Source organism: Pan paniscus, chromosome 13 (genome assembly GCF_029289425.2).
Source record: "Pan paniscus chromosome 13, NHGRI_mPanPan1-v2.0_pri, whole genome shotgun sequence".
NCBI lineage: Eukaryota > Metazoa > Chordata > Mammalia > Primates > Hominidae > Pan > Pan paniscus.
The window spans coordinates 140,564,126-140,674,025 of NC_073262.2; the positions used below are offsets into that span (position 1 = coordinate 140,564,126).

The 109,900-nt window shown below is 45.9% G+C and overlaps 1 protein-coding gene and 1 non-coding gene across 11 annotated transcripts; one reads left to right on the forward strand and one right to left on the reverse strand.

The window, feature by feature from the left end:
- Window positions 1–34,136: 34,136 nt before the first annotated feature.
- Window positions 34,137–109,654, forward strand: UBE2F (ubiquitin conjugating enzyme E2 F (putative)). 10 transcript variants are annotated; one of them, XM_063595342.1, is made up of 10 exons: window positions 34,137–34,322; window positions 40,272–40,405; window positions 55,142–55,171; window positions 61,953–62,018; window positions 83,569–83,669; window positions 92,382–92,452; window positions 97,604–97,661; window positions 99,270–99,302; window positions 102,937–102,999; window positions 108,347–109,654. In XM_063595342.1, exons 2-10 carry the CDS (start codon window positions 40,288–40,290, stop codon window positions 108,395–108,397), a joined length of 591 nt encoding a protein of 196 aa, XP_063451412.1. In that variant the 5' UTR covers window positions 34,137–34,322; window positions 40,272–40,287; the 3' UTR covers window positions 108,398–109,654. The 10 variants fall into 10 exon arrangements, with proteins under 10 accessions (XP_063451412.1, XP_034811345.1, XP_034811344.1 ...); XM_034955454.3 differs by having other exon boundaries at window positions 83,602–83,669; XM_063595343.1 differs by having other exon boundaries at window positions 34,169–34,358.
- On the reverse strand, window positions 96,005–96,107 carry LOC112439141 (U6 spliceosomal RNA). The gene has a single exon (XR_004670402.1). It is a non-coding gene; the product is annotated as a U6 spliceosomal RNA (small nuclear RNA).
- Window positions 109,655–109,900: the final 246 nt, after the last annotated feature.

Here is a 109,900-nt window from a genome sequence, read left to right on the forward strand (position 1 = left end):
CTCTGTCTCAAAAATAATAATAATAATAATAATATGTTTATTGCATTTTTTTTAGCTCATCAGCTATTGTTAGTGTTAGTGTATTTTATGTGTGGCCCAAGACAATTCTCCTTCTTCCAAATTGGCCCAGGGAAGCCAAAAGATTAGACACCCCTGTAATGCAGGTCATAAAGTCTCAAAAATGTTTTTGAAGAATGCAAGCTGTACCAAGTATGTTTTCTGACCACAGTGGAATCAAATGATAAACCAGAAACAGAAAGATCTCTGGAAAATCCCCAAGTATTTGAAACTGGATATCACACTTCTAAATAATTCATGAGTCAACCAACAATAAAATTAGAAAATATTTTGAACTGAATAAAAATGAAAATGCAACATACCAGGCTGGGTGCGGTGGCTCATGCTTGTAATCCCAGCACTTTGGGAGGCCAAGGCAGGTGGATCACGAGGTCAGGAGTTCCAGACCAGCCTGGCCAACACAGTGAAACCTCATCTCTACTAAAAATACAAAAAGTTAGCTGGACATGGTGGCAGGCATCTGTAATCCCAGCTACTCAGGAGGCAGAGGCAGGAAAATTGCTTGAACCTGGGAGGCAGAGGTTGCAGTGAGCCGAGATCATGCCACTGTACTCCAGCCTGGGTGACAGAGCGAGACTCCGTCTCAAAAAGAAAAAAAAAAAAAAAGGAAATGCAACATACCTAACTTCACAGGATGCCCTTAAAGCAGGAATCAGGGAAATGTAAAGCCTAGATTGTAAATGAAGAAGAAATGCCTATATTTTGAACCACCTGAAGACACTAAAGAACGAAGTGGCATCTCAGACCGTGCATCCAAAGCCCACTTTTTCTTTTATTCCTTTTTTTTTTTTTTTTTTTTGAGACAGAGTTTCACTCTTGTCGCCCAGGCTGGAGTATAGTGGCACAATCTCGGCTCACTGCAACCTCCGCTTCCCGGGTTCAAGCGATTCTCCTGCCTCAGCAGGAGTAGCTGGGATTACAGGCACCTGCCACCACGTCCGGCTAATTTTTGTATTTTTAGTAGAGGCAGGGTTTCACCATGTTGGCCAGGCTTGTCTTGAACTCCTGGCCTCAAGTGATCTGCCCGCCTCAGCCTCCCAAAGTGCTGGGATTACAGGCGTGAGCCACTGCGCCCGACCCAAAGCTACTTTTGATGCTTCGCATGCTCCTCCTGTCTGTCTCTCCCCTGCCTCAGCAGCAGCACCGCCATCCTCCAAATCACACAGACCACACAACTGAGAGTCCAGCTCAACCGGTCTCTTCCCCTTCTACCCCTCTCCACCCCATCAGTCCATCGTGTCCACTCCACCTTCACAGTCAGCCCAGAATCTGATCACTTCTCGTTGCCTACCACCAAGACCACATTCCGAGACACCAAAACAGCTGCTGTAATCCTGCTTTTACTCTCCTTACTTTTCGCCTTTCTTCCTTACAGTCTGTTGGAGCCCTCAGAGTAATCTTTTTAAAAGAGCAGCTATACCATGTCTTCTCTGCTCAGATCCCACCAGTGGCTTCCCATCCACTTCAGAGTAAAAGCCCAAATCCCTGCAGTGGCCTGCAAGGTTCTCCATGGCGCAGGTTTTGCATCCACTGTGACCTCATCCCATTCACTGTCTGCCCCTCCTACACCAGGCAGCTTGCCTACCACCTCATTGTCCTCAAGTAAGCCAAGCACAGCCCCAGGGCCTTTGCACCTGCAGTTCTCTCTGTCTGGAATGACTTCTTCCACCCTTCACCATCCTCAGGTCTGTGCCCAGTGTGTAGCCCTCCCTGGCCATCCAGCCCCAGCCCTCCCTGTGGCCCTCTCGGCCTGCTTCCTTCCCCACCATGCCTCCTCTGAGTGCTCATTCCCTGCTGGCTGGTCTCCTCCACTGCCGTCTAAGACTCATGAAGAAGGGATTTGGCCTGTTTGTTTTCTGCTCAGAGCACCCATGGCCTTGTACAGATGCTGGATGTTGAATGTGTTCAATAAATATATTTTGGGCCCCATGCAGTGGCTCATTGCCTGTAATCCTAGCACTTTGGGAGGCCTAGGCAGATGGATCTCTTGCGTTCCAGAGTTTGGATCAGTCTGGGCAACACAGAGAAACTCTGTCTCTACCAAAAATACAATAATCAGCTGGGTGTGGTGGCTCATGCCTGTAGTTCCAGCTATACAGGAGGCTGAGGTGGGAGGATTGCCTGAGCCCACAAGGTTGAGGCTGCAGTGAACCATGATCATGCCACTGCACTCCAGCCTGGGCAGTCGATCAAGATCCTGTCTCATTTAAAAAAGAAGTTTTGAATGAATGAATAAATGTAACATCATTTAAAATTTTACTTTTAGAAAATATTTTCTTCCCTCCTTTTTTGGAGAAAAGTTGTCACAATTTTTTTTTTTAAACAGAATCAAGAATTTAAAATAGAGCCAGGCACACTGGCTCACACCTGTAATCCACGCACTTTGGGAGACCGAGGTGGGAGGATTGCTTGAGTTCAGGAGTTCGAGACCAGCTTGGGAAATGTAGCAAAACCCCTCCCATCTCTGCAAAAAAACTGCAAAAATTAGCCAGGTGTGGTGATGCACGCCTGTAGTCTCAGCTGCTCAGGAGGCTGAGGTGGGAGGATGGCTTGAGCCCAGGAGGCAGAGGTTACAGTGAGCCAAGATCACACCACTGTACTCCAGCCTGAGTGACAGTGTGAGAACCTGCCTCAAAAAAAAAAAAAAGGTTAAAAAAGACAAGCTTCCTATAAGAACATATTTATACAACAAAACCAGCTACAGAGTCGACTGCCATTAATTATCTTCAAACAGGGAAAAGAAATAGGGAGTATTTATTTACAAATTACAAGCTGAGGTTATTTTCCTCTTGTTTTGGTGCTTTTGTTTTTCCTATTATGAATTTTGAGACATACAGAGATGTCCTTTTACATATGCATGTAGTCTAATATTGCTTATTTACAGGAACAATTAAACAAATAAATACTTTAGTTAGCAAATGGACCTAAAATTCAGCAGTTAAAAAATTGTGGAGGGGGGGAAAAACTCAGTTTAAAAGTGACAATGATTGTTTGCTTGACCATACTTTGGTTAGGCTTCTAAACCTTCCTTCCCCTGGGCCCCTCTGTGCACTTCCTCAGAAAATCTAGTTTTAGCAAAAGAACCCTCTGCTAAATCAGTTTAGCCAGAACTCCTGCCCTCTAGAGAGCTGATCACCCTCCACATCTGAACAGGTTCCTCATCTCCCACCATCCCCCAGGGGATGTCTGATTGCCCTGGCCTGTCTTCAGCAAGCATCCTGTGAGGTCAGTTGCTCCAGAATCCTTGTCACCTGTGATATTTCCTCTTAGTCATTTTCCATCTGCTGACCCCACCCTGCTCCTTGGCTACAAGTCCCTGCTTGCTGGTGCTGCAGTCGGAGTTGAGCCCAGTCTCCCTCCCCGATGCAAGTGTTCCCTACAGTGATCCCGATGGTCCTGAATAGAAGTCTTCCTTATTGAGCTTTAATAAGTATCCTTGGATTAATGTTTCCTTTAGCACAGGGAAGTCTGTCTACTACTTTTACATGATTACCAAATTGCAAGAAGAAGGTCATGCCCTTTGTTTGATTCCATCTTCTCTTTGATGATGCAACCATCAGGATCAAGACAGCACACACAGCCTGGGCACGGGGGCTCATGCCTGCAATTCCAGCACTTTGGGAGGCCAAAGCGGATGGATCACTTGAGGTCAGGAGTTCGAGACCAGCCTGGCCAACAAGGTAAAACCCTGTCTCTACCGAAAATACAAACATTAGCCAGCATGGTTGGCACGTGCCTGTAATCCCAGCTACTCCGGAGGCTGAGGCACGAGAATTGCTTGAACCTGGGAGGCAGAGGTTGCAGTGAGCCCACATCAAGTCACTGCATTCCAGCCTGGGCAACAGAGCCAGACTCTGTCTCAAAAAAAAAAATCAAAAACAAAAACAAAATAAAAACGAAAAACAAAGATGGCAAACAGGTGGGGGCAGGTTCCCAGGGCCACCAAGATGCTTTGCGTGGAACCCAATGTGCTTGGCACCCCTGGAATTCTGAGTCATTTTGGGACCTGGTGGCAGTGGGGGCATGTTAATTCTTTGCCATCCCTTCAAATCAATATTCTCTAAATTTGTCAGAATTTAGGTGACAGAGGGCTGGGTGCGGTGGCTTACGCCTGTAATCCCAGCATTTTGGGAGGCTGAGGCAGGTGGATCATCTGAGGTCAGGAGTTCGAGACCATCCTGGACAACATGGTGAAACCCTGTCTCTACTAAAAATACAAAAATTAGCTGGGTGGCATGCGCCTGTAGTCCCAGCTCCTCAGGAGGCTGAGGCAGGAGAATTGCTTGAACCCTGGAGGCGGAGGTTGCAGTGAGCCGAGATGGTGCCACTGCACTCCAGCCCAGGCAACAGAGTGAGACTCTGTCTCAAAAAAAAAAAAAAAAAAAAAAAAAAAAAAAAAAAAAAATGGCCAGGCGTGGTGGCTCATGCCTGTAATCCTAGCACTTTGGGAGGCCAAGGCGGGCGGATCACGAGGTCAGGAGATCGAGACCATCCTGGCTAACACTGTGAAACCTAGTCTCTACTAAAAATACCAAAAAAATTAGCTGGGCGTGATGGCAGGCGCCTGTAGTCCAGCTACTCAGGAGGCTGAGGCAGGAGAACGGCGTGAACCCGGGAGGCAGAACTTGCAGTGAGCCGAGATTGCACCACTGCACTCCAGCCTGGGTGACACAGCAAGACTCTATCTCAAAAAAAGAAAAAAAAATTCTCAAAATATTAGTAAATTGAATCCAACAACACATGAAAAGAATTAAACATACAATCAAATGGTATTTATTCCAGGTATACAAGACTGATTCAGCATTCAAAAATAAATTAATGCAATCCATGACACCAAAAGTATAAAGAAAAGAAATCATATGATCATATTCACTGATGCTGAAAAAGCATTTGACAAAACCAACACACATCCATGATTTAAAAAATTCAGTAAATAAAACCAGAAAGAGGAGGGAACTTTGTCAATTTGTTTTTTTTAATCTACCCAAAAACCCTACAACTAATATCATACCTAATGAAGAAAAGTTGAATGCTTTTCCCCTGAGAACAGGAAAAAGGCAAAGATATCCCCTTTTACCACTACGATTCAACATCATACCAAATTCCTAGGAAGTGCAATAAAACAAGAAAAGGAAATAAAATGTATACGTATTGGAAAGTAAGAGGCAAAATTGTCTTTGTTCACAGATGAGATGATTGTCTATGTAGAAAATCCCAAAGAATAAAGACCCCTAGAATGAATCAGTGTTTACAGCAATATTGCAGGCTATCTGTTAATAGTTGAAAGTCTATTACTTTCCTACGAATATTATAATTTAGGAGGTTGGGGAGGGGGCTCTCAGGAAGGAATGCAGACCGTGACAAGAGAATCTAACTGTTGTTGATTTTAAAAAGTCAAACTCCAGATGGGCACAGTGGCTCACGCCTGTAATCCCAACACTTTGGGAGGCCGAGGCAGGCCGATCACGAGGTCAGGAAATCAAGACCATCCTGACTAACACAGTGAAACCCTGTCTCTACTAAAAATACAAAAAATTAGCCGGGCATGGTGGCAGGCGCCTATACTCCTAGCTACTCGGTCGGGAAGCTGAGGCAGGAGAATGGCATGAACCCATGAGGCAGAGCTTGCAGTGAGATCGCGCCACTGCACTCCAGCCTGGGTGACAGAGCGAGACTCCATCTCAAAAAAAAAAAAAAAAATACAAAAATTAGCTGGGCATGGTGGTGCACACCTGTAATCCCAGCTACTCAGGATGCTGAGGCAGGATAATTGCTTGAACCTGGGAGGCAGCAGTTGCAGTGAGCCAAGATTGTGCCATTGCACTCCAGACTGGGCGACAGAGGAAGGCTCCATCTCAAGAAGAAAAAAAAAAAAGAAAAGAAATATATTTGGGGGCCGGGCCCAGTGGCTTATGCCTGTAATCCCAGCACTTTGGGAGGCTGAGGCAGGTGGATCAGCTGAGGTCAGGAGTTCGAGCCCAGCCCAGGCAACATAGTGAGACCCCATCTCTACTAAAAATACAAAAATTAGCCAGGTGTGGTGGTGGATACCTGTAATCCCAGCTACTCGGGAGGCTGAGGCAGGAGAATCACTTGAACCCAGGAGGTGGAGTCTGCAGTGAGCTGAGATTGCACCACTGCACTCTAGCCTGGATGGCAGAGTGAAACTCTGTCTAAAATATATATATATATATATATATATATATATATATATATATATATGTATATGGATAAATATTTTGATTTCTTTCAGGAACACACTATCTGTCAAGTGATGTTATACTAGAGTCAGGTTGGAATTTGGTATCTTATTACTATAAAGAGTCTGTTTTGTCACTCTTAAGACCTCTGTTTAATGTTAGTGTTGGTCAGTTGTGCCTGAACTCCAAAGGGAGGAGAATATAATGAGGCATGTCTGACCCCTCTTTCCTGTCATCACATGAAGTAGTTTTTCAGGTTTCTTTGGACTCCCTTGATAGAAAGGAGGGGTCTCTTCAGTCAGTTGGGAGGCTTAGAATTGTATTTTTGGTTTACGCAACAAACTGTATCACAAATGCATGCAACAACTTTGCTGGAGGGGATGGAGGGGTGGGGGTGGAGGGGATGGGAAGGTGCTGACCTAAGTAACTTGGAAATGAGTTGCACCTGTAAGACTAAAGACAGAAGGAATTGCACATAAGCACTGTAGTCTAGTTAATAAAGTTGTTTGCTATGGAGGCATGAGCTAATAATTCAGATACTGCTATACAAATATACTGGAATAGAGCAATTATGTAAACAGTGGCAGATGGTAGAAGCTACATTTCTCAGTGTGTTTACACAAAAGCAAGGGGAGGAAGCTAGAATGATCCATGTGGTGATGGATTATACATCAGTATGAATTCATTCTTAGCTTACTACAGATGCAGATAGCTACATATAGAAATAGTTGTAGATACATGCTGCTGGTTACATATGTGACATGAGTTAGTATGAACACATATACAGGTATGTGTCACTTAATGGTGTTAGAGTCTCATCAATGCACCACAATGGAGCAGTCTCTCGTTGTGAGGTATCACCCAGAGTTCTTTGTCTTACAACCAAGAGAGTTGAAGAGTGTGGACACAAAGGATGAGTTTGAAGCAAAAGTTTAATAAGTGAAAGAAGAAAGCTCTCTGCTGCAGAGAGGGGACTTGAAGAGGGTTGCCATTTTTACAACTGAATGCCAAGGCTTTTATAGGAAACTGAAGAGGGCCGAGTGTCTCCTTTGCTTAAGGCACAAACTTCTGGTAGCTCTACCCCATCCTCCTAACGCGCATGTGTGCCCTTGGCTTGAGTTACTCCATATTGCTTTGTAACCCTTACTGCACATGTGTCAGGGGACAGAATTTTCCATTGTGGGCATGTCTGGGCAAGTCACCTATGTAGGCTTTCTTTTTTTTTTTTTTTTTTTTTTTTTTTTTGAGACAGATTTTCACTCTTGTTGCCCAGGCTGGAGTGCAATGGTGAGATCTCTGCTCACCGCAACCTCCGCCTCCTGGGTTCATGCAATTCTCCTGCCTCAGCCTCCCGAGTAGCTGGGATTACAAGCATGCAGCACCATGCCCAGCTAATTTTGTATTTTTAGTAGAGATGGGGTTTCTCCATGTTGGTCAGTCTGGTCTCGAACTCCCGACCTCAGGTGATCCGCCCACCTTTCTTATCAGTGCAGCTGTGGGCATGTCTTAGGCAAGCCCCCCCCCCCACCCGTGCAAGTTCCCTTATCTATCACTGCAGGCTGTTCTTTTGTTTGAAAGAATTCAACCAAGGACCCACCCTAACTGCCTGTCTGATCTGTTTCTTTCTCCTCTCTCAATGTCAGGGATACCTTTTAAGAAATGTGTCAGGTGATTTTTGTCATTGTGCAAATATCATAGAGTGTTCTCACACAAACATAGATGGTGCAGCCTACTACACACCTAGGCTGTACGGTATAACCGATCGTGCCTAGGCTACAAATCTGTACAGCATGTGATTGTACTGAAGAGTGTAGGCCATTGGGACACAGTGGTATTCATGCATCTAAACATATCTTAACATAGAAAAGTACAGTAAAAACGTGGCATTTGCTTCATAGCAGGCCAGTCCATGCAAACCTACCCCCAAAGTCCAAGGAAGCTGAGGGCTAAAGAAGAGGCTGACAAATCCAGCTCCTCAGAAAGAAGCATTTAATAAAGACTTATGAAGAGAAGCCACGTCTCAGGTAGCCAAAAGTTGGTGGACCCCCACACCATTCCTACCATAGGGGAAAGAACGTGTAGGACAAGTGAAGCTGATCCCCTAGGGAAGGGCAAGAATGCTATGTGAATCTGCCTAAGGGCAGGATTTATGGCCAAGGTCATTTTGACCCCAGGCCAGGGTTTATGGTAACAGTAGATAAAATAGAAATCTTAGAGGCCTCCCTGAACAGGGGTTAATGAGAAGTCGCCATAGTGGATTAGAATCCAAGATTGAATTGCTTTAGCCTCCACAGTCTTATAATCTTGAGACCACCATCAAATATATCATCCATCATTGACCCAAACATTGTCATGTGGTTCATGACTCTATTTTTTACCCTGCTAGCTGAAAGGGCCTTTAAAAACCAATACCCTGAGCTGGGAATGGTGCATGAGTCTGTAATCCTAGCTACCTGAGAGGCTGAAGTCAGAGGATCACTTGAGTCCAGGAGTTCAAGACCAGCCTGGGCAACATAAAAAGACCCCCATCTCAAACACACACACACACGCACACACACACACATGCACACACACGCACACACACACATATGCACACACACACACACAAACACCTTAGTAGCAATAAGCACACTGAGCACTCAAGTACTGGTTTTGAACACCATTTCCAATTAAAGGAAGAATTTCAATTATTGTTTTTCTCAACTGTTATCTATTGCCTCAGGCAGCAACAACTAAAGCCTTTGGCTATAAGTGTTTTCCACAAACACTCCCTGCATAAGTCTTCAACACTGGGAAAGTTCTGGGTCAAAAAAAAATAAAGTGTTTTGAGCTGGTCTTCCAGGGAAGACAGGTCAAATAATGACAGTTCTTTGAGCATGAGGTCTGTTCTGCTCTCTCTGGTGCTGGGGATGTGTGCTGTTACCTGTATGGAAATAGAGAAGCAAAGGCTATTTATCTACTCAGAGCTTGCTATGACAAGGGAGGAAGCCACTCTCCTGTGTTTCGGCAGACACTCAAAAGCAGGCAGGGGAGTGGGGAAGCTTCGTGCTGGAAGAAAGGGAAGGCTCAGGTGTGTGCAGATTGGAGGCTGCTGACCCAGGGAAGCTGGAGGACTCGCTAGAAATGGGGCTTCTATATGATTGCTTAGGGGAGCAAATTGACTTTCTCTGGTTGTTCCTCAGCTGGAAGCGGGGACAAAAATTAGGAAAGTGGCTAGTTATTAATCAGTCAACTGTCTGCTTGGGGCCAATTGTCACAGAAGTGATTGTTTTTACTTTGTGGATTGTTTCTAGAGAGAGCAATTGGACCTCCGACAAGTCTGACTTGTAGCATGCTGGCTTCCTGAGTTGTTATGTGCAGATAAGGGTTTGGCTTCCTTCCTGGGCTTGTTGTTACCGGTTGTGGGTGAGAGTTCTGTTTGTGTATATGGCCTGGCCATTGTCTGTATATTTGGTCTCTCTCTCTTTTTTTGAGATGGAGTCTCACTGTCACCCAGGCTGGAGTGCAGTGGCGTGATAGCTCACTGCAACCTCCACCTCCCAGGTTCAAGCAATTCTTGTGCCTCAGCCTCCTGATTAGCTGGGATTACAGGCACACGCCATCAGGCTAACTTTTGTATTTTTAGTAGAGACGGGATTTCACCATGTTGGCCAGGCTGGTCTCAAACTCCTGACCTCAGATGATCCACCCATGTCGAACTTCCAAAGTGCTGGGATTACAGGCGTGAGCCACTGCACCTGAACTGGCCTCTCATTTTCAAGTTTCCTGCTTTGCTGGGGAGCCAGGGAGGGGAATAGGGTAAGTTAACTGCCAAAAAGCCTGCTGCTCTTACAGAGACCCCAGCCCTTCCTTCAGCTGTTCCTCTTATCAAGTGCTTCCTGACTTCTTACAAGTCTTTGTTTAATTTCCAGAGTTCCAAGAAGTTAACTCCAGCAGTTTGGGCCAATGTTTTGTTGCTTCTTAGAATGCGCAATAATTTCAGGGTTCCTTATTGTATTTTCACTAATATCACTTGCCATATTAATTTTTTTCCTTTTATTATATTAGAAACGGGGGTGTCTCACTATATTGCCCAGGCTGGTCTCGAACGCCTGAGCTCAAGCGATCCTCCTGCCTCGGCCTCCCAAAGTGCTGGCATTGTAGGCATGAGCCACCACACCTGCCTATAAGTAGATTGTTCTTCAGAGGTTATTTTCAGCTGAATTTTGGTTTCCTATCTAATTTTGTAATGGTGGGTAATGAAGCCCCTCTGAACCAAGAAGTTTGTATGCAGCTCATTCTTGTCTTCTGTGATTTTCTTTTCTCTCTCTCTCTTTCTTTCTTATGTATAATTAGAGAGTTTATTTGGGCCAAATTTGAGGACTGCAACCCAGGAGACACATAGTCAAGTTACCCTGAATATATGTTCCCCTCTTTCATTTTCATCTGCCCTGCCCAGCTCCTGTTAAGTACATAAACTGCCAGTCCCATGGCTTTATTTAAGGGGAGGTACATTTAATACCTTGTCTTTTTAAATCAACATAGCGGCCAATCATAGCATAGGGCCTGGCATAGGGTATTAAGCCTCCTCTTGGCTGACGCATTTTTTTTCTAGAGACACAGCAAACACCAGTCATGTGGACAGGGAGCAAGTAGACATCATTGGCTTCGATGGCAGCAATGGCCCATCTGGAGAGGCCACTGTGAAAATGCCAGCTGCAGTGGGGGAGGTGTGGTCAGGGCGGCACGCTCCACAGAACAGGCGGGAGCCCCGGCCCCTACTGAGTCGGCAGGACAGAAGCCCCATGCTCCCAGGCACAGCTGCAGCCACTCAGCCTCAGCTCCAGACCCAGGCATCCGTGCACTCTTGGGGGCCCAGGAAGCCCCTTACCCCTGCAGGCTTGAAAGTGTCTGCTCCTGCTGCCTGGCTTCCCCCTGCTCCCAGTGCCCACTCTAGGGTAGAGCAAAATTGTGGCCCATCCTGCACTGTCATGACCTGGCTGAGTGCCTGATTTTGGGATGGTGCTGACATGCCAGCCCCCTGGAACCTTGCCCCCTCTGGACTTTGGGTGTCAACCAGCATGGGAGGGAAGCCAAAGTGGTGCTGAGGGCAGCTCAGTGAGGGCCTGCAGGTGCCCCTCAACATGAACAGCTTGGGTGCCGTGGATGGCACATTGATGGCAGCAGGAGGCAGACAGGCTCCTGAGTGGGAAGAGGAGGGTCCCCAGTGAAGCCCCACATTCAAGCCAGGGACAGCCTGAAGCCTAGGGGCTGGGCTGTCAGTTACAGATGGAGTCCACAGCCTGGAGTGAGAACTTATGGTACTTTTTCCAGGCCCACCTATGGCTGCCCATGGTCAGCACATACTTCCTCCCTTCTAAGCCCATAAAAACCCCAGACTCCCATAGACATCAGGACTACCAGCTGCAGGAAGGGATGACCTACTTTGGGTCTCCTCAACTTGTCAGGACAACCTGCCTGTGGACAGGAGCTACCCACCCTGGGTCTCCTCTCCATTGAGAGCTGGACACTCATCAGGATGCCCTGCCTTCAGAAAGGAGCTACCCACTCCGGATCTCCTCTCTGCTGAGGGCTGCATTCATCAGAACTACCTCCCTGTGGAAACAAACTACCCACTTTGGGTCTCCCTAGAGCTGTTCTGTAACTCAATAAAATTCCTCTCCATCTTTCTCACTCTCCAGTTGCCAACATACCTCATTATTCCTGGACATGGGACAAGAACTCACCACATGGTGTGACTGAAAGAGCTGTAACACAAACAGGGCTGAAACATGCCCCCCAACCCCCCACTCACCGTGTTGTGGGCAACAAGAAGGAGAGAAGAGCTGTGGCCCTTCAGGAAGCCCAGACATAGGGGCTCCCTGAGCCAGGGCTGTGACAACTTCTTTGGAGCTCTGTGGTTCCTGGCATTGCCAAGCTTCCAGGCACCACCATGCTCCCCTCATCCAGACATAGGTAACCACAGAGGAAGCCGCCTGCAGTACATCTTATCCAGCTGCAGCCTTGCACGGAGTTGGTGCCTGTGCCAGTGCCTGGAGCTGCCTGTCCCTTAGCAGCAGCCAGTTCACCTGGCTGTGCACAGTGGCTGGACCCCACACTCACTCCACTTTGCTACTGGCTCACCCTTGTCAGGTGTGAGATCCGGGCCAGTAGCACGAGCTGAGTGCAGCCTGCCAGGCCAAGTGGGCAGAATGAGCCAAGTGGGCCTGAGCAAAAACTCGGGCAAAGGCACCACCAGCCACAGAGGTTTCCAACTGCAAAAGCAACACCCTAAGGATCCTGAGGCAGCTTGAGAGACAATGGAGAGTAAGACAGCAGTAGACAGAGGCAGGGCTGTGGAGCGACGCAGGCCTCCAAAGAAGAGAGAAGTTTCCATTCCTGAAGCCTTCTGGAATCTGAAGTTTGCTGCCCGGACTGCCCGGTTTTAGTGGAAGAAAGCTTGCATGGGTCTCTGTTTGTTGCTACCAAAGACTCTTGGCTAGAGCAACGTGGATGAAGGAAGGTTGAACCAAAGACATGGCAGTGGTTCCGAGGGGCTGGGCAGCCTTTGTGGCCTCCCACCACCACCTCAATTAAGCCAAACGGTGGATGAAGAGAAGCTTCTGGGCTGTCAAGTGCCTGCTTCTTAAAATCACTTTGGAGAGCCCAGGGAGTGCAGGAGGCAAAGCAGCGCCCCCTGCATGAGTCATCCCCATTTGAGCAGCCTTCCCACCCCGACCTGAGACACAAGGCCACACTTAGCATCGAGGGAGACCAAGTGATGTACCCAGCTTCAAGCCAGGCTTTGTTACAGAGAAGAAAGGAAGGGTAGATGTTGGCATAGCAACCAGCATTGTCTGCCACTCTCTCTGCGGCGTGTCTCCCCATGAGATGCCCCCTGGGAACAGGGTGCCTGAGTGCGAGTCTTAGGCCTGGATGATAAAACTGGACTTCTAATTCCCTCTTTCACGTAAATCAGAGCCAGTCATATCATTTCTGCCCACAACCCAACAGCCGTAGTGAGCCACAGGGCCCTACCTGACTGCAGATGGCTGGATGCATGGGGAGCAGAAGGAAGGTAATGAACACCACCTCCACCAGCCTTTAACAGGAGTGACGTGGCTCTACGTGCGCTTACAGAAAAGGCCTTCAAGACCTGCCGTTAGCTGGAAAAATAAGAAGAGCAAGCTACAAAACTCACATAGAATATGATCCCACTTGGGTAAGAAATGGTTCAATTAACCCTTAATAGGCCAGGCATAGTGGCTTGTGCATGTAATTCCAGCACTTTGGGAGGCCAAGGCAGTGGGTTGCTTGAGCTGACGAGTTTGAGACCAGCCTGAGCAACATGGTGAAAACTCATGTCTACAAAAAATACAAAAACAAGCCAGGGGTGGTGGCACATGCCTGTGGTCCAGCTACTCAGGAAGCTGAAGTGGGAGGATCACTTGAGCCCAGGAGGTGGAGGTTGCAGTGAGCCAAGAATGTGTCACTGTACTCCAGCCTGGGTGACAGAGCCAGACTCTGTCAAGAAAGAAAAGAAGGAAGGAAGGAAGGAAGGAAGGAAGGAAGGAAGGAAGGAGAAAGAGAAAGAGAGAAAGAAAGAAAGAGAAAGAAAGAAAGAAGGAAAGAAAAAGAAAGAAAGGGTTCAAGATGCAGATATGGACACATGGCTATATTAGCTTCCAATTGCTGCTGTGACAAATTACCACAAACCTGGTGAAAACAACACACATTTGTTATCTTACAGTTCTGGAGGCGAAACATCTAAAATCGAGGTGTCACCAGGGTTGCATTCCTTCTGGAGGCTTCAGGGGAATCTGTTTCCTGTGTTTTTCAGCCTCCAGAGGCTGCCCGAGTTCCTTGGCTTGTGGCCACTTCCTCCATCTTCACTAGCAGAGGAGCATCTTCAGAGTACCCTCCCTCCCTCCCTCCCACTCTCTCTCTCTCTCTCTCTCTCTGTCTCTCTTTTGACAGGGTCTCACTCTGTCACCCAGACTATCATAGCATACTGCAACATGAATCCACTGGGCTCGAGTGATCCCTGTCTCAGGGGATCACTACCTTCCGAGTAGCCAGAACTTCAGGTGTATGTCACCATGCCCAGCTAATTTTTCAGTTTTTGGTAGAGATGGGAGTCTTGCTTTGTTGCCCAAGCTGTTCTCAAAATCCTGGGTTCAATCAGTCCTCCCACCATGGGCTCCCAAAGGGCTTGGATTACAGGTGTGAGCCACCACACCCGGCCTTCACATCTCTTTCTTTCTGACTCTGATCTCCTGTGTAGCTCATAGGAATATGCCACCCCAAAATACACTATGTCGGCATGAAGATTAATTTGAGCTAGAGGCAAATGATAATCAGTAGATGAAGAAAAACATCTTCTTGGTGCTTCTCTTACCTGACAAAAAAGCAAAAACTTCTGGGGAATGAGGATTGCTATACATTTCCTCTCCCAGGGAAGCTTTATGGCCATGTAGAAGATGGAAAGTCAGCATCCAGATGGACCTGCCCAGGTAGCCCTACTCTTCTGTTAGCTTCCCTCATCTGGTCACCTTCTCACAGTTTGTCACCCTTGGAAGCCTAAAACCCTCTTCCTTTGTCTCATCGCTTCTCTAAAAATGTATTGTTCCTTTGCTAAAATGCTACATAAACCCAGTTCTTCTTCTTTTTTTTTTTTTTGAGATAGAGTCTCAAGCTGTCACCCAGGCTGGAGTGCAGTGGCACAATCTCATCTCACTGCAAACTCCACCTCCTGGGTTCAAGTGATTCTCCTGCCTCAGTCTCCTGAGTAGCTGGGATTACAGGCTCATGCCACCACACCCAGCTAATTTTTGTATTTTTAGTAGAGATGGTGTTTCACCATGTTGGCCAGGCTGGTCTCAAACTCCTGACTTCAGGTGATCCACCCACCTCGGCCTCCCAAAGCGCTGGGATTACAGGCATGAGCCATCATGCCCGGCCTACATAAACCCAGTTCTAAATATCCCTCTGAGTTACTCATCACTGAGGTTTCTCTCAAGTGATGTGTACTGCACTTTCTAACAATCTGTTTATTTTTCTCTTGTTAGTCTGTCTTTTGTCAGCCTAATTTTCAGGACCCCAGCTGGAAAACTTAAGACGAGCAGAGGAAAAAGATGCCCTCACACACCTGCCTCACTCATTTTTTTTTTTTTTTTTTTCAGATAGAGTCTCGATCTGTCACCCAGGCTGGAGTGCAGTGGCACGATCTCAGCTCACCGCAAGCTCCGCCTCCCGGGTCCTTGCCATTCTCCTACCTCAGCCTCCCAAGTAGTTGGGACTACAGGCACCCGCCACTGCACCCAGCTAATTTTTTGTATTTTTAGTAGAGACAGAGTTTCACGTGTTAGCCGGGATGGTCTCGATCTCCTGACCTCGTGATCTGCCCTCCTCAGCCTCCCAAAGTGCTGGGATTACAGGCATGAGCCACCAAGCCCTGCCTGCCTCACTCTTATAAGGACCCTTGTGACGACATTGGGCCCACCATATAATACAAAATAATCTCCCAGCTCAAGGTCTTTAAGTTAATTACATCTGCAAAGTCCCTTTTGCCTTGTGAGGCAACATATTCACAGGTTCCAGGGATTAGGATGTGGACATTTGGGAGGAGGGCATTATTCTGCCCACAACAATGGCCTGTGGCCATAGAAACTTCTGGAGAGGTTTGTTAGACAGCTTTGGGGTGGGGAGAGTTCCTTTAAGGAAAAGTATACTCAATTTTGACTACAAGTTAAGGATGAAAGTAAATATTATTGGTGGTGAGAAAGCAAATCACAAATACCACAGACTGGCTGGGGGTGGTGGCTCACGTCTGTAATCCCAGCACTTTGAGAGGCTGGGGTGGGCAAATCACCTGAGGTTAGGAGTTCAAGACCAGCCTGGCCAACATGGTAAAACCCATCTCTACTAAAAATACAAAAATTAGCCAGGTGTAGTGGCGCACACCTGTAGTCCCAGCTACTTGGGAGGCTGAGACAGGAGAATTGCTTGAACCCAGGAGGCAGAGGTTGCAGTGAGCCAAGATCACACCACTACACACCAGACAGAATGAGATTCTGTCTCAAAAACAAACAAACAAATATGACAAACTTCAAAAAAAATAGGAAAATATTATATACGTCACACATTATATATATGATATGGTTTGGCTCTGTGTCCCTCCCCCAAATCTCACCTTGAATTGTAATAATCACCATGTGTCAAGAGTGGGGCCAGGTGGAGATAATTGAATCACGGGAACAGTTTCCCCCATGTTGTTCTCGTAAGAGTGAGTGAGTTCTCATGAGATCTGATGTTTTTATAAGGGGCTTCTCCCTTCACTGGGTCCTCATTCTCTATTGCCGCCCTGTGAAGAGGTGCCTCCACCATGATTATAAGTTTCCTGAGGCCTCCCAGCCGTGCTGAACTGTGAGTAATTAAACCTCTTCCCTTTCTAAATTTCCCAGTCTCAGGTATGTCTTTGTTAGCAGCACGAGAACAGACTAATACAATATCATTATTATTTTGTAAATAATATTACATATCATATATATTATGTGATTATAGTTTTCTGCATTTTGTCATTTTTATGCTATTTATTATTTTCTCACTCTAAATAAATACTGACTTTCATCCCTGACTTTGCATTCTTTGAATATACAGCACTTTGTTTTTGTTTTGTTTTGGTTTGGTTTGGTTTGGTTTTTGAGACCAGGTCTCATTCTGTCGCCCAGGCTGGAGTGCAGCAGCATGACTGCAACCTCCACCTCCTGCGTTCAAGCGATTCTCCTGCCTCAGCCTCCTGAGTAGCTAGGACTACAGTCACATGCCACCACACCCAGCTACTTTTTATATTTTTTGGTAGAGATGGGGTGTCACCATGTAGGCCAGGCTGGTCTCGAACTCCTGATCTCAAGTGATCCACCCGCCTTGGCCTCCCAAAGTGCTGGGATTACAGGAGTGAGCCACGGCAGCCAGCCAAGTATATAGCACTTTGTATAATCACTTTATACAATGTTCTTTCTTAAAGAGGACTCCTCATCTATGTATCAAGACAGAGATCCACAAAACTGGATCTGTTCTGGAGTACAAGAGCTTTTTTCCAAAGAAAATGTGACTGCTTATTTGCCAGAGATGGACTTGAAAAAAAACAAAAGGCTGAGCACAGTGGCTCATGCCTGCAATCCCAACACTTTAGGAGGCTGAGCTGGGTGGATCACTTGAGGTCAGGAGTTCGAGAAGAGCCCGGTAAACATGGCAAAACCCCATCTCTACCAAAAAAATACAAAAATTAGCCAGGCATGGTGGTGCACACCTGTAGTGCCAGCTACTTGGGGGACTGAGGTGGAAAGATCACTTGAGCCCAGAAGGTCAAGGCTGCATTGAGCCAAGATCGTGCCACTGTACTCCAGCCTGGGAGACAGCCAGTTAAACTTCTTTCCTTTATAAATTACCCAGTCTCAGGTAGTTCTTTATAGCAATGTAGGAAAGAACTAATAAAAAGACATAGGCCGGCTTGGGCGTGGTGGCTCGCCCCTGTAATTCCAGCACTTTGGGAAGCTAAGGTGGGCAGATTGCTTGAACTCAGAAGTTCGAGACCAACTTGGGCAAGATGGTGAAACCCCATCTCTACCAAAAATACAAAAACTTAGCCAGTTGTGGTAGTGTATGTCTGTGGTCCCAGCTACTTGGGAGGCTGAGGTGGGAGGATTGCTTAAGCCTGGGAGGCAGAGACTGCAGTGAGCCAAGATTGAGCCACTGCACTCCCGTCTGGGTGACAGAGTGAGACTCCATCTCAAAAAACAAAAACAAAACGAAACAAAAAACTATAGGCCAGGTCCAGTGGCTCACAGCTGTAATCCTAACACTTTGGGAGGCCAAGGCAATTCCATGGCTTGAGCCCAGAAATTCGAGACCAGTCTGGGCAACATGGTGAAACCCCTTCTCTACGAAAAATACAAAAAATTAGCTGGGCATGGTGGAGGATGCCTGTAATCCCAGCTACTTAGGAGGCTGAGGTGGGAGGATCACTTGAGCCCATGAGGTCAAGACTGTAGTGAGCCGAGATTGCGCCACTGCACTATACCCTGGCACTGTCTCAAAACAACAACAACAACAAAAAAAAAAAACTGGGAGGCCAAGGTGAGCAGATTGCTTGAACCCAGGAGTTCAAGGCCAATGTGGGCAACACGGCAAAACCTCATCTCTACAAAAATACAATTAGCTGGGCATGGTGGTGCGTACCTGTGGTCCCAGCTACTGGGGAGGCTGAGGTGGGAAGATTGCTTGAGCCCAGGAGGCAGAGGTTGCAGTCACACCACTACACTCCAGCCTGGGTGACAGAGTGAGACTTTGTCTCAAAAAAAAAAAAAAAAAAAAAGACAGAAAGAAGGAAGGAAGGAGGGAGGGAGGGAGGGGAAGAGAGAGAGAGAAAGAGAAGAAAGAAAGAGAAAGGAAAGAAAGAAGGAAGGAAAGGAAGGAAGGAAGGAAGAAAGAAAGAGAAGAAAACTATAAACAAAGCTGAGGCTGTGTTCCGTGACTCATGCCTGTAATCTCAGCATTTTGGGAGGCTGAGGTGGGCAGATCACTTGAGGTCAGGAATTCGAGACCAGCCTGGCCAACCTGGTGAAACCCCATCTCTACTAAAAATACAAAAATTAGCTGGGTGTGATGGCGTGCGCCTGTAATCCCAGCTAGTCAGGAGGCTGAGGTACGAGAATCACTTGAACCTGGGAGGCTGAGGTTGCAGTGAGCTGAGATCATGCCACTGTACTCCAGCCTGGGCAACAGAGTGAGACTGTCTCAAAACAAAACAAAACAAAACAAAAAAACAAAGCTAAGGAACCAGCCACTGAACAGAAGATTTTGTACTATATACACTAAGTCTTATGTATTAGACACAGAATTTGTTCCAGAATGCCTAAAGAACGTATAGAAATCAATAAGAAAAAGATAACTCAGCAGAAAAATGGGCAAACAATATGAAGAGGCCATTCACAGAAGGAAAATTGTGAACGGCCAATAGACAACAGGAAAACTGCACACACTTGCCATTGAGAGATATGCAAAGGAGAGCCACAGGCAGATACCATTTCATCCCCATCACATTGCTGAAATCAGCCTGTCAATGCCAGGAGGTTACGGGGAAGTGCGAATCCTCACATACTGCTTGTAGGCATGTTAAGTAGTATGGCCACTCTAAAGACCAATGTGGCAATTCTAGCGAAGCTGAAAATGTGTATACTCTATCATCCAGCTATTTCACTTTTTGGGGCAGGCTTTAGAGAAACTCCTTACCTTATGCCAGGCGAGGTGTCAGAGGCCGGGCAACAGAAAGTGATTGACTCTCAGGTAGTAGGAAGAATTTACCAATAGTATAGATTTTAAAAGGAGGCCAGGCGCAGTGGCTCATGCCTGTAACTCCAGCACTTTGGGAGGCTGAGGTGGGCAAATCACCTGAGGTCAGGAGTTTGAGACCAGCCTGACCAATATGGTGAAATCCCAGCTCTACTAAAATACAAAAATTAGCCGGGTGTGGTGGTGCATGCCTGTAATCCCAGTTACATGGGAGGCTGAGGCAGGAGGATTGCTTGAACCCGGGAGGCAGAGGTTGCAGTGAGCCAAGATTGCACTACTGCACTCCAGCCTGGGCAACAGAGTGAGACTCCTTCTCAGAAAAGAAAGAAAGAGGAAGGAAGGAAGGAAGGAAGGAAGGAAGGAAGGAAGGAAGGAAGGAAGGAAGGAAGGAAAGGAAAGTTTTATTAGATAGAAACTATGCTGTGGAAGAGTACAGTGGGCGCTTCAGCAAGAGAGGACAGCACACTGCAGTGGATTTTCCTTAGGGCTATTAATGGTCCTTAAAGTGTGAGCTTAAGGGTAATTTGGACCATATTAGCCAGGTAAGACATGACAGATAAATGATTACCTTTGTAGACATTTTGCTGCCTTAATGCCTGCAAGGGTTGCACAATGAGTTTTGACATCTGCATTCCGCAGATGTATAGAAATTCGAATTACTTATACATTTTTGGGAAAGAAGCCTGGAACTGGATGCTGGCTTTAGATAATAGGGAAGTCTAATTTACTTCTAAGCTTCTTAGATAAGGAGTTTTGCCTCTGGACCTTACTCCAGGTTACTTTCACCAGGCAGTGTGTTTGCTGCAGCAGTGTTTGTGATTGCAAATAATTGGAAGCAATGAAATGGAAACAGGAAACTGGACAATTGTGAAATATTCTTTTTTAAAAAATTATTTTTATTATTTTTATTTTTAATTTATATATATATATATACACACACATACATATACACGTAATTTCTTTTTGAGACAGAGTCTCACTCGGTTGCCCAGGCTGCAGTGCAGTGGCATGATCTCGGCTCACTACAACCTCCACCTCCTAGGTTCAAGCAATTCTCCTGCCTCAGCCTCCCAAGTAGCTGAGATACAGACATCCGCCACCATGCCTGGCTAATTTTTGTGTTTTTAGTAGAGATGGGGTTTCATCATGTTGGCCCAGGCTGGCCTCAAACTCTTGACCTCAGGTGATCCACCCACCTCGGCCTCCCAAAGTGCTGGGATTACAGGCATAAGCCACTGTGCCCGACCAATTTTTATATATTTTTATTTATTTATTTATTTATTTGAGACAGGGGCTCCCTCTGTCACTCAGGCTGGAGTGCAGTGGCACAATCATGGCTCACTGCAGCCTTGGCTTCCCAGGCTCAGTGATCCGCCCACCTTAGCCCCCCAAGTAGCTGAAACCATAGGCGCATGCCACTACGCCCAGCTAGTTTTTGTATTTTTGACAGAAATGGGATTTCACTATGTTACCCAGGTTGGTCTCAAACTCCTGAGCTCAAGTAATGCACCCACCCACCTCGACCTCCCAAAGTGCTGGGATTACAGGTGTGAGCCACCACATGTGGCCAATTGTAAAATATTCTTAAGAATGAATAACATATGCACTTATTAAAAGGAATAATGTGGCCAGACACGGTGACTTACACCTGTAATCCTAGCACTTTGGGAGACGGAGGTGGGAGAATTGCTTGAATCCAGGAGTTAGAGATCACATCTCTATAAAAAATTTAAAAATTAGCTGGGTGCAGTGGCTCACCCCTGTAGTCCCAGCACTTTGGCAGGCCAAGGCAGGCAGATCACTTGAGGTCGGGAGCTCGAGACCAGCCTGACCAACATGGTGAAACCCCATCTCTACTAAACATACAAAATTAGCCGGGCATGATGGCGCATGCCTGTAATCCAGCTACTAGGGAGGCTGAGGCAGGAGAATTGCTTGCACCCAGGAGGCAGAGGTTGCAGTGAGCTGAGATCGCGCCATTGCACTCCAGCCTGGGCAAGAAGAGTGAAACTCCGTCTCAAAAATAAATAAATAAATTTAAAAAAATTAACCGGGTGGCACATGCCTGTAGTCCAAGCTACTTTGGAGGCTGAGTCAGAAGGATTGCTTGGGCCAGGAGGTCAAGCCTGCAGCGAGCTGTGATTGCACCACTGCACTCCAACCCGAGTGACAGTAAGACTCAGTCTCAAAAAAAAAAAAAAAAAAAAGAGGAACAATATGGATTTCTATATATCAATATGAATAGATTTCAAAGCCATAGTATTAAGTTAAAGAACTAAGTTGTGGAATAAGTACTTTTTTTGGTGAGTATATGTATACATACCTAAGAGTGAAATTGCTGGGTTGTAAACATTTCTTCAACTTTAGTGGCCGCCACCTATTTTCCAAAGCCAATGTATAAATATTCACTCCCATCTGCAGTGTATAAGAGTGCATTTGCTCCACATCCTTACCATCTTTTTCGTTTTAGCCATCCTGACAGGTGTGAAGCAATGTCAGATGGTTTCTTTTCCTGCTGACTAGTGAGTGGCCAATGGCTCGCTGAAGCCTGAAACTCCTGGTCTCAAGAGACTCTCGGCCTGAGCCTCCAGGTAGCTGGGACTGCAGGCGCCACCCTTCCCAGGTTCACAGGCTTCTTGCCATTTGGCTTACCTCATTTGTGAAGTGCCCGATCAAATCATCGGATGATTTTTCTTGGGGAATTTCTGCCTTTTCTTGTTGACTTACAGACTACAGTTCTGGCTATGAATTCTTTGTGAGATACATGTGTGCCAAATATCTCCTCCCACCCTGCGGCTTATCTTTTGATTGTTTTGATGGTGTCGTTTTATCAAGACAGGTCCTGAGTTATAGCGTAGTCTTTTTGTCCTTCATGACTAGTCCCTTTTTGTGTTCTGCCTAAAGAAGCTTTGCCTTCTCCATGCAACAATTTTCCTATGAGCTCTTCTAAAAGCGTAGTCTTACCTTTTACATTTAGAGCCACAATTCATCTGGAATCTGAATTCCTTTGTAATCTTTCCTTTAAGGTGGTACGCAGTGGTGGGACGGGGCTGGGAGGGGGTAGCAGGCTGCTCCGTGCAAAGGCAGCCCGGCCCCGCAGTGTACCAAGCCTTTCCCCTCACTAATTTTCTCTGCTTTGCTCTGACCTTGGCTCCTCAAGATGCCCCCCTTGGAGGCTGGCCCTACCCTGCAGTCAGCTCTTCGGGCTTCCTCGAAGGCTGGGCACTGCCCCGCTGCCGGTGCTCAGCCTTCAGGGGGCCCGCCGGGTTCCAGGAACAGCCAGGACCACCTGTCTGCGGGACCCGCGGAGCCAGGACCCCTGCAGGCGGAGCCTCACCCGCAGCCCAATGCCCGGGTGTCGCCCCCACCCAACTCTCCTGCCCCGGGAGGACCCGGCTTCGGGGCTTTGGGGAACCTGCGGCGCCTGGGCCACCCCCTGCGTGGACCCCTGGACCCCGGGCGAGGCCACCAGCGCCCACCATCCAAAGGGCGACAGGGAGGCGTTCCCCCAACCCCGGCGGCGATGCCTCCTGAGTCCTAACCACACGCCGTGGACCCCCGCACCCTCAGTAGCCCCGCGCCGGGTGTAACCGCGCCCCGTGTCCTGGGATCCCGCGGCCCGGATAACCAGGTCCCGTGTAACCGCAGCCTGGTGAAGCCGTGCGCCCTGGGCGCGGCTACTTGGCCCTCCCGGCAGGGCGGAGATGCGAGGCCCCAGGGTTCGGCCCCGCAGCGCCGCTGAGTCCAAGGACCGAGGTGGGAGTGGGGGCGGAGCCAAGAAGGGGCGCCCCTGTGCCCACAAGCCGCAGCGCCCAGGAATCCCCTAGGCGCCTCCGCGTCCCCCGCGGGCTGTCCCGGCGGGCAGGCAGCCCACCCCAGGGCTCCCCTCGTGGAAGGACACCCCTGCTGACCCTGGCCCTGGTTCTGGCGGTGTCTCCACTCAGCCCTCGGAGGGACGCCCACCTCCCGCGGAGCTGGGGGACTGTGGCTTCCCCCTGCGCGGGGAGGTCGGTGGGCGCCGTGGACCCGTCCCGCCCCTGTCTGAGGAGCCGAGTCGGCCACAGAGGGGCAGCAGACTAGGGAGGGCTGATGGGCCGTGCACTTAGCTCCCTCCGGGCTGCTGGCCGGGGCCCTTGAACGGACAGATGCCAACTGGCAGATGAGGGGGCTGCGTCCACCCCCACCCCACCCCCGCCCCCAGGCCCCTTAGCAACTCCAGGCCGCTTCCACAGGTTTCTCCCGGATTCCCATAGGCGGCCCGCCAGGCCCTGCTTGGCAGCTTGTTCCCTCGCATCCCACCGCCGTTCCACCCCCCAAAATCAAAACGGTTCAGGGCTCTGTGAAGTGAAAAGACCCCGTTCCCGCCCAGAGCAGCAGCTGGTGTCAATGGGTTAGGGGTAGGATTGCTGTCCCCTCGAAATTCATATGTTGAAGCCTTAACCCCCAGTACCTCAGAGTTGCTTCCCCCTAAGTTTTATTTGGAGAGAGGCCGTTAAGGTGGGCTCTAATCCCATGTGACTGGTGTCCTTATGAAAAGGGACATCCGGAGGTGGAGGTGGAGGAGCACACAGGGAGAAGACGGTGGCGTCCACAAGCCAAGGAGAGAGGCCCAGGCCAGACCGCAGCTGATAGCTTCAGAAGGAAAGCCTTCCACTTCTCCATTCCGACTTCTGGCCTCCCCAAAGAAGAGACCAAACATTTCTGTTGTTTAAACCACTTAGTTTATGGTACTTTGTTTCAATAGCCCTAGCAAATGAACACAATATGCAGCTAAATATTTTCTAATAGTTCATAGACTTATCTCTATCCAAACAGACCATTTTATTTAAAAGTTTTTTTCTTTCTTTCCTTCCTTCCTTCCTCTCTCTCTCTTTCTCTTCCTTCCTTCCTTTCTCTCTCTTTCTCTTCCTTCCTTCCTTTCTTGCTTTCTTGCTTTCTTTCTCTTTCTTTCTTTCTTTCTTTTGACAGGGTCTCACTCTGTCACCCAGGCAGAGTGCAGTGTGTACTTATAGCTCACTGTAGCCTTGAGCTCCTGGGCTCCAGTGATCCTCCCACCCCAGCCTCTGGAATGGCTAGGACTAGAGGTTCATGCCACCACACCCAGCTAAGTTTTCTTTTCCTTTTCATTTTTGTAGAGACTAGGTCTTGCTGTGTTGCCCAGGCTGGTCTTGAACTCCTGGGCTCAAGCAATCCTCCCGCTTCTGCCTCCTAAAGTGCAGGGATTACAGATGTGAGTCACAGGGCCTGGTCCTACTTATTTTTTCATTTTATCATGTGTGATGGATACTTTTCCAGCAGGGAATGTGTGTTTACCTTGTTTTTGGAGCAGCTGTGTAGACTCTCTCACTAATGCCCCATCACCTATTCCCCAGGGCCCTTACAGGGACTACTTAGCTTGCTTCTGGGATGTTGTTACTGACGATACATCATTGATAGGATATTTGAACCTGTTCCTCTGCTGGGCAGGCCCATTCTGAATGGCGGCTCCTCCTCTTTACAAATAAGACCTGTAGCATCACCATCACCTGAATTATCCTGGACTCTAGTCACGTGGGCTTCGAAAGGAGTTATGGAATGTTGGTTCCCCCTAAGTCTCTAGCAAGAGCTGTGGCTGCAGGGGAAGGGACTACCTTGATGTGCCAGGTGACTGTCTTAGGTGGCCCCAGTAGGACCCCGGGGGGGCAGCCTGAGATGGAAACAGCATGGATGCCGTCCCGACCATCACTGATGCTCCCAATTTGGGATGGCTGCTCCTGATCATGTTCTGCCTTGTGCACTTAAGCGTTCCCATGAACTCGCAGATACACATTTTCAGCCGGGTTTTTAGGGAAAAGTGTTTTGTGGTATTTTCCACACAGCACCCACTGGAGTGCACAATGTCAGATAGTGAGAACAATGAAGACTATAGAGGCCATGCCAAATGAAAGTACGGCTACGGTACTTGCCTGCAAGAGCGGCTCCAGCATCCTGAGTGCCTGTGAAAAGCACCTTGATGTGCCCTCGGGTGATGGCAGTGCCTCTCCCTGCAGCCAGGCCTTCCTGAGCCCAGACCCCAGGCTGCAGCCCCAGCCGCCATCCACTGGGAATGCTTTATGGGAGACACGGTGCATTCGCTTCCTGTGGAGGCTGTCACAAATGGTTGCTCAAAAACGACACACATTCTCTTACCTTTCTGAATGTCAGAAATCTAAGAGCAAGGTGCTGGCAGGTGTGTGAGTCTGCTCGGGCTTCCATAACAAAACTCCAGAGGCACGGCAGCTTAAACCACAGAAATTAATTATTTCCATTCTAGAAGCTGGAGTCCAAGATCCAGGTGTTGGCAGGGCCGGTTTCTCCCAAGGCCTCTCTCCTTGGCTTGTAGGCGGCCATCTTCTCCCTGTTTCTTCACCTGGTTTTCTCTCCATGCATGTCTGTATACTAAACTCCTCTTTTTATAAGGACACCAGTCTGTATTGGGTTAGGGCCTTCTCTAATGACCTCTTTTTTAACTTAATTACCTTTTTATTTATTTACTTTTTACATTCAAAATTTTTTCTCGCATACCAGCCTTCTTGGATAACTTAATTACCTTTAAGGGCCCTCTCTTTAGATAGAGTCACATTCCAAGGTCTTGGGGTTAGAGCTTCAATGTGTAAATGTGGAGGAGGACACGATTTAGCCCATAACAACAGGGCTGCATTCCTTCCGAAGGCTTCAAGGGAGCACCCCCTTCCTTGCTTTCTGCAGCCTCTAGAAGCCACCTGCATTCTGTGGCTTGGGCCCCTTCCTCGAATGCCCCCAACCTCTGCTTCCATCCTCACATCTCCTGCTGACAGATCTCTGGCCTTCCTGGCATAAGGACCTTTGTGATTACCTTTGCCCTACCTGGATAATCCATGATAATCTCATCTCAAGATCCTGGATTTACTCACATCTGCAAAGTCCCTTTACCATGTAAAGTCATATATTCACTGATTCCAGAAATTAGGACAAGGACATCTTTAGGGGCCATTATTCAGCCTTCCATATATGGTTGTGACCTGTCATACCACACACATCTACCACGTAAGACCTCAATCAGAGCTAAACCATAAAAGGTGGCACTTTTCTTTAGCTGCATAGAAACACCTGAAAACTTAGCTGGGCGCAGTGGCTCATGCCTGTCACCCCAGCACTTCGGAAGGCCGAGGCGGGCAGATCACTTGAGGTCAGGAGTTCAAGACCAGCCTGACCAACATGGTGAAACCCCATGTCTACTGAAACCACAAAAAATTAGCTGGGTGCGATGGCACGTGCCTGTAATCCCAGCTACTCGGGAGGCTGAGGTGAGACAATCGGTTGAACCCAGGAGGCGGAGGTTGCAGTGAGTTGAGATTGTGCCATTGCACTCCAGGCTGGGTAACAGAGCAAGATTTCATCTCAAAAATAAATAAAATAAAACCCCTGAAAACTTGAACTAACCTTGATTAGTGACTAATCCAAAAGAACATGCAATACAAAATGGGAGACAGTGTGACAAAGGCAGACAACTTAAATCCATTTCTGCACGAAAGTAAAACCAAAAAGCCCCCAGAGGAAGGTGGCTTCTCTCACATTTGATGGTCCTGTAGGGCTTTGCCAGTTCTGGGGTCACTTGATGGGCAGCCAGGAAGGAGGAAGAACCACAGGACTACCATGTCCCTATTCCAGTCCCCATGCACAAACCTTATTAAAAGGAGCCCATTGTTGCTGTAGGTGAATGATGACAATCTCAATCCTATCATCAGATTTAAAACACCACTCTGACTCAGTCCCTCTCCAACAAAGCCATCACAGCCCACTGTATTATTTTTTTTAAGAAATAAAAAGAAACAAGCTGTATTCCCTGGGGGCCAGTTGCAAAAGCAAAACTTAATTATACCAGATATGTAATTAAAATTATACTACTTAGAATTTTCAATTGTCTGCTTCCTGGATGACCCCTTACTAAATAATAATAACGATGATAATCTGAGCCCCCGTCTGCCCCAGCTATGGGAAGTTCATCCCTCCCTCATGCCACGGAGGACCCCAGAACTGGGACTTGGGTGTCACCTCTCAGCTTCTGCCCCTCAGACAGCCTCACAGCACTCCACACCACCTCCGGCTGCTTTGTAGTCTCATCTTTGTCCTCCTCTCCAGGTTAGACCCCAGGCCCCAAAAGGCCCAATAAAGCTTTTCCTAACAGAAACACCATTTACCTGTCTCCCCTTTTAGCAAGAGAATGAGCTAGTGGGACATGGGATTTTTGGCATTTATTTTCAGCTTCCTCAGTTGATTTTTTGGCATTTATTTTCAGCTTCCTCAGTTGAATTCTAAGGCAAGGCTTACCGTCAGCACAGTTCTCTCTCCCTCCTTTCCCCAGTGATCCCTAAACTCATGTGGGTCAGTGGAGGCTTTGTTCTCCCCTGTCTGGAACAAACCTTAGCGGCCACAGTTGTATCCCTGCCCCTATTCTGTGGTGGTTTACTAAATGCTAGTTTCTCCCATGAGCTGAGGCTTTTGGAGGGCAGGGTCTGTCCCCAACGACACTCAGCCCTTGACAGGTACTTATTATATAGTGCCTGATTTGGATTGAAGTAGATTTGAGAAGGCTCCACAGGGACATGGGGCCTGTATGTGTCCAGGCCTGCACTTGAGTGTCCTGGGCCTGGCTCCCCAGGAACACCAGATGAGGCCGGAGGGCAGATGCACACCTGGGAGTAATCTAGAACAACACAAAACAAGTGGAGCAAGGGCTGGCCAAGGGCTGCGTTGCACCCTTTCTCCCATGTCTACTCCCATGGGAGTTTAGCATCCCCTGGGCTGTTTCCCAATTCACACAACAAGGGCTTGCACCTGGAACATGGCTAAGGTCTTGCCTGGGGTAAGGACACTGTGTCTGGAGGAAGGGGCATGAGCACTGGACCCACTGGGCTTGGTGATGCCAGCTCACCCAGACTGCAGATCGTACCTCTGGAGGCCAATCTTCCACTGAAGCCCAGAGCCAGGAATGCCTACCCCAGTGGGGAATGAATGGAGTGTGCCCCACCCACAGTGAGGGCAGGAGGGAAGAGTGGAGTGGACGGCTAAATGCAGTGGATGCCCTTCCAGGGCTTTCCTGGAAGCAAGGGACACAATGTTTGTTTCTCCAAAATTCATATGTTGATGCCCTAACCCACAGTGTGCTGTATTTGGAGATGGGGCCTCTATGAAAGCAATTAACATTAAATGAGGCCCTAACCTGGGGCCCTGACCTGGCAGGATTCGAATCCTTATAAGGAGACAACAGAGAGCTCTCATGCTTGCGTGCCCACTCTCTCTCTCTCTGCCCCAGCACACAGAGGCCGTGTGAGCACAGCCAGATGGCAGCTGCTTACAAGCAAGAGAGGCCTCAGAATGAACCCTACCTTGCCAGACCTTGATCTTGAACTACCCAGCCTCCAGACTGTGAGAAAATAAACATCTGTTGTGTAAGCCACCCAGTCTGTGGTATTTTATGGCAGCCTAAGCAGAATAAGATGCTGGCAGAGGCCACTTTTCCTGCCTAGGAGACCCTTCCCTCACCCCACAGGTTCCCAGTTCCCTGCACCAGCCCAGGCCAGAGTGCCGCCAGCCCTGGACCAGGCTGAAAATATAGATAGCCCAGGCCATCTCCCCTTCCACATCCTAGCTGGAAGCCTCTGGGGTTGAACTTACAGGGGTGAGGGAGGAAGGGATGCGAGGACATTGTCTCCCCCTGCCCTTCCTTGGGCAACAACACTCCTCTGTGAGGCTCACAGTTGAACTTCCACCCCACTCCCACATACACACACAGTGGTTCTGTGACTGAAGCAGAGCCAGTCCCTCCCAGAGAACATGAAATTTAGAGTTAGGGGCACCAGCTCCCTTTATGTCCTAGATTGTGGAGATGTCTGAGCCCAGGCCCTAGCTCCCTGGAGGCACCTGGGAGGGCAAGGCCAGCCCACAGAGGCCAGGACTCAGGTGACAGGCCTGCAGGCAATACACTCATGGCACCATCTCCAGCTTCCCAGAGCTTACCTCAAGTTCTTTGTATCAGCTGCCTCAAGGTGTGCTGGCTGAGGGCAAATCTCAGAGTCAGACTGCCTGGCTTTAAATCCTAGCTCTGCCATTGTTGGAAATGGGAGTTCGGTGTGGCAAAATCAACACTGAGACAAAGGATCTCTCAGCAAGGCTAGTTTAGTTTCTGCAGAAAGGGTGCTGCTCGCTAGCAGTCTTGCCATGAGAGCACACCTGAACAAAGGAGATGGGGACGTTTATAATCTTTGTAACCTGACGCAATCGTCCTATGGCTGTGTCCCATTTCCATTGGCCAGAATGGGACCTCACATTATAAGCTTGACCTGATTGGCTAACAGCTTGAAACTTTTCTAAATAGGTAAAGGGGAAAGAGGACAAAGGAAAGAGGAAGCTAGTCATGAGAGGGTCAGGAGGGTTTCCAAATAAGGGATGGCAGGCACTATGGTCCCAGGCTGGCTTAACCCTGTCCAGGCATGCCAGGTCAAGTCAGAGCAGCTGCACTGGAACATATATAGATATGCATAAAGCAAAGAAATGACAAGCTCTTTATGGTTTTAAGAAACTTTGAAGAACTTCTCTGTTCCTCACAGCCATGTTGGACATGTAAACCAAAAATAAAATTCTAAGCCCCCTAATCGACTGAATGGACCCCTCCTCTTGAACAAGGGGATTCTGAAGAAACCTAAAAAATTAGTTCAGGCCATGATGGGAAGGAGGGGTCAGACATGCTGCATTATACCCTCCTCCCTTTGGCATTCGAGCACAGCTCACCAGCATTAACATTAAAACAGAGATCATAAGACTGACAAAACAGGCTCTTTGTACTAATAAGATGCCAAATTCCAACAGACTCTAGTATAGCATCACATGACGGTGGGCCCTGAAAGAAAGAGAAATATTTCACCCCAAAATATATTTCTTTGACTTTTTTTTTTTTTTTTTTGTGACAGAGTCTTGCTCTGTCACCCAAGCTGGATTGCAATGGAGCAATCTTGGTTCACTGCAACCTCAGCCTCCCGGGTTCAAGTGATTCTCCTGCCTCAGCCTCCTGAGTAGCTGAGATTACAGGTGCCTGCCACCACACCTGGCTAATTTTTGTATTTTCGTAGAGATGGGGTTTCACCATGTTGGCGAGGCTGGTCTCGAACTCCTGACCTCGTGATCCCAAAGTGCTGAGATTACAGGCATGAGCCACCGTGCCCAGCCTTCTTTGACATATTTTGAAATGGCCCTGCAAAGCTGTCTCTCATGGGGAAAATCTACGTTCTGTAGATTTCCCTTTCCAGATCTTTTCCTGATCCAGGAGAGATTAACCAAGAGTCTGGCATCTTTTTAGGTCTGATAAGAAATACTTACCATCTATTTCTCTGAAGCCTGCTACTGGGAGGCTTCATCTACATAAGAACGTTTGTCTATACAACACCTTATCTTATCCCAGACACTCCTTTCTATTCATTCCAGTTCGTTAGACAATAACTATTTCAACCAAATTGCCAATCAGAAAATCTTTGAATCTACCTATGATCCAGAAGCTCCTGCCTACTCTTCCCTGCTTCCAGTTATCCTGCCCTTCCAGACTGAACTAATGTACATGTATTGATTGGTGTCTGCCTGTAACTTCTGTCCCCCTGTTACCAAAAAGGGGTCCTGATCCAGACCCCAAGAGAGGGTTATTGGATCTCAAACAAGAAAGAATTCAAGAGGAATCCATAGAGTAAAGTGAAGCAAGTATATTAGAGAAGTAAGGAAATAAAAGAATGGCTACTACGTAGGCAGAGCAGCCTCAAGGGCTGCTGGTTGGCCACTTTTATGGTCATTTCCTGATTATATGCTAAACAAGGGGTTGATTATTCGTGAGTTTTCCAGGAAAGGGCTGGGCAATTCCTGGAACTGAGGGGTCCTCCCATTTTTAGATCACATAGGATAACTTGCTGTCTTTGCCATGACATTTGTAAACTGTCATGGCACTGGTGAGAGTGTCTTTTAGCAACAGATACATTATAACTAGTGCGTAATGAGCAGTGAGGATGAGCAGAGAACACTTTCGTCGCTTTCTTGGTTTTGGCCGGCTTCTTAATGGCATCCTTTTAACGGCAAGCTCTTTGTGACCTGTACCTGTGCCAACCTTCTATGTCATCCTGTGACTTAGAATGCCTAACCTCCTGGGAATGTAACCCAGTAGGTCTTAGCCTTAAGATGGAGTTGCTCTGGTTCAAACGCCTCTGACACCCCTAAAATTTATAAAAATCGAGCTGTAATCCAACCACCTTGGCACATGTTCTCAGGACCTCTTGAGGCTGTGACTCAGGCCTTCGTCACTCATATTTGGCTCTGAATAAAATCTCTTCAAATATTTTACAGTTTGACCTTTTTTGCCAACAGACTACTTAACTTCTGTGTCAGTTTCCTCATCTATAAAATGGGGATAATACCTGTTTCATGGGGTTATTGTTTGGATTAATTGAATTAATAAACTAGGAAGTCCTAAATAAGTCTTAGTGAAAGAACTAGGCAGCCTCATGAAATGGAGCTAGAAATGACTTCATTCATCCACGGCGGTGGAATTTGGGCCTACGTGGGCCAATGTGTGGTGCAATCCATTCTGCAGACAGGGACGCTTATGAGTAAGACAAGTGCTCACGCCATTCCGGCTGCACCTTCACACACTGCAATCTTCAAGCCCTTATCTCCTCTCACCAGGACTCATGCCGCCAGCGCATGCAATCTCTATCCAGCAGATGTGTTTTAATCACCTGCATGTTCCAGGATGGGAAAGGGGGTGGCAGGAGGCGAGGCTGGAGGAAGAAGGAAGAGGAGGGCTGAGGAGCTGAGCTTAGTCAGGGAAACAGGCCATGACAATAAGGAAGAGGGAAGTACAGGGCTCCAAGGAAGACACAGAGGGCACTTGCACTGCCCCACCCCACCCCCAGGCTTTGAGGCCTCTGAGAAGGTGGTGTCTTAGCTTAGGAAAACTTGAGAGGTAGCCGGGCAAAAAAGGGAGAGACATGGTCCCAAACACAAGAAATAACACGAGTTGTGTTCTTTCTTTTTTCTTTTTTTTCTGGAAACAGTCTTGCTGTGTCTCCCAGACTGGAGTGCAGTGTCAGCTCACTGCAACCTCCGCCTCCTGGGTTCAAGCAATTCTCCTGCCTCAGCGTTCCAAATAGCTGGGATTACAGGGGCGCACCACCACGCCCGGCTTTTTTGTATTTTTAGTAGAGATGGGGTTTTGCCATGTTGGCCAGGCTGGTCTTGAACTCCTGACCTCAGGTGATCTGTCTGCCTCGGCCTCCCAAAGTGCTGGGATTACAGGCCTGAGCCACTGCGCCCGGCTGAGTTGTGTTCTTGACCAGTTTTCCTGACTCCCTTCCCACCGACTCACTTAGAGCCAAAGGCTTTATTATTATTATGGGGACAGGGTCTGCCCTGTCACCCAAGCTGGAGTGCAGTGGTGCGATCACGGCTCACTGCAGCCTCAACATCCTGGGCTCAGGTGATCCTCCCATCTCAGCCTCCTGAGTAGCTGGGACTACAGGCGCGCGCCACCACGTGGCTAATTTTTTTTTTTTCTTTTTTTGTAGCGATGGGGTCTTGCCACCATCAGGAGGCTAGTCTTAAACTCTTGGGCTCAAGGGATCCTCCCACTTTGGCCTCCCAAAGTGCTAGGATTACAGGCGTGAGCCACCGGGCCCGCCAGCCTCCTTTAGGAAGAAAACCAGATAGTCACTCCACTGTTAGAAACCTCTCAGTGGGGTTTTTCGAAATGAAAGTCTAACTCCTTGTCTCTTTCTGACCGTTTCCATGCTGAACTTCATCTTTCTAATGGCCCACTCCTCCAGGGGCCTGCCTGACGCCCAGGACGGCCCCTCGTCAATCACACAGGACGCTAATGGGCGCGGGATGAATCTGGGCGCCCAAAAGAGGACAAGTTGAAATGGATTTTTAAGGTACTTTAAACACATTTAAGAGAGAAAAGAAGGAATAAAAGGGACATGACAAGAACAGTGGGGCCTGTGGGCGCAGCACACGGTTTGGGGTCGGTCGTGGCTTGCGCGTCTGACCGCCCGGTCTCCCTCACCGCCTGCACTGCAGGCTGCGGGGGCCGGTCCAGTCCTCTGCACTGCAGGCTGCGGGGGCCTGTCCAGTCCTTTGCACTCCAGGTGCGGCGCTGGACAGCGGGAGCTCCAGCCACGGAGGCCGCTCCTTCAGGGAAGGATAGCCCGGGCTCCTCCGTGCCCCTAAACCCTGCAGACCACGAAGTGAACCCGGGTTGGAACCAGGTGCAAAACCCCCAGCCCTCCGGCGCTCGGGCTCCAGAGCCAACTCGGAATCCCCGCCCCTAACGCTACTCGCCAATCAGCGGCGGTTGAGAAATCCGTGCCCGCCCCCTGGCCGCGCCCTCTGCCAATGAGCGAGGTCCGAGAGGCCCGTCACCCAGCCCAGTCCCGACCGGCGCACGCCGCTGTTCGCGTGTCTGGTTCCAAATAAAGTTTTTCGCGACTTTGAATTTTTTTTTTAAAGCGCCCGCTGCTGTCTCGGCTGCCGCGGGCGAGAGCGGCCGAGTCCCCGCCCCGCCACTTCCGGTCCCGCCGCCGGGAGCCGGTGCGGCTGTGAGGGGCCGCGTCTCGCAGCAGCCGCCCGGGCCGGGCATGGTGTTGGGCGCCGGGCCCGCCTCGCCTGTCTCGGGGAGCCCAGGTGAGGAGCGACCGTGCGGCTCTGCGGCGGGGCGAGGTGCGGCCGCCGGTGCACGGGCTGGCCTGCGGGCCGGGCGGAGGGCGCGGGCGGTGGCGGGGCCGCCTCAGGCCCGCCGGGTTCCTCACGCCGGGGGCCGGGCGGGCGCGGGCACCCGGACGCGAGGCCGAGCGGCGTGAATGGGAAGGGGCCGCGGGCCGCGAGCCGGGGGTCGGAGGCGGCGTCGGCGGCCGGGGCGCTGGCCTCGCCCGGCAGTGAGTGACCGCGGCGGCGGCGGCCGGGGGGACGGCCCGCGCCGAGCACCTGGTGTGAACCAGGCCCTGGGCCGAGCGTGGCACAGACCTGGCCGCGCTCACGCCCCACTCGCGGGATCGGCTGCCTGCCTTGTACGGAGGAAGCGGGGCGTCCAGCGCCTGGCCAAGGTCACCGGCCCGACGTGGCCGCAGAAAGCGGGACTGGACTCCCGATCGGGGCAGGAGTCGCGCTAGGCCGTGAGGAGCGGGGGAGGTGAGGGGAGTGACAACTCGCGCCGGGTCCTCGTACCTGCAGCGGGAAGAGTAAGTATGGACGCTTACCTACAATTGGGGGCGGCCAGGCTAGTTTGGAAAATTTTTACCACAGCAAAGGAGACGAGGAAGGAAGGGCATCTTGGAACAATTAGTGCAGCAGAGCCTTGGTTCCAGACCTAGTTCTGCTGGTGTGTCATCTTGGGTGTGGCCTTCCCCTCCCTGGGCTCAGTTTCCTCATCTGTCACAGGAGAGAATTGGGCCCCCCCACTCTGCATTCCCGACCGCCTGGAAGTGGGGGCAGGATGGGTTGGAATAGCCAGAGAAAGCTGCTTGGAGGAGGAGATGTTGGGATGTAGGTAGGAATCTTCCCCTTAAGGAAGGGGTAGGATTCGTTTGTGAAGGGAAGGAGGGCATTCTAGACCTGGGTATCTGACTGAATAGAAGCTTCTGGAAATGAACAGGGTGTTGTGAAGGAACAAAGAGGAAACTGGCCTGCCTGGTGCAGAGGAATCCTGGCTGAGGAGTGAGATGAAGGCAAGGGGGAGCATAGAGGTGGGCGAGAGAGAGATTGAGAGACAGAATCACACCAAGCTTAGTGCTGTGGGGCTTGAGGACCCCCCACCTGGACATACCTGCCTTTCAGGTAGTAGGCAGTGCAGGAAGGGGCAGGTTTACTGCTGAACGTAAAAGGGGCTGGGCTCCAAAGATGGTCGGTCAACCAGCGTACTCCTGTGCCGAGCGGGAGGTTCCTGGGCACTGGCATTCTGTAGAAGAGTGGGATGTGGACTTTGTTGTGCCCTGATCGGGGCCCCTTTGGCTGGGGAAGTTGAGTGTACCCTAGTGACCCGCAGTCCCATCCTTTATGCTTGGATTGAGACGTCTCCATTCGGAAGGAATTGTAAATAAGTAGCCCCCTCACCTTGAGCTGACTGGCCCCTGGTGTCCCTGCACAAGTGACATGGCCTGGTTTTGCCATTGCTTGCAGGGATGCTGAGTAAATATCACTTGATGGCACTAGTAAGTTGCACACCAGATGCTCTTCTCCGGGCTGTCTGAAAGCAGGTCCCACCCAGAGGAGGAACCTAACTGGGCCAATTACAACTTGTGGAATTTAGAAACTGAGAATGCTGTTCACAACAGCTGATCTGTTACCGAACTGCTGCCTTAGAACGTAATTTGCAGGAAAGAGGAAGTTTTGTTTTAAACCAGATCTTCAAGAGTTGAAGCATATTGAAGAAGGAAAAGAATTCTGAAGCAACTGCAGGTATTCAGCTAGCCTCTTGACAGTTTGAAGACTTACTTTTTGATAGAATCCTTTGGTTTAAATTTAATTTTACAGCTATGGCAACATTCCCAAATTAGGCCTTGGGTTTATCCTTAAAGTGGCGTGTGAAAATGATACACACGATAGAAAAATAGATGGTCACTATATTAGATTTCTTAGAATGTTAGGGAAGTACATTTTTTATTACTTTCTATGGAAAACAAAGCACCAGTGTTACATTCTTTTATATCTTGCAAGTCACAGACTTGAAGATAGTAAACCAGCAATCTGACTCTTCCAGTGGAATTGAATATTGGAGCATCTTCTGCCCACAGAGAAGACTTCATCGTGGCGTGATTGGGGGTATAAAAGCGTTAAGCGTAGCCTGCGGGCTGTAGTGGTGCGGAAGAGTTTCTTGGTGGTTGGCCTTTGAGTGCATGAAGGATCTCTCTCCCCAGGCTTCCCTGAGCCTCCTTCAGTGCAGGTTCTCGGGGAGCTGCGTGTGGCCCTGGTGCTTGCTGTTCTGTGGGACTCTTCATTCTGACTTTCCTAGGTTACTGCCTGCTGAACTCATGTTCAAGCATGTTGTGCTTTTATTTTTCACTCTTTGCTTCATTTGCATTCCCAAGGTCAGCCAGAGACCTGGTAGTCCTTGTGTAGGGCATCTGGTGCGTCCAGCTGACCCCCAGGTGATGGATGGATGCACGTCTTGGTCCATTGTTGGGTGACTCTGACGATGTGGCAGGACTGATGTGCTCGAGTCTGCACACGGGGCAGCAGACTTGGCTGGGAAGGGAGACACTGTTCCATGACAAGGAATCCTTGTGAGGGATTTTTGACAAGATCATTCCAGGTAGGGGCTGAAGCAGGAGAGCTTGGCTCTAGATGGTGCTGCTGTCTGTGGTAGCTAAAGCCCCTACAGGTGTTTGTGACTATTTGCCTGTGAAGTAACTTCATCAGCTGAACCCAGCTGCTTTGCCCTGGGCGAAGCTGTGAAGATGTGCTCTTATGGAGGGCCACCTGAGGAGATGGCACAGTAGCGTAACAATGAAGAAACTAATGTTGGTTTATTTTCACATTTTTGTCAACTTTATTGAGGCGTAATTGAAATACACTAAATTGCCCATATTTAAATTGTGTAATTGATCAGTCTGAAACCATGACCACACTCGAGATAAAAACATTTCCTGCCCGGCATGGTGGCTCACGTCTGTAGTCCCAGCACTTTGGGAGGCTGAGGCAGGTGGATTGCTTCAGCTCAGGAATTCAAGACCAGCCCGGGTAACATGGTGAAACCCTGTCTCTACAAAAAAAATTAAAATTAGCTGGGCATGATGGTGCCTGCCTGTAGTCCCAGCTGCTTTAGGAGGTGGAGGGTGCTGAGGTGGGAGGATCTCTTGAACCTGGGAGTTTGAGCCTGCACTGAGCTCAAGTCACGCCACTGCACTCCAGCCTGGGCTACAGAGCAAGACCTGTCTCAACAAACAAACAAAAAACATTTTTGTCATCCACAAGAGGGAAACTAGTGTGTCTGTGGTGACAGCTTCTAGCAGCTGAGTGGCTTTGGGCAGCCTACCTTCTGGGCCTCTGTTGTCCTGGGGTCCACATGTTAAAATGGAATGGGAGTGGGAGAAGTCCATTCCAACTTTGCAATTCTAAGAGCTTATGACCGTGAAAGTGCAGAGCTGTCTTTGAAACCTTTAGACCAGTGCTTCTTAAGGGGTTTAGGGTATGTGTATGTCCATGTCCTCTAGTGGAAAAGACTATGCAGTTCAGAAGATCGTATTCTATGTATTGTTTTCGTTTTGAAAAAAATTCTTTAAATTTTTTTATTTTTTGAGATGCGGTTTCACTCTTGTTGCCCAGGCTAGAGTGCAATGGCACGATCACTGCAACCTCCACCTCCCGGGTTCAACCTATTCTTCTGCCTCAGCCTCCTGAGTAGCTGGGATTTACAGGCACCCGCCACCATGCTGAGCTAATTTTTTTTGGTATTTTTAGTGGAGATGGGGTTTTGCCATGTTGGGCAGGCTGGTCTAGAACTCCTGACCTCAGGTGACCCACCTGCCTCGGCCTACCGAAGTGCTGGGATTACAGGCATGAGCCACCATGCCTGACCTGTACTGTTTTCATGGTACAAACAATAGAAAATAAAATCTGACAGCATTTAGGGGATATGCAGAAGATGGTGTGAGAAACTGTGTAAGAGACCTGGGTGAAAAATGGTTTCAAATGCCAATGAGGAACGGAGTATTCTTATTTGACTTTCAGGATCTTAGCCTCAACCTAAAATTTCTGTGCTTAGGTCAAGCTTTTCACATGGAATTTTTAGATCATTTTCTGTTGAAACGATCAGAGTGGTATTGAAATAAAATGATATGAAAGCAACAAAGGAAATTATGGAAATATTGAACTGGTGACAATTTATTTTATTTTATTTTATTTTATTTTTTTGAGTCTCACTCTGTTGCCAGGCTGGAGTGCAGTGGTGCAATCTTAGCTCACTGCAACCTCTGCCTCCCGGGTTCAAGGGATTCTCCTGCCTCAGCCTCCCAAGTAGCTGGGACTACAGGTGTGGGCCACCACGCCCGGCTAATTTTTTTGTATTTTAGTAGAAACGGGGTTTCACCATGTTGGCCAGGGTGGTCTCGGTCTCCTGGCCTCATAATCCACCTGTCTCGTTCCCCTAAAGTGTTGGGATTACAGGCATGAGCCACAGCACCTGGCCCTGGTGACAAATATTTGTCCTCAGTCAAAAGAAGTTCCAGTGACCCTCTCTGACCATGGCAAGGAGGACGATTAATGTCAGTTTATGTTAGAAACAGAAGGCAGAGTCTAGAGGATAGTTACTTTGTTATAATTAGTGGGATCATAATGTAAGCTGTGGACTTTGAGTTATAATGTGTTAATGTGGGTTCATTAATTGTAACAAATGTACCCTCTGGTGGGAGATGTTGGTAATAGGGGAAGGATGTGCATGTGTTGGGGCAGGGGGCGTATGGGAAATCTCTGTACCTTCCTGTTAATTTTACTGTATACTTAAAACTGCCATTAAAAAATAAAATCTTAAACAAATTGTGGCATTTCTTCAACCGTCTCCCAGATAGCAAGGGGCATCACCTGTGTTTGGTCTTTGTTGTCCCTACCAGTGAGCTTGCAGCAGGGGAACCTGCAACACAGATGGGGTGGAAGCCACCAATGAACATAATCTACTTTGGGACATTAATTTTAATTTAGTCTTGATGTTGAAATTGCCAAAAAATATAAATAAAACACAAATGTAAGTAAATGCAACACAGCATGAATAAATGAGAAGATGCTTATTAAGGCTCTATCCACACCTTTATTAAAAGAGAGCAAAGAGTGGTGCTCCTCTTCCACCAGAGGCTGTGCTGCTTCAGTTGGTGATGGGCCAGAACCTGGGACCGTACCATGTGTGTGCATGATCCCCTGCAGCAGGGAAGGGCCGACTTACCAGTGGGCAGTAATGGACTCATGTGGAACCCATTGGTGAGGGCATGCTGGTTGAGAAACTGTGGAGGCCACCCTAGACCTTGTGTTCCACGGGAGCTTTGTCACAACTGCATCCCAGGGCCTGGCACCCAGTGAGTGTGAAATGCATGACTCTTTTTAATTTTAATTTTAATTTTTTTTTTGAGACAGGGTCTTGCTGTGTCACACAGGCTGGAGTGCAGTGGCACAATCACGGCTCACGGTATCCCCAATCTCCCAGGCTCAAGGGATCCTCCTACCTCAGCTTCCCGAGTAGCTGAGACTACAGGCACACACCACCACTCCTGGCTAATTTTTTTGTATTTTTTGTAGAGACAGGGTTTTGCCATGTCGCCCAGCCTGGTCTTGAGCTCTTAGGCTCAAGCAATCCTCCTACCTTGGCCTCCCAAAGTGCTGGGATTATAGTTGTGAGCCACCGTGCCCAGCCATGACTCTCTTTTTTAAAAAATGTTAATTCATAATTTTAAAAGTTAGGCTTATAGAGGATGGCATAGAGCTTCTCAAATGTATTATGAAGGAATCCAATCTTATTAATGTGTACAAATTTTTTCCATAACTAAATCGTGGGAAAAAATCAAAATACAAAAGCACCTATACATTTTTCTCAGTGTCTAATTAGTCTCTGGAGACCTGGTCCTTAACCCTGCTTTCATTGCTGTCTTTCAGGGTAAAGGCAGCAGTAATGCTAACGCTAGCAAGTAAACTGAAGCGTGACGATGGTCTCAAAGGGTCCCGGACGGCAGCCACAGCGTCCGACTCGACTCGGAGGGTTTCTGTGAGAGACAAATTGCTTGTTAAAGGTAATGATCATTCGTGTGAACTGTTTTTATATCCTATAACAAAAGGAAGTTTGACTGGAGAGTCTTTGGGGATATAAAGCAACCTACTGCTGAATAGAAATACCTGTTTAAAAGATTTTAAAATATAATTGCTTATCTCTTATAGTGAAGGACATTGTACCACGCAGGTGATATGAGCACACTGTTGCAAGGAGATGGTATTAGAAACTGCAGTGTGTCTTATACACTTGGGATGTTCTTTGTCACGTCTGCCAAAATGCTAGCAGAAAGAATAAGGTGCTGAGAGTCAGCAAAGCCTAAGACTGGTTTCAGAGCTGCCATTATCTTCCTTTCTTTCTGATTCTCAGCACCATAGTTTCTGCTCTGTAAAGGGGAAGGAGTCAAATTTTGTAATCTCTTAGGATATTTTCCTGTTTTATTCAGGTCAAAGCCTACGGCGAATCTTGTGAAAAATTAGTTCTCTTCACGGAATTAATAACATATAGTGTTCTAGAGTTTTCGTGACTTCTGCTATCCATGTTGGTGAGGAGAAACTTTATCCTTGGAGAAGGGTTGGTAAAATGTATGAGAGTATGCGTGCATGCAGATATGCATTCATTTGTATGTTTGAGCATAAATTTTGCATTTATTCATTTAGCAAACTCTTAAAATTTTCAAGTGCTTTGAAGTCGGTTTCTTGGGGGTCATAAGACCTATAAAAGATGAAGAAACAGTTGCAACCTTTAAGGAGATTATAATTTGCTTAATTATAATAAAGTTAACTTTGTATTTTATTTATTTATTTTTTTGAGACAGAGTCTCACTCTCGCCCAGGCTGGAGTGCGGTGGCACAATCTTGGCTCACTGCAACCTCCACCTCCTGGGTTCAAGCAATTCTCCTGCCTCAGCCTCCTGAGTAGCGGAGATTACAGGCACCCGCCACCACGCCCAGCTAATTTTTTTTTTTTTTTTGAGATGGAATTTCGCTCTTGTTGTCCAGGCTAGAGTGCAGTGGTGTGATCTTGGCTCATCACAACCTCCGCCTCCCGGGTTCAAGCAATTCTCCTGCCTCAGCCTCTCGAGTACCAAGCAATTTTCCTGCCTCAGACTCTCGAGTAGCTGGGATTACAGGCATGCGCTACTACACCTGGCTAATTTTATATTCTTTGTAGAGATGGGGTTTCTCCATGTTGATCAGGCTGGTCTTGAACTCCCCACCTCAGGTGATTTGTTCGCTTTGGCCTCCCAAAGTGCTGGGATTACAGGCGTGAGCCACTACGCCTGGCCAAATTTTTGGGTTTTGTTTTTGTTTTTTTTGAGATGGAGTCTCGCTCTGTCACCCAGGCTGGAGTGCAGTGGTGCAATCATGGCTAACTGCAACCTCTGCCCCCAGGGTTCAAGTGATTCTCCTGCCTCAGCCTCCGTAGTAGCTGGGATTACAGGCGCCTGCCACCACGCCCAGCTAATTTTTTGTATTTTTAGTAGAGATGGGGTTTCGCCACGTTGGCCAGGCTGGTCTCAAACTCCTGACCTCAGGTGATCCACCCGCCTTGGCCTCCCAAAGTGCTAGGATTACAAGCATGAGCCACCATGCCCAGCCATTTTTGTATTCTTAATAGAGACGAGGTTTCACCATGTTAGCCAGGCTAGTCTTGAACTCCTGACCTCAGATAATCCACCTGCCTCGGCCTCCCAAAGTGCTAGGATTGCAAGTGTGAGCCACTGTGCCCGGCCATAAATGGAGACAGGGTTTCACCATGTTAGCCAGGCTAGTCTTGAACTCCTGACCTCAGGTGAGCCACCCGCCTCTGCCTCCCAAAGTGCTGGGATTACAGACGTGAGCCACTGTGCCTGGCCTTACTTTATCACAAGTGTTTACATTTCTTTAAATTTTTTTTTTTTTTTGAGACAGACTCTTACTCTATCACCAGCCTGGAGTGCGGTGGCGTAATCATGGCTCACTGCAGCTTCAGCCTTCTGGGCTCAGGTGATCCTGTCACCTCAGCCTCCTGAGTAGTTGGGACTACAAGCGTGCACTACCATGCTTAGCTAGTCTTTTTATTTTTTATTTTTTTGTAGAGATGGGGTTTCATTATGTTGCCCAGGCTAGTCTTGAACTCCTGGGCTCAAGTGATCCACGCACCTCGGCCTTCCCAAAGTGTTGGGATTACAGGTGTGAGCCACTGCACCCGTCAAGTGTTTACATTTCTTACGTGTAGAGCAGCTAGAAAGCAAAGGGTTGATTAGTGTATTCGAACTCCCTGTTTTCATGTTGTATTAGGTTGACAACATGGAGATTGCGGGCATTTACGTGTCCTGAAGAATCTAACAGCAGAAGAGCTGGTGTATGTAAATGTGCTGTGCTTGGCCTTCCCAGACACAAATCACTGTTAAACTGGGGAAGGAATGGGAACTGTGAGGGCACTGGGTTTGTGGGGACTTAACAGTGTCTTCTTTTTCTTTTTTAAGACAGAATGCAGTGGCACGATCTCGGCCCACTGCAACCTTCACCTCCTGGGTTCAAGCGATTCTCATGCCTCAGCCTCCTGATTAGCTGGAATTACAGGCACACACCACCACGCCCAGCCAATTTTTGTATTTTTAGTAGAGACGGGGTTTCAACATGTTGGCCAGGCTGGTCTCAAACTCCTGACCTCAAGTGATTGCCTGCCTTGACCTCCCAAAGTGCTGGACTAACAGGCATGAGCCACTGTGCCTGGCCTGTATTCTTTTTCTTACTCTCCTTCTGCCCCTGAGTTTGGACTTAGTTTTGGATTATCCAGCCTGATGATTGGTTGAAAGTGGAGTGAGAATGGTATTTCACATTTTGGCCTTACCTACTAAGCCTGGGAGAACAGTAGATTGTATTCAGCGTCTGTTGTGCTGGAGGCTTTACCCTAAGAGGCCCAGAGGGCGGGGCAAGAGCTGGAGCACCTTACTTGGGTGTGCCTGATAGGACTTGAGTGTCTTCTCAGATTCTGGGCTCCATCTGCAGCACAAGCCAGGAAAATGGTGTGTTGTTGCTGTACTTGGAGTAGACAGTGAGTGCTTCAGTGCCTGAGGAGCTGCAGCAAGGAGGGCCTGGATGTCAGCTGAGGAGGAGTGGGTAGAAGGTGACAAACAGACTGTCCCATCTTCTTTACCCAATCATTGTCATGGTTAATAGTAGCTAATAGGAGCTTTTGTATACTGAGCACTTAGGGCCAGGCCCTCTGTTGGGCACCTTCTTAGTTCATTTGTGCTGCTGTAACAAAATGCCACAGATTGGGTAATTTATAAACAATAGAGTTTTGGAGGCTGGGAAGTCCAGGATCCTAGTAGGATTGGTATCTAGTACAGGTAGTTCTCTGCTTCAAAGATAGCACCTTGTTGCTGTGTCTTCACATGGCAGAAGAGATGGAAGGGCAAAAAGGGCCTAAGCTAGTTTCCTCCTGCTCTTTTATAGGCCCTAATCCATTTATGCGGCAGAGCCCTGATGACAATCACTTCCCTAGAGGCCCCACCTCTTAATACTACCACAGTGGGGATTAAGCTTCAACATGAATTTTGGCCCCATTCGAGCCATAGTAGGCACTTAATGGGGTAATTCTTGTTTGACTTTTCAAAGCCTTGCCAGATTGATCCTTCATTTTACCCATAAACTGCTGAGACTCAGGTTAAGAAACTTGCCCAGTTTCCGGGTTTATTGCAGCAAGACAGCCAGACCCACATACTGGGGTAGGACAGGCTCTGCGGGGGCAGATGCGACAAGCAGAAACCAAAGTAGCAGAATAGAAGTGCAAATCCACAGAAAAGAGAGTTCAAGGAGGCTCTGCGTCTCCATGTCTCCTGCCCTGCTCAGGAACTCACCCTGGAGCTCTCTGCTGGCTCCAGGGCCTGACAGAGCCCACTAAGACCTACCAACCTGGGCGCCCCTCCAGCTCCAAGGAAGGAAATATCTTTGGCTGGGTTGACAGGGCCCAGCTGAGGTTCTCTGACCTTGTGCAACCCATCAAGAACAAGAAGGGTCTCACAAGGAGAAGGGTCTCACAAGGAGAGGTGCAGAGCCAACGCTTGAGGCTACCATTTCCATCCTCCCCAGGCACTGGTAGCAATTAAGTTTCAGAGTCCAAAGCACTGGCGATAAATGGCAGTAGAACTCAGTGTAACCTCCCCTCTCGTGGCCTTTCCTTCCACTCACCTCAGGGGCTGCAGGCCAGGCTGAGTGGTGAGTAGTTTGGGCTTGTGGTGGAGTTTGTGAGGTGAGCGTAAAGAGAAGGGTGGGCCTGATCTGAGAGAGGTGGCTGTACACACAAAGTGCAACAAGAGTGCCTGATGGTTCATGCTTGTGGGGTCCGCCCCTAGAGTGCTCCTTTGTTTAGCTTGCTTTGTGGGTGGCTTGTTGACCCTGGTGGCAGTCTGGCCTTCTATCCTCTGGGGAGTTATGGCGGAAGTGGTGCTGTGGAGGCTGCTGTGGCTGTTGGAGGGCATGGCAAGGCACTTTGAGGGGTGATAAAGTGAGAATCCTTTCCAGGTGAAATCCAAACTCCCTTTTGGGACTTTGAGAAAAGTAGAGTGTTGGAGTTCAGAAAGATTACTATAGTCAGAACTGTCATCTGGTACTGTGGCTTGTGTAAGGGTGTTATTCACAAGCATCCATAGGTGGTAGAAAATTGTATCAATATGTCTGGGACTTTATGCCATAGGCTGGGTTTCCTGAAGAGGCGGTAGGGAGTTTGTCATGCAGGATCCTTACTAAGGGGTACCTTTGGGACAACACCTGTGGGGTAGGCGAGGGAAGCAACAGCAGGCAGAGGGAGACTCAAGCAGCAAGGAAGGCCCCACGCCAGCCTCTGCTTTGGAGCAAGAGCAAGCGCAAGCACAAGCACAGCCCTTCAGAGCTGTCCCCAGTCTGGTGAGATAGTCAGGTTTTCCTGCTCTGCAACTGTCATTCGTTAGATGAGGGTTGCCTGGGACAGGTGTGGTGTGGAGTGCAGGTCTGTGCAGCCACCAAATCCCTGAAAGGGCTGATTGCTGAAGGCTGCCTGCCCACAGCCCTCACTGAGGGGATCTGGGTGCTGCTGCATCACAGCGCCTGGCTCATTGCCTTGCTCACCTGTGATGTGGGCTCTGATGTGGTGCAGATGGCAGTAGGGCTGAGCTTATAGGAGGCAGGAGCTTGTCCCTGGGGAGGGGTGCGAGGAAGGACCAGTGGTATCTGCACAACAGAGGCCCCTTCTTTTTCTTGGAAGAGTGAGCCCAGTTTTGAACAGTGATGGGATGCCAGAGTCAGCTCTCCTGGCTCGATTCCAGGTCTCTGGAAACACGTGGCCTGCTTTGGAGTGGCCGGCCATGGGGAGGCCTCCAGATGGCCGCAAGGGCTCCCCCCTCAGCCACACCCACATTTCCTCAGCATCCTCAGTCCAGTTCTGAGGGCACCCTCTGGGCTGGAGCTGGAGTGATGCTTGTAGCTGCATTGCCTGGAGGGTGTAGAATGTTGAGTGTTTTGGGCTGCTGTCTCTCCTGACTCCAGAAGCTGGGGTCACTGAGGAGAGAGAGTCAGATCTGCATTTGAGCTGGCCCTGACTTGGGTCCAGGCCTGACTGGAGGGCTGGCCATTGCCAGTGTTGTTGTTGGCATTCCCTGTGAACCTCTGTGTGACTGAGTCCATCAGGGTCTGAGTCCATGGTGCTCCCTACCCCCCAAACACCCCTCAGGGCAGAATTAATTGCTTTCTTATCTGTCTGAAGTTTGGCACTGTTTCCATCTAATAGCTCAATGCCTGTCTGTCTCCCTGTTCTTTCACTTGTTCACCCAACATGCATTGTAGTGCCAGCATACAGTTAGTGACCCCCAAAGACCTCAAGGGTCTCCAGGAGGTCTGACAGGACCCTTTGCCTGTGTCAGTCTTTGTTAAATGTGGGGATTTGGAATTGAGCCATTTCAGGGTCAAGTCTGGAGTTAGGGGAGCTAAAGGGGGTTGATTCTGTGCGTACCCCTTGTCCCAATCAGCCCCTGAGTCCCAGGTGGTTTCTAACCTTCTCTTGTTTTGGCTGATGGGAGCTGGGGCAGTGGGAGGGTCTGGCTGCCCATCTGCCTGAGCTTCCCAGTGTCTAGGATGCAGGGGCCTCCCTCTGTGAAAGTGCCTGTGTCTGCCTGAGCAGTCCAGTCACAGGTGGGACCCCTCACCTTCCTATATGAGGTCTGCCACATGTCCCCATTTCAGTGTTGGGGGAGAAAGAGAAGCATTTACTATTTTCTGGAACCACTGTCTCCAGCGTGTCCTGGCGCGGAAGTCTAGCAGGGCGGGCTCAGGGTGTGGCATGCCACATTGTCAGGGTAGTCACAGCATTTAGCAGTGTGTGCAGCTGGGAGGTTCTGTGCTACAATACATATTTTAAAAACTAGAGCAGTGGCCCAAGGGGAGGATGTAAGGCAGTTGGCCACAGGCTGACCTTTAGATGCTTTGTTGGAGGGTTAAATGCCAGTGGAGCTGCCCCGGGAAACTTGGCAGCCCCTCGGGTGTACCACATAGCCCACTGGGCAGGGAGGACCCTGCGGAAGCATAGATGAGGGCTCAAGTTGACATCATCTGCATTTGTGTTCAAAGTAAGTGGTAGGAGACCTGTGGGCTCCATTCTTAGTGATACCAGGCTCTGCTACAGGGGCTGTGACTGCTTTTCAGAGCTACAGCCTTGCTCCTCCAGAGCCTGGAGGGGACCATGAGCACTGTGGGCCTGCACTCTATAGTGTGAGGCCTCAGCCCTGGTGGTGCTCTCTCTGGAGGGGCTGAGGCCCTGTGTGTGAGTCGAGTGTCTCCCAGATGTGAGGCATGCAGAAAAGGTGGATTTGAGGATTTTAATGCATAAAGGCAGTGGGAAGCTAAGACATAAAGTTCTAGTTCTAGAAATCTGTGAGGCAGTGCTTCAGGTTTAAGGAAGTAATCAGGTCACCTGGAAAGTGGCAGCTGTCTCTACCTAGGTTGAAGGGCTCGGCAGCTCTGCCTAGTGTTGTCTGATGGGGCTTGGAGCTGGCTTTTGCCAAGAGTCATCTGCCTGTGTGACCAGCCTTTTGTCTTTGTCAGCTTGGGCTGCTGTAACAAAGGACCATAGATGGTTTGGCCTAAACAATAGGCATGTGTTTCCCTTCTGGAGGCTGGAAGGCCACCTTCAAGTTCCTGATGAGAGCTCTCTTCCTGGCTTGCAGATGGCCTCTTCCTGGCTGTGTCTTCACGTGCAGGAGAGAAGGGGAGCTCTGGTCCCTCTTTGTTTTTTGTTTTTGTTTTTTTTTAATAACAGCATGAATCCCATCACGAGGCCTCCACCTCCATGATCTGATCTAAACCTAATTACCTCCAAATACCATCACATTGGGGGTTAGAGCTTCAACATATGAATTTGGGGGTGGAGGGCATAAATTCAGTCCACAACGCCTTTGGAATGCCTCCTCAGTTCCCAGCTATGTGAAAAGAAACATTCTTGGGTCTTAGAGGAAACTCATAGCAGGGGCACTGCCACCCTGTAGGCAAGTATGCTTATGTGTCCCCCTTTTCCTGAGCACCCCATGAGTGCCCAGCCCCAGTGCCAGGTACTGAGCTCATAGGGCTTGGGCAGATTACATGGCCCCTGCCCACAGGGTATGCAGGGTCAGGGAGCAGGCGGCAAGGAGCCAGCAGGAGCCCTGTGTTAGGGCCAGGGCAGGAGAAGATGAGTACGTGCTGTGTGGGGGCCTCTGTGGTGATCAGGTGGATTTTGCAATCTGATATTTCAGTGTAGTCATGCTTCAAATGGGTCCTGTGGTTTGATCTTTAGTTAGAAAGGAAAAGAGTCTAATCTATCAGAAGGAAGTTATGCGGCCCCGGAATTGTGCAAGCTGTCAGCCAGGTGCCTCCCAGAAATGCCGGGTCACATCTTGAAATGGGCAAGACTTGAGCAGTTTTAAAAGTGTCTTCATTTCTCATTACCTTGTAGGTGGGTGGCGTTCTTCAGGTGGTGAGGGTGTACAGAGAAGGGCCACTGCTTTGCCCAGAGGCTGCCAAGCTTTGCTAATAGTCTTACTGCACCTTGACTCTAAGGTGATAACTGTTGATGTTAGTGAATTCTAATTTGCCCTCGTTGGAAGTGCAGCAAAACTTCTTACCATTTGTGACAACTCCCTGAGAGGAGCACTGTGGGAGCGTGCCTGGCTTATTTTCTGCCCTGGTGGAACTAAATGCCGAGCATCTTTATTGAAATCCTGTGCCCAGGACTGTAGTCCTTGCTTGCACTGTCTCTTGGACCAGAAGCCTGCGGGACTGTGACTGTGGTGGGATCACTGGTAGGCTGGGTCCAGGAGCTCCTTCAGCCCGCCCTCCTTCCGTGAGTGAATTGCACTCACCATGCAAATGCGAGCCTGATGCTCATCTTGGAATTTGAATTCTTTTTTTTTTTTTTTTTTTTTTTTTTTGAGACAGGGCCTTAGTCTGTCATCTAGGCTGGAGTGCAGTGGCACGATCTCAGCACACTGTAACCTCTGCCTCTTGGGCTCAAGTGATCCTCCCACTTCAGCCTCCTGAGTAGCTGGGAGTACAGGTGCATGCCACCATGCCTGACTAATTTTCGTATCTTTTGTAGAGACAAGGTTTTGCCACGTTGCCCAGGCTGGTCTCAAACTCCTGAGCTCATGCGATCTGCCCTTCTCAGCCTCCCAAAGTGCTGGAATTATAGGCATGAGCCACTGCGCCCAGCCCTGGGAGAGAATTTTAAAAATTCAGAGACCTAAGTTCTACCTGAAACTCTTGATATAATTGGTCAAGGTTAGGGCTGGGGCATTAGGAGTTTTAAAAGCTCAGCAGGTACTGGATTGTGGTAATGGATCCATAGCTCCGAAATGTACTACAATTTATTGAATCATTTACTTAAAATGGGTCTATTTTATTGTATGTAAATTGGTCCCTGACAAAGCTGTCAAATGTCAAACCAGCAAAACACTCCCCGAGTGGCGAATGTGCAGCCAGGGCTTCCATTCCTTTCTTTATCAGGTGTTGTCTGGCATCTTCCTGGCTGTCACTTTGCTGGCCCCTGAGTGCCTCTTGCTCCCACACCCCTATCCCCGTAGGAGAAGGGGCCTGGCTCTGTTGCCCATTTCTTCCCACTCCTCCGCCCTACCACATCACAGTCTTAGCACTGGCAGTGGCCTCACTCTTCATTGTCCATCTGTGCCCAGACCTCACCTCTTCCCTTGTCACTAGACTGTCCTCTTGAACCTTTTGCTTGTGTCATGCTGGCCCCTCTGCTTGCAATCCACAGTCGCTTACCATGCTGTCTGGACACATTTCTAAATTCCCGTAGGAAAAGCTGGATGACAGGAGTTATCACCCTCTACTGAGGTGGCTTGGGCCACTGCCAGAGTCATGCCAGGGAAAGCTGGATTCCAGTGGCCAGCATCAATCTCTCAAAAGAAGGGCCCTCAAGAACAGTTTCTTGTAAATTCTAATCAACAAAATATAAATAATATAGAATAAAATGTTAGTATTTGCTTTAAGATCAAGTTTAATTATATAGGTAACCCTTATTTAAAAGTGATCATTATGAACAACTCATTTGCTCTTCACCTGTGTAGGTCACACCTGTGAGATGTGACCAGTGTTGGGTGGTGTGGTCCGAGGTTCTGTTGTCTTCCTCCATCCTCTGCCTTTCCCATACATTGCTCTAAGGAAGGGCAAAGTCTGGCCCATTGGAAAGGCAGCTATGTATCAGTGTGGGCATGAGAAGAATAATGGTGAACCTTTCCTAGGATCACCATCATTATATTTTGTTAAGTAAATATATGTATATATTTTATGTTTTTGTAGTGACAGAGTCTCACTATGTTACCCAAGCTGATATGAAACTCCTGGCTTCAAGCGATCCTCCTGCCTTAGCCTCCCAAAGTGCTGGGATTACAGATGTGAGCCACCGCACCCAGTCAAGGGAATATTTTTTAATGTAGGGGCCACCACATAAGACTGCCAGGAAGATAGGCTACCAGGGTCGTATTTAGTCACAGAACTTGCTCTATTTCTAATCATGGCGAGTCGGTGAACTCTTTCTCCTCTTCTCCCCACACTCAGCTCCGCTGAAGAGATCTGTCCTTTCTCAGTGTGAGAAGGCTTGCCCTGGCCAGAGCATGTCCTGGCTCTGAGAGGGAGTGGCTGTGGGTGGGCCTCTCCCTTTCTCTAGCTCCTCCACTGTCTGTCTTCGCCTTTGGTGCCCATTCCATATACCTGGGCCCTAGAATGAGTGCATTTAATGGGCCACGTGCCACTACACAGGTGCTTAGTTGTAGCATATAAATAGCTGAGATCAGAGGCCTGCAGGTCTCCTGAGCCCTGAGCCTCAGAGTAGAGCCCTCAGCTAGCCTTTTCATTCCTCCACTCGGTGGTCAGCTTTGTGAGCATTCTGGCCTCCATTGCCCCTTCCCCTTGCCTCCTTTCCCCACTTCACTTCTTGAAGGAATTGTGCTGCAGCTATTTTGACCACACATTTGCGTCTTCACTTCGTACTCTGGGTTCCATCTCTTTTCCTGCTTTCCTGCTGTTTTGAATGCGAATCAGCAAGGTCTGATCCACTTCGAATGGCCTTTCCCCTTGGATACTCTGTGCTCTTTCACTGAATCACCACATTCCTGATGGCTGTCCTGCTTTTTGGCATGTTTCTCATCTGTAACTTTCCCTGTTCCTTGGCCATTGCTTTCTCCAAGGTCCTTTTTTCTCCCTTTTGTTGACCTTACCCAGTCTCATGATGACAGGTGGCATCACTTTGCAGGAACCCCTCACCTTTGCCCTCATTGTGCCCCCAGCCTTGTTCTCCTCTTCTTCCCCCTCCCCTACTCCTCCTCTTCCTACCCCTTCCCTACTCCTCCTCTTCCTACCCCTCCCCTACTCCTCCTCTTTGTCTCTCGTGGCTTTCTGGCACTCCCACATCCCAGCACATCACCCCTGGGTGCCATCTTTGACCCCCTCCACCCACTCAGAGTTGCTGGAACCTCTCCATTCTGTTTGCTCTGAAGCCCCCACACTTTTCTGCCTCTGCCAGGTGCTTGCTGCCCATCTCTTAGGTCACTGGCCTCCACTTTGCCCTTTCTAAGATTGTCCTCTTTAAGCAAAGTTTAGAAACTTCTGTTCAGAAATCTCCAATGGCTCTCTCCACGCTCCTGTTTCTGTTTTTCTACTTTGTTTCCCAGTGCTCTGCTGTTGTTTTGGGACCTTTGTTCTGGCCACACTGGATGCTGTCTGGTTTCTGTGCTTTTCCATGCACTGTGCTTTCGCACATTGCTAATTTATCTGCTTGGAATACTCCTCTTTTCCCCTAACTCTGCAGGACTAAATTTTACTTACTTGCCAAAGCCCAACTCAGAAACTTCCTCTTTCCTCAGTCCCCACAGCTGGAGAGAATCTCCCTGTCCCAAAGACCCCAGAGCACACTACTTTCTGTCTGAGGCACAGAGGACGTTGCCGGGTCAGTTATTTCAGACGGTACCCTTCCCCATGCCCTGCTAAACTGCAGGTTTTTGTTTTTAATTAATTAGCTGTTTATTGTAAATATTTAAGGTGTGCAACAAGAAGGTTTTTGTTTTGTTTTGTTTTTTTGAGACAGGGTCTCACTTTGTTGCCCAGGCTGGAGCACAGTGAGGCGATGATTGCTCATTATAACCTCAAACTCCTAGGTTCAAGTGACCTTCCCACCTCAGACTCCTGAGTAATTGGGACTACAGGCATGCACCACCACGCCTGACTCTTTTTTGTTTGTTTATTTGTTTGAAGAGGTTGGGAGGTTGTGGAAAAAGGCAAAAAAAAAAAAAAAAAAAGTAGAGGTGGTGGTCTCACTGTGTTGCCCAGGCTGGTCTCAAACTCCTGGCCTGAAGCAATCCTCCTGCCTCGGCCTCCCAAAGCACTGGGATTACAGGCATTAGCCACAGTGCCAGGTCCAATATGCTGCTTTGATAAACATAGTAGTAGGTTGTTTACTACAGTCAGGTGAATTAATATATTCATCTTCTCATATAGTTTACCTTTTTTAAAATGGTAACATCTGAATCTACTCTGTTGGCAAATTTCCAGCATATAAAACAATATTATGAACTATAGTCATCATGCTGTACTTTAGATCTCTAGACTTATTCATCCTATATACCTGTAACTTTGTATCCCCCCATTCTGCCCCCTTCCCCACTCCCATGCCCTAGTCACCACCGTTTTCTGTTCCTTCATTTTGACTTTAGATTCTACATATATGTAAGATCATGTAGTATTTGTCTTTGTGTGTCTGGCTTATTTTATGTAGCATAATGTCTAGATTTACCCATGTTGTTGCAAATGACAGGATCTCTTTTTTAAGGCTGAACAATGTTCCAACATATATACTGTGTGTACCACAATTTCTTTATCCAGTTGTCAGTGACACTTAGGTTATTTCCATATTTTGCCTATTGTGAATAATAGTCCAATGAATATGGAAGTGCAGATATCTGTTCCACATACTGATTTTGTTGTCTTTGGGTAGATAACCAGAGTGGGATTGCTGGGTGATATGGTAGTTCTATTTTTAATTTTTTGAGGAACTTCCATACTGTTTTCCATAATGGCTATACCAAGTTTACAGCCCTGCTATCAGTATACAAGGGTTCTCTTTTTTCCACCTTCTTGCCAACATTTATCTCTCTTTTTGATAGCAGCCATTCTAACAGGTGTGAGGTGATTTCTCATGATTTTGATTTGTATTTCCCTGATGTTCAGTGATGTTGAGCACCTTTGCATATATCTGTTGGCCATTTTTATTTCTTCTTTGGAGATATGTCTATTCATGTTTTTTGCCCATTTTTAATTTTTTTTTTGCTATTGAGTTGTGTGATTTCCTTATATATTTTAGATATTAATCTGTTTATCGAATATATGATTTGTAAATATTTTCTCCCAATTCATAGACTACCTTTTTTTTTTTTTTTTTTTTTTGAGACGGGGTCTCACTCTGTCACGTAGAGTGAGTGGTGTAGAGTGCAGTGGTGTGGTCCCGGTTTACTGCAGCCTCGACTTCCCAGGCTCAGGTGATCCTCCCACTTCAATATCTTGAGCAGTTGGGACTACAGGTGTGTGCCACCACACCCCATTAATTTTTGTATATTTTGTTTAAAAAAAAAAAAGGTTTTGCTGTGTTGCCCAGGTAGGCCTTTAAACTCCTGGGCTCAAGCTATCTACCCACCTGACCTCACAAAGTATTGGGATTATAGGCAGGAGCCACCATGCCTGGCACATAGGCTGCCTTTTTATTTTGCTGATTGTTTCCTTTATTGTACAGAAGCTTTTTAGTTTGATGTAATCCCACTTGCTTATTTTTGCTTTTGTTCTCTGAGCTTTTGGTGTGATATCAAAAAAATCATTGCCAAGGCCCTTGTCAAGGAACTTATTCCCTATCTTTTCTTCTAGGAGTTTTATACTTTCAGGTCTTACATTTAAGTCTTTAATTCATTTTGAGTTGATTTTTCATGTATGGTATAAGATAAGAAGCCAATTTTATTCCCTTGCATGTGAATATCCAGTTTTCCCAACACCATTTATTGAAGGAACTATCCTTTCCCCATGGTGTTTTCTTGGTACCTGTGTCATAAATTAGTTGACTTTTATATGCTTAGGTTTACTTCTGGATTCTATTTTCTGTTCTATGTGTCTGTTTTTAAGCCAGTACTGTGCTATTTTGATTTCTATAGCTTGAAATCAGAAAGTGTGATGCTTACAACTTTGTTCTTTTTCAAGCTGCTTTGGTTTTTCAGGGTGTTTTGTGATTCCAGACAAATTTTAGAATTGTTTTTTTAATTTCTGTGAAAAATGCCATTGGAATTTTGATAGGGATTGCATTGAATCTGTAGATTGCTTTGGGTAGTATGGACATTTTAACAATATTAATTCTTCAAATATGTGAACAGAGTATATCTTTCCATATATTTATTTGTGTCTTCTTTAATGTCTTTCATCAATGTTTTACAGTTTTCACTATACAGATCTTTTATCTCCTTAAATTTATTCCCAATCATTTTATTCTAAAGTGGGTGTGTGTGTGGGGAAGGGCAGGGCAGTCTTTAGGGCTTTCTGCATATAGGATCTTGTCACCTGAAACTGGGATAATTTTATTTCTTTCTTTCTAGTTTGGATGCCTTTTATTTGTTTTTCTTGTCTGATTGCTCTGGTTTAGACTTCTAACACTGTGTTGAATAGAAGTGGTGAGCAGGATTGTGGCGAGGGTTTGCAGTTTTGTCCTGCAGAGGGGGTGCTGGGCTTAAACACCAAATGAATGGCTCGTGGAAGAGGGACTGCGATGTCTGAGGCCCTGAGGCAGAGGACTGGGGCCAAGAAATGCAGCTATGAGGGGGTAACTGGAAGATAGCACTGGGAACAGACATAGACACAAGGTGCATATAGATCAGGTTTTGAGAGGAATCATTCCAGTACTTGGAACCACTTTTAAAAACACTGTAGTGACTGGCTACCTATAGGTCATTTCTATGTTAATTTAAAATGTTTTTCTTTTACATTAAAGTGAATATTCAAGGACTTTTGACTGAATTTGTTGGCATTCTGCAAGTCACTTTGTATATCGAAAGCAGCTAAATGGCTTAAAGTCTAAACTTTAGACAAGGTTTTATTCAGTTCATCCATTTTTTTTTTTTTTTTTGATTCAGTGTTCTAGAGGAAATTGCCAATTTAGAACTGGTGGTTTTATGTGGAGTAATTGACTAATATTAATAATAATTTCTTTGTTTCTACAGAGGTTGCAGAACTTGAAGCTAATTTACCTTGTAAGTATAGCATCCCCAAACACTAAGTACTGTGAAATAATTGCATGAAGACAACTTTTTATGTTTTAATAACCTTGTATAGTAAAAAGCCTACTTTTCATGTATGTTAGGAATGAATTTTAATTTTCTGTGAAAAGGTAGGATTTTTTCAAGTGTCTAATAAGAACAAGGTAGGCCAGGCATGGTGGCTCATGCTGCTAGTCTCAGCACTTTGGGAGGCAGAGGCAGCTGGATCACTTGAGGTCAGGAGTTCGAGACCAGCCTGGCCAACATGGTGAAACCCTGTCTCTACTAAAACTACAAAAATTAGCTGAGCATGGTGGTGCATGCCTGTAGTTCCAGCTACTTGGGAGGCTGAGACAGGAGAATCACTTGAACCTGGGAGGCAGAGGTTGCAGTGAGCTGAGATCAGGCCACTGCACTCCAACCTGGGCAACAGAGCAAGACTCCATCTCAAAAAAAAAAAAAATTGGATTAGCTGGGCCTGGTGCTGCATCACTGTAGCCCCAGCTACTCGGGAGGCTAAGGCATTAGAATCGCTTGAACCCAAGAGGCGGAGGTTGCAGTGAGCCAAGACTGCGCCATTGCACTCCAGCCTGGGTGACAGAATGAGACTCTGTCTTAAAAAAAAAAAAAAAAAAAAAAAAGAACAAGGTTCTGCCACCTTTCTGAGTGCTTTCTATCTCTCCTTAGCATAGCAGAGGTGCATTTGGTTAGGTTTTTGCCTCTTCCAGATGCATTCTGTCCCACATCCACTTTGAGTGAAAAAGTATATAAATCAATAACAGTTCCACTTTTGTTAGGGATGATACCAGCTTTTTGGCAAAGTTCTCATTTGTAACTTGTCTGCATGTTTGAGGGGTGGCTGCACTGCCTTGCTGTCAGTGGGAGTCCATCTTGCTTGATTGTTTCTGCCCCAGACACACAGGGTCAGCATGCAGTCTTCACTCATGAGCACGGTACATTCGGAAAGCTATTTATCAGGCAGTTCACTTTTGTAATACATGTCTTATTTTCTCTATCATTAATCTTCCAAACCCTTGATTATTTCAAAAGAGCCCGATCAAAGCCTGAAAGCTTTGATCATTTTAGCATTTTTTGAATTACAACTTTTTATCATCGTACTTCCTTTAAAATTAGTTCTGGGGCTGAGGATGTCTGTGGGTAATGGTGAAATATTTTATAAGTGGGTCTGCTGGTTTGGGTGAGTGCTAGAGAGAACTTAGGTTTGGATGTGGAGATATCTCTGACACGGGGCAGGACAGGGCCCATTCCAGCCTCCATCTGAAGTAGGAAAGATAATGGTGGGTTGCAACCTCTCCATGGTTGTGAAATCAGTTTGAGAGGGTAAGTATGTAATGTTTCTTAAAAAATTATTATTATTTTCAAGACAGAGGCTCACTCTGTCACCCAGGCTGGAGTGCAGTGGTGAGATCTCGGTTCACTGCAACCTCTGCCTCCTAGGTTCAAGTGATTCTTGCACCTCAGCCTCCCGAGTAGCTGGGACCACAGGCATGCACCACCACGCCAGGCTAATTTTTGTATTTTTAGCAGAGATGGGTTTTTGCCTTGTTGGGCAGGCTGGTCTCAAACTCTTGGGCTCAAGTGATCCTTCTGCCTCAGCCTCCCAAAGTGCTGGGATTACAGGCGTGAGCCACCGCGCCCAGCCAAAAGATTATTTTCAGCATATAGAATTTATGGGTAGGTATAGTGAGTTGTGATATAAAATATGTTTCTTACTGTGGATCTCAGTTGAAAGTGTTTTGAAAGACACTGGATTGCTTGACCTCAAAGTTTTCTTCAACTCGGAAATGAGGCAATATCTTGAGATTCTGTTAAAAGGTTATCTTTCTGGCTGGGTGCAGTGGCTCACGCCTGTATTCGCAACACTTTGGGAGGCTGAAGCGAGTGGATCATTTGAGCTCAGGAGTTCGAGACCAGCTTGGTCAACATGATGAAACCCTGTCTCTACTAAAAGTACAAATTTAGCCAGTTGTAGTGGTATGCACCTGTAATCCCAGCTGCTCGGGAGGCTGGGGCAAGAGAATTCCTTGAACCCAGGAGGTGGAGGTTGCAGTGAGCTGAGATTGTGCCACTGCACTCCTGGGCGACGGAGTGAGACTGTCTCAAAAAAAAAAAAAAAAAAAAAAAAAAAAGTCATCTTTCTACCCACTGAAGTATTTACAGATGAAGTGGTTTGCTTTAAAATGCTACAGGAAGACAAACAATAAACAAATAACTGTCGGGGGGCAGGATAGACAAGCAAAATTGGCAAAATGTTGAAGCTGGGGGATGGGTTCATTATACTCTTCTCTTTTATTAGGACATTTTCCTAATAAAAATAAAATAAAATAATCCCTCTGCTTTCCAGTCCCATCTTATCTTCCCACAGGCCCCCAACTTGAGCCTGTATATACATGTAAACCTTTTTTTTTTTTTTTTTAATAGACAGGGTCTCTCTTTGTTGCCCAAGTTGGAGTACAGTGGCATGAGTGTGGCTCACTGCAGTCTCAACCTCCTGGGCTCAAGTGATCTTCCCACCTCAGTCTCCTGAGCAGCTGAGACCTCAGACCTCAGGTGCATGCTACCACGCCTAGCTAATTTTTAAAAATTATTATTATTTTTTATACAAAAAATTAGCCAGGCATCATGGTGGGCGCCTGTAGTCCCAGCTACTCTGGAGGCTGAGGCAGGAGAATGGCGTGAACCCAGGAGGCGGAGCTTGCAGTGAGCCGAGATAGCACCAGTGCACTCCAGCCTGGGCGACAGAGCGAGACTCTGTCTCAAAAAAAAATAATAATAATAAAATTATTATTATTTTTTTGTAGAGATGGAGTCTCCTGTGTTGCCCAGGCTGATCTCAAACTCCTGGGCTCAAGTGATCCTCCCACCTTGGCCTCCTAAAGAGCTGAGATGACAGGCACAAGCCACTGTGCATGGCCAACACATGTAGACATTTAATCAAAACCACAGAAAAGGTCCCACTTATAAATGGTTCATTCATCCTTGATACATATCTTACAGAGATTGTTGGTTTTTAACCCATAGAGTGTACTTTAAAAACAAGAAAATTTTATGACTGGCTTTCAAATCAGGATTGTAACTGCATACCTTAGGTTTGAAAGAAGTATGGCACATCTCCTAGCCCTATGGCTATGGTGTCAGATAAAAAGACAGCATGCTCCCTGCCCCTTCTTTCATTCTTTCTCCCTACCTTCTCTCCTAATCGAAGAGGGGGAAATTATATCATTTTATTCAAGTAAGCCATGCTTTCCAAAAGTATGTCTCATTATGCTAAAGAGAAAACAAGAAACCACCAATGAATAACCCTTTACTATCTATTTAATTATCTTTCTAAAATATTTACAAAGGCAAACAAAATAACTTGCCTTGTATCAGTACCACTTAGTAACTATTCGGAACTAGTTTGGAGCTCTGCACATGCAAGTTTGTAGCGGTTTCTCTGCAAAAAAATTTAAAATGTTTCTTTCAGATAGACTGAAATATTAGAGGCTCAGATAGTGCATGCCCACATGTAGATAAAAAGCTTAATTCTGGTGCATTGAACTGGAACAAAAACCTGTTAAATTTTTTTTTTTTTTTAGAACTTAACCTTTCTTTTCTTTTCTTTCTTTTTCTTTTTTTTTTTTTTGAGACAGTCTTGCTCTGTCACCCAGGCTGGAATGCAGTGGCGCGATCTCGGCTCACTGCGACCTCCACTTCCTGGATTCAAGTGACTTTCCTGCCTCAGCCTCCTGAGTAGCTGGGATTACAGGTGCCCGCCACCACACCTAGCCAATTTTTGTATTTTTAGTGGAGATGGGGTTTTGCCAGGATTACAGGCGTGAGCCGCTGCACCTGGCATAGTTTTATTGCTTTGTAATCCACTTTGATAATTTCTTTTTTTTTTTTTTTTTTGAGACAGAGTCACGTTCTTTCACCCAGGCTGAAGTGAAGTGGCACGATCTCGGCTCTCTGCAACCTCTGCCCCCGGGTTCAAGCAGTTCTCCTGCCTCAGCCTCCCCCTCAGCTGGGATTACAGGCATGCGCCATTACATCCGGCTAATTTTTTGTATTTTTAGTAGAGAGGGGGTTTTACCATGTTGGCCAGGCTAGTCTTGAACTCCTAACCTCTGGTGATCCACCTGCCTTGGCCTCCCAAAGTGCTAGGATTACAGGCATGAGCCACTGCGACCGGCCGATAATTTCTTTATTCTTGATGGGCCAGCTTTTTGGAGCTATTGATTTCCGCATCTGTCTATTAAAACAAAGGAGAATGCCAGATATTAAAAACAAATACATGATGCCAACTTCAGTGAATCATTGAAACATTTCCCAAGTCAGAATTATATGTTTTTGTTACTTAGAACTCACTAGAAGGATGGCATTTATCTTTGCAAGTTAAGATTAGGAAGAATAAAGCCCATTTTAAGTATTTCACACATAGTTCTAAATGTGTAATTTTGGGGAAAGTCTTGAACTCTTTGGCTCCAGTTTGTTTATTTCTCAAGTAAGGACTGTGACATTGTCATCTCTAAGACTGCTTCTTGCTTTTCTAGACAGTTTTCACTCTGGAAAGGAAACCCCACTAACAGTCCTGTGTTATTTGTTGCTTGTATATACAGGTGTCCCATGTCTTAACATGGTCATTAAGTACTGAAAGGAAATGAGGCAAGAGGTAGGGGAAGAAGTCATGAACTAGTTATTAATGTAGGAATTAACCTTGCTTCTGTTGATAACCTGTATGATCTTGGGCTAGTCACCAAACCTCTCTGGACCTTCTACTTATGTCTCCTAATTGAGGACGTTGGACTAGATCGTCTCTAAGGTCACCTCTGAGTAGAAATTTGAATTGTCCTGTTTTCGATAACAATTTTTATCATTGTCAAACTAAGCAAATACTTTTGGTGGAACTTGTAAGAAAACTTTAAGCAAATTTTTAAAAAGTCTTCTAAAAAAACTTTAAAAACTTAAAAAGACAAAATATCATAGTAAATTCTGGGTGGGAGCTAACTCCTGGGCAGCACTCTTTTTTTTTTTCAGATGGAGTCTCGCTTTGTTGCCCAGGCTGGAGGGCAGTGGCGTGATCTCAGCTCACTGCAACCTCTGCCTCCCAGGTTCAGGCAATTCTCCTGCCTCAGCCTCCCAAGTAGCTGGGACTACAGGCGCCCACCACCTTGCCCAGCTAATTTTTGTATTTTTAGTAGAGACGGGGTTTCACCATGTTGGCCAGGCTGGTCTCAAACTACTGACCTCGTGAACCGCCTGCCTTGGCCTCCCAAAGTTCTGGGATTAGAGACATGATCCACCATGCCTGGCCAGCACTCTTCTTTTTAACTTCCATTTGCCGTGGTGACTGTGGATGTCTGTGGTGCTAAGAGAACAGAGTAGAAATTTGACCTGGGTTTTTCCTGGTTTTTCCATGTTTAGTTCACCACCAGTGGTGAACTGAGAAGTTTAGCATAGGCCTGGTGTGGTGGCCCATGCCTGTAATCCTAGCACTTTCAGAGGCCAAGGTGAGTGGATCACTTGAGCACGGGAGTTCAAGACTAGCCTGGGTAACATGGCGAAAACCTGCCTCTACAAAAGATACAAAAATTAGCCAGGTGTGGTGGTGTGCATCTGTAGTCCCTGCTACTCAGGAGGCTGAGGTGGGAGGATCACCTGAGCCTTGGAGGCAGAGGTTGCGGTGAGCTGGAATCATGCCACTGTCCTCCAGTCCAGGCAACAGAGTGAGACCCTGTCTAAAAAAAAGTTTAGCATAGTATTTTCTGATTTTATAGATGTAGAAAATTTTTATATATATTCCTTCCAGATTCCTTGGGTATTTTTCCAATGGGTAATTAGCTGTGTGTCATTTGTTTGAAGGAGATGGGTGGGATGCAATCAACTTCCCTGGCCTGCACCAGCAGCCAGTAGCTTCTCTCCCAGGGGAACACTTTGTCCTGATTCAGGCCTCTTATGATTTGGACCAGTGGGCACAGAACATTGCCATCTGGGTCAGTAGAGCATTGTTTTACCAATAAAGCAAGCTGATTTACCACTTAGGTAGTAAAGGCATTTTTTAAAAAGACAAAAGATTATGGTGAACTCTGGCTGGGTGGGAGCTAAGTCCTGGGCGCACTCTTCTTCTTCTTCTTTTTTTTTTTTTTTTTTTTTTTTTTGAGGCAGAGTTTCACTCTTGTTGCCCAAGCTGGAGTGCAATGGTGCGATCTTGGCTCACTGCAACCTCCATCTCCTGGGTTCAAGCGATTCTCCTGCCTCAGCCTCCCAAGTAGCTGGGATTACAGGCGTAAGCCACCACGCCCGGCCAGCACCCTTCTTTATAAAGAACTTCCATTTACCATGGTGACTGAATGTCTGTGGTGCTAGGGCAACAGAGTTGACCTGCGCTCTTTCCTGGTTTTTTTTGTGTTTAGTTAGCCTTTGCCTGCATGTATTAATCTCCCTGAGATATGGTTTCTTCTTGTCAAAGTACAGTAGCATAATTCTTGAAATAAATGGTTTAGTGACCACTTAAACATTGAAGGAAAACATCTCTATTTGGAATTAACTAGTAAAAGACTGTAAGGAGAAAAGCACATGACAAAAACCACTGGTTTGCAATTTTAGAGTATTGGCACGATTATTATCAGACAAATAGGGAGGGAGATCTACCAACTTTCCATAAACCGTACGAATCCCTGTAGCACCGCTAACTTTACATGTGTTCAAAGGTTAGCATCAACATATGGACTGCTGCTCACTGCCAGACCTTCCTGATGTGCTGTTTCTTTTGCAGGTACATGTAAAGTGCATTTTCCTGATCCAAACAAGCTTCATTGTTTTCAGCTAACAGTAACCCCAGGTAATATTCTTACATAAGTATTAAAGTGATTTCAAACAGCGAATTATAAAGGCTGCCCAAACCTGTAATCTTTGCTTTGGTTTGTCCTCTAGCTTTTAAAAGATTAACACATTAATAACAATTTCATATGAAGATAAGATATATACTTCATAGTGAATGAAATAAAGCATATTAAAGTGAATTTGAGGCATTCAGTGTACACTCTCAATAATGATGTATAAATATAACTAAAGTTAATGACAGCTGAGGCAGTTGGTGTATAGTGAAGAGTGTGGGCTCTGAAGTCATAAGTGGGTTCCAATCCTTTTCCCTTACGTAGGAATAGTGTGACCTTGGTTAAGTTGCTTAACCTTTTAGCCACAGCCTGCCTATCTACAAAGTGGGATCAAATAGGACCTATCTCATAGGACAGTTGTGGGGATTAAACAGATAGTGTGGGTAAAGCACTTAAGCCCAGGGTCTGGCACACAGAAGCAGACAGAAGATTACCAGCTGTCCTCAGTAAGACGGATAAGTGTCTAATCCCTAAGCTGCCCCAGCATGGCAACATATTTCTTCTTGGTCAAAGTGACAGCAAGAGGAGGACTTGTATATTTTCTAGTTACAATGCAGCTCCAAGAGCTGCAGATTCCCACACTTCACAACCCACTGGTGTTTATGTTGGACAGTGGGTGGCAACCGGTCGATGCTGTTGTGGGGAATTAACAAGAGGGAAGGACGTTTGGTGGTGGAAATATAGGGTGTTATTTTATTTGGGGGATGGAAAGGTAGTGAGAAACTGAGAATTGTTAGTCACTAGCTAATTAAAATGTGGAAAAGAATATAGGATTTTGGTAGGTGGCAATGAACCCACAAATAAGTCCCGGCCTTGTCTCTCTGTAGGTAGGATGGGCTTTTTCTGTGGAAGATGTTTGATAATAATAGCACAAGAAATCCTGGTTTCAAAATATCAAAATATGCTTGAAAACTTAAAAAAAATTCTATTTTATCTATGTGATGGTTCCACAAAGGGCTCTGGAAGTATAAATCAGTCTGATACTGATTCTTCTAAGATAAGGAGAGTACTTGGGTATAGGAGTTAATACTAGAACATCATCATTATGTATATATTTTTCTTTTCTTTCTTGTTTTTTCTATTAGCTGTACTTTATGCCAAATAGAACACCATCATTAGAAAGCAGAGTGTTCCACGTGCCTGACATCTATAGATAAATGTAGTGAAGGGCTTTAAACTGTGAAATGATGAAAACTCTAACGATCCTTTGGCTGCCTTCCTAAAACACATTGCATATTGTGCTGTTTTTGACGAGAGATATTGAGCACACTCTAATGCTTTCTTGGTGACTCAAGGTCACTGCTATGGACATCATTTACTATTCTGTTAAGTAATGTAGGGTATTCTCAGAAATCATTGTAGTGATTAAGATTGGTTCTCTGTTTACTAATTTCAGACTTGTGTGTTTATAGTAAAATATTTTCTTTCATCTGCCTTTCTAGGGCATTTTCAATGGCTATCAGGGATTCTGTGGCTCTGCCCATCCCAAGCATGGGCTTTGTGGTCCTTGGCCACTCAAAGATGTTTGTTGATTTTTCCAGGCTCTTTACTGTCATGTGATTGGGTTTCTGGCAAGTCTGGATAAATGTTTCTTCCCCGCCTCCCCTCCGCGTTTTTTTTTTTTTTTTTGAGACCAAGTCTCACTCTGCCACCCAGGCTGGAGTGCAGTGGCGCAATCTCGGGCTCACTGCAACCTTCGCCTTCCGGGTTCAAGTGATTCTCCTGCCTCAGCCTCCTGAGTAGCTGGGATTACAGGCATGCGCCACCATGCCCAGCTAATTTTTGTATTTTTAGTAGAGATGGGATTTCACTGTGTTGGCCAGGCTAGTCTCAAACTCCTAACCTCAGGTGATCTGCCAGCCTCGGCTTCCCAAAGTGCTGGGATTACAGGCGTGAGCCACTGCGCTCAGCCCCCCTTATTTTTTAACTGAAATTTTTTACTGAATCACTTTAATGTCGTGATTATTGTATATATGAAGCATCTTTGATGTTGGTCTTAGAATTGTCCTTGAAAATGGAGCATAATTGTTACAGTTTTTGTATTCACTGTTCCATCAGATTAAAAAGTAACCTGTGGCTGGGCCCGGTGGCTCATGCCTGTAATTCCCGCACTTTGGGAGGCCCAGGTGGGTGGATCACTTGAGGTCAGGAGTTCGAGACCAGCCAGGCCAACATAGTGAAACCTCGTTTCTACTAAACATACAAAAAAATTAGCCCGGTGTGGTGGTGGTACGTGCCTGTAATCCCAGCTACTCAGGAGGCTGAGGCAGGAGAATTGCTTGAACCCAGGAGGTGGAGGTTGCAGTGAGCTGAGATCGGCCCAGTGCACTCCAGCCTGAGCAACAGAGCTGTCTCAAAAAAAATAAAAAAAATAAGTAAAAAGTAACTTGTGTCTTGGTACCTGTAAATACTTAATGCCTGAACATTCATATCTTTAATAAGTGTACTTCAGGGACATTAACATTGAGCTGTGCACAGCATGCTTTTTAGATACTGTGTATATGCCCTTATTTTGTGATGTCTGTAAATTAGAAAGCTGTGGTGATGCCTGCCCTTTGATTATTAAGAGAAGTGTGGCCGAGATATGCCAACCGGAAAAACTTGCTTCATATCATGGTTTTTAAAAAAAATTTTAGAATCATGCTCCTCTTCATATTGAAAACAAATTACAGTGATATGTCTAAGTTGTGAAGTTTTAACAATATATGAAATAAAATGATTTTGAAATGGACTCATTTGTAGCCAGTAATCCTGGAGCTAGGGCTGAAAACTCACTAATATCTATGATCTGGGGGTTAGAATGGTCAAGAGTGGAAGAATTGCGTCTGCATTTTCAGCTCACACCTCTTCATCTGGCTCCTGTTCACACTTGCTAACATTTTGATAGTTTTGTTTGCTTTTGGAATGGTTGCTCATGCTTGGGAATAAATACACTCTTTAGAGAAAAACATGGAAATGTAATTTGGTGATGGGGAAAAGAAAGGGACCGAATTTAGAAAAAAAGTGTCCACATCATCTCGCAAAACAAGAAAAAGTAGTAATAAGTGAAATGAAACAAAACAAAAACATAAAAGATAGCCTGAAATATCCCGTGGAGGCTTCTGTGAAGTTAGTGGGACAGTTTGAAAAACTGGACCTGTTCAGTGAGTGGCCTGGCTGACATGTTGATCAAGGTCACCTCAGCCTGCCCTGCTGTGATGGTGGTGATGGTTTTAGGCTGAAGGGAACATGGGTTTAAGTAACAATGACAATTTTTTAAATTTAAATTAAAAATTTTAAAATCAGTTTTACTGAGGTATAAAATTATAAACAATAAAATGTACTAATTTGAAATGTATAGCTTACATTTGGAAAATGTATACACATATGTAACCATAACCCCAATAAAGATGAAAAACATTTCCATCATTCCCAAAGTTTCCTTCTGCCTCTTTGCAGCCAGTTCCTTGCCCCCTACACCACCATCCAAAATTCCTTTCTGATTTTTATTTCCATAAATTAGTTTTTCTTGTTCTTGAATTTTTTATATGTAAATGGAATCTTATATATGTACTCTTTGTCTCTGAGTTCTTTCACTTAACATAGTTTTAAATTTACACATGTTGTGTGAATCAGTAGTTTATTCCCTTTTTATGGAATTTTAATGAATATGTCATAATTTATCTTCCTAGTGATAGACATTTGAGTAGTTTCTAGGTTTTGGCTAGTATCAATAAACCAAAATCTATGAGGTTTGACTGCCGTGAGCTTTTTTTTTTTTTACAAGCTTTTCGTGTTCATAGTTTTCCTTTCTCTTTAATTCTACCTAAGAGTGGAATTTCTGAGTCATAGGAAAGATAACATGTTTAACCTTTTTAGAAACTTTCCTCTGTGGTTGTGCCATACCCTGACCAGCACTGTATGAGAAGTTTCCATTGTTCTACACATATATCAACATTTGGGTGTGAAATGGTATATCATTGGGGTTTTTATTTGCATTTCTCCGTGACAGATGATGTAGAGTATCTTTTCATGTATTTACGGGCCATTTATACATCGTCCTTTCTGAAGTGCCTCAGTCTTTTGCCCTAAAAAAACTTTTTATTTTGTGCTGTGGTCTGAATACAAGTCTTTTGTCAGATGCATGAGCTGCAGATATTTTCTCCCATTCTGTGACTTTTCTGCTCATTTTTTAAAATGCTGTCTTTTGTTGAGGAGGAATTTATTTTTTTTATTTTTTTTTTTGAGACAGAGTCTCGCTCTGTCACCCAGGCTGGAGTGCAGTGGTGCAACTTCACCTCACTGAAATCTCTGCCTCCCAGATTCAGGCGATTCTCAGGCCTCAGCCTCTTTTACTTAACGTAATGTTTTTGAGTTTCATCCATTGTAGTTTTAGTAGAGACGGGGTTTTGCTGTGTTGGCCAGGATGGTCTCAAACTCTTGGCCTCAAGTGATCCGCCCACCCTGGCCTCCCAAAGTGCTGAGATTACTGGCATGAGCCACCACATGTGGCTGAAATTTTAATTTTTATGATGTGCAGTTTATCAGTTTTTTAATGGTTTGTGCCTTTTATGTCCTGTCCAGAAATTTTTGCTTACCTGAAACTTATAAATATATGCTCCTATGTTTTTTTCCTAGAAGCTTTAGGATGGTAGGTTTTATGTTAAGGTCCATCATCCATCTTGAATTGATTTTTGTGTATGGAGTAAGACAGAGGTTGAGATTTACTTTATCTATCTAGATATCCAGCTGTTTCAATGAAAAGACTTTCCTTTCTTCATTGAATTACCTTGAAAGCTTGACCAAACAGCATTGACTGTATATGTGTAGTTCTGCTTTTTGGACTTGATTCTGTTCCATTGGTCTGTGTTTACCCTTAGGCCCGTACCACACTGTTTTAATTGTCGTAGCTTTATATAGTACTTATTTTGAAATTCATAGATGTTAAGTATTTTGATGTTGTTCTTTTTTTTTTTTTTTTGAGACAGAGTCTCGCTGTGTCGCCTAGGCTGGAGTGCAGTGGCGCGATCTCAGCTCACTGCAACCTCCACCTCCCAGGTTCGAGCGATTCTCCTGCCTCAGCCTCACGAGTACCTGGGATTACAGGTGCACACCACCATACCCAGCTAATTTTTATGTTTTTAGTAGAGACAGGTTTCACGATGTTGGCCAGGCTGGTCTCAATCTCCTGACCTCGTGATCCACCCGCCTTGGCCTCCCAAAATGCTGGGATTACAAGCGTGAGCCACTGCGCCCAGCCCAGAATATTCTTACTAGTCTACTAATATCTGTAAGACTTATATTGATGTCTCCTTTTTCATTACTGATACAGTAATTTGTGGCTTCTCATTTTTCTTGATCATCTTAGCTAAAGGTTTATGCAGTTGATTTTTGCAAAGAACTGACTTTTTTCTCAATTGTTTGCCCATTTCATTTATTTCTGCTCTTTGTTATTTCCTTCCTAATACTTTGGTTTTACTTTACTTTTTCTAGCTTCTTGAAGTAGGACCTAGATCATTGGTGTGTATGTATCTATTTTAGTGTTTTTAAAAGTAATGTTGATTGAGATATAAGTTACATTCTTTTACTTAACGTAATGTTTTTGAGTTTCACCCATGTTGTTAATCAGTATTCTGTATTTTGTATTGTTGAATTGTATTCTATTGTATGGACGCATACCAGTTTATTTACCCGTTGACCAGTGGACGAACCTTTGTGTTGTTTCCACTTTGGGGCTATTATACATGAAGCTGTTAAAATTTTTTATGTACAGGTCTTCATTTGCCAGTATGTTTTTATTTCTTCTGGGTAAATACAAAGCAGTTAAATTACTGGGCCATGTGGTAAGAGTAAGTTTAACTTTATAAAACCACCGCCATTAAGTTTTCCAAAGTTTTGCATTCCTACTAGCAATGAATGAGAATTCCAGTTTCTCTATATTCTTACTGACAACTGGTATTGTCATTCTTTTCAATTTTAGCCATTCTAGTAGGTATATATCTCATTATAACTTTAACTTGCATTTCCCTAATGACTAGTGATGGTGATCTTATCGTTTGCTTGTTTGCTACCTGTATATCTCCTTTTTTCAAGTGAGTCTTCGAATATTTTGCCCATTTAAAAATATGATTGATTGTCTTTTATTTTTTATTTTTTGAGATAGAGTTTTGCCTTTTTTTTTTTTTTTTTTTTTTTGAGATCAAGTTTCACTCTTGTTGCCCAGGCTGGAGTGCAATGGTGCAATCTCGGCTCACCGCAACCTCCGCTTCCTGGTTCAAGCGATTCTCCTGCCTCAGCCTCCCAAGTAGCTGGGATTACAGGCATGTGCCACCACGCCCGGCTAATTTTGTATTTTTAGTAAAGACAAGGTTTCTCCATGTTGGTCAGGCTGGTCTCGAACTCCTGACCTCAGGTGATCTGCCCGCCTCAGCCTCCCAAAGTGCTGGGATTACAGGCATGAGCCACCACACCCAGCCTGATTGTCTTATTAAGTTGTAAGCTTTCCTTATATACCTTGATATGAATCCTTTATCAGATATGTGGTGTTTTTTTTAAAGGGTTTTTATTGATATTACATATAGAAAAAATTCTGATTAGAGACTTCTACAGCTAGATTATAAATCTTATATAGTTATGTGTGTATTCCTCTAAATTTGTTTCAGAATATATCAGTCATTAGGCCGGGCCCAGTGGCTCATGCCTGTAATGCCAGCATTTTGGGAGGCCAAGGCGGGTGGATCACGAGGTCAGGAGATCGAGACCATCCTTGCTAACATGGTGAAACCCCGTCTCTCCTAAAAGTACAAAACAAAATTAGCAGGGTGTGGTGGCGGGCGCCTGTAGTCCCAGCTACTTGGGAGGCTGAGGCAGGAGAATGGCGTGAACCCAGGAGGCGGAGCTTGCAGTGTGCCGAGATTGCGCCACTGCACTCCAGCCTGGGCGACAGAGCAAGACTCCGTCTCAACAAAAAACAAAAAACAAAACAAAAAAGAATGTATCAGTCATTAGATTATTGATGTTTTCTTGTTTTGAAATTTTAATTTATAAAAACTCCCTGATACATGATAATAAACGTGCAGCTTACATTGAGTCATAAATGTTTAGTGGATTTATTTGCTATCCCCATCATGTTTGGTTTGTTTCAGAGCTTTGGAGCTTTAGGAGGAGAAGTTTCTGAATGTGTAATAAAGGAATATCCCAATTTTTTTTTTTTTTTTTTTTTTTTGAGACAGAGTTTTGCTCTGTTGCCCAGGCTGGAGTGCAGTGACACAAATCTCAGCTCACTGCAACCTCTGCCTCCCAGGTTCAAGCGATTCTCCTGCCTCAGGCTACCGAGTAGCTGGGATTACAGGCATGCGCCACCACACCCAGATAATTTTTAAATTTTTAGTAAAGACGAGGTTTCACTATGTTGGCCAGGCTGGTCTCGAACTCCTGACCTCTGGTGATCTTCCTGCCTTGGCCTCCCAAAGTGCTGGGATTACAGGCATGAGCCGCTGCACCTGGCCGGAATATTCCAATTTTTGAGCAAAGAATTACAGTTGGTAAACCTGAAACCTGAGATGGTTCCATGCTTGAACATTTTGTTTTTTTGTTTTTTTGAGACGGAATCTCACTCCATCACCCAGGCTGGAGTGCAGTGGCGCGATCTTGACTCACTGCAATCTCCGCCTCCTGGGTTCAAGCGATTCTCTTGTCTCAGCCTCCTGAGTAGCTGGGATTACAGGTGTGCACCACCACGCCTGGCTAATTTTTATTTTATTTTTTTATTTTTTTTATTTTTAGTAGAGACAGGGTTTCCCCATGTTGGCCAGGCTGGTCTCGAACTCCTGACCTCAAGTGATCCATCTGCCTTGGCCTCCCAAAGTGCTGGGATTAAAGGCATGAGCCACCATGCCCGGCTGACGCATGAATGTTTTGGAACAACATTTAAATAGTTATGGACATGTAAGGAAGATAAGGAAATGGAGCAGAGCACCAGAGTAGACCTATTACCTTGACCAGCATCCTGACCATGTAGTAGTTTACATGTAGTTTATTGTTAATATGTAAAGGTTTCAGACACGTAAAATTTATACTCTCATCCCTGTTTCTTTCTAGCTTGATTTTTAATTTTAGTATGGAGATAAACATTATGAGGGGGATAAATTTGAAGAAGCACAGTTTTTTTTTTTTTTGGTAGAATCTTTTCTTTCAAATAATCTTAAAAATACAGATGCCAATTTTCTTGCGATGTAGAATAGAAATGTGATGTTAGCTCTTAAAATGTCAGTTATCTGCCAAAGCATTCTCTTAACTTTCATCAGGAAAACATTCACTGCTCTCTCCTTGCTCCTTCCAAGAATTTGGCTGGTGTGATGCTTCTTTGCTTACTGTGCCTACTGAGTAGGCCACCCCATCATCTGATACAGAGACACCTGATCTGTTCTCACACTGGTCTGTCCCCTGCCTTAAATGTAACTCCAAGTCGGATTCTCTCGTGGGATGCTCAGGTTTCCTGAAGTGAGTATGATATGAATTGTTTTAAAAACCATTCATTTCCATGGGCAAAAACAGATTCTGGTGGTCTTCAGTAAAAATGTATATAGTGCATATAAAATCTCCAAAACTGACATAGTATTTAAATCTTAAGTTTTTTGGCATTTAAAAAATTACCACCACTCTTTAAGTTTCCCGTTCCACCTGATGGTGTCTTTTATGTGGCACAGGCTTTTTATCTTTTTTAAGAATCATGTTTAGTGAGCTATAATTTACATACAGTAAGTTTACCATTCTTAGATAGACAGCTCTCTGCCTTTTGACAGACCTACGCACTCACATAACCACCACTGCAATCTTGAGGAAGTTTCCATCACCTCAAAAAGTTGCCTCGATCCGCTTTGTAGATCCCCTCTCCATCCCCAGCCCCTGGCAATCATCGACCTGATTTCTTTCCCTGTAGTTTTCCCTTTACTAGGATATTACTTAAATGAACCCAAACAGTATGCAACATTTTGTATGTGGCTTCTCCCACTTAGTGTAATGCTTTTGACATTCATCCATGTTGTTGTGTTTATTGTTATTTCAGTTGTATGGGTGTACCACAGTTTGATTATCCATTCATCAAATGGTAGACATTTGAGTTGCTCTCAGTTTTCTTAAATTATAAGAAACTACAAAATTGTTCTTTCCAAGTAGCTGCACTATTTTGCATTCCCACCAGCACTGTATGAGAATTCTAGTTGCTCTGTATTTTCACCAGCATTTAGTTGAAAAAACTTTACTCATGGTAGTGGTTACATGGTGGTATTTAATTGTGGTATTAATTTGCATTTTCTTAATGACTGTCTCTTTTTTGGAGATGCGTCTGCTCAACTGTTGTGCTCATTTAAAAAAAAATAAGGTTTTTTTTCTTATTGTGGGATTTTAAGAGTTCTTTACCATAGATATGTCTTTTATCAGATGTGTTTTATAAATGTTTTTTCCTAGTCTATGGCTCATCTTTATTTCCTTAAAGACCTTTTAAAGACCATGTATTTTAAATTCATTTGGGGATATCCAACTTATGATTGTTTTCTTTGTGGTAATGTGGTTGGCAGAATAATGGCCCTAAAAGATGTCTGTGTCTTAATTCCTGGAACCTGTTGAATGTGTTATGTTTCATGGCAAAAGGGAATTAGAGTTGCAGATAAATTAAGATTGCTAGTCATCTGATCTTAAGGGAGGGAGATTGTCCTGGAGTTTCTAGGTGGACCCAGTGTAATTACAGGGATCCTTAAAGTGGAAAGGGAGAGAGAAGCAGTTAGAGCCAGAGAAGGTGATGTGACAATGGAAGCAGGAAGCAGGTGAGGCACTGGCAGAAAGACTCACCTGCCACTGCTCCCTCTGGAGATGGAGGAAGGGCCCATGAGCCCTGGATGCTGGCAGCTTCTGACCGCTGGTAGTGCAAAGAGACAGCCTTTTCTGGGGCATCCAGAAAGGAGTGCCCTCTTGCCAACTTCATGATCTTAGCCCAGTAAGACCCATTTTGGTCTTCTGGCCTCCAGAAGATAATAAATTTGTATTGTTCAAGGCACAGAGTTTGTGGAAATTCATTATAGCAGCAATGCAAAACTAGTAAGAATAGTTTGTGTTTGTTGTGTCCTAAGAAATCTTTGTCTAAGAAATACAAAGATTTTCTCTTATTTTTAAAATTATTTTATTTTTTTGAGACAGGGTCTCGCTCTGTTGCCCCAGCTGGAATGCAGTGGCACGATCATGGCTCACTGTAACCTCCACCTCCTGGGCTCAAGTTATCCTTCCGCCTCAGCCTCCTGAGGTAGCTGGGACCACAGGAACATGCTACCACACCTGGCTGATTTTTGTATTTTTTGTAGAGACAGGGTTTCACCATGTTGCACAAGCTAGTCTTGACTCTTGGGCTCAAGTGATCAGCCAACTTTGGCCTCCCAAAGTACTGGGATTACAGGCAGGAGCCACCATGCCCAGCCTTATTTTTTTTAAAAGCAGAAGTTTTATAGCTCTAGGTTTTACAGTTAGGTCTGTGATCCAGTTTGAGTTAATTTTCACATATTATACAAGAGAAGAGTGTAGTTTTCTGGGGTTTTTTTTCTATCTCTTTTTTGCATTGTCCATTTCTAGCACCATTTGTTGAAGAGGGTTTTCCCATTGACTTACCTTGGCACCTTTGTTGACATTACATGACTGTATGTGTGTGGGTCTGCTTCTGGACTCTGTTCCATTCCATTGTTCTGCACGTCTACACTTGTACAAATACTACTGCTTGATTATTATGGCTTTATAGTAAGTCTTGAAATCCCATCATGTGACCTCTGACTCCTTCAACATTTTTCTACTTTTTGGTAGAAAATTATTTTGGTGATTTTTGTTCCTTTACTTTTCCACATACACTTTAGAATCAGCCTGTGAAATTCGGCAAAAAACTTGCTGAGATTTTGATTAGGACTGCATTGACTCTAATGTAAATCAATTTGGGGAGAATTGCTGTGTTCGTTTATTTGCATTGCTATAAAGAAATACCTAAGGCCAGGTAATTTGTAAAGAAGAGGCTAATTTTGGCTTATGGTTCTGCAGGCTGTGTAGGAAGCACGGTGCTGGCATCTGCCTCTAGTGAAGGCATCAGGAAGCTTATAATCCTAGCGGAAGGCAAAGTGGAGCCGGCATATCACATGGTGAGAGAGGGAGCAAAAGAGATGCAGACTCTTTTAAACAACCAACTCTTGCATGAACTAACAGTAAAAACTCACTAATTACCATGGCACTAAGCCATTCATAAGGGATCTTCTCCATCACCTAGACACCTCCCACCAGACCCCACCTCAAACAAACAATGGGCATCACATTTCAACATGAGATTTGGAGGGGACACACGTCCAAACCATATCAATTGTCATCTTAATTATCACATCTTCTAATCCATGAACATGGTTTATATCTCCATTTCAGTTTTCTGTTGCTAGTACATAAAAATACAGCTGATTTTTGTATAGTGACCTTGTGTCCTACAACCTTGATAAACCTGCTTTTCATTGTAGTAGTTGTATTGTGGATTCTGTAGACTTTCCTATGTAAACTATCATGCCATCTGTGCATAAAGACAATTTTATCTCTCCCTTTCAGTCTGTATCCTTCTGTTTCCTCTTCTTGCTTTACTTTCTTGTCTAAGACTTCCAGTACAGTCATGTATAGAAGTGGTAAGAGGGATATCCTTGGCTTGTTCCTTTTTTCTTTTTTCTTTTTTTTTTTTTTTTTTGAGAGTTTCCTTCTTGTTTCCCAGGCTGGAGTACAATGGCATGATCTCAGCTCACCACAACCTCCACCTCCCAGGTTCAAGCAATTCTCTTGCCTCAGCCTCCCAAGTAGCTGGGATTATAGGCATGCACCACCACACCCGGCTAATTTTTGTATTTTTAGTAGAGATGAGGTTTCACCATGTTGGTCAGGCTGGTCTCGAACTCCCAACCTCAGGTGATCCGCCTGCCTCTGCCTCCCAAAGTGCTGGGATTACAGGCGTGAGCCACTGCACCCAGCTGGCTTGTTTCTAATCTTAGGGGGTTGCTGTCAGTCTTTCATCATTATGTGTATGGTTTGCTGTAGGGTTTTTGTCTGTTTTTTCGAGACAGAGTCTTGCTCTGTCGCCAAGGCTGGAGTGCAGTGGTGTGATCTCAGCTCACTGCATTCTCTGCCTCCCGGGTTCAGGCGATTCATGTGCCTCAGCTTCCTAATTAGCTGGGACTACAGGTGCCCACCACCATGCCCAGCTAATTTTTATATTTTTAGTATATATGGGATTTCACCATATTGGCCAGGCTGGTCTCGAACTCCTGACCTCAGGTAATCTGCCCGCCTTGGTCTCCCAAAGTGCTGGGATTACAGGCGTGAGCCACTGAGTCCGGCCTTGCTATAGGGTTTTTGCAGATGCCCTTTATCAGGTTGAGAAGTTCTTTTCTACTTCTTGTTTGCATATATACATATATATGTATATGTATGTATGTATGTATGTATGTATTTTTTTTTTAATCATGAATGGATGCTTTTTTCCTCCCAAACCAAAAATGGCCAATAATGAATGGATGCTTAATTTGCCAAATGCTTTTTCTGCATCTACTGAGGTGATCATAACGGTTTTTCTGTTTTGGTCTGTTGATAAGGTAAATTACATTGATAGACTATTTTTCAAATGTTGAACCAAAGCTGCATTTGTGAGATAAACCATAATTCATCATGTATTATGTGTTAATGGTTTCATATATTGCTCAGTTTGATATATTAGTATTTTGTTAAGAATTTTTACAAATCCTTACCTGTCTGTGAGGGATATTTGTAGATTTTTTTGTAATGAGTTGCCTAATTTTGGTGTCAAGGTAATGCATTCTGGTCTTTGAATGCATTTGGGGAGTGTCCTATTCTCTGGAAGAGTTTGTGTAAAATTAGTATTAATTAGTTAATTGATTTTTTTTTAGACAAGGTCTTACTCTCTTGCCCAGGCTGAAGCACAGTGGCACGATCACGCCTCACTGCAGCCTCAACCTCCTGGGCTCAAGCAGTCCTCCCGCCTCAGGCTCCCAGGTAACTGGGACTACAGATGCCCATCGTCTGTAGTGGGCAGATGCACTACCATGTCCAGCTAATTGTTTTTTGTAGAGACGGGGGTCTCACTATGTTGCCCAGGCTGGTCTCGAACCCTTGGGCTCAAGTGATCCTCCCAAAGTGCTGAGATTACAGGTGTGAGCCACTGTGCCTGGCCTATTAATTCTTTATTCAGTGGTAGAATTCACCTGTGAAGCCACCTGTCTCTGGAATTTTGTTTTGTTGTGGTAAGATTTTAAGTATAAACACAATTTCTAATAGATATAGGGCTGCCTAGGTTATTCTTGAGTGGGCTTCACTAATTTGTGTCCTTCAAGGGATTTGCTCATATCATCTGCATTTTTCAATTTATTGATATAATGTTCTTAGTATCATCTTATCCTATCCTTTTAAGTTCTGTAGAGTTTGTGTTGTATCTCCTCTTTAATTACTGATGTTGTAATTTTTGTCTTTTTCTCTTGATCAGGTTAATGAGAAGATTGTCAATTTTTTGATCTTTGCAAAGAACCTACTTTTAGGTTCATTGATTTTGCCCTGTTGTTTTTTGAATTTTGTTCATGTCTTTGTTATTTCCCTCCTCTTTATTTCCAGTTTAATTTGCTCTTCTTTTTCTGATGTTTAAGATGGAAGCTTAGACAAACAGTAGTATGTTTCCATTTCCCAGCTCAACCTTTATTTTATAGTTCTCATTTGTTTTACTGTTGTAACCCAGAATATATTATCTGTGCTTTACAGTCTGTTTTTAAAATACATGTCTCCACATACTTAACATCTATGACCCTCATTCCCTTTTGTAGATCTAGATTTCTCCTCTCTGTTATTTTCCTTCTGCCTAAAGAACATCCTTGAAGATTTTTTTGTAGTGCAGATTTGCTTGTGATGAATTCTGTCAGTGTTGCTGAAGTTTGAATTCTTAAGTTGACAGTTTCAGCATTTTAAGGATGTCATTCTACTGCCTTCTGTATTTTTTCCTTAGAAGTTAGTGGTGATTCTTTGTTCCACTTTATGCGATGTGCATTTTATTCTCTGGCTGCTTTTAAGATTTTCTCCTTATCACTGCTTTCAGCAGTTTGATTATAATGTGCTTTGAAGTGGTTTTTTCTTTTTATCACACTTGGGGTTTATTAAGCTTTTTGGATCTGTGAGTTATAGTTTTCATCCAATTTAGAAATAATTTGGCCAACATTTCTTTAAATATTTTTCTGTGATCGTTTTCTGGCACTCTAGTTTATATATCTATATCATATATGTCTTACATATAGATTACTTCTACGTGTAAATTATACCTCCATTGGGTCGCAAGGCTTTGTTCACTTTTCTTTCTGTGCCTCATTTTGGACAGTTTGTTTTTCTGCAATGTCTCATTTGCTGTTAAGCGCATCCAGTGAATTTTTCATTTCAGATACTGTATTTTCTAGCTGTTGACGTTCCATTTGGTGCTTTCCCCCTAACCGTCCATTTCTTTCCTCATTATGTTCATGTTTTCCTCTAAGTCTCAGCATCTCTATACAATAGCTGTCATTGTGCCTTTGTCTGCAGCCCTGCATCCCAGAGTCCTGCCCGCTCCCCGGTGCCCATGTCTGTGCTGCCTCCTGCCTCCGCTCACACTCACTTCCTCTTCTCCACCATCTGTCTCTGTCTCTTCTCTTTCAATAGTCTGATCTGAGATGGATCAGAGCCTTTTAAGTTTAAAGTTTGCATAGGATGTCACTTCCAGGGTGCTGTAAATATTGACATTTAAAAATGAAAGTCTTCTATTACTCTTTGAAATGTTTCCAGTGTAGAATATAAATACCACAGATATGCCCACCACCACAGATACGCCCATCATCACAGTTTTTTGTTTTTTTGTTTTTTTTGTTTGTTTGTTTATTTTGATGTGAATAAGCTCTACTTCACTGGCTGGAAAACCTTTGCTAGTTTTTCTCCTGGCACTCATGTTTTCATTCCACTTGTTCCCTTGAATTGCACCCTAATGTAAACATTTTTATGCTTTTAAGTATTTTATTTGTCATTTTTTTATACTCTTCTGTAACTAGATATACAGGTAGATAGATAGATTGAGCTTTATTTATTTGTTTTTTTTTCGATACAGAGTCTTGCTCTATTGCCCAGGCTGGAGTGCAGTGGCACAATCTTGGCTCACTGCAACCTCTGCCTCCCGGGTTCAAGTAGTTCTTCTGCCTCAGCCTCCCAAGTAGCTGGGAATACAAGTACCCGCCACTATGCCCGACTGATTTTTGTATTCTTAGTATAGACGGGTTTCACCATGTTGGCCAGGCTGGTCTCGAACTCTTGACCTCGTGATCCGCCTGCCTTGGCCTCCCAAAGTGCTGGGATTACAGGCGTGAGCCACCGTGCCCGGCCCAGAGCTCACTATTTGAAAGGTTCCTATAACTGTAAGACTCTTAAGTGTTAAACATTTGCTTTTGAACGATTGTTGCAGTTGTTATTTGTACAGGCTCCTGCTTCTGGTTTTTCCTCCTTTGTCTCTGGCTGCCTGTCCTCTGCCTCATCTTCCAGCCCCTCAAAGTGGGGGAACCTCAAGGCTTCATCCTGTCTTTGGACCTGTATAGTCAGTTCCCTGGTGTCCTGGCTATCTTGTGACATCAGAATGCTTTACCCTGAATGGCTCCCAAACTGCCCTCTCTATCCAGCCTCTCCCAGTACTCAAGAATGATCTGTCAGCTGCCCACTCAACACCTCCACTGGGATGCCAACTTGAAATCTCAAGTTAATGTGTCTGATTTGAACTTCACACAGTTGTGCCATCTGCAGTCCTTTTATCTTCATGGTAGCAACTCTGCCATTTCCATTGCAAGGTCAAAGATCTTCTTTGACTCCTTCTCTCCTCCCTCCGTGCCTAATCTGTCAGCAAATTCTGGTGTTGCTGCCTTCAAAATCTGTCTACTTCACCTGCTCCCACCCTGATCCTAACCATTACCATCTCTCACCTGGATGATTACAACAGATAACCACAACTGAGCTCCTGCTCTGTGATCCATTTATATGCTCCTGTCCCTCCCCTACTCAGACCCCTTGCATGGCCGCATCTCACTCTGAATCAGAGCCAGCTACATGCAGGGGCCTGCAGGGCCCAACACCCTTTGCATCTGCTCCCTCTTTGGGCTCAGGTCCTCTTCCTCCACCTCACTCTCTGACCACACTGGCTTCTGCAGGGTTCACGGAACATACTAGGCCTCTTACCGTACCCACCCTGTTTCATCTGCGTGGAGTGTCCTTCACCCAAGTACCCTCCTCCTTCAAGTCATCATTTTCTCTGACCTCCCTGCTTAAAACTGCAGCCTCTTCCCACTTTCTACTCCTTCTATTATATACTTTATGTATTTTCTCTCCCTTCCACTAGGATATATGCTTCATAAGGGCGGGAATTATCTCTTGTTGATGTGTCACCAGGGCCTAGAACTGTGTGTGGCACATGGTGGGCACTCATCAACTATTTGTGTAATGAATAATGAATTTAAGCAAATTTTGATGATAGTTAAACATTTCACTTGCAGTGTATCTCTGAAAATGATGGGGTTACTATTAGCATTTTCCCTGATTAAATTGATGCATTTGTGAATGAATATTATTTTATGCTAGAAACAAAGGTCTGATACCAGTTTTCTTCCATTATTTTGTCTTTATAGATATAAACACTCAGGACTGCTTGTTCACATAAATAAGTAGATTAGATGGGCATGGAAGGTGTCTTGTTATGGCTGTGCCATTTTGTCTTTGGACTTCAAAGTTAAAGGCCAAAGATTGTACAAAGTATTTTCTTTTTTTTGAGACAGGGTCTCACTCTGTTGCCCAGGCTGGAGTGAAGTGGTGCAGTCATGGCTCACTGCAGCCTCAAATTTCCAGGCTCAAGCAATCCTCCCACCTCAGCCTCCTAAGTAGCTGGGACTACAGGCACACACCACCACACCTGGCAATTTTTTTTTTTTTTTTCTGTGGAGATGGGGTTTTGCCATGTTGCTCAGGCTGGTCTCAAACTCTTGAACTCAAGCAAGCCACCTGCCTTGGCCCCGCAAAGTGCTGGGATTACAGGCACGAGTCACCTTGCCTGTCGTCATATAAAGTATTTTCATGATTTTTCCACTGACTGTTAGATTAGATTCCTTCTTCCATTTTGTTGAAAGTAGAGAATTGGAAGCCACCTGACTTGGAGAAGACTTTGTCACTCAGTCATTGGAGTCCTTTGCTTCAGTTTCTGAAGTGTCCACCAGAATCACTTTACCAATCCCTGTCAGCTACAGGGACATCAAATGCTTTTCTACCCTGAATAGTTACATCTGTCACTCCTCACTTCAGAGCAGCTTTGCAGGCTTTTGCTGGAAATGCTGAGGAAGAGTTGAGAGAAACAGCAGTATTATTAATTTCCACATGCTAATATGTATACCAATGTAGTATTTTTTAAAATCTTATTACATTCTTCCTATTTTCACCCAAAGCTTGGCGCTCCAGATTCAGCCCATTCAGTTTATCAAAACTATCTGCCATATACATTAATTGTCAAACTAGTCTGCGAAATCACTCTTTCCCTCAGGCAAAAGTCTTAACTTCATTTTCATTCTAACAATATGCCTCTGACAGCCATCTCACTCTGAGCTCCTGGAGGTTCCTAGTTAGATAGGTGAGACGTGGAACCGGTGCCCTAGGTGGAGGAAGGCACCATGGCTGTTGTTTCTTGGCATCCTCTTTTGTTGGCTCTCAAAGGGGTAATGCCTGCTTTTACAGTGGTCTAGGGTTTGAAGTTACTAAATGAAGTTTTCATCATCCCTGCCATCAGACTCCACAGTGTCTGAACCCAAGACACTCCAGCGTGAACCAGGACATACTATTTATAATACCATGCTTTGTCCTTTACAGAAATGGGTATAGGCCAGGTGTGGTGGCTCATGCCTGTAATCCCAGCACTTTGGGGAGGCCAAGATGGGCAGATCGCTTGTGGTCAGGAGTTTGAGACCAGCCTGGGCAGCATGGTGAGACCCCATCTCTACAAAAAACTAGCTGGGCGTGGTGGCACACACCTGTAGTCCCAGCTACTTGGGTGGTTGAGGTGGGAGGATCACCTGAGCCCTGGAGTTCGAGGCTGCAGTGAGCTGTGCACCCCAGCCTGAGCAATTGAATGAGACTCTGTCTCAAAAATAAATAAATAATTTTAAAAAAGAAAGAAAGAAATGGTTATAGATAGGGAAAAGCGAATGGAGACACAGTGGTGGGGGAAAAAGCAAATATAGGGAAAAGCACAACCCTACCTTAATGTGTTGCTTTGAGGTGGCTTTACCCTTATCAGTGCGTCACGGGTACTTTTGTCCCCTGGGAATGTCCACTCCTCGAGGCAGTTCATTCTAGTACAGGGGGAGATGGGAGGTAGGCCTTTTTTTACAGGGGGGTAGAAGGTTGTAGAAGAGGAGGTGGGACAGAGAGCTGGCATGACTCCTTGGCCTCAAGGGCGTTGTCCACAGATTTGTTACCAGACAGAGCATATGTGGATGTCGGCCATCTAGAATCTAGAAATGGATTCTGTCACAGTGATTTGTGCCGACATACCCCTTCAAAAGGTTTGTTTTCCCAGGGCTCTCGGTAATCTTGAAGACACTGGAGTATGGTTCCTCAAAGGTAGTGAGGAGTGGGCTCTAAAGCACAAGGAAAGAGGAGGATAATTCCTCTAATTGTAACAGTGGGGCAGGGGCCAGGCTGGCTGCTTGAGAGCTGAGTGCCAGGAACTTCCCTCAGTTGCATTTCATTATTGTATTTTAAAACCTAGTTGTCTGAGAAATGTGTTTTCAGTCCCAGCAGCCATGGACGATAGTAACATAGAATTGGCCTGTCCTGGACTTGTATACTGTGCTGTGGGCCACGGTGCACGTGTAGTTACAGACATTCTCAATGAGTCCACTACCTGCCGGCTGTGGAAGTGAGCAGGCCTTCCTTGAACCGTCTCCGCCTTGGGCCGGGTACTCCCAGAGCCAGGTGTAGAAGGTGAATCTGAACTCTTAAGCTGGGGACATCGTGAAGGAAACCTTGTAAATAAGAGATGCTCTTGGGTTTCATCTCAGTCCAGTCTGCTCCCAAGCTGCTTTTTAAGTTGGACTGTGGAATTTCTGGGCAAATTCAATAATAAATAAGCAGATTTGGATCAGGTCTAAAAACTGTGCAACTTCAAAGAGGGAAAAAGAAGTACTGATGCAGGAGCAGATCATTTTCCTGAGAGAGATTTGTTTCATGAAAGAGAAAAAAATAAAACAGTCTGTTCTCACTTTTTAATGAGTTAAGAGAAGATATAATCCTAATAATTATTAAGGAAGAACTTGACTGGAGCAGAGGGAATAAGGTGAAGTGATAATCATATTAGACCAAATAACATCTTTGAAAGTGGTAGGCAATAGAGTTGAAACTCTGTAATCCATGAACTGGAAAGCCAACTAGTGAAAAAATATAACATGGCAGGATGGAATGGCCAGAGCACAGCCACGACCAGGGTGTCTCGCATGGGTAGGAATCATTCCTAAGGGAAAGGAAAAGGACAGCGTGGGTGAAGCAGCATCATCCAAAAGCTGTGTAACAGTTCACAGAGTGGACTGCGTGGTTTGTAATGTTAAGCCTGGCATTGGATTTCTGTGTTGTGCCACAGTGGTCAATATCAGAATACGTGTAAGACACCAACATCCACACATGCTTTGACGAACAAGGATATGTACTCTGAGTATTTTATATCTAAGATGCCACTTATTTGAAAAGTTCTTATATCTGGAGTTAAAAATTTCCCCAAACAAGTATCTTTGCCAGAGACTTTATACTGCCAGTCAGAAATCCAAGTGTATTTATAAAAACTAGAAATACGCATCTCAAGTAAGTGGAGGAAGGCTAGAATAATAAACGCCGTTGGGGTGATTAAGCAACCAGTTAGGAAAAAAAATACGACCTTAGTCTGCAATCAGTTGATGAATGAATGAGCTGATTAAATGTAATCTATGAAACCATTAAATTACTAGAAGAAAATATAAGAGGATATTGATATAATCTTGGTTGGGAAAGGCCTTTTCTAAGCATGACCCCAAAGACAGAAACCCTAAAGAAAGATTAGCTTCTTAAAAATGGAAAACTAGTGTTCAGAAACCACAAAATCAAAATGCAAACAGCAGACTAAGAAAAATTGCTTGTAGCCTATTTAAAAAGCAAAGGCTAATTAAGAGATTTTTATATTGGTAATTAAAAGATGAATACCTCAGTAATAAAAGGAGAGTTTCAGAACATTGATCATTCAGTTCTTAAAAGAAAAACCTAAATGACCAATAATCATATAAATTTTAGCGTCACTAGTATTCATCAGAGAATGTAAAATAAAAGAGAACTGGTATTTCTCTTCTATCAAATTGGCAAAGAAGAAAAATGTTAGGGTCCAGGTAATGCCAGTTTTAACTACTAGATGACATAAATGTTGATACAGTCTCAACTCTTAAGGAATGGAATTTTTTTTTAATGATGACTTGTTTGAGGCTAACAACTTGCTGTTATGCATTCATTTCATATAAAAATTTGAGGAAAATGATAAGATTTAATATGACTGGTTTGTTCATGATGATAACTATTTTAGGGGAAGTTGAATTTTAATTTTAAAATGGTGCTAATTCTGTCAAATTTGAAAATTGAGAATAATTTATTTCCAGTGGCTTTTCCAAGCTCATTCATGCTGAAGTGCCCTCTGCTGGCACCAGCAGCCCCTTAGTGACCCCAGGCTGGGTACCACCTGAGGAGAGGGACTGCCCTGTGGGGTCTACAGGGTGTGGGGGGCGGGGTAAAGAGGGAGTGGGGGTACACAGCATGTGGATGGCAATGTGGTGATGCTCAGACCCTGGGCATCCTCCTTCGTGCCTACCAGCCCGCGTTTCTAGAAGGCCTGCTCTGTTCTGAAGGCTGCATCAAGCAATCACTGAGGCAGTGATTCTGTCAGGTTCACTGCTGTGTCCCCAAGGCCTAGAACCATGCCCAGCAGAGGTTGGGTGCTCAGTAAGGGTTTGTTGGTGACTGTTAGTCTTGTGTCCTCCAATTGACATTCTCTTGGGGAGACCAGCAGTAAGCAGATAAAGAAGTCACTTAAGGCATGAGATGTGTTCGGAGGGTTGTAGGTTCCAGGAACATGGTAGGATGCAAGGAGGCCAGGCAGATGGCCCCAGAAGGATGTCCCTTCCCTTCCCTGAGGGTGTGCTCGGCCCCCTGAGAAGACAGACAGCAGGCAGGTGACAGCATGGAGCCCATTTCTGTTCAGGCAGGGGCAGGACTTCCACCAGTGTGTGTGCATTTGGTGATGGAACCGAGGAACTCTGCAGGCCTGTTTTTAAACTCCTGATTCTCTGTATTTGCCATATCCTAACAGAGTGTTTGCTTTTTGTTTCCTTTTTTTTTAATTTAAAGGATTTTTTTGTTTTGTTTTGTGTTTTTTGATAGATGAGGGTTACTACCAGGGTGGAAAATTTCAGTTTGAAACTGAAGTTCCCGATGCGTACAACATGGTGGTGAGTAGCCTGCGTTGAGCCTGTTGTTTTACTTCTCGGGCGGGGCTGCCTGTGGCTGTGGCCCGCCACTGGCACAGGGCCCTAGCACTCCCCTCTGCGTGTGTCCATGTGTGACTGAGTACTCACTTCAGTATTTTTGTGATGAATGTCACTCATCAGCAGTATTTAGAGTGTTAGTAGAGAATTCGTTTATTCAACAAATACTTATGAGTACTGTGTGCCAGGCAGCCTGCCTGTGTATTTTCTATAACTCTTATCTGTTACAGTCTGGCACTGAAGAAAAAAAGCATTTAATAAAATGACTGTAGTTTTGTTCATGATATAACACCAAAATTCCAGAAGTCTATAAAATGTGTATTTTAGAATTTCAGAGAACAGTGACTTGTAGTTTAAACTATAAGTAATTTATACCTATAGTTTCATGTTAATCCCTCAAAGATCCTTTTAGACAATAATTATACCAAATACCGTTACATTATGTCTTTGCTTTGGTGGAACTTACAGACCAATTAGGAGAGATAAAGTGTAGAAAGTTGATAAAGCGATAAAAATGGTAAGTAGAGGACAGTAGTGATACTGATCAATGATAGGAAACTAGTTTTTGAGAATTCAGAAAAGGGAAAGTAATCATCACTTTGGAAAGTGGTCGGGGCTAGTTAAGCTTTTAGGGGGAAATCTAACTGGAGTCACCCCGATGTGGCCCAGAACCAGGGGAGGGTATTCTAGGTGACATGGAAACGTGATGAACTGTGGTGACAGGTGTGGACATGAGAACTTGCAACCTGCAGAAGGCAGATAGGGCCAGGTCAACTCGAGTGAAGAATTGGAGTTGGGGAAGAATAGAGGAGAAAATGGGAAAACTCAGATGTGGGGGTTTGGTTGGGCATTTTCGATTTGGCAGTGACAAACCACTGGAGAGTCTGAATAATTCCACACCCCCGAGTTGGGTTATTAGAGGAGGTGTGGCTGCGCTTCAGGGACGGGTGTAATGTGTCTCGGCCCAAATTGCCAGGGGTTGACGTACAGGCAGTTCAGCATGCTTGTCTTATTGGCGTGCACCATGGATACGTATTCCTCCTCACATGTTCTAACTAACCCTCTTGGCCCGTCCAGTAGGAAAGCACAAGCTGATGGTGCTGCCAGAGAAAAGGAAGCCTCACTCCCATCATGAGGATGTGGGCATTGGGGACACTGTGCCTGTGACTTCGCTTGTGGAAAGTGTGCTCCCACTGCCTGACGAGTGGAGTTGCCCCCCAACCCCAGCCACTGGGCTCCGTTCAGTGGCTGCAACACTTGTTTTAGAAGCAAACCTTCATCTATGGAAATTGACTTTTTACCAGACTACTCCATTTAAGGTTCTTTTTGAAATGTAATTTATGGGGATAGGGAAGAGTTGGCAGCCCAAGAAATTTTTAAATTTGTAGACAAAGACGGGAAAATACACATTTCCAGTCTTTGTCCATCCACCACCTGCTGAGACTTTCCATCCTTCCCAAACCACACTGAGAAACCTGGCGACGGAGCACTGCACCATGTCCGGTGGGAGGTGGTTCCAGAGGCTTGGTTTCAGTACAGATGTTTAGAATTTGGGGACTCTTTGGTGGTTTCTGGAAACAAACAGGCATACAGTATTTAAAATTCTGTATTTAGATTTGCCGCTAAATACTTATGACATACCATTCTGGATGTCATAGCAGGGAGTTAAGTGTAAGCTGATAAACTTGCCAGACAAGTCGTGAGGCATCAGAGAACCATTGTTTCAGGTATATCTGGCATCATCTAGGAGCAGAGCTCCTTGTTTTCACTATAGGAAGAAAGCAAACTAAGAGAAAATACCAGGGAAGGAATGGGCATGATTGAGAGCCTCTGTGTGCCAGGTGTCTTGACTCACATTACTTTATTTCATTCTTCTGATGGTTCAGTGGGTTATTTATTTATTTATTTAGAGACGGAGTCTTGCTCTGTTCCCCAGGCTGGAGTGCTGTGGCGTGATCTCAGCTCACTGCAACCACCAGCTCCCGGGTTCAAGCAATTCTCCTGCCCTAGCCTCCTGTCAGTGGGTGATCTTAACATTCATATCTTTATACATTAGGAAGTTTGGGTTCTGAAAGCTAAAGTTAAAAACATTAGCTTTGCCAATGGAGACGGCTGAATTGTTGAAGTCACTTAATGTCCAGGGCTGCCCAGCTTTTAAGCGTGTGCCCTTCCTACCACATCAGGTGGTGAGAAAATGTTTGTCATACTGTCTTGTCCCATTTGTGACTTCAAGAAATAGGAAGGAAAATGGAATAAAGAATGACTTGAAAGCCACTGAGCCTTGAAGACTTGTTTCCCTTATTAGTTTCCCTTATTAGTTTGAGACTGGTACAGAGGTTGAGGTGGAGGGGTAAGGCTTAAATTTTCCTGTCCTTCTCTCAGACCTGCTATTCCCCAGCCCCCCTCTCCCCTCCCCACTACTAGTCCCTGTGGGGAAACATCATTCCCATGCAGCCTTTCTGAAGTTCTGTGTGCTGTGTTTGACCTTTAGCTCTGTAACGATGATCTTACATTTTTCTATTTCCACTGCTGTCTCTTTTGGAAGTTTCATAAATGATGGGCTGGTCAGATTTCATCAGGAATAAAACCCCATGTTCTCAAACCCAGAAGTACTGACAGCAGCTGGTGGCTCTGCATGAACCATGTTCCTACCCTGCTTCTGTAGGGTCCTTTCCTCTCCTTTCCCCAGCATTTCCTTCCTGTCCCCCCTGCCTTTTTTTTTTTTTTTTTTTTTTTTGATACGGAGTCTCACTCTGTTGCCCAGGCTAGCACGATTTCAGCTCACCACAACCTCTGCCTGCGGGTTCAAGTGATTGTCCTGCCTCAACCTCCTGAGTAGCTGGGATTACACGCATGTACCACCACGCCCAGCTAATTTTGTATTTTTAGTAGAGACGGAGTTTCTCCATGTTGGTCAGGCTGGTCTCAAACTCTCGACCTCAGGTGATCTGCCTGCCACGGCCTCCCAAAGTGCTGGGGAGCCACTGTGCTCAGCCTTTTTTTTTTTTTTTAATGAGATGGAGTTTCACTCTTGTCACCCAGGCTGGAGTGCAATGGCATGATCTCGGCTCACCGCAACCTCTGCCACCTGGATTCAAGTGATTCTCCTGCCTCAGCCTCCGGAGTAGCTGGGATTACAGGTGCCTGCCACCACACCCGGCTACTTTTTGTAGTTTTAGTAGAGACGGGGTTTCACCATGTTGGCCAGGTTGGTCTCGAACTCCTGACCTCAGGTGGTCCGCCGCCTTGGCCTCCCATAGTACTGGGATTCCAGCCAGGAGCCACTGAACCCAGCCTCCTGTTCCCTTCTCTTGTTTTCTTCCTGTCTGCCTCTCATTCAGGCAAGTGTGGGGCAACTTCCAGGGGCCAGCATATGTCACTGGTGTCCCCAGCAGGGCGTCTCCAGGGGATCATTAGGGTGTAGTACTTGGCTGAACACAAAAGTAGTTGCATTTGCCATATTTATAATGAATCATTGCTTACAGACTCTCCTGAGCATCTCTTTCCCACTGGGCTGTGAGCCCTGAGGGAGTGCCAGCTGTCTTGCCCACACTATTTCCAGTGTGTAGCCTGTGCCTCCCATGCTAGGCAAAAACACAAATTGTTCAGTGGTTGCCCCTCTCTCTGCCCCCTACAAACTTAGTGTAGAAAAGAGATGAAATAATTCAGTCAGCATAGGAAAATCACATAGGCACAGGCATTCAGGATAGAGTGTGAGGGCACACTCTGAGGGCACCAGGTGGGTCAGTGAGAACGGACACAGCAGCAGCCAGTGCGGAGCCTAGGGATGGGCTGGGGCTTCTCAGGGTGCATCTGCTTCACTGCCATGACTGACTTGACACAATTTCTGTACTTCATAAGGACTTGTCTCCTAAGAGTTACAGTTCCTGCAGTGAAGGTCTGTTATTAAGACTGTGAATGTGGAAAACCTTTAATAAAGTCGATCATTATTTTAGAATAAACTTTTAAAAGAAAAATGTCCATTTGGAATCCCCCACCCCACCCAATATCCCAGCAGCTAAAATTCAAATTTTCTTTGTGTTTTTGTCCCTTTGCCTCTGCAGTTTAACTCCCAGCCCAAAGCCTGCCTTGTAATTTGTCAGTTTAGAAACTGTCCAAACGGATGTAGTGACATTTAGTGAGCTCCTACATTGTGCCAGGCTCCGTGTCAGACACTGGAGGGCCAAGGATGGGAACTTGGTGGCCTTTTAAGAATTTCAGTCTCTGGGGAGACAGACGCTGACATGACAATGAGGAGCCCGGGTGGTGATGTGGGTGACGGCTATTCCTCAGGCTGGTGGGGACGCCCAGAGGAGGAGCACGTGACATGGCCTGGGGATGCCTTGGAGGAGGAGAGAGCCTTAGCCCAGACCCTAGCTGGCCTGTGGTGTCACACAGCCCTCAGGTGCGTCGGTCAGGACTGGTTGGAGGAAGCTGTGTGCTGTAGCAGGAGAAAGGATTACAGCTCTTTGTTCTTGGCTCTGGTTTCCTCCTGGAAGTGAAGACACCACGTCTCCTCACATGTTGTTGGCCAGATCAGATAACATGACCATGGCCAGCCCGGAGGGACTAAGGAAGGCCAGTCCTGCCATGGGCCCTGGAGGAGGAGAGCCAGAGACACTTGTTGAACAGCAGTGATGACGACCACAAGTGACACCTGAACTCCCACTCTCCCTTCTTCTTCATATGAAATTATCAGACTTTGTAGGAAATTGAGACAACACGGCCATGCAAAAATAGAATAATAATAACCTGTAATCTCTCCATCCAGAGATGATCACCCTGACTCTCTAATGTCTGTTGCAGACAGTATAAATTCCACATACCAATGGGGTGATGCTACACGTAGTCTGGTAACTTGGGGCTTTCCCGTCATAATATGATGGACGTACACATTCATGTCAGTCAATGCACGATTGCATCATTATTAATAAGAGCACTTCCTTGTATGATGTATCATTTAAACCAGTCCTTTATCATTGGTCACTGGTTGACCAACCTTTTGCAGTATAAAGCAGACTTTCTGTAAAGGGCTAAGCAATAAATATTTTAGGCTCTGTGGACCACATGGTCTCTGTCCCATATTCTTTTTTGTTTTTTCAATAACCTTTTAGAAATGTAAAAACCAGTCTTTGACCATGTGAAAACAGTCCCAGCCTCGATTTGGTCCGTAGGCTGTGGTCTGCTGCCCCAGAATAAATAGGGCTGTGAGGTAAGTCTGGGGCATGCATCTTATGTCTGTCTGCCTCTTTCCTCTGGATCAGTTCCTAGACATGGCATTATGGGTATTGAGTAATTGATGCTCCATTTTAAGGTTCTGGATAAATCCTATTAAATTACCTTGCAGAGAGGAATGCCAGTTGGCATCCTCACTTTCCATGTTTGAAAATTCCATTTCCCTAAGCAATTACCAAGGTAGAATATTTGCCTTTTTGTTGTTGTTGTTGCCATTTTGGGAGGAAATGGTATCTCATTTAATATCCGATTGTCATTTCTTTTTCTTTTCTTTTCTTTTTTTTTTGGAGACAGAGTCTTGCTCTGTCCCCCAGGCTGGAGTCCGGTGGCACAGTCTCAGCTCACTGTAACCTCCGCCTCCTGGATTCAAGCATTACATTTTCATTTCTTAAGTCGGATGCTGAATAGTATTTCCCACTAATAAGCTGTTTATATTTTTTATGAGCTGCTATTATGTCCTTTGCCCATGTTTCCATTGGGGATATTTGTTTTTCTTCTAGATTTACTAGAGTCCTTACAAGCAAAGTATGTGAAACTTTTTTCTTCAGTTTTTTAGCTATGCTGTAAATACTTTCTTTGTTTTGCATTTGCCGTCTTTAGTCGTTGTTCTATACAAGTTAGGTTTTTTTGTTTCACTGCTTGAGTTTTGTATGTTATGATATGCTTAAAGCAGCCTTCAGACCCCAAGATGGTCATCTACATTTTCTTCTAGTCCTATAATTCTCTTTTATGTTTAATTTTAATGCATTTGGAACACTGTGTTTTTCCAAATGGGTAGCCAGTGACCCACCAAATAACCCAGTTCTCTGTTGGTTTGAGAGGCCAGATTTGTCATACATTAGGCTTCTGGCAGGGTGAGTGATGGTGGCCGTGCCAAGCACTGAGGGGGAATGTGGGAGGGCTGGGCATTGCTTGTTGGTCTAGCTGTGGGCCACTGGGGTTGGGGGGAAGGGGCTACAGGCCTAATTCAGTTTGGAAAGTATGTATGTCAGAAGCCATGTGCAGAGTTTTGCCCTCTGTTCTGGAACCACAGTTAAGAGGACCGTTGACAAAAGGAGGTATCTGTGTTAACATCAAATTATGGAAGGTGTGAAGGGGACAGGAGGAAGGGCGAATACCCCCAAGCCTTTGGGAGATGTGGTAGCACCAGGCTGCATGGTCATGTGTGAGGGCCTCCGCAGAAGGGGTACCTGCTTGGGAGGGAGAGTGAGTTTGCCAATTTTCTAGGTTCCTACAAAAACTGAGAGTTGGTGACTTGGCCTAGCACTAGCCTGCCACCATCCAGTGACCCAGAAGGGGGCACAGAGCCCTGCCCCTCATGGCAGTCTGACCTTCCCTCTGCAGCCCAAATGCCTCAGTGGAAGGGAAAGATGCAGTTCCTCCTTTCTATTAAATACATTCCCATTTATTTGTAGAAAAGCACAATGTGAAATTTATTTAAACTCATTCTGAACCTAAATTCTTTGTCCTCAGACACATGGATTTGCACAGTCAGTTTAATCAGTTTTTTGGAATCTACTGATTTTGTGGTATTTTGAAATTAGGAAGAATGCTCATTAGAGTGTCGAAAAAGTGTTTTTGCTTTATACAAATAAATAAAAAGATGAAACTATAAAAGTTTACTAGAAAGTTAAAGAGGATATTTGGATGGTGAAGTATTTTCTAAGTATGGCATCAAAGATAAAAATTTGATTACAAAAATAAACTCCTCAGAAAACATCATAAATAAAAGTTAATAGCAGATGATACACAGGGAAAATGTTACCCATTTCACAAAGGTTTGATTCCTTTTTGAGATGACCTTTCTGATGAGATCCTGTGATTTGACACTTCTGCATATTAACCAAGGGGACCTTTCTGTGGGAGGTCCTGGAGAAGAGGCCCTCTCCCTTACTGCAGGTTGTGGCGGGGTTGGCGGGCGGGGTGTCACATCTTCTGAAGGACATGAGCAGTGTATCAGAAGCTAGGGTTTATGACCAGCAGATCCTCTTCCTGGGCTTCATCCTGAGGAAACATTTCACCCAGGATGAACCCTGCATTGATAGAGCAGGGTTGGGAGAAGAGGAAGCAACCTGAGGGCCCAGAGGTAGGGAAGTGCCTATTAAACTCGGGCAGGTGTACCATGGAATGCAGGATGCCATCTGAAACGATGGCAGAAATAACTAAAACATATGTAGCACAGCTTTCTTCTATAAAGAAAAATGAGTATGCTGCATGCACACTATGTGTGTGGCCTAGAAAAGAGGCATAAACACATGTACATCAGGTGTCACATAATTTCTGGGTAGCATTTTGATGGAGTGTATATATTCTTACATAAAAAACAAAAGTGAAAGACAGCAGAATTTATTAGATATTTACATATGTTTCTTTTCATTTCTGTTGTCCTTTTCTCTCTGAGTATGGATTGCCTTTGTAACAGAGAAATCTGTTTGGTTTGGTTTGGTTTGGTTTTCTGGTTTGGAGGCAGGGACTCGCTCTGTCACCCAGGCTGGAGTACAATGGTGCGATCATAGCTCACTGCAGCCTACAACTTCTGAGCTCAAGTGATTCTCCCACCTCAGCCTCCTGAGTAGCTGGGACTACAAGCAGGAGCTACCATGCCCAGCTCTTTTTTTTCCCCTGGAGAGACAGGGTCTTACTGTATTGCCCTGGCTAATCTTAAACCCTTGGCCTCAAGCAGTCCTCCCACCTCAACCTCCCAAAGTGCTGAGATTTTTTTCTCCTGGGTATCTATCATTAATTATATTTTCTTCTTTTAGGTGGCCTCCCAAAGTGAGCCACCATGCCCAAACTAGAAAAATCTTAAAAGAACTTTATCCAAACATGCCAAGTCATAAATGATATTGATATACTTTATCCCCACAAATTCATTTTCATTCTCTTTCTCTCCTTTAAATGTAAAGTGGACTAGGACTTTCATCTAGGAAAATGTATGTGACAATAGCATCTTCAGAAAAATCCAGCAAATGGAACAGGCTGTTCTTGCAAGGAGCAGTAACTTTCAGCCATAGTAACTTGTATTGCAAAGGAATCTGGGGCTTCTGATTGGATTTGGACCCAGAGGATGTAGAACTATTCCTTAGAGTGCACTGTGGATACCTTCTGCAGTCCCAAACCCAGGGGGTGTGGGAGGTGACAGAAGTCCAGTCACCAGCACTGTCAGCCGGCAGGACACATGGGGCTTGTAGAGAGGTGCTCAGAAGCCCACGGGTAGACTTTGCTGCTGAGACTAGCCCTTGTGGATGCAGCGCATCAACACATGCCTCATGGGTGAGGTGAGCCAGTATTCAGGGTTGAACACGTGTTCAGCGAGTCAAACTGCACACTGAGTCAGCCATGAAACAAGCGTCTAGATAGGGGATGTGGTAAGGCTCTGGCCTGGAGATGTGATTTGCAGAGACTGTCGGCGTGATCTCTCTCATTCTCTCTATGTTGCAGCCTCCCAAAGTGAAATGCCTGACCAAGATCTGGCACCCCAACATCACAGAGACAGGGGAAATATGTCTGAGGTGAGTTTCTTGTCTTTTCTTTCTTCTACATTCGTGAGTGTCATGTGCAAGCGTTGGGCTTTTAAACATGTTGTCTCCTCTGAAAAGATTTTGAGGCATAGCCAAGATTAGGAAGGGCTTGAACTCAGCTGAAGTAGCTGCGGTTGCCTGCCTGCTCCCAAACCCTACCCTACCTTCTGCCTCCAGACTAGTGTCTTCTCTTGGCCCTCTGGGGGCCACAGCCCTACTAAGTTCTCAGTGCAGCCTCCTTGCCTGCCCAGGATGGACCCTTGGAGTCCCTTGCCTTGTTCCCCTCCTATTTACATGAGAGACCACATTCCCTCCATGTGGCTGATTTTAGCTAAGATGAGAAAATATGATTAATGATAGATACCCAGGAGAAAAAATATAGGTGGCAGGCTTGAGACGACCTTGGGCACTTGTATTTAAGCTGCCCTCTCTCTACCAAAATTGTCCTGATAGATGTCAGGGCACTTAGGGCAGGCAGCCTCCCGGAGCTTCGTGCCTGCTGTGACTTGTGTCCCTGATCCCTGGCATGGGCAGAACATCAGACATCAGTGATTTCTCCTCCTAAGGCTGCTGGAAAAGTTGTGTAGGTGGATTGGTTGGTTTTTAAAGTAAGTTTCACATTTGGGCGTTATTTTTTCTGCACTTTGTCCCTTTCATCACTTTAAGGCAGCAAGGTTGATTGCAGGGGCTTTGATATCAGACCACCTGGACCTGAGTCCAGCTCGCCGCCCCCGCCCCCACCCCCACCCCTGCCCGGCTGCCCGGGGCAGCTGTGGGACTTTAGGCTAGGTATTTGAACTGTATGTGCCTCACACTCAGCCAGTTTGGAAAGTAGGCACAAAGTGTTTTCTTAGCACATTTCTCCTACTTTTGACATGAAATGCAATTAGTGGCCTAAGTCATTTCTCATGCTCAACTTCCGTATCTCTTTTCTTTCGTTCCTCTCTCCTTAGTAAACACTAATCACCTTTGAAAGGAAATGTGTAAACTGTGGCTGCTGGAAATCTTACCTCAGGATCCCTTTCTCTTTTTTTTTGAGATGGAGTCTCGCTTTGTTGCCCAGGCTGGAGTGCAGTGGCGCGATCTGAGCTCACTGCAAGCTCTGCCTCCCAGGTTCACGCCATTCTCCTGCCTCAGCGTCCCGAGTAGCTGGGACTACAGGCGCCTACCACTACGCCCGGCTAATTTTTGTATTTTTTAGTAGAGACTGGGTTTCACTGTGTTAGCCAGGATGGTCTCAATCTCCTGACCTTGTGATCTGCCCGCCTCGGCCTCCTAGAGTGCTGGGATTACAGGTGTGAGCCACCGCGCCGGGCCGGATGCCTTTCTCTTCACAAGTACAGTTAGTGCCCATTTGCCCATTTCATTTTTGTATATACTGCTCCTTCTTCAATATCAGCCTCGTTTTTCACAGATGGTTAAAAATACATTTTACCAGACATACCTTTTTAAAAAAGCATCTTCCCTTTGAAGTATCTGTCCTTTACGTATTGAAACATTAAAATTCCACTATCTTTGGTTGCAGGTTATAAATGTGTTTGGCCCAGGCCCCCACTGCCCTGCTTCCTCCTGTGCTTGTGAGGACACCTGGCTCACTTTCTGGGGGGCCATACTCTACTTCCCTGTCTTGTCCCTGCCTTAGTCAGAAATGGGTCCAGAATAGGAAGCTCTCTTGTCCCTTTTGCCGTCTTCTGGGAAGTCAGATGATTAGCAAAGCCTTATAAGGATGAACAGATGGTATCCTGATATAAAAGCCAGACGTCTTAAGGAAAAAGATTGTCAGATTTGACCATGTAAAAATTAAAAACACAAAATGGAAGAAGAAATGTTCAACTGGATTAACATCCTTGGTATGTAAATAGTCCTTACTATTCATTATAAAAAAGACGGATACTTCTCTGGAAAAATGTGGCATTGGCTACAAATAGGTGATTCATAAAAGGAGAAATAGAGGTGGGCAGTAAATATCTGAGGAGATGTTCACTCTCATCAGTAACCAGAGAAAGGCGCAGAAAACCATGAAGTGTGGCTTACCACTCACCAGATTGGCAGGCACAAAGGTAGATACTTGGTGGTGGCGGGGGAGTGTGTGACAGAGAGCGAGCAGGCTCTCTTGTTGGAGGGTGTGTGTATTTGCACACCTTTCATTGGTCCTTCAGCCACGTAGACTACCTGTAACTCGTATGTACCCTTGGACTTGTCAGCTGCACTTCTAGGGATTTAATCTAAGGAAATAATGTGCCAGATTGATGTATGGGGACCACCTTGTTAGTGAAAAGCAGACAGTGTCCAGTGGCAGCTTTATGGTGTGTCCCGAATAAAGGGAAGGAAAAGCCCAACCACACCTCTGGTTTGTGGTGACGCTGACAGCAGCTCATCAGCCCTTCCCACAGCAGGACTGATGGGTGCCTGGGGCTCCACAGGCCTTTCAGTGCTGGCACACAGGAGCACCTTCCTCTTTTAGAGAGATTTGCCCTGGCTCCACCTTGTTGTCCCAGCAGGGACCCTTCGCCTGCTCTGGCACAAGGTCAGAGGCTCCATGTCTGTGGGATTGGAGGGCCTAGGTCAAGAGCTCAGTCAAAGCTTCTCCTAGAGCCCAAGCTTCTATTACAGTTCGTGGGGTGTCCTTTGTCTCCTTGCTTAATGACATCTCTGATAGCCAAGTGTCTCTGTCTCCTGAGCTGTTGCTGGGACTATCCTCTGTGAGGCCAGGCTAGAACTTCCTCAGTGACTGGAGGCACTGCACCCCTGATGGGCCTCACTGCTGCCCAGACCAGTGGCCACCACATGCTGGGGCCGGCCTTGCCTCCCCATTACCTGCCCCAGCCAGATGCAAAGCCCTCCTGCTCTGGCTGTGCTGTTAACAGCAAAGCTCAGGGTGAGCTTCCTTCTCCTTCATTCAGCTAATGTTGATTGAGCTTAGGCACTGGCAGAGGGATTAGCATTCCCTGCTTTTATGGATGAAACAGGCATTCAACAAATAAATGACAAATATATAACTGAAGGTTGCATTAAGATCTATATAAGAAAATGATTAGCTAGATCAGAAATAATTCCTCCATTCAACAAAATATAGCCACTAGGATTTGACTTCATTCCCAAAAAAGTTATTCAGAAGTTGACAATTCAGATCCACAAGTCAACAATACCTCTATAGGGTAGAAAGACGTCCACCCAGTTGGTAGGATACATGATTTGAGTTTTCCTTTTTTCTTTTTAAGGCTAAAAGTAAATTTTAATGGTCAATTTAAGGTTAGTTATCTGTTTTTTTTAACTGCTCTTCACAGACAATTAAGATTATAGCTTTGATTCAAACTCTACATATTTTTCTCCTGATCTGAATTGACTTTTGTGAATTTAAGCATGCTCTAATTCAAAAAAGTTTACCAGAGGTAACAATTATGGATAAAGCCTGATATTTTATTTACAGATCAAAGCCACAGCACAATAATTCAACAAATACGAAAGTAATTTTATCTCCAGAAGGAAGCTTGGCAATAAATTATACTTTTTCAAAGTATGGAATGATCATTTAATCCTTTTAAAATTATTAAAAATTTTTTTTTTACTTTTTAAGATTATTGGGAAAATGCTGATCTTCTCTGTATCATCCCAATTTGAGCATATGTGCTGCGGAAGTGAGCACTGGAATGATCATTTCCATGAGAGTATATGGTGTGCCTTTACAGCTGATAGACAGTAATGACCAGGACTCTCAGGTACCAGCTTCAGAAATGGGGCTTCACCAGACCTCTGAATCCTGGTGTGCCTTCCCTGAGCATGGGCCTCCCACCTAAGGAGTGATTGATACTCAGAATTTTGCATTAATCTTTTATCCTCAAGCTTTTTCTTTTGAACTTTAAAAAAATTTAAAAAAAAAAACCCAGTTACGGCTGGGCGTGGTGGCTCACGCCTGTAATCCCAGCACTTTGGGAGGCCGAGGCGGGCGGATCACGAGGTCAGGAGATCGAGACCATCCTGGTTAACACGGTGAAACCCCGTCTCTACTAAAAATTCAAAAAACAAAATTAGCCGGGCGTAGGTGGTGCATGCCTTGTAGTCCCAGCTACTCAGGAGGCTGAGGCAGGAGAATGGCGTAAAACCAGGGAGGTGGAGCTTACAGTGAGCCGAGATCGTGCCACTGCACTCCAGCCTGGGAGACAGAGAGAGACTCCGTCTCAAAAAAAAAAAAAAAACCCAGTTATTAAAATGTCATATGCTGGGAGCTCCCATTGTTGTTAACCTGCATCAGCAGTGTTTCAGAATGTTGGTGCCCGTGAGCTGCCTGGGTTGGAAGAACAACATTGTTCATGAGGCGTGTGCCCTTGGGCGTGTCTTCTCTGTGCCTTGGTTTCCTTCTGTATAAGACAGGGAAACAGGGATGCTCTCTTCACGGGTGGTTATAGGCATTAAGTGAATTTAATGGCACAGCACCTAGGATTGTGCCTGACATACACATAATAAGCTCTAAGCTTCAGTTACTCCTGTTGTCATGTTGTCATTTTGTTGCCATTGTCATTTTCTTTCTTTCTTTTTTTTTTTTTTTTTTTTTTGAGACAGGGCCTCACACTATTCCCAGGCTGGAGTACAGGGGCGCCATCACAGCTCACTGCAGCCTTGAACTTCTGGACTCAAGCAGTCCTCCACCTTTGGGAGTACAGGCGTGCACCACTATGCCTGGCTAATTTTTAATTTTTAGTAGAGACAGGGTATCACTGTGTTGCCCAGGCTGGTCTCAAACTCCTGGACCCAAGCTATCTTCCCACCTTGCCTCGGCCTCCCAGAATGCTGAGATTACAGGCGTGAGCCACCATACCCAGCCACCATTGTCATTTTCTGAATATTAAATTGACAAATGTTCTTTGTGTGTTGTTTTAAACATGCTCTTCCTCAGCCTAAAACTTCCATGTCAAGTATTACAACAAATAGATAAACATAACACGACATTATAATTGAATATGTATATAACCTTGGAGGTGGAAATGCCTTCCTCAGCAAGAGAAAACTGAGAAGACACAGAGGAAAAGATGGGTTTAATAAAAAGTAGAGCTCCTGCATGGCACACACCGAGAGGACTAGTTGGCAGCGTGCAGGGCACCTGTGGCTGCTCCTCACTAACCACTGTGTGTTTGTCTTTTTCAGTTTACTGAGAGAACATTCAATTGATGGCACTGGCTGGGCTCCCACAAGAACATTAAAGGTAGAGTCTGTGCCTTGATCTTGATCATAAGTTGTCCCTGTGGTCCTCTCCCTGCAGTAGCCAGCCTCCCGAGAAAGCAGCACATGTCCTTGCCTGTCACATCCACACCAGTGGCCGGACACACCCTGCCTCCTCTTCTCCCTGCTGCCTAGGCTACTTAGCCAGTCACTGACCTCGGTCAGTTTGGGCCGGATGAGCATCCTTGTTGACTTTGCCAGGCACCATTCTAGAACCAGAGATAGGAGCCCAAACTGCAGGCTTCACAGCCAAACCACCCGCCACATAGGAAACCTCATGGCCATCATTCATTCAGCAGGGATGTCTTGAGCTTTTCTGGCCACTAGGTGTTGGAGAAGGAGCAGCAAATTGATGTGCAAACCACTCCCTATGGCCAGAGAAGACTGTCAGGTGTTGGGTACCTAACATCAGGCAGGGACCCTAGGGGAACAGCACAGGAAGGGGCTTTTGGCCCTGGCCCTGCATAAGGGAACACTGCAGACTGCATGCAGTCCTGACCCAGCTCCTCCGAGCTGTAGTCTCTGCCACCATGGGCAGCCCACCCAGCCTTTTCTTAGCCTCTCCCCACGCTCTAGAAATGTCCTGCCCTCTCAGAACGTTCCCTCTGCAGGTCGTGCCTCTACCTGGAAGGCGGCGCTCTCCTCCAGCCCTCTCCCTGGCAGACTCCTGCTCCCCTGGGGCTCAGATGGCTGTCATTGCCTCTGGAGCCTCTCCTCCCAGGGTGGGTGCTCTGGGGAACACGTCTCGTGAACAGTGCTGGCCTGCTGACCTGCCCATCTGTACATCCCCCTTCCTCAGGCTGAGGGCTCACCTTCACCCACGCTCCAACCCTAGGCCTGGCTCACATCGGAAGGTCAGGGATGGGTGGGTGGATGGATTGATGGACTAGAGAAAACAGAGAAAGGCAAATAAAATTACCAACTAGCAAAAAGTAGGGGAGGAACATGAGAACAGGCCTAAAAAGGACGAAACTCTTGAGTTGATGAAGAGGAAAATGGAGAATGAATTTGTGATTCACAGATGGCAGGTCAGTACAGATAGAACAACTCTGGCTTTCGGTTTTATTTAATGAAAATCTCTGATCCTTGAATTGTGAATCTTCTATGATTCTTTAAATAACTAATGCAAAATCATTAAGAAAACTTAATAGGATGAGGGGTAATTAACTTATCTACGACCGCAAGAGGCAGTAGATGTAAAAACAACAGACTTTATTTTGAAGGTGACTTTTTAGAAGTCAGAACCATATTTGGTGGTAACAAGTAAGAGGTGATTTAAGGTGGAGCCCCTATGCAGACACTGGCCTGCGGGCCCTGTCGTGCAGGATTGGGCTTGTCAGGTCTGACTGGGAGGGTGTCTGATGCTATCTTTGATTTTATATTCACTACCTGAGACTGCTCATATCTTTGAATTTTCCAGAGTTTGTTGTTACACTTGAAGAGAAGTTATTTTAATTTTCTATCTTGAGAAAAACAAACCATGCTAAAGACAGGTTTTGATACAGTACAAAGCATATTTCTTGATCATGGGTTTAAAAGACTAGGTGCACTTTGGCTTAAAACTTGTTTTCTGTTTTCTTTTTTATTTCAGGATGTCGTTTGGGGATTAAACTCTTTGTTTACTGTAAGTACAGTGATCAAAATCCCAAGTTATTCTCAATTTCCTTGTTGCTGGTTTTAGACATTGCGTTAAGACATGGTTTTAACACAAAACCATGTTAAAAAATGAAACATGGACTGGGCACAGTGGCTCACGCCTGTAATCCTAGCACTTTGGGTGGATCCCCACTTGAGTCCAGGAGGCCCAAACCCCATCTCTACAAAAAATAGAAAAATTAGTTGGGCATAGTGGCACACGTCTGTAGTCCCAGCTGCTTGGAAGGCTGAGGTGGGAGAATTGCTTGAGCCCAGGAGGCAGAGGTTGCAGTGAGCTGAGATTGCACCACTGTACTCCAGCCTGGGTGACAGAGACTCTGCCTCAAAAAACAGATACACACAAAAACCCCCCAAAAACATGCTGGCTGGGCATGGTGGCTCACACCTGTAATCCTAGCACGTTGGGAGACTGAGGCAGGTGGATCACTTGAGCCCATGAATTCAAGACCAGCCTGGGCAACATAGCAAGACCTGTCTCTAAAAAAAATAATAAATTAAAAAATAGCCCACCATGCAAATAGTTACATAGTTACCCCTTTTTTCTATTGCTCTTTTATGAGTCAGAAGTAGAACAGTGAGGTGGGGAATGAGGGGACTTTGGAGTGACATGTGGGGAGGTTGTCTGGGACAGGGGCCACAGCAGTCTCACTTCTGCCCTGCTGAGGTGGCTGGCCCCGGTTTCTAGGGGATGAGGCTGGTTCCACTTCCCTTAGCCCCTTCCAGCAGGGTGGCTGTTACTCTGGGGTCACTTGGCCCAGTCCACTTCTGTGCCTGTGGCTACACTAGCCAGCCCAGGGAGTGGCCCTGTCACCTCCCAGGTGTTCTGGTTGGGGTGGATGATTTTGTGGTTACCCAGCCTTGAGGGCTTTTCGTGAGTCCAGAACCTCAGAGTTGTTGTCTTTTTGTCAGTGATGAGCTGCTGAAGTTTGCTGTTCTCAGGAAATAGCATTTCTCAGACAATGGCCCTAGGGCAGGAAGAGGCTAAATGGACTCAGCCAAAAGCTGTTGGTTGGATTTTTTTTATACGATATTATACGTTCCTTTGAATTTTTACTTTTTGATTCATAAAGGCGCTTTTAAAGAAATAAGCTTCAGAGATCTGTTTGTGAAAAAATAGTTTTTGCTACTTTTGATAAAACCTAAGGTGCCTCTATGATCTTGGATGGTCCACCCAGGCCAGCGGGCTGTTTTATGAGCATCCTCCTGGCCAGGTGTCATGTGGGTCACTAGCTGTTGCCTACAGCAGAGGCACCTGCAGGACTCAGTTAAACTAGGGGCGGGTCTGCTCTTACTTGTCCTGTCATCTGAGGACACAGTGTTCTTATCTTCAGCAAAAGCAGAGCCTCAAACTAAACTGAGTCCCTGCCCACCTTTTGTCTTTCTGTCAGATGTTAGCTGGTGAATGTCTATCACACAAGCAGAGAAATCAAGCACTTCCAGTGATTTCAGGATCTCCCTGAATCTCCATGGGAGGTCATACCTGATGGAGACCTGGACTTGACAGTTTCTGCTGGTCTCAGCCACTTTGTTCTGCTTCTGTCTTTGGCTTTTTCATTGAAGTGAATGAAGTTTTATTTCTGGAGCCTAATTTGAAATCTGTCTGGCAGTTGTGCTGCATTGTAATATTGAGCCTTGGCATCTCCAGATTTGATTGAGAGAGCCAAAGCTGTGAACTCAGGCCCTTCTAGGGGCCCATATGCCGTCATTGTCATCAGCCACCATGATTTTTTTCTGGAGCCCACCATGTCTGTCCCAGGTTCCTTGGCTCTGAATAGGTTTTAACTGGCAACTTGCTGCAGGGGAATTAATGGGAGGAAGGAAACACTGGCTCCTTGGACTTAAAAAAAAAAATTGTTGGCTAGGCGCAGTGACTCACGCCTGTACTCCCAGCACTTTAGGAGGCGCTGAGGCCAGCAGATCACCTGAGGTCAGAAATTGGAGACCAGCCTGGACAATATGGTGAAATCTCACCTCTACTAAAAAAAAAAAAAAAAAATTAGCCAGGCGTGGTGGCGGGTGCCTGTAATCCCAGCTACTTGGCAGGCTGAGGCAGGAGAATCGCTTGAATCCAAGAGGTGGAGGTTGCAGTGAGCTGAGATCACGCCATTGCATTCCAGCCTGGGCAACAAGAGCGAAAATCCGTCTTAAAAAAAAAAATTTTTTTTTAAGAAATCTGCTACAGCCACACTAGCTCCCCATCTCTCAGTGCTCTAAGTAAGTTCTAAAAGAGCCAACCAAAATTGCTAATTAAGTCTGTAATGGTTATTCTGATCAACTCATTTATCTTAGGTCTAACATACAGTAAAGAAGATAAGAAATTCTGTGTGTCTGATAACAGTCTTTATCTAATATGTACTTTATATTTTTGCCTTTTTCTAGGACTTGGAATCTGATTTTCCAACTGTGAATGACTGTAGAGATTTACATACAGTTTTTCTTTGCTATTTTGTAACATTTTAATGGTCACAGCCATATTAATCTCCAGGAACATAGTCCCCAAATTTAACATCATTCCTGAAGAGAAATATGGTTGTCTTGACAATGATCCATCCTACAGCCTGCGTTGGAAAGCCATGACTCATCGTAAGGACAAATTGAGGCCCCCTGATTTTTTCTTTTTTTTTTTTTTGTTTTTGAGACCGAGTCTTGCTCTGTCACCCAGGCTGGAGTGCAGTGGCGCCATCTTGGCTCACTGCAACCTCTGCCTCTGGGTTCAAGCAATTCTCCTGCCTCAGCCTCCCGAGTAGCTGGGATTATAGGCATGCGCCACCATGCCTGGCTAATTTTCGTATTTTTGGTAGAGACGGGGTTTCACCATGTTGGCCAAGCTGGTCTCGAACTTGTGACCTCTGGTGATCCTCCCATCTCAGCCTCTCAAAGTGCTGGGATTACAGGCGTGAGCCACCGTGCCCAGTCAGGCAAGCCCCCTGATTCTCAACAAGAGGGCTGAGCAGTGTGAAGATAAGATGCAGCTTTGGTCCAAAGTCCAGAGTGCTTCTTGGGGCTGAGGGGCGCAGCCATTGCAGTGCTTTTCCAGGGGAGAATGGGTCGGGCTCCCTCTCCTGAGTCGGGGGACATGAGCCTAGCGACACTGCTGTGCAGTTTGCTCGGGTTCTAGACATCGTCCCTATTGGCTGTGCATGGGAGGCTTGGTGAAGCAGAGAAAGGAAAGTCCAGGGAAGGGGCCCAAAAAGTCAAAACTGTTAATCACAAAACAAAAGAAAAAGTGAATTTTTATGGAAAAGAAGGGGATTTTTATTTGGAAATGCTTAATAATAGTGGTTTTCATTCTCCAGTTATCACAAATAGCATTAGAAATGAATGCGATTGCAATTTACTCCATCTTCACCAAACTTTGTAGAACTACATGTCAACATATCTCTGACTTCTTTCAGTCAGTTGTCAGTCACCATTTTGAAAAAAATACCCACATGTTCGATATTTTGATATCACAAGCACTTGAGTTCTTAGTGGGATTCTCAGCTCTCCAGTTTGGTCTGCCATTTGCTAATTAGACTTCTCTTACTGTGCCATAAAATGAAGACTTTAACAGCAGAAAAGCAGTTCTTCCAATGTTTACTTTAAGTTTCTCTCTTTTTAAGGATCTTTTGAATTTTGATGATCCACTGAATATTGAAGCTGCAGAACATCATTTGCGGGACAAGGTGAGCCAGTAACAGGCTTATTCTAGGTTGATGTACTTGTCACGAACGTGATTACTACTGTCTCTTGATTGGATAAATGAGAAATTTATCCACCAAGAGAGTGGTGGGATGCAAGGCTGGAATTCAAAGCAATTTGTAAACAATATGGTATAGTAAATGTGTGTAACCTCAGGAAAATGCTTTACCCAAGGTTAGAGAGAATTGGTGTGTGTTTGTTTTTTTGTTTTTTGTTTTGTTTTGTTGGTTTTTTGAGACAAGATTTCACTCTGTCACCCAGGCTGGAGTGCAGTGTTGCAGTAGTGGCTCACTGCAGCCTCCACCTTCTGGGCTCAAGTGATCCTTCCTCTTCAGCCTCCTGAAGTAGCTAGGACTACAGGTGCATGACACCACATTCAGCTAATTTTTTTACTTTTATTTTTTGTAGAGATGGAGTCTCGCTTTGTTGCCCAGGCTGGTCTTGAATGGTTGGCCTCAAGCAATCCTCCTGCCTTGTCCTCCCAAAATGCTGGGATTACAGGCATGAGCTACGGCACCCAGCCGAGAAGTGATTTTTATTTGATGTGATTTCCTAGTAGAATTTAGTATGAGTAATTTAAAACAGGTATAGCACTAGCATGGTGGCGTTGTGATTACACCTGTAATCCCAGCCTTTGGGAGGCCACTGTGGGCAGATTGCTTGAGCTCAGGAGTTTGAGACCAGCCTGGGCAACATGGCAAAACTCTGTCTTTACAAAAATTAGCCAGGCATGGTGGCACACGCCTGTGGTCCCAGCTACTCAGGAGGCTAAGGTGGGAGGATTGCTTGTGCCCGGGAAGTTGAGTGAGCCAAGACTGTGCCACTGCATTCCAGCCTGGGTGACAGAATGAGACCCCATCTTTAAATACATAAATAAGTAAATAGTAGGAACAGAGAAGGAGAATGGACGGTGTCACACCCACTAGCACCCTCCTGACCCCCAGCGGCCCACCTTATCCTTCCACACCTTTTGTTGAGCTCATACACATTCATACACACTTGACTTTGATTTTTACCCAAAAATAATGAGATCCTATTCATTACTGTTTTTAATTTTTATTTATTTATTTAATTTTTAGGACAGCACCCTGAGCTTGTCAAGGTTCAGAGAGCTCCCCCTATTCATTATTTTTAATCTTCAATTCCACTTCTAAAAATTTTTTTCCTCTAATGCAGTGCATAAATGATCAGTCATTCATTTCAGGAGCCACACTGAGGTCTTCCAGTAAGACACCTATTTAAGGAAGACCGTTTACCTAGAAACAATACATTAAAACTCACTGGGAAGAAAAAGGTATAACAAAACCCAAGCTGAAAGAATTATAGTTGCTGAATGTCACCTTTCCACTGTGCTTGAGTAGCAAGGCAGCAGTGGTTTTAACTGTCTGATAAAAGAAAGCATACAAGCCTTGAGGAGGGTAAGTGCTGTCAGGAAAGGGGGTCTGAAATGACTTTACCATTGGCCCAGTGCAAAGCACATGGAACAGGAGCCTGCAGAGGCAGGCCATGTGTGGCTGGCATCGAGGTAGCTCAGCTTAGGCCAGGGGCTCTGGCTGGATTTGGTGGTAGAACCTCACACTCCGTTTTCTGAACCAGATTCCCTATGGCAGCCTTGCCATTGTGGCAGTCAGTCAGCCACTACTGTTCACTTGGCTGAAGTTGCTTTTTTTTTTGAAACAGAGTCTGTTACCCAGGCTGGAGTGCAGTGGTGCAGTCTTGGCTCACTGCAACCTCTATCTCCCGGGTTCAGGCAATTCTTGTGCCTCAGCCTCCTGAGTAGCTGGGACTGTGGGCGTGCGCCACCACACTGGGCTAATTTTTGTATTCTTAGTAGTAGAGAGGGGGTTTTACCATGTTGCCCATGCTGGTCTCAAACTCCTGGCCTCAAGCGACCCACCCGCCTTAGCCTCCCAAAGTGATTACTGCACCCGACCTGATGTAGCTTTGAACACAGTTCTAAAACCCCTCTAGCTAGTTCTAGACATCGTGCTGAATGTTCAGCGCCTTGGCTTCTGTTAATGTTAGTTAGACCTACTGTGTGCCGCGACCAAGTAGGGCATTTGAAATGTGCCCTGCCAAGTCCTCGCTACAGTCTTGAGCCCAGGAGGTGCTGCCTGACCATGGCCCCAAAGAGTGGGCAGGAGCACCTCCGACAGGGAGGCAAGAGAAGTGCCACCCAGCATGCATCCTGCTCAGACTCACAAAACAAGTGGCAGGCACGGTGGGCACGGGGAGTGGTGCAGTGCAACCAGGCGGGCAGAGCAGGCCATCTTCTGAGGCTGGTGTGCTGCCAAGGAGGCGAGCTCTGTCCTGAGGGCTGGAGCAGCAGGGGTCCTCAAGAGAAGTAGCAGGGGTGTGAGGCAGCCCTGTGCTCACAGCTCCCCATGGGGGCAGTCAGTCCCCGACCCCTGCCATCCGTCAGTGGTCCTGATGGGCTTGTGTTGTCTGGTAAAGCCTTGGGCTTGGTACTGCGCTGACAAGCCCTGGGCAAATGTGCCCCTTGGCCCACCCCTTGCAGGCGTTCATGGCGGCACTCCTGTCTGCTGTCGCTGGCGAGGACTAGCCCTTGTGGACCAAGCCTTATCAGATAGAAAGTGATGGCAATAGGGGCACTCCCACAGCTCCAGGTGGAGAGATGTCTTCCATTTTACCTTTCTTTGTATGAAATAAGATTTCGTATTCCTGATTTGTATAAAATAGGACTTTGCAACTGGTACACTTTTAGCCCCAGTAAAATGGACCTAAAATCTCCAAACAGTGATGCCTCCACATGAAGCCTAAGCAGTGCCGCCCCATCCCCATCTCCGTGCGGAGTCATAGCCACAGCTGGTGAGCGCCATGTCCTTATGTCCACTCGTTCATCACTTATTTGGCTGGTGACCACTTGTGTGCCAGGGGAGGTGCAAAGTGCTCGGGATGACTGTGGGAATGACAGTCCTTGTCCCTGTGGCGCACACATTCCGGCAGGAGGAGGCGGAGCATAGGTGAACAAACACGGCCAGACACCGTGGCTCACGCCTGTAATCCCAGCACTTTGGGAAGCTGAGGCGGGCAGATCACCTGAGGTCAGGAGTTCGAGACCAGCCTGGCCAACATGGTGAAATCCCATCTCTAGTAAAAATAAAAAAATTAGCCGGGCATGGTGGCAGGCACTTGTAATTCCAGCTGCTTGGGAGGCTGAGTCAGGAGAATCGCTTGAACCCAGGAGGCGGAGGTTGCAGTGAACTGAGATCACGCCATTGCACTCCTGCCTGGGCAGCAAGAGCGAAACTCCATCTCAAAAAAATAATAATAATGAAAATTAAAATTTAAAAAAATAGGTGAACAAACACAGCATGTGAGGTGGAGAGGGGGCCACAGAGGGCCGGGTGGTGAGAGAGGAGCGCTCCAGAAAACCTTGGCTGGCAGTGGAAAGGCCCTGAGGCAGGAACGTGCTGTGGAGCTCAGGGCAGAGAAAAGAGGCCATTATGACTGGTGCACATCAGAGGAATGGAATAGTAGGAGCCAGGCACGCTTCCATGCACTTGACACAGAGTGCACTTGTTTCTCACAACAGCCCCTTGGGGCAGATACCATCATGATCCCTGTTTTGCTGCTGAGGACACAGCTGCCAAGAAGCTGAGAATCACCATGATTGAGTAGCCCATTGGAGGCAGAGCCCAGGACTTGGACCCACCTCCGTCTGGCTCCAGAGTCTGTGGTTTTCACTTGGGCCCTGTGCTTTGTGTCCCTTGCAGTAGGAGAGGAGGAGGGAGGCAGCAGAGGCTGGAGCATGGGGCCTGCTGGAGCATGGAGCCTGCTGCAGGCATGGACGCCGGGCTCTATGCTGGCTGAGGCGAACAGGGAGACTAAGAGTACATGGCATCTTTTGTCCTCCAGAACATGGAGAGGCAGGGGGCATTTATGGGGTCTTCATTTTACATCCTGTAAGCTTTTGTAGGGTCCTTGTGAGCTGCCAGTATTGTCTGGCTCTGGGGATTGTGGAAATGGCCTTGAGAAGGTTTTGTAAAAGGGAAGGCAGGGTTTCTGCACAGTCCCCCTTTGTTGCGGGGTAAAGGCCCATGTGGGAGGCTCCAAACGCCATCCTGTAGACAAATAGGGCAGTTGGCAGGGCAGAGGCACCTGGGTAGACTCAGAGCACTCCACTTTCTCACCCTGAGACCAGAGCAAGTCATAGGACCATATCCATAGCTTCAAATTGGGAACTTGCCTGCCCTGGAAAGGGTCGCTGTGCTAACTAAAAGTGTGGCAGGAGGGCAGGCACCTGGTGCCCAGCTGGCCAGGACCATGCTCCAGGCAGGATCTCCCTGCAAGAGGGCATCGCGGCAGCAGCGAGGTATACATCGAGTGCCAGGTTATGCCCTGCACATTGCCAGGTGTCGGGATTATGCAGTGGAATCAGCAAACTGGTTAGACTGAGGCTTAGACAGGAGGACTGAGGCTTAGCTAAGGAAATGGAGCTCATGCCCACTAAGAACTGTGGTAACTGTGCTGTGTTCCCTGTGCAGTGGGGGCTGCATGGCATTGATGGGACCGAAGCAGTGTGATCCTGCAGGGACATTTGAGACCCAGCAGCTGTGTTGTAGGAGTGAGAGGGTTAAGAGCTCCAAGTCACTCTTACGGCTCATACGGTCCCATGGGATTTTACTCCTAACCTTGGGGAGACCAGATCCAGGGACAAACCTGACAGTGGCCCAGATCCGAGAAGACTGTTCCACCCATACTGGCCTGGGGTGATTCCTAGGTCCACACCGCCTTTGGTCACTGTCCACCTTCATTTCAATGCATGAGGATGGAGCTCTGTGGCACACCCAGCTCTCTTCTGGGCAGGGTGGTAATCCTGCCCAGAAGAGATGGGGGCCTGTACATGGGCTGTGAAGAGCAGGCACATTTTAAGTAGGTAGCAGCATCCAGGGAAATCATTCTAGGAAGACAAATCCAGAAACAAGGGTCTTCCTGAGAGCAGCAGCTGTGGCTCACATCCATTGTGGCCAAAGGAGTCTTGGCTTTGTGACCTCGACCACACTTTTCTGGGCTCCACTTTCCCCATCTGGAAAATGAGAAGGGATAGGTACCCCCTTAGGGTCCCTCCCACTCAGGCCTTCCACGTGCTCCCCCCTCAACATACCCAGCACTGTGTCTTGCGTGCAGTAGGCACCCAGGTCGTGGCGAAATGGCACTCAGACTCCGCAAGGTCCCAGTCCTTCTACCACCTTGGCGACCACAGGGGACCTTGGTGCTGGTGGATCTGACTTGTCCCTGAAGCGCTGCTTCACTCACTCACTCACTCCTCCTGTTCTTCTTTCTGTCCCCAATGCTGTTACTCCACAGGAGGACTTCCGGAATAAAGTGGATGACTACATCAAACGTTATGCCAGATGATAAAAGGGGACGATTGCAGGCCCATGGACTGTGTTACAGTTTGTCTCTAACATGAAACAGCAAGAGGTAGCCCCCTCTCCCGTCCTCATGCTCCCTCTCAGTCCCCTGGATTGCCCCAGTCCTGTGACCATGTTGCCCTGAAGAAGACCATCTTCATGACTGCTCATTGTAGATGGAGAATTCAACATAAATACAGCAAGAAAATGTGTTTGGGCTTCTGAAGAGTTGTCTGCTTACCTTAACATGTTTACTTTTTTGAACTTGTACTGTATAGGCTGTTGATGAAATTCTTAAGAAGTTGTAATGAACTCAAAATTGAGGCCAGAGCTTGCTTTCCCTTTTCCCAAACAAAATTGATTTTCTGCACAAGCAATGCTAATGATGTGTTCAGTGTAACTCGCAGATTGGCAATAAGATACCCGCTACAAACTGTGATTGGATGCAAAATCTCTTAGCTTCTTTCACGAATGTTGGCCCTGCCTAGATGTTGTGAAGCCTCCCAGAATGCATAGAGTCATTCACTGTAGATCTCTTATTGAAATGCGTATTTTATTTAATGTAAGTATATTTTGGAACAGATTTGTAATTTGTACAATTCAATGCTTTAATTATTTTTTCTATTCTCATTTAGTTTGTATTTTCATTGTATAGAGCAGACAGAAAGATGTTGGGTCAAGCAACTATTGAAGAGAAATACAAAGAAAATATGAAAGGCACATTATTCATTTTGTCCAAATGCAATGAGAATCTCACTCTTAAAAATCAGCTCTTGCTTTCAGGTCCAGATGTGGTGAGGACATTTTGGAGCCCTTTGAAGCTAGATTTGGATGATCAAAACCAAAAGGCAGGGAGCCCATTCTAACATGCTGCCCAGAGGAAACTGGCTGGAGCCTGGACCAGCTGGGGTTGATGCTTTTGCAGTGGTCATGTGATTGTGACCTGGTAGCTACTTATCAGAGAGCCAGACCCTGCTGTCCTGGGAGACAGGAGCGATGCCTCAGGAGTCAGCCCAATGTCTGATGTCACTGAGACTGTACCTGTGGCCTTCTTCTGAGTTTGCTATGGCTCCAGGCCCTGCCGGTGGGGTTAGCCTCCTAGGCCTTGGAGGACCAGGAGTCAACAGTGGCATACGCCATCCTCGGCCAGGTTAATGTACTGCAGAGGAAAAGCCCTGAAGAGAGGCAAGTGGATTTACTCCAGCATGTAGACATTTGAACCAGTGAAATCAAACACAAAATAAATGTCTGTCTAGTTTCATTTGCTGCCTGCCTAACACTCTCAAATTTAACTGCCAGCTTCCTTAGACCTCTGGATTCCCCCATCTGCCATCTACTGGGTTTAGTTTGTTTTTCTTAATTTATAGAATCTCTGATTGTGAGATCAGTCTGTCACGGAGACCCAGCAGGTGAGGAATGTAGGCCTTGCTTCCTCTTTGCACCCATTAGACTTGAGGGTGGCCCCTGGCTAACGGGCCACACAGAGCAGGAAGGGTGAGATTGGATA

Bases quoted from the DNA above. Each gene is read 5' to 3' on its own strand.
- UBE2F (XM_063595342.1), top strand. From the start codon at position 40,288: ATGCTAACGCTAGCAAGTAAACTGAAGCGTGACGATGGTCTCAAAGGG. The intron at 99,303-102,936 runs GTAAGTACAGTG...TCTCTTTTTAAG, and splicing joins GATTAAACTCTTTGTTTACT to GATCTTTTGAATTTTGATGA. The intron at 103,000-108,346 runs GTGAGCCAGTAA...GTTACTCCACAG, and splicing joins AACATCATTTGCGGGACAAG to GAGGACTTCCGGAATAAAGT.